At 42.8% G+C, this 144,179-nt stretch overlaps 2 protein-coding genes across 3 annotated transcripts; one reads left to right on the top strand and one right to left on the bottom strand.

Moving 5' to 3' along the window:
• Positions 1–2,954: 2,954 nt before the first annotated feature.
• LOC127579524 (catechol O-methyltransferase-like) lies at positions 2,955–15,058 on the bottom strand. Its single transcript, XM_052032372.1, has 4 exons — positions 14,776–15,058; positions 9,695–9,888; positions 8,810–8,941; positions 2,955–3,134 (listed from the first exon to the last, which is right to left on the bottom strand). The coding sequence occupies exons 1-4, from the start codon at positions 15,056–15,058 to the stop codon at positions 2,955–2,957; spliced, it is 789 nt and encodes a 262-aa protein (XP_051888332.1).
• Positions 15,059–36,159: 21,101 nt separating this feature from the next.
• Positions 36,160–116,422, top strand: txnrd2.2 (thioredoxin reductase 2, tandem duplicate 2). 2 transcript variants are annotated; one of them, XM_052031898.1, is made up of 16 exons: positions 36,160–36,292; positions 37,550–37,615; positions 39,957–40,013; positions 44,236–44,380; positions 57,107–57,181; positions 57,335–57,413; positions 59,236–59,298; positions 60,777–60,844; positions 75,805–75,824; positions 76,021–76,112; positions 77,407–77,581; positions 103,932–104,068; positions 104,858–104,953; positions 105,582–105,674; positions 112,037–112,206; positions 115,418–116,422. In XM_052031898.1, the coding sequence occupies exons 1-16, from the start codon at positions 36,220–36,222 to the stop codon at positions 115,539–115,541; spliced, it is 1,533 nt and encodes a 510-aa protein (XP_051887858.1). In that variant the 5' UTR covers positions 36,160–36,219; the 3' UTR covers positions 115,542–116,422. The 2 variants fall into 2 exon arrangements, with proteins under 2 accessions (XP_051887858.1, XP_051887859.1); XM_052031899.1 differs by lacking the exons at positions 105,582–105,674; positions 112,037–112,206; positions 115,418–116,422 and having other exon boundaries at positions 103,932–104,145; positions 104,858–104,932.
• Positions 116,423–144,179: the final 27,757 nt, after the last annotated feature.

Below are 144,179 nucleotides of genomic sequence, written 5' to 3'. Positions count from 1 at the left end.
CTGTTGTGAGATCAGAACATGTTTCTGCAACATCCAGTAACGGGGTGGAGAAGCAGAACAAAAATCACTGTCATTTCTAATGTAATGACTGTATTTGAAATAAAGTATTTAGTAATATAAAGCTTGCCTCCAATGAACTTCTAAGAGTACAGGAATTTTGAAATAAAAATATCTTTAGCTGGACTGCTGTATTGAAATGACAAAACACTTGCTTCTACAGTAAAATGAACCCAGCAGGGATATCTCTCACCATGGCAACTTGCATACAGGCAACACATTTGAAGCGGTTGTGTTTTGCAGGAATGGAGGGAGAAAGCAGCCAGACATTGGACTGTTTTTAACACCAGTACAAGTTTAAATGAGTTCTGTTTGTTTCTTGTTATTTGCAATAAAGATGTACATCTGAAAAATCAAGGCAGTGTGCTGTGCTGGAGAAATGCTGGCTGAAATAGTTAATGTAGCATCCACATTGAAGTGTACCAGACTCCAAATGACAATTCCATGAAGTTGATTTCATCTGCTGAAATAAAAGATTGAACCGAATTTCTCTCGGGATTGTGTATGCATTTCCAGATTGCTTTTGCTTTATTATGAGAACATTCACTAAGTGAGTTAACATTTCTCGATTTAATAACTGGATGCTGAAGACACAGTACTGAGTGATCCTTAATTCAAAATACTGAAGAATGCTTTCAAATCAAATTGAAAAAACAATTATTTGAGAGGAAGCAAATATACTTGTAGTTTCAGAAAACTAAATTTTAATTGAGAAATTGTTTTTTAATTGGCAATGATTACTGCAGCTATTCCAATTAAGTCTCTGATTAAATTCATCCTTAATTGTATTTAATCATGGATTCTTGGAAATAATCACTTATAATGTTTCTGCCAGTTGTCATGGAATATCCAAGTGTCTATTTAGGATAATAAGTTATGCATGGGGGTCCTTGTATATGAATCATAAAGTTAAATAGCAGGCAATTAGGAAACCAAACGGCATGTCAGCCTTTATTGCAGAGTCGAAAAGGAAGAGGAAGGAAATATGTAAAGCTCTGGTCTCCGTAGCTGGAGTATTGTGTACAGTTAGGGACCCAAGAAGGGATAAATCTGCCTTTCAGGGTTGCAGCTAATTTGGGATAAAATGATTTATTGTACCAGTTTGATTCTCTGGGATATATCAGCATTGTTTTTCTGTCATAATGAAGTCATTAATCTATTTGAGGTAAAAGTCAATTTCCCCAGGCTAGATTCTCAAGAACAGGAGATTGATGATTTAGCATCAAGTTCGGAAGTTACTTCATTTGGATGCATGAAGATATGGAATCAATAAATTTTTTAAAGACCAATCAAATCAAGGAAAATGAGCGCTAGGGCAGCAGAGAGTTGAGATTGAAAATTCGGCATGATATTGAATGACAGAGCATGGCCATGTGTCCAACTATCTGGTATTCTTGAGCAAGGTTTAAATTTAATAATGGAAATTAGATCATGGAATCCAACAGACCAATGTTTGTTTGGCAAGGAACTCCATGGACATATTTCTTATGGTGCTATTTTTCCCCACAAGGTGGAACTTGTGGTCAAAATCGAATTTATTGTCATTGGCACAAGTACTTGTATGCATAAGTGTAATGAAAAGCTTACTTGCTGCAGCAACACAGGCACATAGCATAATGGTGTGTTTATGGGTGTGCTTATGAATGTGTTTCCTCAGTCTTACAATCTTGCATTTCTCCAACTTGGATCTTGTGCACGCCCCTCTCCACCCCACCAAATCTCCTGGCTACCATTAGCAACTTGTCATCACCTGCCTCATCCTTCCCTCCCCCCAAGCTCCACTTTAAGATGTTCCTTGACTAAGCTACTGAGGAATCAGTCAGATAGGCAGGTGACCAGAAATGAAAATTAAAGAACTGTGGAGGCTGGAAAGCTGAGTCACTGTGTCACAGAAGAGTCCTGGACCTGAAATGGTAATTGTTCCTCTTTCTGGAGATGCTGCCAGACCTGCTGAGTATTTCCAGCACTGTTTTTATTATGGAGACACGAGACTGCAGATGCTGGAGGAACTCAATGGGTCAGACAGCATCTGTGGAGAGAAGTGGACAGTCGACATTTTGGGGCGAGATCCTTCAACTGGACTATTTTATTATGACTAATTCCTCTGTTGGCTCAGGATTAAGCTTTTATTTTGTTCCTTTGACATGTTTTATTCTGTTGAAGGTGCTACAGGAATGTAATGATTTTTTTTTGCAGCTTTCCCTAGACCTTGCTCTAAGATTAATTATCACAACTGCTACCTTGGCCACAGTCAGCAAACTCTGCCCCGGCTGGAATGCAACCTTAAGCTTGTGCTGTGTGGCTTGTAGCTGCAACAGATGGTGCTTTCAACTAATGTTCCACTGGAGAAATGCGACAAAAGCCTCTTATCTGACAAGGGTAAAGATGAAAGGATTGGCTCAGATTGAAATGCCTGTTTGGCAAAGCACAGCCTTGACTCTTGTCCAATACCATTCATGTCAAGTTCATTAGTAACATGAGCACGGTCAGGAATTCCAGTCACACCACCAGCCCTGCTGCTGTTGCTGAACACTCAGGGGGTCTGTTTGGGTACAACATTAAAAACCCAAGCCCAATCATTGGTAATTTGTAAGTCTTTCTCCCCCCACACCCCTTACTCAATCTGACTCGGAGGCAGCTGCAGAAAAGTGGAGAAAAACGACTTGCCTCGTTCCACGTTGCTGTCGATCGAGAACAGAGGACACACTAGGTGTTGGGTTTCAAGAAGCAACTGAACAGGTTCCAACGAATGGGACTGAGGTTTATTATTTAAGCACAAATGTTCGGTGTTCTAGATGACCTGAGGGGCTCCAGTCTGGAGTTGTTCAAGTGCACATGCATGGTATAACAACACACGATAAGCAATGAGCACTTTTACAATCTTAGATTTTACACATTTAACCCTTAAAAACAGCTTTTTCCATTCCATCTTTTAACTTTGTATATTCCAGGTGAGAAGCATAGTGTGTGCATTCATAATGAGGGTTGTTACGCACATACTGCAGAAATTCTGGAGCTCCTGGCGAAATTACATTGTCTGCCAGGAGAACTGAGCCTTTTCTCAACAGACTGCATTCCTAGAGAAAAGGGAAAGAATGGTCAACAAATGCAGAAGGCTGAGAATTTGATTAAGAAGCAGTATTATTCTGGCATTGAGAGCTGCAGCACTTCAGATCGATGAAATAAAAAAGCTTATTTGTAGATCTTGCTTCTCTGCCAGACCCAGTGTTGAAAATTGAGCAGATCTAGCATTATATTATGAATGTAGAAATTAACCCCAAGCATTCTGAGAATTCGTAGAAAGGTGACTGGTGTTTGTCCAATTCTACGCAGGAGTTGTGTGTAGAGTAAGGATGTATCAGTTTTCTTCCCTCATCCTTCCTTGAAGGCATTCATTCTTTAACGGTTTTAAATTACACTCTCTGAAGCGTCACCTAAATAGCTTGGCCTTGATGTATAGGCAATCAATTTGACTGCAGTAGATATGTCTTGGCTAATATTTATTCCTCCATCAAGCTCATTAAGACACCGTCTGGTCCTGTGCACACTGAAGGTGTGAGAGCTTGGGGTGTGCAAATTGACTGCCACATTTTCTATACTACAGCAGTGAGTACTTACTGGTTAGGTATTGATTTTGATATCCTGAGGTCCTGACAGATTCTTTATAAATCCAAATTGTTTAATATAGCCCTGTCCACATGAAGTTACAACACTGGACGCACTCATCATGTCTAATCTATACCTTTTTCTCACACCTTAGTGTCTGTGCTTTTTTTTATATCGGCAATACAAGGCACAGGTTTTTAAAATAATGAAATATTATTGTATATTAAATTATTAAAATTATAATATTGAATTTCCCCAAGATAGGAACTGCAGGTGATTTCACTGTAGAATTTTACAGCTCAAAACAGTTCCATTTATCTTACCAGAGCTGTGAGAGCAAAGTCTCACTCCTCTGTATTTATACTCATCTGCATTTTGCTTTTCAAATATTTATGCACTTCCCTTTATTTAATGCAGACTGATGGATTCTGTTTACCCCACTGTGTATTGTAGGTCATTCTAGTTCAGTGACTTTCCCTATTTTCCAAGTGACTCAAGTGAACTCCTTCAGTCTGAGCCACATTAAATGCTAAATTAACGCATTGCTTACTACTCTAATCAGTGCACACTGTGCTAATCACACATACATCATCATGTTTTTACATGTGGTTCCCAACCACAGGTACCCATGACCACTGCCTCCCTCCTCACGTCCCAAGCCTTTGCCCATCCCATGATCCTCAATCTGCAGGTCATGAATTTCCAGTCAAGTAACTGACATGGAACAGGAGAGGCGGATTTCCCTGGGGAACTGTAGCACAAGCCTCATTCAGCCCACACTCACTTACGACTCTGAGACCTCCTCAAATCAAAATTAAAATTGGGTCAGTGGCAGGAAACAAAGGGTTTTTGTCTGGATGGCTGTTAATTGTGGCTTTCCACAAGGCTCAACACTCGGCCCCGTGTTTTTTTAATATATATTAATCATATAGGCAAACTTCGGAGGCATGATAACAAAGTTTGCAGGTGATAGAAAAACTGTACAAGACATTGATGAGACCACACTAGGATCTCTGGTCGTCCAGCTAGAAGATGGATGTCATTAAGCTGGAAATGGTGCAGAAAAAATTCAGAAGGAATTTGCTGGGACTGGAGGGCTTGAGTTATAAGGAGAGAATGGATAGGCTGGGACTTTTCTCCCTGCAGCGTAGGAGGCTGAGGGGCAGATATAAGGTAAATGGTCAGTCTTTTTCCTGGGGTTGTGGAGTCTAAAACTAGAAGGCATAGATTTAAGGTGAGAGGGGAAAAATTTTGAAGGGACCTGAGGGGCAAGTTTTTCCGCACAGAGGGTGGTGGGTATATGGAACAAGCGTCAGAGCCAGTACAATGACAACGTGAGAAAGGCATTTAGACAGGTACATGGTTAGGAAAGGTTGAGATGGATATGGGCCAAACACAAACAAATGGGACCAGCTCAAATAGGCAACTTGATCGGCATGGATGAGTTGGTCTGAAGGGCCTGTTTCTATGCTGTATAGCTCTATGACTCAAAATTATTTGGCTTACAGGAGGAAAGCCTTAGACTGCTGGGATTTGTAATTAGTTTGGTCAGTTGGGTAGGAAAGTAGCAAATGGAATTGAGTCGAGAGAAATGTGAGGTCATCCATTTGGGGAGATGCAACAAGACAAAGTAATAAGCAGTAAATGGGAGGTTGCCAAGAGGTATGGGGAGACTTTGAAATTTTTGTCATAGATCCTCAAAGGTAGCAGGACAGTTGGATAATGGTGGTTAAAAAGCACAAGGAATGAGGTTTCAGGGAGGACACAGAAAACATTTCCCTGCAAACGATGACACCCCAAAACTACAGTGATCATTCAGACCATTGTTCAAAATAGTGCACTTCTTTCTGTGGTTTCTGAGGGATCTCGTTTAGTGGAGTATGTTTTTTTCTGCTTTATTGCTGCAGTGTGAAATTTGAATTCATTATGTGGGCCATCGAAGAAGGTACACACCAAGCTTTGTGTTAGGGAATTGGCAGCTCTCCCTTCGTAAGTCTGGGGTGATGGATGCTGGGCAGGCAGAATATTTCAGTGTGAAGGAAATAAGAGGCCTGATGACTATTTTTCACACTTTATTTCCAATTCCACTAACATAAATAGTCTGCATAGGGATAGAATATGTAAGGTTAGGACACTTCATAAAATTAAAGCACATCCTAAAGGAGCTGTTTTTTATACCAACAGGATTTCTCATCAGTTAAAGCTGAGTTAGGTTCTTAGAAGCAAGAATGAAGGTATTTGATATCTCACAAAAGAAATTACCCTGGGTAAAGTTGTGTAAAAGCTATATGCTTCACCTGGTGAAATCCAATTATAACTGGTTATTAAAAAAAATAAAAGAACAGTCTGTTTCAATTAAGTCAGCAGCTGGTAAGTGAGGTCTTTGTTTATGCTAAGCAAAAGTGATTGTGACATTTTTAGTTCTGCTCAGTTTTTAGTTCTGTTGTATTCAAGTGTTAACAATAGATTTCCCTTGCAAATTCCCATTAATGAAAGATGTTACAAGCAAGGCAGGTTTTATAAGCTAATGATTTAGAAAAGAAACTCATTCCATAGGTGTGACGTGCTTCTCTCAGGTGGATTAGGCATATAACCTGCTGTGGTTATTTGTGGAAACAAATTTATTTGTTAGCATTGTACAAACAGCGACTTGGAGGATTACTGTCTGAGAGCAGTGTTAGCCCATGTATGTACGTTGCTCAAAATACATCTGGCTTGTTCAACATGGAGTGCCAGCCCCAGTCTAATCCATCTCTCTACATTCCCAATCCCCACTTCCCGTTACAATGGTTCCCAGAACATTATTTGCACTCACACAGCAGCTTTAACATTGTGTGAAGGTTCTCACAGCAGTGCTGCCACACAAAAGCTAACAATGAGCTATTTTAAGGAACATTAGGCCAGCCTACCAGAAGCTCACTTGGGGAAAGTTTTAAAGTTTTAAAGGAAGAGTTCAAGATGTAGGGAGTGTGTTCCAAGATCCTGAGTCCAACAGCTGGAAGAATGGGTGCTGGGGTCGCTGGTCCAAAGGAAGGTACAGATAGGGAAGAGATTGTAGAAGAATTTTGATCTCAAAATTGTCCAAGAAGACTTTACCACAAACACACACACACACACACACACACACACACACACACACACACACACACACACACACACACACACACACACACACACACACACACACACACACACACACACACACACACACCACAGTTGCTGGGAAGTCCAAAACATTTCATTTGAAAACCTGCTGATACTGGAAATCAAAAATAAAAACAGAAAATGCTGGAAACACTCAGCAGGTCAGGCAGTGTCTGTGGAAAGTGAAACAGAGTTAATGCTTCAAGTTGAAAACCCTTTGTCAGGTGCTGCCTGACCTACTGAATGTTTTCAGAGTTTTCTGTTTTGATTCCAAGTATTTCTCCTTCTGCAATCACAGGGTGTAGAGCATGGAACCTTGAGCTATATTTTACATTTAAATCCATTCCTATTAATTAGCCTGTACCTCAGGTTGTTGGCAGTAGAAGTCTTTCTACTCTGATTTAAATTGTATTCTTAAAGAAGGACAGTTTAACAGAGCATCTTTTGCATCCCTTTCAGATTACCCCATAATAGTTCACAATTAATGGCAACTTTTGAAGTGTGGACACTGTTAGAATGTGGGAAATACATCAGCCAATTTGCAAACAACAAACATCATGAACAATGAATTCCACAGATTCGCCACCCTCTGGCTGAAGAAATTCCTCCTCATCTCAGTTTTAAAGGGACGTCTCTTTATTCTGAGGCTGTGCCCTCAGATCCTAGACTCTCCTACTAATGGAAACATCCTCTCCACATCCACTCTATCCAGGCCTTTCAGTATCCGGTAGGTTTCAATGAGATCCCCCCTCATCCTTCTGAACTCCACTGAGTACAGGCCCAGAGGCATCAAACGGTCCTCGTCCGTCAAGCCTTTCATTCCCGGGATCATTCCTGTGAACCTCCTCTGGACCCTCTCCCAAGCCAGCATATCCTTCCTTAGATACAGGAACCAACATTGCTCACAATATTCTAAATGTGGTCTGACCAACACCTTATAAAGCCTCAGCAGTACATCCTTGCTTTTATGTTCTAAATATAATGACATGTCCAGCCCGATCTGCCAGGCATGTCCTCCTGCTCTGCATTTCTCAACTCCTCCATTCTTTTGTCTATGTTCTCACTCTCTAACTGCTCCCATTCACTCACTGACCAGATAACCTTGTTTGCAGCTCATCGCCATGGTCACTCCAGTTTTACCCTATCAGAGACATCCAGCCCCCACCCTCCCTGCAGCTTAGCGAGCTTCTTTTGTCTCCTTCCCAGTTCTGATGAAGGGCCTTTGACCTGAAAATTTGACTCTGTTTCTCTTCCCACCATTTGCTGTTCCCTGTGGTCCCTGTTTCCTTAGCAGAGAGGTCATAACTAGGGACATAGATAAAAGAATCACAGGGAATTTGAGAAACAATATTTTCACCCAGAAGGTGTTGGAGGAACTGGAGTTCACTGTCAGAGAGAGTGATGAAGGCAAACCCCCCCCCCCCCCCATCACATTTAAGAATTGGTACGTAGGAGATTGAGGGGTGACCTGATAGATCATGAGGGGCATAGACAGGGTGAAAGCATGTAGTCTTTTTCCCGGGGTGCTAAAAACAAGAGGGCATAGATTTAAGAGGGCATAGGACGCTCCTTTTCTGTCAAGCCTTTCATTCAAGGGACATCAGGGGCAGCTTCTTCATGCAAAGGGTGGTGCGTATTTGGAATGAGCTGCCAGAAATAGTGGTTGAAGCGGGCATATTAGCAACATTTAAAAGCCACCTGGATAAGTACATGGATAGGAGAGGTTTAGAGGGCTATGGGCCAAACACAGGCAGATGGGACTAGCTCGCTGGGAAACAGAGTTGGCGTGGACCAGTTGGGCCAAAGGGCCTGTTTCCGTGCTGTATTATTCTATGACTCTAATTATCTAGGTAAGCACTGAAACAATAAAGTAATGGGCTCTGTACCATGGGGCAGGATGTGGGTCTCTCCTGAATTGCTCCTTTTACTTGACATCAACAATATAGGCTGAATGGCCCTCATTCCGCAACTTCCTATGAGACCTTGCAAACCAAAGTCTTACCTCCAGGAGTCGGGTGTCAGGCTGATAACGGTCCTTCCAGTGATCGAGGAAAACAAAATCCACCGTGTCTACCTTGTGCTGCTTCTTAAGTTGAGGGATAATGTCTTCAGATGCACCTTCCAGAAGTTCCACCTGAAGTCATTGGAGCAGGAGATAAATAAAGAGATTGGGTAGAATATTGGACAAAACTGTGTAAATTGGCATGTAGGCTGCTGGAAAGAAGTGGGTCTTGGCTCCCATTGTTGGCCCTGTCATTGAAATACCACTTCATTGTGAAATAAATTTGAACAGATTAATAGTCTTCTGACAGTAAGGTCATGGACAGCAGCTTCTATTCACCAATGGCGCACTCCGCTGTTCACCCTACCCCAGAGTAATCACTTACCTTTTCTTCACATTACAATTCAAGCCAATGTGGGCTGAACTCCACACGGGACTGTTGCAAGTGAACCCACTCCTTCCAACAGTGGACGCCTTGGTTTTCTTGAAGGAGTTAGAACCCTGGCAAATCTTTTTACCCATTCTTTCTCAATAATAATGAAACCGGTTTCAGACATGAAAAGATCTTCTGTCTTGTGGCAGCTTAATACTGAGGTCTGTTTCTCTGTGTGGATCAGTGATTCCCATCTATTACACTGTGGCTGCCCACTACTGGAAGTATTTTAATTGGCTTTGAAGCACTTTGGGATGTCCTGAGATCATGAAAGACATTATGAAAATATATTTACCTCTCAGATCCCATTAAAGTATTTTTCAGAAATATCAAATTTTTGATACTTTGCACCGAAATTGGCCAACAGTAAATTAATGGGAATCCATAAGATAAGGTGGAAAAGTAGATTTTTGTTTGAATGAATGACTGAATTTCTCCTTGTGGAGTTTTACCTTGCCCTCAACTCCAGCGAAGTGGAAGATCTGCTTTGCCACACTTGCATTGGCAGGATTGAACTCAATGGTCAGCAGGCGAGCACCAGGTTTAAGCACACAGACCATGCGTAGGGCCGAGTAACCACAGTAGGTCCCCAGCTCTAGCACGGTCGAAGGGTTTGCCTCTTCCAACACCCTGTCCAAAATTTGACCTGCATTGAGACACATAGCAGTTATAACACAGAAACAGGAGAGTAGGGCAAAACAGTTTCTGTTGCTGTTTACTCCCGGCACTTGAGACAGGTCTCCCAATCATAGTTACCCACTCTTGTTATCATCCTTCAAGCAGGTATCAAATAGTCTGTGGTGAGAGAACCTCTTGCAACAAATGTCTGTTACTAAAGTTGTTCACAGGGTGCAGATCACATGAGCAAGGCTAGCATTTATTGTCCCTCACTGTGTGGGGTTTGCACATTCTTTCTGTGACCGTGTGGGTTTCCCCTGGGTGCTCTGGCTTCCTCCCACGCCCTGAGGATGAGCTGGTTACTGTAGATTGGCCCTAGTGTAGGTGGGCGATAGGGAATTGATGGGCATGTAAGAGAGAACAGGTTAGGTGGAAATGTGGGGGAATGGGCGTGAGGGGAGCCGGCATAGATTCAATGGGCCTCCTGAGCTGTGAGAAATATTAGAATCCATTTCCACCCGTGTCCCCTGAACAGTGGCTCACATTTCAGAGGGCAGTTAAGGATTAATGTTGAGTTTATTATCACGTGCACAGGAACAGCAAGGCAAACAAGCTAGCAGCAGCATCATAGGTAAGTAGGTGGGTACAGCATTTCTAACAGGGTGTTTTTATGACAATCTAGTTCATAGCCACCGTTACCATTTTTATTCCAAACCTACTTAATTACTTGAACTTGCCTGCTGGCTTGTTAAGGTTTGAACCCATGTCTTTGGGTCAATAGTCTTGGCCTTACAAGTTGTAGAATACAAGCACTATATCATCATCCCCAAATATCAATGGCTAACAATAATTCTTTGCAAGAATTGTGACATTTTGATAAAGGTCTTATGAAGCTTTTCAGATTAGCTCTTGGTTCCTTCGGCAGGGCAGGATGTTCACTGTTACTCATCATTAAACAGAAAGGGATGGATAGTCTGTGCAAACATTTTTGGTGAAAGGATTATAATAATATCACGTTTTTAATTGACTTTATGTAATCTTTCCCACAACTCCACCCAACCAAACTCTTTGTTATTGTGCAGTTATGGAATTCTATCTGCGGCTACGACAGAATTGATCACAATTCTCGCAAAGAATCATTGTTAGCCATTGAAAGAGTGACAGCTGATTGGTGTCAGCCTGGAGTTAATTTAGATTTTCTCTTAAGGAACATTGTGTGTTGCAGGGCTTTGGGTCAACAATAGGGAGTGGATTTGTAATTATAGCCATTTCAATTCCCCTCCTCATTCCCACACTGACCTGCCTGTTCTTGGCCTCCTCCACTGCCAGGGTGAGGCCAAACGCAAACTAGATGATCAGCCCCTCGTATTGCACCTGGGTCGTCTACAGCCCAATGGCATGGACATTGAATGCTCCAATTTCAGGTAAACTTCTCCCCCTCTGTCCCTTTCTCTGTCCTCCTCATCTACCCCACTCACCCTTCTTTCCAACCCCCTCCCCATCCCAGCCCACTATCTCCCAGTTTCTTTCTCTTTCCCCACCCACTCCATCCGCCCATCACTCACACTCCTCCCACTGGGTCCCCTCCTCCACTGCTCCCATCTGCCCTCCCCACATTTGTTTCCCTTCACCTTCCTTTCTTATCAGATTCTGTCATCTGCAGCCCTTTGTTGCCCCCAGCTGTCACCTCCCAGCCTCTCTCGCATCCCTACCCTACCCACCCCCACCTGACTCCATCTGCTCATCAACGCCTCCTCACCTGAATCTACCTAATGCTTGCCAGCTCTCGCCTCACCCCTCCCTCTCACCTCTTTATACTGGCTGTCTCCCCTCTACTCTTTCAGTCCAGATGAAGGGTCTCGACCTGAAACGTCGACTGTCCATTTCCCTCCACAGATGCTGCCTGACCCGCTGAGTTCCTCCAGCGTCTTGCTTTTTGCTCCAGGTTTCAGCATCTGCAGTTTATTGTGACCCTCTTGTAATTATCATTCCTGAGTTTTCATTGTCTTTACTGAAAATCATGATTTGAGCAGGGATACGACACTGGTTCATGCCAAGTTGGCCATGTACAAGTTTCGACAAACTATTCAATACAATTGATCAGATACTGCCCTTCAGTTAGTGTGTACAGTTTTCAGCAGATCTGACTGGATGATATTCCTGAGCAGGAACCTTGACTGACTCACAAAGAAAAACAAAAGAAATGCTGGAAGAAGTCAGCCGGTCAAGCAAGTAGAAGAGAAACCAGTCAGCGTTTCAGGTCAAAGATCTTTCACTAGACCAGATGCTGCCTGACTGGCTGAGTTCTTACAGCAGTTCTATTTTTGATTTACATTCCAGTATCTGCAGTTTACTTTCTTTTCCACATTGACTGACTGCTTTGTTTTCTCTCCTGCCCAACCAAGGTTGAAACTAAATGCAGGCAAGCCTTTTGAGTGAGACCAGCTGAATGTGCACAGATCAGGACCTTGCCTGTGTGTGTGGCTCAGATCAGTACTGGAGTGTGTCCAGGGGTTTTGCCTTTATGAACCCCTCTTGTGAAACTTGAGCACACTCCATTGTGAAATAACAAGAGGAGTCTTTGCTTGGAAGGTGTCCCTCAGTAAAGCAGGAACAAATAACAATAGACTTAAATGAAAAAAAACTTGGAATCCCTGTTCACTAACACATTTAATTTGAAAATTTTAATCCTATTTACAAACTTGGACTTGCATAATGGCTTAGATCAATGCTTCTACCTTTCTCTTGAAAACAATTTCTTATAGCATTTTACCATCAAAGGATAAATTATTCTGTGATCATATCAGTTTCTTTTATATTGAATTTGGCAGGTAATCTACAATGTCCCTTGACTCAGCCTAGCCAGTAGATAGCTACCATGGTAACAGACAGGAACGCAGTACTCAGCTCCACGTTTCAGCTGAAGTACATTGTCTTCTCATATGGTTCATTAATCATGGGTGTCATTTGTTATTTAAGGCGTGAACCCCACACAGATCTTATCAGTGAAGCCAGAACGACCTGGCAGCTTATTGAAGCTCAATGAAAATCAAAACTACTTTGACCAAGAAAGGTCATATTGGCACATAATAAAGTAACTCTTTTGTCCAGCGTTAAAGGAACTTTGCATCAAAATCCCATTTGCAGTTGAAATCTAGGAATCACAATTCAGTGCTTCTGTCTGTGAACAGTGGATTCAATATGATCCAAGTATTTATTTTTTTCTTTTTGGCAAGGGCCTCTAAGAATCGAGCACCATTGTGACCTGAAACATTTGCTCTGTGCCTTGAACTACAGATGCTGCCCGGCCTTCAGTGTGTTTCCAGCGTTTTCAATTCTTATTCAAATGTTCACTGCTTTCTGTTCCAGGCAAAGTGCATTGCGTCTATGGATAAGGTAGACCCTTTCCTCTGAGATTACATTAGTTTTCTTTTAACTTATTTGTCTCTGACTGAAGGAGATTTTTATTTTTTTAATAACTAGTTTATAGATTATGCTGGTACCCCTTCTGGACTCCATTTGTTTTTGACCTGTCCTATATAAAGGAGCACAAACATTGTGCTCTAAAAATTAGTATGTAGCATTAATTGGTATTGGTATTAGTTTATTATTGTCACATATACTGCGCTACAATGAAAAACTTAGTTTTGCAAGCCATCCATACAGATCATTAAGAATCCTCGTACAACATTGGCTCAGATTTTCCTGAGAAATGCTGTCAGTTCAATACGTAACTCTGCGTTCTGCCCTCCTGTCCTCAATCCCCTCCTCTATCTTATCAAGAATTCTGGGACTCTCGCAGAAATGCAGATGTCCCAAACTACTTGATGGGTCTTCGTTGGGATTTTGCTCGAGGCTTCAATGTTGGAGGCTTTGTTGTATCCGGAGATAGAGCACAATCAATATAAAAACTAAGGTCTCTGAAATATTATGTTGCAGTTAATTTATTGTGAATTTATTTTTTCTTTATGCCACTTTGAAACACCTTTGTGCATAGTTCCATGTTGAAGGCAATAGGTAGGTGAATAAAGATCAATAAAACTGCAGACGCTGGAAATCTGAAATAAAAGCAGAAAGTGCTAGAAACACTCAGCAGGTCAGGCAGCACTCATGGAAAGAGAAACACGGTTAACATTTCAGGTTCAAGAGATTTGTAACTCTGTTCTGAAGAAGGGTCTATAACCTGAAATGTTAACCCTGTTTCTCTTTCCACCAATGTTGCCTGACCGGCTGAGTGTTTTCAGCATTATCTGTTTTTATTTAATGCGTGAGAGTTATCTTTATGCTGAATTTAAAAAAAACAGAAAACGCTGGAAACGCTCAGCTGTGTCAGTGGAGAGAGAAACAGCTTCAGGTCAAAGACTCTTCATCAAAACCACAAAAGCTGCAAAAGCAAAGTTAGTTAGATATCATTTGCAAAAAGGAAGGGGGAGGAATGGATGGGACAAAGGGAATATCTCCGATACGGTGAGGCCAGGGTTACCCAGGTGATCCGAATGTTTACGGAGTAGTATGATTAATAGATAAGTGAGGGAAGTGAGAGAGAGAGAGAGGGAGAAGAAAGAGAAACCAATAAAGGATGAGTAAAAGCCGTGGAATGCAGGTCAGAGCTGTTGCTGAAGCCTAGAACCAACAGGAGAATGCTGGAAATGTCCAGCAGGTCAGGCAGTGTCTGTGGAGAGAGAAAACACATTATAAATGGATAACCTTACAGTAGAACTGGCCAATTCGGACACAAAGAGGACAGGTCAGTTGTCTGAGATTACTGAATTTGATTTTGCGTCTCTAAGTAATTTTGGGGTTTGGGCTGTGCCAAATATCTAGATAACAAGAACCACAACAAAATGATGTGTTCAATATTGCTATAATGCCACTACAATGTAATCATGAGGTTGTTGAAGATAAAAAAGCCTACCTTTCTCATCCCCTACATTCATTGCCCATTCCTTCTCTCTGCAGTATCTGTCAACATTGTCCACTATGCTCTTTGCATCACCTTGCACAGCATTTCGCAACACATATTCTAAAATTCTGTGCTCTCTGCTCGTCCCAGTTATAAGCTCTGCCATCTTCTCTTCAAGGACAGTGTGCCAGAAAATTGCTGCTGTACTGTTGCTTTTAAGCAGGATAGGGAGCAGGAAGAAAAGCAGGAGGAGACTGGCCAACAAGATGCCGAAGGTTGTAAGGTACTCCTCCATCTAGGGAGAAGAAAACAGACACACATGCATAGAAGGTACAAGCATCTGCCACCTTGTAAAACCAGGTAAGAAATAGGAACAAAAGCCTCCCCTGCCATTCAATAAGGTCACGGCTGCTCTGATCTCAGCTGCAGCTGCATTTTCGTTCCTGATCCCCATAATCCTTGACTCCCCATTTGTCCAAAAATTTATCTATCTCAACTTCGAATATTCTTAATATTCTCAGCATTCACAGCTCCCTAGGGACAGAGAATTCTAAAGATGTGCAACCTTCTGAGAGAAGAAATTGGTCAGCCTGCTATAGGAAAGATGTTATTAAACTGGAAAGAATGCGGAGAAGATTTACAAGGATGTTGCCAGGACTCAAGGGCCTGAGTTATAGGAAGAGTTTGGATAGGCTATGATTTTTTTTCCTTGGGGCATAAGAGACTGAGAGGTGTTCTTATAGAGGGGTATAAAATCATGAGGGGCATAGATAGGGTGGGGGGAATGCACTCAGTCTTTTTCTCATGGTTGGGGAATCAAGAATGAGAGGGCATAGGTTTAAGATAAGAGGGGTGTGATTTAATAGGAACTTGCGGGGCAAATTTTTTACACGGAGGGTGGTACATATATGGAATGAGCTGTCAGAGGAAGTGGTTGAAGGAGGTATAATAACGACTTTTAAAAGCCAGTTGGACAGGTACATGGAGAGGGAAGGTTTAGAAGGCTATGGGCCAAACATGGGCAAATGAGCATCTTGGTCAGCTTGGACCAGTTGGGCTGAAGGGCCTGTTTCCATGCTGTATGAACGCTGTGACTCTAAATTCCTCTTCATCTCAGTCCTGAATAGCTGACCCTTTTATCTTGATGCTCTCTCCCCGAGATTTTCCCAGTAGGGAAATATCCTCTCAGCATCTACCTGTCAATTGCCCTCTCCCCTGCCCCACCCACCACCTCCCTCCACTGATCATCTCATTTCTTCTAACAAATTGTTTCTCATTCTTCTATCCTCCGGAGAGTATAGGTCTATTTACACAGTACTTCCTCATAAGACAACTCCTTCAATCCGAAAAACAAACATTCTCTGCATTGCCTCCAAGGCAGGTTTATCCCTTCTTTAATAAGGAGACCAAAATTATATGGTTATGTCTCACCAAGGCTCTGCAAAGTTTCAGCAAGACTTCTCTCCCCATGTAACATTCCCTTTGCAATAAAGGCCAGTACTCCATTTGATTTCCACATTACCAGCTTAAACTGCATGCCAACAGTTGGTACATAATCTAAAGGAGAATGCTAGTCATCATAATTACTCCAAGAAATTGTAAGAACATAGCTGAATTTACCACCTTTCTCCTCCACTTCCTAGCTCCATTCTACCATCTCCTGCCCTGCTGGGATCACCAGAATCTTGACCAATGTGGCTAAGTAACATGCTACCAACTCACAGAGGGAGTCATGCAGAAAGTACTTTAACTCAGAGTGTTTGACATTGAAGGTCCTACACACCTACCCAATACCAGAGATTTTCTGCATCCTATTACAGTAAAATCCTTGCTGCTGATCACTTGCCTGCTGGTGGGATCCTTTCAAACTTGGTTGTTGAAACCAATTGTGATCAATAGAGGGAGAAACTACAGGGTCACTGATAGAACTTATTCATGGGGACACTCCATATGAACTTCAGCATTCAACTGTCCAGTGAAGAGACCTTTCTTTAACATATAAAAATACTAGGGAAGGAATTATAACAAATAAAGGTATACAGAATTTATTTCATGCCTCCAATGATCTTTCCCTTGGTTTGGTGGCAGCAATGTCCTGGACAGTAGTTCATCCAAGGAAATGCCCAACACTGTCTCTGCACCTAGAGTCTGAATATGAAAGGCAACATTTTACATGTCAAAGTGGTGGTATTTCTTACCTTTGTTATTTCAGCAGGAGAAAGCTCCTTGGACATTGGTTTCACCAGCTCTGGCAACAGAGCTTACATTCCCCAGCAGTGTCTTTTTCTGTCAGTAGATAAGTCTTTTCCCCCCTCCTCCTTGGCTTTCTCTCACATTGCTTTTCAAATTAAACATAAATGTTCCTGTGTTTTTAATGACTTTTTCAGTAAAGGAGCTGACTACGGAGAATGTCCGGTTGTCACGGTAACACCCTGAAATCCCGTTGGAAATAACAATGCACCTTCATGAAAATACTGAAGAGTATTTTCCTGAAAGTGATCTCTCCAAATCTTAATTCGATTAATTCCATTTTGGAGACAATCACTTCAAAGAAAAATCAATTAAACTGTCCACTGCTCTATCCTACCATCCAGTGAATTATAATATAAAACTGTACCAGTAGTATTGACCTGTAATAATTTATCATTGGTTTCATGTGGTAATAATAGTGGGGTGAGATAATATTGTTTCCTTATAAAAAAATCAATAACAGTTTATCCAACCATACTTATTATAGGAAGATACATTTAGAAATATTAAATAATTACCTTGGTAGAAGGACAGTTATTCAGACACACTCACCCTCTTCAGACGAGCTGGTTTGTACAAGATCGTGTTTGGGTAGAGCTCTGGAGTGTCAATCAAAAGCTGTTACATCATTCTCCATATATCACAACTGACATCTGTTTTGAATGAGCTTTCTTAAAAAAGGCAATATTTGACCTTTCCTGGTGCTCCCCCTTAGGGCCAAGCATTGCTTCGTTTTATTATCTTTGACTTAGCTTTTCTTTTTTGAAGGTTGAGAATTCTTTTTGGTTCCTCAAGTTTCCTTTCAGACACTGATTCCATGATGTGATTGGAGTGAGGATCCTTTCTCCAGTCCAGCCCCTCTCCTAGTGTTACAGCCTGGTCTTGATGTCCAGTTCTCAGCAATACATGGTGATGGTTACCAAACCACTGGGGTCCACGATCGAATTAGTCTCATTTTCACGGAGTCTGTGCAGAAGGACATAACAATAGGAAATGCTGTATGGGTTTTTTTTGTCACCAGGAGACCAGCTGGTCCATCAGAGTTGCCCCAGACCATGATGACTAAGACATTGTAGCTGCCTATCTCTCCCCTCCCTCGTGTTTTGCCCCAAACACCATTTCTCAACTCAGCACCACAGCCATGGAAGCAACTGATGAGAGGATTTGAGTGATCAAAACCACTGCAGGAAACCACAAGGACCAAATGTTTTATAAAATATGTGTGTCTGTGCATACATTTACAAATTGGTTTGCATTACATGATAGGACTTTTGATACATTGTTGTACCCAGACACTGCAGTTTAGCGGAGAGTTGCTGCCTTCAATAAAAGATGTTCTATTTATAGTTGTACCTCTAATTGTTTGAAACACCAAAAATACCCACAAACACTGCACATCTAAAGAAAACTACCATCCATATACAAATCGCATTGCTCAGGAAAGAGAATATTGGGGTGCTCAAACTGCTTGTGGCAATGATATCACATAACCACCAAGAGATGAGACTAACAAACCCAACAGACATTGAGGATTGCATTGAAGTCCATTTGCAATCTGTTACTCAGCTGTACAAATGAATCACCATCAAAACTCTTCTTACAATTGGAATCACAGGATTATATAGTGCAGGAGGAGGTTACGGAATTATGGATTTGTTCTATGCTTGCGCCAGTTTTTTAAAGAAAGTTATACAAACTGCAGATTTTGGATATCTGAAATCACAACAGAAAATATTGTAAGACCTCAGCAGGTCAGGAGTCTCTGAAATTCTGTCATTCTTCTTGAACCATGGCTTCTCCTCTTCTATAGTCAGGGCTTTTGGGTGCATCTCATCTATTTTCTGCAACTCCGCTCAAACCTTCTGTCCTCCTGGATTGACCAAGAACAAAAGATCCCTGATCCGCAGCCTACCCCACCCCCCCCCCCCCCAAGCCCCCAAAGCCTCCACATTCAACAGATCAGATCATCCTTGGCAACTTCTACACCTCCAACAAGATTCCACCACCAGACATGCATTCCCTTCCCCTCCTCTTGCAGAATTTCAAAGGGATCATTCTCTTCACCACTCCTCCGGTCGTCTCCTCTGTCCCCATCAACCACTCCCCAATGCAATTTCACTTCTTCCCTTTGCACCATCCAGGGACCCAACCAGTTCTTCCAGATGAAGCAGAGATTAGAGTCATAGAGTTGTACAGCTCTCAGTCTACCACATCCATGCCGACCTTTTGCCCATCTACACCAATCCCATTTGTCTGCATTAGGTCTGTGTCTTTCAATGCCTTGAAAATAAAAGAGATAAAAGATGTTGGAATCTGGAACAAAAAACAGAACGCTGGAAGAGCCCAGTGGGCCAAGCAGCATCTGTGGAAGCAAAAGGTGTAAGTCGACATTTCCGGACAAGACTCTGCATCAGGACTGAGAGGGAGAAGCAAAGATTGCCAGTGTATAGCAGTGAATGGGGGTGGAGATAGAGGCTGATAGGTGGAACCAGATAAGCAGGGGATGATGGGCAGATGGAAGCAAATGGGGGTTCTGCACATGAACCCAGCCCCATCCAGTTCCACCTGGATGTACAAATGGAGACACAAGTGACTGCAGATGCTGGAATCTGGAGCAACCCACAATCTGCTAGAGGAACTCAGGGGGTTGAGCAGCATCTGTGGTGGGGGGTGGAAAGAGGAACTGTTGATTTTTCAGGTTGATACACCGCATCAGGACTAAGAGTGTAGAGGAGAGAACCTCTCTGCTCTTTATGCTGGTTATCTCCTGTCTCCTCTCTTAGTCCTGCTGCAGGGTTTCCCCCCACAGATGCTGCTCAACCTGCTGAGTTCCTCCAGCAGTTTGTTAGATGTACGAATTGTCCCTTGGCAAGTACTACAGGATGCCTGTCAACCTTGAAATTAAAATGTAAGGGTCAATTTCTTCAGGAGAGGGCCCTCAAGGACAGTTCTGAAGGAACTGATGCTGTCAAACCTTATTATGTTACATCAGATCTTCATCAAACTGGCCTAGTAGCTCAGATAGATTTTAAAATATCATTCAGCAGGGATTTCTCCCAGTGGTCAGACCAACATTCCTCCAACCACCGCTAACAACACAGATTATCAAATTATTTATCTCATCATTATTTGTGAGATCTTCAGTTTGATAAAACAATTTGTTGGATTGCTCAAAATCCTGTTCAGTCATAACTTGAGATATTTAAGGTGTATGAACAATGGGTTTTCAGAACACTTTGGGGGAGGAAAATGAAAAGAATTGTTAGATTTTAAAATCGATGATTTTGGGAAGCTGTTGAAGAATACAAATGACTTCAAACTGAAAGGCAACAGAGGGTAATTTAATAACGTCAAATCAGTGCATCAAAACTGACCAAACCATTTTGATCTACAGCTGAGCTATTTTTCATGAAAGATACTGCATCATTTCTGATTAAAAATCAAATTAAATGCTGAGAATCATTGTGCTCAGGAGGCTATTAATCCCACTGTGCCTGTGCTGACTTTGTGAATGAGCCATCAACTAATCCCACATGCACTGCTCTTTCCCCTTAAACCCTATTTTTTTCTTTAAAATTCTGTTTCTGATTCCCTTTTCAAAGCTACGAATGAATCTGCTTCCACCATTGCCTTTTCTGGCAATGCTTCCAGTGTCAATAACTCACTATGTAAATAGGTCCTTTTCTCCCCTCAGCTTCTATTGCCCATTAATCTGGAAGTTGGTGAAGTACGGGATGTAAAGGGAAAATTGAATTCTACTGCAAAAGCTAGATTAAATTCAACTGCTGTACAGTAGTGTCCTATTGATTTGTTTTATCAATTACTTACTGTGATTAATCACAGTTCTTATGATGGTGTTAACTATGGTGCTACAGATGTAGTAGATTGAGTTATGGATCTTTGCAGCACATTAAGCACTTGTACAAAATCTCCCCAGCACTAGATTTTACCCTTATTAACCAATGGCAATGATGATTTCATTAATTGAGCTTATTTATATATGACAGCTTCCGTCAAAAAGGATGATATAGAAAACCATAGATTTAAAATTAAGTATTAAAACCAAGAAATAATCCTTCCATTAATAAATCTTAAAATGGCTAAATTTGTATGGCTATGGAGTGAAGGAGGCCAAGGGGGTCTAACAGAGGTATATAAAGTTATAAGAGGCAGAGAGAGAGTAGATAGAGTCATTTTTCCGTGGAGGGCTATGAAAAACGAGAGCATAGGTTTAAGATGAGAGGAAGGAGTTTTGAAAGGGATTTGTCGGGCATGTTTTGTTTTACACCAAGAGTGGTTGATATCTAGAACTCGCTGCGGAGGAGGTGGTGGAATCAGATACAATTACTATGTTTAAGAGACATTTAGACTTGAATATGCAAGGCATAGAAAGAACAAAAAAAAAGAGTGATGGAAGAACTCAGCAGATCAAGCCATATCCTCGATGGAATAACAAGAAAGATCCCTGGTCCTCACCTTCCACCCCACCAGCCTCCATATTCAACAGATAATCCATTGCAACTTCTTAACAGTAAACTATGACTGATGGGACTTCCAACCATACTCGCTATACACACATAAGATAAGATTTCTTTATTAGTCACATGTACATCAAAACACACAGTGCAATGCAGCTTTTGTGGAGTGTTCTGGGGGCAGCCCGCAAGTGTCGCCACGCTTCCAGCGGCAACATAGCATGCCCACAACTTCCTAACCCGTACACCTTTGGAATGTGGGAGGAAACTGGAGCACCCGGAGGAAACCCATGCAGACACAGGGAGAATGGACAAACTCCTTACAGACAGTGGTCGAAATTGAACCCGGGTTGCTGGTGTTGTAATAGCGTTACACGAACTGCTACACTACCATCTTTATTTGCACTCAGTAATGATGCACAATAATCAAGAACACAAACCCTCTCTGATTTATTTTTTTCTGCCCCTTCCAAAGCAAAAATCTGTACCATCGTTCTGGCTCAGACTGGTCAACTCTGCAGACTTGAAGTTGGAATGTAGACCTTTCCTGACCTAGCAGAGGTGCTCACTGCATAGAATCTGAGAGTCGTTTCAGCAACTTAAAGTGTACTTTAATTGTTGAAATTATATTAAGGATTCACATCTTATAGATGTCTGAAATATTTGGACTTCTAGATATATTTGATGACATATTAATTATCCTTGTGTAAGTTGATAAACAAATAGAAACATATGTATATACATACACATTAGGAGCAGGAGTAGGCTACTTGGCCCTTCAATCAGCTCCACCATTCAATAAGATTATGGCTGATCTGATTATAAACTGATCTCCACATTCCCAATCTTTAGTGTCCTTTTATCCCCTTATCAAGAATCAATCCACCCACGCCTTAAAAATATTCAAAGGTTCTGCTTCCAATGCTCCTTGAAGCAGACATTTGCAAAGATTTATTTCAGTGAGAAAAGTAGTTTCATCTCTGTCTTAAATGGGCAACCCGTTATTTTTAAACAGTGACCCGTTGTAGCTTCTGCCATTAGAGGAACCATTCTCTCCACATCATCCTGTCAAGATCCCTTCAAGTTCTTGCATGTTCTAATCAAGGCCCCTCTCACTCTCCTCAACTCCAGCAGATGCAAGTCTAGCCTGTCCAGACTTTTGTCATAAGACGAGTTGCCCATTCCAGATATTAGTTGAGTAAATCTTCCCAAAACTGGTTTCAATGCATTGACATCCTTACTTATATGAAGTGACCAATATCATCCACGGTATTCCAGACAAGGGTTCACCAATGATCTAAGTAACTGAAGCATATCTTCCTTACATTTTAAATGAAAACGATAAACAGAAATTGCCAGAAATTCTCAGCAGGTCAGGCAGCATTGGTGGAAAATGAACAGTTAGCATCTTAGTTATGAGACTCTTCATCAGTCTGGAAAAGAGAAAAGTTTTAGGTAGCAGAGAATGCGGTGGGGGCATGCGTAGAACAAAGAGAATTAATGTGGCAATTACAATCAGATTATGTTTCTTTATCTGCGTTATATGTTGCCAATTGCAGGACTGCGGGACATGCCCGGCAGACTAGATTATACTAAAGAGAAGAGCAGTGCCAAAATCAAAAGGGGATGACCAGCAGAAATGGCCAGGTCTGATATAAACAAAGAGTAGGTTACCCAAAGATGGAGAATTTGATATCAAGTTCAGAAGGTTGTGACATGCCCAAAGATGAGGTGCTGTTCCTCAAGCTTGCTTTGGGCCTTCTTATTATAGTGCTGGAGGCCACGGACAGAGAGATATGTCAGAGAGGGGGTTGGAGAATTAAAGTGACAGGAACTGGAAGCTCAGGGTCACTGCTGCAGACTGATCACGGGTGCTCTACAAAGCAATCACCCAATCTGTTTGGTTTCTCCAATGGAGTTCACATTGTGGACGCAGAATGCAGTACACCAGGTTGGTACATGTGCAAGTGAATCACTGCTTCACCTGGAGGGATTGTTTGGGTTGCTAAATGGTGGGAAGTGAAGAGGTGAAAAGACAAGTGTCGCATAGAAAGTGCCGTAACAAGGGGAGTGATTGGTGGAGGTGAAAGAACTGACCATGGAATTGTGAACTATTTTTTAAATGGTGAGAGACTGGGAAATGTTAATGTTCAGAGGAACTTGGGTGCCTTTATACACAATTCATGCCTGCTCTGTTATGTAATGCATTCATGGCTGATCATTTACCTCAGCATCTGATTGACTTGTTCCACTGTACTTTATATCATCATCAAATGCAAAGCTACAAAAGCTTTTATACTAGTCACCAATGACAGGAAATGTGCCCAAAGATCATGGGTCAACTCAAAATATTCTAATTGTAGAAGCTGTTTTTCAATTAAGTGTGCTCTTGAAGCAGTGGGAAATGGATACAATGAAATTTTGATTAAACCAGCTTAATTTTTTTTAAATATTAAAAATATGTACTACATATCAATGTCGAGTTGTTTGACTGGGTAGGTCTTAACCTAGCTGCAAAGTTGGTGAGTATTCTGTGCAGTAATACAAGTCTCTAGGTTAATTCATGGGTCTGTGCTGTTGAGGTTGGTATAATTATCCTGAGCTAAGATTGGAAAAAGCAATTAGGATTCCCCTCACAATGAACAGCATGACTCCCCAGTCCAAATGCTCCTGATCTAAACGTTCTTGTTGAATTCCCTTGCCAAAATTGTCCTGGGCTCCCTCCTCCAAAGCTGGTCCCAGGTCTCTCTCTCTGTTCAGAGTTATCTCTCTATTAGCACTGCCTGACCTGCTGGACAAAAATCTAGGTCAACATCTCAGTATTTGGCTGAAGGAGCAGCGGAGTGTCAGGAGAGCTGGCCTTCGGATGAGATGCTTAACTCTATGGCCTACTAACTCTACTGTTCAGATTGAAATAAAATAGGGAATTCTCCCAGTGTCCTGGTCAATGTTCTCACTGCAGTCAAAATCAGATGAGCTGTTTGTAGCAGTTATTGCTGTTTGTGATATCTGCTTGTGTGTAAAGTGGCTGCTGTTTGTTTCTTTAACAGTGACTGTATTCTAAAAGTAATTTGTGTGCTGCCTTTCATTTTGTAGATATTTCTCCTTTAAGAGACATATTCCAGGTATCCAACCCAGCAGGAGATTGAACTCCATTGTTACGTGGCCTTTAGATTCATCCACTGCATGTCTGATGATTTTTGTCAGTTCTGAGAAACTGAAATAAGCCATCTGGCCTGGGGGCAAATATGCACAGATGAGCAGTAATCCTAAAGTCAAGCAGACATCTACAGGTGACTTGTCTGCTTATCCAGCTGCATACAAGTGTGGGTGGGGAGAGACTGACAGCCCACAGAGAGAAAGGAATCAAAACTACAGAAATTATCAGCAATAAAAACTCTAATGTAACACTTCATGGTTTGGTAATATTCAGATTGTGGCGACATTTTCTTTTTATTCATTTTTCAGGAAGCTGGTGTCGCTGGCAAGACTGCCATTTGTTGATTCTATTTCCCTTGAGAAGGTGGTAGACTACCATCTAGGTGGTAGGCTACCATCCTGAACCACTGCAGTCCTTCTGGTGAAGGTACTCCCACATTGTTGTTAGTTAAGGGTTTAGATTCATTCACAATGAAGGACAGGTGATATGTTTCCATCTGGAGGGGGGACTGAGGGACTTACAGGAACCAGCATTGGGGGGTGGTCGGTGTTCCGATGTGCCTCCTGGCTTTGGCCTTCTAGGTTGTGGAGCTGTTCTTGGAGTAGCCTGGATAAGTAGCAACAGGGCATTTTGCAGAAGGTAAACAATGGATTTATGCAGAGCTGCATGAATTTCCTTCAATCCCAAATTAAGATTACAGACAATTTCAAAGCCACCACTGTTTTCAAAACTAAAAGCAAAGTTTGAAACATAAGGAATATTGATTTAAAATTTTTTTTTTCTCTTTATGGTTATTGGTTAAATTTCAGCCTGTCCTGGTCCAACCACATAGATGCCACGGTCAAGAAAGCTCACCAGCACTTCTACTTCCTCAGGAGGCTAAAGAAATTTAGCATGTCCCATTTGACACTCACCAGCTTTTATAGATGCACCATAGAAAGCATCTTATCTGGAGGCATCATGGCTTGGTAAGGCAACTGCTCTGACCGGAACCGCAAGAAACTGCAGAGAGTTGTGGACACAGCTCAGCACATCACAGAAATTAGCCTCCCCTCCCCATGGACTTTGTCTATACCTCTTGCTGCCTTGGTATAGCAGCCAACATAATCAAAGACTCCACTCACCCCAGACAATCTCTCTTTTCCCCTCTCCCATCGGGCAGAAGATACAAAAACCTGAAAGCACCTACCACCAGGCTCAAGGACAGCTTCTATCCCACTGTTATAAGACTATTGAACGGTTCCCTAGTACAATAAGATAGACTCTTGACCTCACAGTCTACCTTGTTATGTCCTTGCACCTTATCATCTACTTGCACTTGTCTACTCTGTAGCTGTGACACTTTATTCTGCATTCTGTATTGTTTTACCTTGTACTACCTCAATGCACTGCGTAATGAATTGATCTGTAGAAATGGTATATAAGACAAGTTTTTCACTGTACCTCGGTACAGGTGACAATAATAAACCAATTCCAATTTTATCTATTTTCTTCACCTATAAAACACGGAGAAGATTCCTGCTCATCTTGTGGTAAAGTGGACCAGGTTCTACTGGATGTCAAATGCCCCTTCGATGGTTGCTTTGCCTATGGTGAGATGCTGCAGCCTCAGTGTGGGAGAAATAATCTCTTGTAGGTTGTCCATCAACACCCCCAGCCTCTCTCCACCCAACACCTGCTCACCAAAGATCTCTCTACCATCCACCTCATCACCAAGAGCAGATATTAGCTTTGGAGGAGTGTGTTAAAAGAGTTAAATTATGAGAACAGTTTGCATCGTGTACTTACGTTCTCCTGAGTTCTTGAAGAGGCATTACCAACAGAGCTGTGGACTGAGAATTGGGAGATGGGATACACTTACATTTTTGGCTACAATCATCTGAATGGGAAGGAGGGGGAGTGATGAAGATAGTGAGGGTAATGGTGTGTGTGCGTGAGAGACAGATGGAGATGAGTAAGGAGAAGTGATGGGGATGGGTGAGGTGGGCAGTGGAGGAAGGTCTAGGGTTGCCAATAGTCCTGTATGGAAAGGGAATTCCTTTGTCCACAGGACAACTCTTTCTGCGTAATTTTCCAGATCCAGGCCATGCAACAAAGGCCATGCTGTGAATTGGATGAGCCAGCCACCTGACAGACACAAGTGCAGAATTTTGATGTCAGTGAGCTGAATTAATTGCACGAACTACAAGAATCCTTTCCCCACCTATGACAACAGGTTTTGCCCACCACAAACCTTGACCGCAGCGATGGGATCTGCCCGCATGCTACCATGTTCTTCCAATGGCAACAGGCCCCTCTCAGAGCGTTATGCCAAGGCCCATCCATTGCATTGGTCCCTGCCTGCAACATGTGATCAGCCCTGCCCATAGCATCAAGCTCACTACAGCAGACCCATTGTGTTCCCTCTGAAGAACAAATAAAAATGCTGGAAATGCTCAGCAAGTTAGGCAGCATCTGTGGAGAGAGAAATGTAGTTAATGTTTCAGACTGAAAACTTTCATCAGAACATACTTTAATGAGAGCCTTTCATCAGAATACGCTTTATGTTATAGAGAAGGGAGAGGGGTAGAAAGAAACAAAGGAATTAATTAATGTTATCACATGATATCATAACTAATGATATCATTAATGATTCTGCCTTCTTTCCAACAGGAAAGAGTGATTATATCATGGTGAAAATTCACAATCAGCTTAAAGCTGAGAAACATGGGTCTGAAACCGGTTTCTTAAATAAGTGCAATTACAATGGCGTGAGGACAGTTGGCTAAAATGCATTGTGAAAATAGATTAAAGGGTAAGGTGGTACATCACAAATGGCAGACAGTTAAGGAAATTGGTCATAAGTCTCCGTGAAGGTACATTCCACTGAGGAAGAAAGAATCTATGAGATGATACACCAACTAAGGATGGTATCAAATTGAAAGAAAAGGCAAACAAGGTTGCAAAGATAAGTGATAGGCCAGTGGATTGAGAAACTTTTAGTAACTAGCAAAGGATGACTGAAAAAATTACAAAGGAGAGATGAAGTACATGAATTAATTAGACAGTAAGAGCTTCCATGGGTATATAAAAAAAGAGTATTTAAAGTAAATGCTAATCCCTCAGAGGACGAGACTGGGGAATTAGTGATTGTAAGTAGAGAAATTGCAGTGAATCTAAATAATTGTATTGGATTGGTCTTCACAGTAGAAGACACTAAAAGCATTCAATAATAACACATAATTAAGGGGCTACAGAGAGGGAGAAACTTGAAATGATCTTTATCACTAGGGAAAAAAATACAAGGCTAAAAGACAATGTCCCCTGGACCAGATTTATTATATGACGTGAAATTTGTTGTCTTTTGCGACAGCAGTACAGTGCAAGAACATAAAATTATTATAAGTTACAAAAACAAATAAATAGAGCGGAATAACGAGGTAGTGTTCATGGACCATTCAGAAATCTGATTGTGGAGGGGAAGCTGTTTCTGAATTGTTGAGTGTGGGCTTCTGTACCTCCTCCCTGATGGTAGTAATGAGAAGAGGGCACGTCCCGGGTGATGAGGGTCCTTAGTAATGGATGCTGCCTTCTTGAGGCACCACCTCTTCAAGACGTCCTCAATGGTGGGGAGGGTTGTGCCCGTGATAGAGTTGGCTGAGTCTACAAGCCTCTGCAGACTCTTGCAATCCTGTGCATTGGAGCCTCCATACCAGGCGGTAATGCAACCAGTCAGAATGCTCTCCACCGTACATCTGCAGAAATTTGCAAGAGTCTTTGGTGACATACCAAATCTCCTCAAACTCCTAATGAAGTAGAGCCGCTGGCGTGCCTTCTTTGTGATTGCATCAATGTGTTGGGCCCAGGATAGATCCTCCGAGATGTTGACGCCCAGGAACTTGAAGCTGCTCACCCTTTCACCGCTGACCCCTCAATGAGGACTCCTGACTTCCCTTTCCTGAAGTCCACAATCAATTCCTTGGTCTTGTTGTCGTTGAGTGTGAGGTTGTTGTTGCAACACCACTCAACCAGCTGATCTATCTCACTCCTGTACGCCGCCTTGTTGCCATCTGAGATTCTACCAACAACAGTGGTGTCATTGGTGAATTCATAGATGGCATTTGAGCTTAGCCATACAGTCATGAGTGTAGAGAGAGCAGAGCAGTGGGCTAAGTACGCATCCTTGAGGTGCGCCTGTGTTGACTGTCACGACCCTCACTGACTGTGGTCTCCCTATAAGGAAGTCAAGGATCAGTTGCAGAGGGAGGTGCAGATGCCTAGGTTTTGAAGCTTGGTGATTAGTACTGAGGGGATGATGGTGTTGAATGCTGAGCTATAATCGATAAACAGCAGCCTGATGTAGGTTTGTGGTTGGCTAGGTGCTCCAAAGCAGAGTGGAGAGCCAGTGAAATGGCCTGCATCCTGGGTCTTAAAAGTGGCTACTGAGATAGTGTATGCTTTGGCTGTAATATACCAAAATTCTCTGTGTTCTGGAGGGAATTAGAAAACTGCAAATGTACTGCCCTATTTAAAAAAAGGAAGGAGAAAGAAAGCAGTAAACTATAGGTCAGTCATTTGTTATTGGGAAAGTACTGGATTCCATTCCAGGTGACCCCCACGATACTGGGGGTTGTATTCTTAGAAAATGGTCCATACTGCGATTTTCCATAACACAAAGCTGCATTGTCTGAACATGCATCAAGAAATGCAAGTTGGAAAAAAAAAGCTTTATTTATTTTTTCCACATAACCTCTGTGAGAGTGAATTTTATTCCATATTTCAAATATTTGGGGAGCGATTTATGAATTCTGTAAGGATGAATTTCCATTCGTAAACACCCGTAACACGGGGATTGCCTGTATTATGAAGGTAATAGCTAGGCATTTAGAAGGTCATAAGATAATCAAGCAAAGTCAACATAGTTTTATAAAACAGAGATCGTGATTGACAAATTTGATACAGTTTTTTGAGGATGTAACAAACAGGCTGGATAAACAGGAACCAATAGATAAAACATAGAACAGTTTAGAACAGGAACAGGTGCTTAGGCCCAACACATCTGCACTGACCATAATGTCAATCTAAACTAGTCCTATCTGCCTGCACATGGTCCTTATCCCTTTATTCCCTGCCTGTTCAAGTGCTTATCTAAATGCATCTTAAATGTTGCTATCGTATCTGCTTCTACCACCTCCCCTGGCAGCATATTCCAGGCACCTGCCACGGTTTAAAAAAAAACTTGCCTTGCACAGCTCCTTTAAACTTTCCTCCTCTTACCTTAAGGCTATGCCCTCCAGTATTTGATATCTGTACCGTGGGAAAAAGACTCTCACTATCTACCCTATCGATGTAGCTCACAATTTTAGATACTTCTATCAGATTGCCCCTCAGCCTCCGACGCTCCAGAGAAAAACATCCAAGTTCGTCCAACTTCTCCTTTTCGCTAACACTCTCTAACCTGGACAACATCCTGGTGAAACTCTTCTGTACCCTCTCCAAAGCCTCCACATGCTTCCTCTAGTGTGGTGACCAGAACCACACACAATACTCCAAATGTGGCCAGACCAAAGTTTTATACAAGGGGCATAGTTTCAGAAATAGGAGTCACCTATTTTAGATGGAGAAGAGGAGGAATTTCTTCTCTCTGATGTAGATTATTCCAAATAATCTACGTCAGAGAGAAGAAATTCCTCCTCTTCTCCATCTAAAATAGGTGACTCCTATTTCTGAAACTATGGAATAATCTACATCAGAGGGCTGTGGAGGCAGTCATTGAATACATTCAAGGTAGATTATAACAAACATTTAAACTACAGGAGTGTCAATAGGGTAAAAGGAGAGAGTGGGAAATATTGTTGAAGTCAAGATTAGATCAGCCATTATCTTACACAGCCTAAGAGCAGGGCTAATGGCTTAGTACTGCTCCTGTTTTGTTTGTCCTTATGGATATTAGTAATCAGGTGAAGATTAAAATACACAAGTAGCAATAGTCTCCTGACTTGGCCCATTACAGCCCTCACCCTGATAGCCACCTTGTGTGTGGCTGCATCAAGCTTAGTCCCTGACTGCAGAAACACAAAGTATTATTCCAGGCTGAGATTTTACACATTTAGGGCGGCTCGGTAGTATAGTGGTTAGCATAATGCTATTACAGCGACCCGGGTTCAATTCCCGCCGCTGTCTGTAAGGAATTTGTATGTTCTCCCCGTGTGTCTGCGTGGGTTTCCTCCAGGTGCTCTGGTTTCCTCCCACATTCCAAAGATATACAGGTTAGGACCTGTGGGCATGCTATGTTGGCACCGGAAGAGCAGTGACACTTGCGGTCTGCCCCCAGCACATTCTCAGGGATGCAAAAAGATGCATTTCACTGTGTGTTTTGATGTATATGTGACTAACAAATAAATATCTATACCTATATATCCTTGGTGTGGTGAAAGATGAATCTGGCTATGTTGCCTCTGAACATTCTTTTCAGTTGCACTGTGCCATACCATCAGTTCCTCAAAGAACACTTTAGATCATAAATCAATCAGGCAGCGGTCTGCAGGAAATGTCATTAGAGCCCTGCAGTACAAGGAGACAGTGATCTTGTTGTGTGGTTCATGAAACAGACTGTCAGTTATTTGGCAGAATTCCTCAACACCAGAACCTTCAAGCAAGCACAAGGACCTTGCTTGCCCAGTGGTGAGAAAGGCTCTCATCAGTTCTTTCAAGGGATGCAGGGGTACTTGTTGAGGTTTGTCCCGAACAGCTGCATAATACCAAACTCCGCTATACAGGCTGTTCCCAGGGATGCATGCCAAAACAAATCTGCTGCTGGGAAACCATCAAAGCAGTGCCTGTCCAAAACAGTGGTATTCCAGAATAAAGTGTTTCTCATGCAACCTCAGATGCAACACCTCTCCTTTCAGTTCTTCCTTTACCACGATCCAGGGACCCAAATGACCTTTCAGATGAAGCTTCTTCTAATCGAGTACACTGCATTCTGTGTTCACAGTGAGGTTTCTTCTACATCGGAGAAACCAAACGCAGATTGGGTGATTATTTTGTGGAGCACCTGCATTTAGTCTGCAAAGGTGACCCTAGGTTTCTGGTTGCCTGCCACTTTAATTCTCCATCCCATTCCCACTCTGACTTATCGGTCTATGTCCTCCTACGCTATTACGAGGCCCAACACAAACTTGAGGGATAACATCTTAACTTCCGTCTGGGCATGTTGTTGCCTTCTGGATTCAATATTGTATTCTCCAGCTTGAGATAACTCGCTCTTTATTTCAAAAAACAAAGAGCTGGAAGAAGTCAAGAGCATCTGTGGAGGTAAAGCGATGGTCAACGTTTCAGGTTGAGACCGTGCATCTGGTCTCAGAGTGTAGAGGGAAGATATAAGGAGGTGAGAGGGAGGGTGAGGAGGGGCTGGTAGATGATAGGTGGAACTAAGTAAGGTGGGGATGATAGGCAGATGGACCAAGGTTGGGAAGAGAAAGGGGGGCATTAATAGACAGAGGCTGATGGCTGATAGGTGGAAACAAAGAAAAAACCTAAAATAACTCCCAATCCCCCTCTGCAGTTGCTTGTGTCTCACTCTTTCTTTCTGTCTGTATCAGAACTGGCAGTGTCTGCCAATCATCCAGCTGCGATTTTGGCTCAGTTTTTCCCTCTCTACTAGTACAGTAGCAACACTTAATACAGACAAAGAATAATCTACCTCTAACCGTTGCATGTATTCATTTAGTCTCACCCTATCTGAGACATTCCCTTTGTTCTATCCATCTCCTATCACTTCTCTGCAACTGAAACTAATTTGCTTTTCCTCTTTCCCAGTTCTGACAAAGGGTCTTGGGGCTGAAATATTAACTTTGTTTTTCTTTCTGTAGATGCTGAACGACCTGTTGAGTGTTCCCAGCACTTTCTATTTTAATTTCATATTTCCAGTGCCTGCATTTTCAAGGTATTGTCCATAGTGCTGCAAATTGGCTCGCTGTAAGGTCCAGGATACTATGCAGTCACTGTATTGGCTCTTTGAGGAAAGACAACAGTGTTAGATCCTCCTGCCATTACATACTAAACAGTTGGAATTTCTGTTAAAAACTCTGAACTATTTCCTCAAGGGTTGTATATAAATGATAAATAATGTCATGGAATTAATCAGCATAAAAAAGGGCCCTTCAGCCCAGTCAATGCTGTCCTTTTGCCCATCTACACAATCCCATTTGCCCCTATTAGGACCATTTCCTCCTACGCCTTGCTTACTTAAGTGTCTGTCTGCATCAAAGCCAAGTTTATTGTCATACGCACAAGCACATGTATGCACAGGTGCAATGAAAAACTTGCAGCAGCATCACAGGCACATAGAATCATATAAGCAGCATTCACAAGAAAAACATATATTAAACAATTTTTACAAGAAAGAACACAGAACAAAAAAATAGTCCATTTTAGTGCAAAGTGATCAAATTGGTCATACATGCTTCTTAAATGTAGTAATTGTATCTGATTCCACCAACTCCCCTGGTAGTGCGTTCCAGATATCAACCACTCTCAATCACTCACAAAAAAACTTAACCCTCAGATCAATGTGATAACGTGGAATTATATGACGTGATGAAAATTAAATATTTATCAATAAGGTATATGTTGAAATTAAAGCAAAATGCCCTCGAGATTTATAACACTGACCCATCCCCCGGTGGATCTGCTCTCCCCTCCTCCCCCGCACCTGCCTATTACTATCTCTCACCTGCATCTACCTATCACCACCTCGTGCCCACCCCGCCTCCCCTCTTTAGTCCACCTATCACTGCTCTGCTTTTCCCTCCTATATACTGGGCGTCTCCTTTTTCTATCTTCAGTCCTGAAGAAGGGTCCTGACCTGAAACGTTGACTGTCTGCTATTCTCCACAGATGCTGCCTCCAGCATCATAGTGTTTTTCACCTTTGTGAGTGATCATCCACCTGCATGAAAGGGTGTCCGACCGTTTGAAAGATCGATCACCTGCATGAAAGGGTGTCCGACCGTGTGAAAAATCGATCACCTGTGTGAAAGGTCATCCACAGAACAGAACATGGAACAGTACAGCACAGGAACAGTCCCTCCAGCCCATGAGGTCTGTGCCGACCACGATGCCAAATTAAACCAATCCCTTCTGCCTGCACGTGATCCATATCCCTCCATTCCCTGCATATTCATGTGTCTATGTACAAGACTCTTGAATGTCACTATCATATCTGCTTCCACTACCGCTCCTGGCAGCCTGTTCCAGGCACCTACCACTTCCTGTGTAAAAAAATTTGCCCCGCACATCTCCTTTAAACTTTCCCCCTCTCACCTTAAAGCTATGCCCACTAGTATTCAACATTTCTACCTTGGGGAAAAGATTCTGGCTGTCTATTCTATCTGTGCCTTTCATAATTTTATAAACTTCTATCTGGTCTCCCCTCAGCCTCCAACGCTCCAGAGAAAACAATCCAAGTTTGTCCAACCTCCCCTTATAACTCATAACCCTCAAATAAAGGCAGCATCTTGGTAAACCTCTTCTGAATCCTCTCCAAAGCCTCCACATCCTTCCTGTAATGGGGCGACCAGAACTTCCACAATACTCTATGTGCAGCCTAACCAAAGTCTTATATAGCTGCATCTGACTCTCAAACTCTATGCCCCTAGCGATTAAGGCAAACGTGCCTTATGCCTTCTTTACCACCCTATCAACCTGTGCAGCCACTTTCAGAGAACCCAAGATCTCTTTGTACATCAACACCATTAAGGGTCCTGCCATTAACTGTGTATTTTCCCCTTATACTTGACCTCCCAAGTGCAATACCAAACTTGCCCATATTAAACTCCATCTGCCATTTCTCCACCCATAACTGATTTATATCCTGCAGAGAAGGGAAAGGTTATCCACCTGTGTGAAAGGTGCCATCTTCTCGCAGCTACTATCGGGCAGGAGGTATAGAAGCCTGAAGTCCCACACCACCAAGTTCAAGGACAGCTACTTCCCTTCAACCATTCTGTCTTGAACCAACTGGCACAACCCTGATCACTACCTCAGTATAGCAACATTATGACCACTTTGCACTATGATGGACTTTATCTCTTTTATCCTAATTGTGTTCTTTCTTGTATAATTTATGTTGTTAATTTATGTTTTTCTTGTGAATGTTGTGTACCTGAAGCTATGTGGCCCGATGCTTTGCAGCTCTATAATTCTCTAGTTAGGCCGCATCTGGAGTATTGCATCAATTCTGGTCGGCCCCTTACAGGAAGGATATGGAGGCTTTGGAGAGGGTGCAGAAGGGGTTCACCAAGATGCTGCCTGGATTGTGCTATAAGGCATGTGCTATAAGGAGAGGATGGACAAACTTGGGTTGTTTTCTCTGGAGTGGTGGAGGCTCAGGGGAGACCAGATAGAGGTTTATAAGATTATGAGAGGCATAGATAGACAGCCAATATCTTTTACCCCAGGGTCAAAATATCTAATACTGGAGGGCATGCATTTAAGGTGAGAGGGGGCAAGTTCAAAGGAGACGTGCAGGGCAAGTTTTTGTTTAGTATAGTGGGTGCCTGGAATGCACTGCCAGGGGTGGTGGTGGAGGAGGCAAATACAATAGAAGAGTTTAAGAGGCTCTTAGATACATGAATATGCAGAGATAAGACTAGTGAACGGTTCCCTTATACGATGAGATGGACTATGACCTCACGATCTACCTTGCTGTGACCTTGCACCTTATTGCACTGCACTTTCTCTGTAGCTGTGACACTTTACACTGTACTGTTACTGTTTTTACCTGTACTACCTCAATGCACTCTGTACTAACTCAATGTAACCGCACTGTGTAATGAATTGACCTGTACGATCGGTATGCAAGACAAGTTTTTCACTGTACCTCGGTACAAGTGACAATAATAAACCAATCCCAAGAATGGATATGGACATTGTGTAGGCAGAAGGGATTAGTAGTTATACATTTAATTACTAGATTAATTAGTTCGGCACAACATCGTGATCCGAAGGGCCTGTTCCTGTACTGTTCTACGTTGCATATAATTGATGTTTAATTTATAATTTTCTTGTGAGTGCTGCTTCTATGATGCTATGTGCCCGTGATGGTGCTGTCAGTCTTTCATCGCACCTCCTGTGCGCACATGGACCTGTGCAGATGACAATAAACTCCACGCTGACTTCGATCCAGCGGTGGGAAAAGGGCGCCCAGCCGTTCCGTGAGCTCTGTACCTCTTCTCCTCAGGCGCTGCCCGACCCGACCCGACCCGCCGCGCAGCTCCCGCCGCCCCGCCGGCGCCACCGGCCGCGGCGCCGCCCTTCCCTTCCCGCCACCGCCGTCAGGACCCAGCCCGCTCGCGCCGCGGCCGTTACAGCGCGCGGTCCGCGACCGACCACCGCCGCCGCAAACTCCACCCTTCCCCCCCCCCCTCCCTAACCCACAGCGTCAAGATTCATAAAACGTCGACAAATTGGGAAGGAAGGTTGAACTATTCTCATTAAAGCACGAAAGGTCATGGGGGCGTTTCTGCCGCGGACCGGAGATCAGGCGGCGCGGCGGGCAGCCCGGCGTGGGGTCTTCCGGCGCGGCAAGATGGCGGCGCTGCGGCTCTGGAGCCGGCGGCGGGCGGTGGGACCGAGGGCCGGTGTCCGGGGGTTAGCAGCAGGTAGAAGGGCCGAGGGACGGTGTCCGGGGTGTTAGCAGCAGGTAGAGGGGCGGAGGACCGGAACCCGGGGGTTAGCAGCAGGTAGAAGGTCCGAGGGCCGGATTTGGGGTTGACAAGCAGGTAGAGGAGCGGAGGGTCGGAGTTCGGGGTTTAGCAGCAGGTAGATGGGCCGATTGCCGGAGCCCGGGGTTTAGCAGCGGGTAGGGGGGCTGAGGGCTGGAACCTGGGGGTTATCAGGTAGGTAGAAGGGCCGAGGGCCGGATTTGGGGTTGACAAGCAGGTAGAGGAGCGGAGGGTCGGAGTTCAGGGGTTAGTAGCAGGTAGAGGGGCCGAAGGCCGGAGCCCGGGGTTTAGCAGCAGGTAGAGGGGCGGAGGGCTGGACACGGTGTTTCCACTTCCCAAGAACAGACACCCGTCGGATCCACTCAAACCCAGACTGGGCAATCTCTCTTCTTCAACCCCCCTCCCCCCCAACTTGCCAGTGGCCTCCTTAGCCCCTTCCCTGCCCCATCCCACCTGTTTGCCCCAGTTACCAGCCCCTTCTGCTAACCCCTAATTGTTCATCCTTTACCCTGCTGCCTCAACTTCTGCCCCATCCTATGGCCCTCGTTTCCTGCTCTCCTCACCTCACTGCCTCACCACCCACCGTCCACATCCTCTCAGTTCCACCAGCTTTTGCCTCTGCAATCCCTCGCCCCATTGCCCTTTTCCTGTCATATCTCTTTACCCCTTTTTTGCCCTACCCCTTCAACTTTGGCTTCCCTTTTGTTTCTCCCAATCTGTCCTTTCTTCATTTCTTCAGGGTTGGAGAATGTTTGGGGAAATGTGTCCCATTATAGCTACACTGAGACTGCTTTAAAGTGCCCATTTTCATTGTGTATCTTATGTTTAAATTAAAATTAAACATTGTTCCAGATGTGGCTTTTGTTTTGTGATTTAGGATGTGTTCTTCCTTTGTATTTTCATTTTCCATCTCAGGCAAAAAGATGATCTCAGAATTTAGCAAAATTATTCCATGTTGAAGAAGGACCCAAACAATCTAAGTGACAAACATTGATTATTTAACTCCAAGTTTTTGCCTTCTGCTCTGTAGGGAAATTCTCAACCTTTTCATCTCCATTTGTAATGTTAGGGAGCTCCAGTTTGCAGGGACTGGATGTGGTCTTGATTGATGCTGGGTTAGCGAATCCATAATACTGCTCCATGTCTAACTTCTTCATTTGACCTTATTTCAATGTTGGTGGTTTGTTTTTACAGGAAGACATGACTATGATCTGTTGGTGATTGGAGGAGGTTCTGGTGGCCTTGCTTGTTCTAAAGAAGGTACAAATTAAATAGCTTTAACCAGAATGCTCTAATGGTTCATTTTGAGCATATTGCGTGTTCATCAAGCTAGGGGGCCAAATCTGGTTCAGTGAGGAATGTAGAATGGGGTGCACTATATGTACTTAAAAATGAAGTAGCAAACTTGTGAAGTTACAGCATGGAGTTATGTCTGTGTTAAACAGTAGATGGCGCATGATATGCACAGCTAAGCGATCCTATAAACAACAGTGGCATTGGTGTAAGAGAATGTATAGGTTCAATGTACAATGAATGTAAAGAAAGATACGTCATGGTTGTATTTCCTATACATATTTTTATGAATAAAGTATTTATTTGAAATTAACAAAGAAGATCTTATAAACAACCCTCAGATCGAAGTATTGCAGTCCTGTAACATCTGGTCATGAATAGTAATAGAAAATCACATTACATGCCCATCCTCAATAAGTCACAGTTCTGCATATGAATGATAAGACAAGGTAGAAGTATTTGTAATCATTTTAAGGCAGAAGTGCCAAGTGGACCTCGGTCATTGCAGATTCCACTGAGCCAGTTTGATTCCCTGAATGTGGTAGTAAGAAGACCAGACCACTAGAGACAATCCTGGCTGTAATATTGAGAACTTATGCTCTGGAATTAGCTACGTCACAACTTGTTCTGTTCCACTAAGGCATGGGAGTAAATGTCCTTCTGTGCAGTAATGATATCATAAGTGTGGGAAAAGTACCTAGGTGCATCTTGTCCACAAAAGCACAACAAAGGCAGTTATGACCCCATCAGTTTACATCAATCTCTAATGTAGTGCTAGAAGGAATACTATCAAGTCACATGCCAAAATTCTCCTCGTTTGTGTTCAGTTTGGGTTATATCAGGACCAATTGGCTTCAAATGTAGACCAAAGAGCTGAATTCCAAAGGTGAGAGCGACTGCCCTTACTATCAAGGTAGCATTTAACTGACAGTGGCATCAAGGATAAAAATGAAGTTGTTGGGATTTAAAGATGGTGAGCCAAAACTCTCACTGGCTGGAAAAGTAGTCAGCAAAGGAAGATGGTTGCGTTGTTGAGGCCAATCATTAGTGTCAGGACAAATGAGTTCCCCTAAACGATATTCGTGGGCCAATCACTTTCAGCTATTTTACCAACCACGTCATTTCTATCAGAAGACCAGATGGACTCATGGAGAGACCACTATGCTATGTTCCCCTCCAAACTGTATGCCATTCTAACTTGGAAATGCATTGCAGTTCCTTCACCGAACCTCCAATTCCAGGCAGCTTTAAGAATGCAATGCTTTGAGCTCAGCTTCCAACTTCCCTCTAGAGAGAAATAGAGGGGTTAGTTGTAAGTACTGGCCTTGCCAGCAATGGCCTCATCAAGGGAATGAAATAGTTATACAAAATATTCTCCCCCCCGCCCCCCCATTTCTCTGTGTCAGCATAACTCACTTTTTTCTACCCTGTGTTTATTTTGCTTTCCCTGACGTGCACCCATACTAATTGCCTCAGCTGATTGTGGTATTGTGTTGCACATTCTAACCATTCTCTGGGTGAAGTGTATGGGTAAGGACCAGGGAGTGGGAGTGATTGGCTTGCTTTCAAAGGTCAGTACAGCCACATTAAGCGGAACACATCTAGCATAGCTAGATAGTACTTGAAGTCTGCATTTGGCTCTCTGGCTGTACTGACCACTGAAAGAGCAAACCACTTGCGCCTACTGCCAGCTCTTTTCTCATGACATTTATCTGGAGAATGGTTGTGATGCGAAACTCAATACCACAGGCAGTTGAGGCAATTAATATGGATGCAATCAAGGGAAACTTCATGTTAAAGTTAGCTGGTGTCTAAAATGTTTGTTCCACTATCCTGCAGTCACAATGTTAGGGTAAGTTTTTACTTTTTTCCTTGCAAGCTGATCACTGACTATACTGTCTGCCACCAGCCCGTAAACACAGATCGTGGCTTTGGTCCATTATCTCAGCCACAAGAAGAATCAGTATTTTTAACTGGGCCACTAGATGGAGAACTTTAGTTGCAAGTAGTGCGAAACTATAAGGGTGAATATTTCAATCACCTCTCATATCCTGTCACACTGGAAATGAATATCATTTATTTGACTTCTTTGCATTTAAATAGTGTTTAAATATATCCAAAATTCTCCAAATTGCTACTCACAGTGGAATAGTTGATCACTACTCCCTGACTGAGCAGCAATTTCACAATGTCTTTCACTCTCGGTCTGTGAGGTCAGTATGGAGGGTGGTGAATCTTCTTGTTGAGTGGACAGATGTCTCGAAACAAACCAATAACCTAATGGTTGCCTGTAATCAATTCCCTACAGCAGCCCAGTATGGCAGGAAGGTTGCAGTATTAGATTATGTGGAGCCTTCACCTAAAGGTAAGGAAATTATTCCTCTGTTTAAAGTTGCCTACAGTCAGTTTAACTTCATGCTTGAATTTTAGCATTACATTTTGATTGGAATAATTCAAGTGCATTCACTGTACCCACAAGATTGAATCTCTTCTGGAGCCTTCCTTGTCTCCTACTAGAAATGGCAGGCAGTGTTGTGCCATTATTTTGCTGGTTTATTGATGTGGGCTATATTTTGGATGATGTACTTCAGTGAACCAAGATTTGTAGCTGAACTATAAAATACCGCCTCTATGTTTAGGCAGGATGTGCCACTGTGGCGGCTGTTGGTATTTCAGTTTTTATTCGTATCCTGCCCACCGTCTCTCTTTTATCCTTAAGCCCTCATCCTCAAGAGGCAATAACTCATAACTGGGATCAGTCCCACAAATCCCATTCTATAGTTGTAGGCAGTCTTTTCCACTTCACCATTCCTCAGGTGTGGATACAGGGTTAAATTGATTTCAGATTCTTTAGAATCACATTAATTAGGGACAATGACACTGGGAGACTGCAATGAGAAAGTGTGAATTCCATTCATAGTCCCTGTATCAAGCTGCAGCCTTCCTGTTTCCTTGAAAAAACACACGTAATACTTCTCTTTGATTAACTACATTAAGTGGCAGAAGGCTGTGACTGGGGCCTTCCAGCAGGCCTTAATTCTGCCCCCAAGGTACACTCCAGCTTTCTTTAGGCCTGAACTTCTTGGCTGTAGGAGGAGAGTTTCTGCTAAGCCTACGTACGTTTACAGTGGGTGGAGATAAAACTAATGTCATCCATACAAGTGTCAGACATGGTGATTTAATTAATAGCGTGAAACCAGAACTTATTCTGTAATTTGCCTTTACTTGAGTTGAGAGATTACAATAACTACAACCTCTGATACCCCTCCCTCCCTCTGTCTGACACTTGTACAGCCAGCAATACTTCAATCCCCACATAATTTCATGTTGCCTTTTGATTTCAAGCACACCCTTTGAACATCATGACCGGCCAGTCTCTGGCCATTTATAAAATATTCTGCCTTTCTGTTTTATGCACCATTTTTTCCACATTTTATTCCATCTGCCATATTCTTGCCCACTCATTCATCTTGTCTATATTCCCTTGAAGTCTCTTAGCATCCTTTGTACACGCATAATCCCATAAGTATCATCAGTAAACTTGGAAATGTGGCATTGGTCTCCTCAGTGTAATTGCCGATACAGATTGTGAATAGCTGGGGCCTATGAACCAATTCCTGCAGTGTCCCTCTGGTCACAACCTGCTAACCTGAGAAGGATCCATTTATTTCCACTCTTTGTTTTCTGTCTGTTAACTGATTCTCTGTCCATGTCAGTATATTACCCCCAATCCATGTGCTGTAACATTGTTGACCAACCTCCTGTATGGGACCTTATTAAAAGCCTTCCAAGAATCCAAATAAACCACATCCATTGGTTTCCCTTATCTACTGGTCACATTATCAAAGAACTGCACCAGATTAATCCAAAGTGATTTTTCCTTTCATAAATCCACGCTGACTCTACTCAATCCTATTGTTCTTTTCAAGGTGTTATTATTACATGATTCATTATGATATCCAGCATTTTCCCCACTACTGTGTTCTCTCTTCCTCCTTTCTCAAGTAGCTGGGTCACATTTGCTACCCTTCAATCCACAGGAATAGTTCCAAAATTTATAAAATGTTGTATGGTGATAGCTAGAGCATCCATTAATTTTATACACATCTCTTTCAAAAATTTAGGATGCAGATCATTGGGTTCTTGGGATTTATTAGCTATCAAGTTCACCTACTTCATTGGTGCTATCATAGAGGACTAGAGCACAGAAACAGGCCCTTCAGCACTCTGATTCCATGTTGACCATCAGCCACACGTTTATATTATCCTATATTAATTCCACTTATTTACTCTTCCCCAAATTCTACCACTCATCACACATGAGGGACAATTTACAGTGGCCAATTAACCTACCAAGCTGCACATCTTTGGGATGTGGGATGAAACCGGAGCACCCAGAGAAAACCCATCGGGATCACAGGGAAAACGTGCAAGCTCCGCACACAGTACTGGAGGTCAGGATTGAACCTGGGTAGCTGGCGCTGTGAGTCAGCAGCTCTACGAGTTGTGGCACTGTGCCACCCTTTAGAATACCTAACTGTCAGGAGTGGGTACTACTTCGTGACTAATACTTATTTCCTTCATTTCCTCATTTTTGCCGGACCCTAAGTTCTCTAACATTTAATTTTTCTGAGGATTTCCTTATTTCCTTCCCATTGTAAATTCTCTCATCTCTATCTGTAAGATGTACCCCCTTTAATGTTGGTAACATTAAATTCATATTTGCTGAAGGTTTGGTTCCATGACAACAGGCAAGCTTTCATACTCTATGGCTGAAGTATTAGTCCCTGACCTTAGTCACCCTGCCCTGACTAGTGGTCTTCCGTTCCCAACAGGGATGGAGCTCGAGTTGCTTCCTTCTATTTGTCCAAAAAAAGTTAGAACTTGCTACACAGTTCTGACTTTTTGAAGAACTGAAAGACTTTGTTAATGGAATCACCAACATTTCTTTCTTGTGCACACAATTGACTGTTGCGCAGATTGAACTCCTTTGTCTTGCAGTCTCTTGTCTTCTCTCCCTGCCTAATCTGCAGCCTTTTCTAACACAGCATCATTTATGCTCTCTCACACCTCCCAGATGAATCCAATTCCATTTCTTATGATCCTTGTTCTGCTCTTGCAAGAGTTGTAGAGCAAGAAACCTTGCTGAAGCTTTCCTGTAGCTTTCATCCCTCAGTTTAATTTTCTTTGAAGTACATTTGAAAAATCGATTATGTTAACAAATATAAATGTGAATGAAATGCATTCATTTTATAATCCTAACTATTTAACTACCTATGTTCCTGTCTGCCCCTTTGATGAACGGTGGGGACAGAGGCCAAGGAAAGACCCCAAAAAACAAACAAGAAAATTACAACAATTCTATTTCCTTTAACAGAGTAATCTAACAAATGCAATTCACGTGTGAAAATAAAGGAGGTGCATTTAGAAACTCATTCACTTCTGTGTCAGAGGTTTGCAGGATCAAGCTTCACATCAGTGACTCAAATACATAATCTGGAAAGATATCTTAATAGTGAGGGTCTGTGACACTTTTGGTCTTTTGGATGAGATGTAAGGCTCAGCCCTGTTTTGGAATTGGTTTATTATTGTCACTTGTACTGAGGTACAGTGAAAAACTTGTCTTGCATACCGTTCATACAGATCAATTCATTACACAGTGCATTGAGGTAGTACAAGGTAAAACAATACAGAATGCAGAGAAAGTGCGGTGCAGGTAGACAATAAGGTGCAAGGTCATAATGAGGTAGATTGTGAGGTCTAGGGAACTGTTCAATAGTCTTAGAACAGCAGGATAGAAGCTGTCCTTGAACCTGGTGGTACGTGCTTTCAAGCTTTTGTATCTTCTGCCTGATGGGAGGGGGGAGAATAGAGAATGTCCTGGGTGGGTGGGGTCTTTGATGATGTTGGCTGCTTTACCGAGGCAGTGAGAAGTATAGACATAGTCCATGGAGGGGAGGCGGGTTTCTGTGATGTGCTGAGCTATGTCCACAACCCTCTACAGTTTCTTGTGGTCCCGGGCAGAGCAGTTGCCATACCAAGCCATGGTGCATCCAGATAGGATGCTTTCTATGGTGCATTGATAAAAGTTGGTGAGTGTCAAAGGGGACATGCCAAATTTCTTTAGCCTCCTTGGGAAGTAAAGGCGCTGGTGAGCTTTCTTGGCCGTGGCATCTACGTGGTTGGATCAGGACAGGCTGTTGGTGATGTTCACTCCTAGGAACTTGAAGCTCTTCTCGAAATTACTCCAGTTTTGGTCAAGTAGATGGACATAAAGAATTATAGGCACTGTGTGGAGAAGAGTAAGGGATATTTTGGGCCTCAATCTTACCTCAGTAAACTTGACTAAAGCATGTTAACTCATCATTTAATTTATTCTGCTATTTGTGAAGTCTTGCTGTGTGTAGTCTGCTCCCTCCCCCCCCCCCCCTACAAATTTGCTTAAAAAACATGTACTTTGGATATTCTGAGAACATAGAACATATATGTTTTATTTTTCTTAATTCAGTCTTGTTCATTTTTAGGGATGTAGGCATTTGCTGCAAAGTGTGCAATATTTAATATGCTGTCGTTTACTTACCTTTTAGGCACGAGATGGGGCCTTGGTGGCACTTGTGTCAATGTGGGCTGTATTCCAAAAAAGTTAATGCACCATGGAGCCCTTCTGGGTAATGCCATTAAAGATGCCAAGAAATATGGTTGGGATATATCTCTGCCTGTACGTCATGACTGGTATGTTCATACTTAAATTGTTGCCTTCACCTATCCCCTCCCAACCTCTATCACTGTCTCCACTCTACCATACCCCTCCTGGCTCCATCTGCCATCCTACCTCACCTGGATCCACCTATCACTTACCAGCTCTTGCCTGCTCCCTGCCCCCTCCGTGCTGGCTCTCTCAAGAGCCCTGATGAAGGGCCTTGACTTGAAACGTTAACTGTCCATTTCCCTCTACAGATGCTGCTTGACCTGCTGAGTTTCTCCAGCAGCTTTTGTTTTGCTGCAGATTCCAACATCTGCAGTCTCTTGTCTCCATAACTAATTATTTGGTTGTTCAAGGACTCCATTTATAGCAGTTGAAAGTCCTGAGGTGGGGTGAGGCATTTATCCGATGTCTTCCCAGGGGAGTAAAATGGTCAAATCAGGAGAGGAGTTATGCAGATTGCTCATCCGATGTTAGTTACATGCACTTAGGGACATAAACTCTAGAGTTAATTACGCCAGTCTTGTTTATATGAGAATATTGCCAGTGTGAGTGGCAGGCACGGTAGTGTAGCAGTCAGCGTAACACTTTACAGCGCCAGCGACCCGGGTTCAAATCCGGCCACTGTCTGTAAGGAGCTTGTATGTTCTCCCGGTGACTGCGTGGGTTTCCTCTGGGTGCTCTGGTTTCCTCCCACATTCCAAAGACATACAGGTTAGGAAGTTGTGGGCATGCTATGTTGGCGCCGGAAGCGTGGCGACACTTGCGGGCTGCCCCCAGAACACTCTGCGCAAAAGGTGCATTTCACTGTGCGTTTCGATGTGCATGTGACTAATAAAGATATCTTGCATGTGCACACTTTTGCACCTTGCATTGTATTTTATGTCAGCAAATATCTGCTTGAGTCAACTTTTGCATCATTCTTGCCTTCAGGGCTGAGGTTATTGAGCGTTCACCGTGCACTCTGAGATTTAAATAGAAAATGTAGCTGAATACTTCAGTGCTGTGGTGAGGGAATACTGTATTGTCTAAGGTGCCAGCTTTCAATTGGGTGGCTTGTAGTTTTGACAAGATTCAATGGATTGCATAGCATTAAATAAGGATGAGCAGGTACTTAAGGTTACCATCCAAGAGTTGCTTGTGTACAGGGATTCACATGGGATTTTGCTCTCTAACTGTCCAGTGGTCTGTAGTTGTTTATTAAGGAGTTTAATGGCAGGACTGTTGGAAGCATTGATGGATCTTGCAGTGCAAGTCCATAGTTCCCTGAGAGTGATAATACAAGTGGATAGGGTGGTAAAGAAGGTGTATGGCATACTTGCCTTCGTCAGTCGGGGTGTTGAGTATAAATGTCGGGAAGACATGTTGCAGCCACATTTGGAGTATTGTGTGTAGTTCTGGTCATCGCATTACAGGAAGGATGTGGAGGCTTTGGAGTGCGTGCAGAAGAGGTTCACTAAGGTTGCCTGGAGAGGTTGGACAAACTTTGATTGTTTTCAGAGGCTGGGGAGCAACCTGTTCAAAGTATATGAAATTATGTGAGACGTAGACAAGGTAGTTAGTCTTTTTTCTAGGGTGGAAATGTCAAATACTAGAGAGCATAGCTTGAAGGTGAGAGGGGGAAAGTTCAAAGGAGATTTACCTGGCAAGTTTTTTTTAAACACAGAGTGGCAGGTGCCTGGAATATGCTGCCAGAGGAGGTGGTGGAAGCAAATATGATAGCACCATTTCAGAGACCTTTAGACAGGCACGTGCACAGGCAGGGAACTGAGGGATATAGACCCAACGTGCAGTGTAAATTGGCATCGTGGTTGGCACAGACATTGTGGGCCGAAGGGCTTGTTCCTGTGCTATACTGTTCTATGTTCTAAGGTAGTTTTAGTACCTTGACTAACATTGCTCTCTCAGTGAGTTTTTCTGTAAACATTTTTAATAGGTCATTCAGATTTTATGCTCTTTGTTGGACCTCACTACATGTAAGTTGATTATCACACTTATCTGCATTACAACAGCGAAAGCAATTCAAAAGCAATCCATTGGTTACAATCTTTGATAGCTCTGAATGTGAATTCAGTCTAAATAAGATATCTTTATTAGTCACATGTACATGGAAACACACAGTGAAATGCATCTTATATAAATGCTTTTTCTACAATATTTGCTTAAGTTAGATTTTTCTTTAGCTGAATTTTCATAGTTGTTTACACACTTTTACAGTTATAAGACTAATGCAGTAGTTATCCTCTAAACTTCTTGAAAGGATTACTTAGTTTGCTTGAGATTTGCAGTTTGCAGATGTGTGGTTGTCCTTTTATTGCTGCTGTATGGTAAAGTATGCACTAGTTCGATCTGTAGCTGTGCACCCAAGGAGGTGTCCTTATTGCAAGCTTAAATTAATCATGGGAAATATTGTAGCCAAGCTTATTCTGTCTCTTACAATGATATGCTCATTTTTCCCTTTGCTTGGGGATGGGAGGATATAGTGGTGGTCATCAACTATGTCTGTTTAACTCTTCCTTTCCCTGGTCTTGAAATGTAGTACCTCTGTTACCATCCTGGATGAGATCAGATTTGACTAGCACTGACCACAATGACCAGATTTGGACCCACAACATTCCAGTCTGCAAGACTTATTGGCACACTATCATGGCAACTGTCATCTGTGTAAACAATTTAGGCAACACTTTGTAACTATAATGTTTTCCCTTTGTGCATGCTGTAGTTTCTCCTTTCCTTGCACCTGGAGCATTTGGAGTGTTGCCATGCAGTAGATTATATCTACTGTACAATAAATCCTAATGCAAGGAGCACAATTAATCTTTACACTGACGGCTAAATAGGACCTTTTGTGATTAGCATAAAACTACTGGTCATGACATGTATTTTGAAGGTATCTTACCAGCAGCACCATTTAAAAACAGTAGCATTAGTTACAGAGAATAATGATTGCACTTAACATCCTTTACTTCTCTATCTGTTCATTAATTTGTGGAAGTGGGATGGGAAGAAATATTTAATTAACTCCTCAGGCTGACAATGTATTGGTATTGATCTATTATTTTCACTTGTACTGAGGTACAGCGAAAAACTTGTCTTGCATACCGTTCGTACAGATCAATTCATTACACGGTGCATTGAGTTAGTACAGGTAAAAACAATAACGGTACAGAGTAAAGTGTCACAGCTACAGAGGAAGTGCAGTGCAGGTAGACAAGTAAAGGTGCAAGGTCATAATAAGGTAGATTGTGAGGTCAAGAGTCCATCTCATCGTATAAGGGAACCATTCAATAGTCTCATAACAGTGGGATAGAAGCTGTCCTTGAGCCTGATGGTATGTGCTCTCAGGTTCCTGTATCTTCTGCCTGATGGGAGAGGGGAGAAGAGAGAATGACCTGGGTGGGTGGGCTCTTTGACTATGCTGGCTGCTTCACCAAGGCAGCGAGAGGTATAGACAGGGTCCATGGAGGGGAGGCTGGTTTTCATGATGTGTTGGGCTGTGTCCACAACTCTGCAGTTTCTTGCTGGCCCAGGTTGAGCATTTACCATACCAAGCTGTGATGCATCCAGATAGGATGCTTTCTATGCTGCATTGATAAAAGTGGGCGAGTGTCAAAGGGGACATGCCAAATTTCTTTAGCCTCCTGAGGAAGCAGAGGTGCTGGTGAGCTTTCTTGGCCGTGCCGTATACGTGGCTGGACCAGGACAGGCTATTGGTGATGTTCACTCCTAGGAACTTTAAGCTCTCAACCCTCTTGACCTCAGCACCATTGATGCAGACAGGTGCATGTACACCGCCCCCTTTCCTGAAGTCAATGACCAGCTCTTTTGTTTTGCTGACATTGAGGGAAAGGTTGTTGTCAGGACACCATGTCACTAAGCTCTCTATCTCCATCCTGTACTCTGACTCATCATTATTTGAGATACGGCCTACAACGGTGGTATCATCTGCAAACTTGTATATGGAGTTAGAGCAGAATCTGGCCACGCAGTCATAAGTATATAGGGAGTAGGGTAGGAGGCTGAGGACGCAGCCTTGTGGGGCACCAGTGCTGAGAATAATTGTGCCGGAGGTGTTGCTACCTGTCCTCACTGATTGCAGTCTGTTGGTCAGAAAGTCAAGGATCCAGTTGCAGAGGGAGGTGTTGAGTCCCAGGTCTCGGAGTTTGGTGATGAGTTTGCTTGGAATTATAGTATTGAAGGCAGAGCTGTAGTCAATAAACAATAGTCTAACGTAGGTGTCTTTACTGTCCAGATGCTCCAGAGATGAGTGTAGGGCCAGGGAGATGGCGTCCACTGTGGACCTGTTTCAGTGGTCGGCGAATTGCAGTGGGTCGAGGTTTTCCGGGAGGCTAGAGTTAGTGTGTGCCATGACCAGCCTTTCAAAGCACTTCATGATGGTGGATGTCAGAGCCACTGGTCGGTAGTCATTAAGGCATGTTACCTTGCTTTTCTTAGGTACCAGGATAATAGTGGTCTTCTTAAAACAGGTGGGAACCTCAGACTGAAGGAGGGAGAGGTTAACTATGTCTGTAAATACCCCAGCCAACTGATCAGCACAATATCTGAGGACACGGCTAGGGACACCATCTGGGCCAGATGCTTTCCTCGGGTTCACTCTCCAGAAGACTCAACGGTAACCGTGGGTTCAGTTGCATTGGCGGCTGTCAGGGTGGGTGGCGACAAACCAAACCCCAATGTGAGGGAGCTAAAGTAACATCTTTATGAGGTGTTCTTGTAATAAATTGGGGCATGTCTTGTTTTGAAACATAATAGATTCTACATTTTAAAATTTCTTTATGGTAATATATAGTTATTAGGATTGTTGTAAGTTTAAAAATGTCTTTGGTTCCTGAATGCATCTTGGGTATCAGAGAATTCAGCTCTTGATAACTGTGTTATGTTGATTGATTCAGGGTGTAATCTTCAACACATGACACATATAAGTAACAGCAAAAGCCATGACCAGTTTTCCCAAGAACCTGCAAAGTTATTACTGCCTCTGTATCAGAGTTCTTCAGTTTAACCTGTGTTGTTTTTTTTGTTTGATAACCTGCTGTTGGTTTCAGTGTCTCTGCTCACTTTTCATTGATTAGCAACGTTGTGTGATTGGTTAAGTTGCCCTTGTATCCCCTTAGTTCCAGTCTATATGATGAAGATACAGAATGTTTATGATTGGGGTCATACTTTAAGGATACTTTTGTGAGCCTTTGTTTCTTGAGCCTGCTCATTTGGCACCTTGTCTACCATACTAAAAGTTCATTCCTTCCACCAACACTGCACCATGGACAGAGGGTGTACCATTTACAAAATGTCCTGCAATTTCTTGCTGTTGATTCCAACTCTGTGACCGCTACCATCAAGAGGTACAAGGACAGCAAGTGTATGGAAACACCAGCACTTGCACGTTCCTCTTCAAGTCGCACACCATTCTGATTTGGAAATATATCGCCATTCCTTCATTGTTGCTGGGTCTGAATCCTGGAGTTCATAACCTCAACACTGTGGGAGTGCATTCAACAGAAAAATGGCTGCAGTTCAGAAAGATGGTTCATGCTGCCTTCTCAATGACATTTAGGTTTGGGCAATAAATACCTGCATCTTGTAAATGAATAAAAAGTAGTGAAGATGCCGTAATGCACTGAAGATCAGAATCAGATTTATTATCACTGACTTGTGTGGCATGAAATTTGTTGTTCTGCGGTAGTAGTAAAGTACAAAGACGTAAAACTACTCTAAATTACAAAACTAAATAGTGCAAAAATATTTCATTATTTTGAAACAGATCCTGTGCGCTGTATGGAATATCAAGAGTTCTTAACCTTTTCTCTGCTGGTTTTATTTTCCTTAATAAATCTGGCTTAAGGCTAGTTACCTGAGAAATGCAGTTCTTTATTTGTCCGTTAGTGTGACCAAGGGCTTTTGGTAGTAACCCATCATATTTTGAATATGCTGCGTGTCTAGGGTTTATTTTTCACTCCAGATTACACTGTGGATAAATTCCGATTGCAGGTCACAGGGAGTGTGGACTTATCCGTGGAAGTGGATCTTTGAATTTAGGCCAAGAAAGGAGATCTACACTAGTTCTGTGCATTAACAAATATCGGAGTCAGTGAAATCTGAAATATAAACAGAAATTGGCTGAAAACATTCCACATTTGTGTTGGGAAAAGGAAGTAGTTTTTCTTCCAGTGAACTTTCATCAGGAGTGGACAGGGTTTCAAATGCTGCAAGTTTTGACCAAGTGGTGAAACGATGAAAAGGATGGGTTGAAGGGGAAGGATGGGTTGAAGGGGAAGGATGGGTTGAAGGGGAAGGATGGGTTGAAGGGGAAGGATGGGTTGAAAGGGAAACCAGTGATAAGGTGGAAGGCAGGAAAAAGGACAGAAGAAATGATGGTGGAGGCCAAAAATGGGTGAGAGAAGAAATAAAAGGTGGCTGTGGATGAGTTGAATCTGACTCTCAAATATATTCTGTTCTGCTGTGGACATTTCTTTCTATTGATAAAAGCTTGGCAGTATAACTAGACTGTCCTTTATTTATGACAACATATCCTAAAATCAACAATATTTGAAGTAGCTTAATAATGTTGCAATTTTTAAAAAAAAAGACAGAACTATAAGCTGGAAAGATGACCGCAGAGGAAACCAGTTAATCTGATTGTTTGCCTGCGGTGTACTATAAAGGCTAAAAGTTATAACACTGATTTTTTTTTAACTTTTTAAGGCGTTTCTTTTTCTTAAAGATGTCGGTTGGAAATGAGTTAATCTGTTTTGAATTTGTGTGGCACCAGTCTGATGATCTCACCTGTCAGCCAAAGGCACATTTGGGCAGTGAGGCGCCAGTCAGGTTTGGAAAGTGACTGGAATATAAAAGAATGTTGGTTTGATAATTCTCTCTAAACCCAATGGCAAGTCTGTGTGTTGCCTCACACCTCTGACGTGAAGAAGAAGTCATTTTAACCTGTCTGCTCTTTAACTGATGCATGATAAACATACAGCTGTCAGGTTGCTTCAGGGAGGCGTTCCCATCAGGCAACAAAAATAGCAGGTGTTTGATTCATGCTGTCTATCCTCGGGCAGATAGTATACTTTAGTCATCAGTTAATGGACTGTATACACATTTACTATTGCAGGTGGAGATATAAAATAGGATACAAGAGGCTAACCGAAGGGGAGCCAAGGGATGAGAAAAATCTACTTAAAGAAGAAATACACCTTTATTTTAGAAATTGAAAATGAATTGTAGATTAATAAAATTGTTAGTATTGAAGAGGCCACATGGCTTATTGGGTAGTTTGCCTGGGTCTATGTTTAATATGGTAGCAAAGAGTAGATGAGGGCATTGTAGTTGGTGTGATGTCTGTATCCAGTCAAAAGGTATAATGGCGTTCCTTTACGGGAAAGTCACCAGAATTGAAGCCCCTGCAATAATCGAGGCAATGCCAGCATGGATGCAGAATTGATTTAGGAACAGGAAAATTTAGTGAAGAATGGAGAAAAGTATAAATTTTCCCAATGATCAATACCAGGAACACTGCTTTTCTTGTTATGTATCAATGAATTGAAAATGGCGTGTAGGGCACAGTTTCAAAAGTTACCAGTAACACAACCTGGAGTTGTGGACGACAGTGATAGATTTCAGGAGGCCAAAGACTGCAAATGGATTGGGCAGACATAGGAAGGTGAAATGTAATGCAGAGAAGTGTGAAATATTTTTATACATAGAACAGGGAGAGGCAATATATTTTAAAGGATACACTTCCAAAGGGGGTGCAGTGACTGACCTTGAAAAGTGGTAGGACAGGTTGAATATGTAGTTCTTTGAAAAAAACCATAGATTCTGGCCTTCATGAACAGACATAGAGTAACACTTTACAGCACCAGTGACCCAGGTTCAAATCCGGCCACAGTCTGTAAGGAGTTTGTACGTTCTCCCCGTGTCTGCGTGGGTTTCCTCCGGGTGCTCTGGTTTCCTCCCACATTCCAAAGATGTATGGATTAGGAAGTTGTGGGCATGCTACGTTGGTGCTGGAAGCATGGCGACACTTGCGGGCTGCCCCCAGAACACTCTACGCAAAAAGATGCATTTCACTGTGTGTTTCGATGTACATGTGACTAATAAAGATATCTTACCTTAAAACCAAGGAAGTTATGGTGAACCTTTGCACAATGCTAATTTTGCCACAACTCGAGTGTTCTGGTGATTTCTGGTGAGTTTAGGAAGAACGAGAAAGCCAGAGGGGGTGTGGAAAAGACTGATTGCAATGGCTCCAGGGATGTGAGATTTCAGTTATCTGGAGAAACTGGGGTTCCTTTTCTTGGAACACAAAATGTCAAGTGAAGGTTTGATAGAAATGTTCACAGAATGGAATTATAGGATATTTACAACACTTAAGGCAGCCATTCAGCCTAACATCTCAATGTTGGTTGAAAATGCACTAGCCTAATCCAACCTTCCATTACTAAGTCTGTCACCCTGCAAGTCACAGTTTACATACAGCACAGAAATAGGCCTTTTGGCCCATCTAGTCCATGCTGACCTGATCTTCTGCCTGGTCCCATCTACCTGCACCCAGACCATATCTCTCCAAATCCCTCCCATCCACATACCTATCCAAACCTCTCTTAACTGTTACAATTGAACCCACATCTACCACTTCTGCTGGCAGCTCGTTCCACACTTGCACCACTCTCTGAGTGAAGACGTTCCCCCTCAGATTCCCCTTAAATATTTCACCCTAAACCTCTGTCCTCTAGTTCTAGTCTCGCGCAGCCTGGGGGGAAAAAGCCTGCATACATTCACCCTATCTATACCCCTCATAATTTTGTATACCTCTAAGATCTCCCCTTATTCTCCTGTGCTTCATAGAATAAAGTCTTAACCTATTCAACCTTCCACGATAACTCAGGTCCTCAAGTCCCAGCAACATCCTTGTAAATTTTCTCTGCACTCTTTCAAGCTTACTGATATCTTTTTTGTAGGGAGGTGACCAGAACTGCACACAATACTCTAAATTCAGCCTCACCAACATCTTGTACAACTTCACCATAACATTCCCAACTCTTGTACTCAGTGCCCTGATTTATGAAAGCCGAAGATGATAATGTGGTAAACTGGATCAGCAAATTTGTGGATGACGCCAAGATTGGGGGGGTAGTAGACACCATGGAAAGCTATCAAAGCTTGCAGCATGATCTTGACCAGCTCGGAAAATAGGCTGAAAACTGGTAGATGGAATTTAATACAGACAAGTGTGAGGTGTTGCAATTTGGGAGGACAAACCAAGGTGAGGCTTATACATTGAATGGTAGGGCTCTGAGGTAGAACAAAGGGACTTGGAAATATAGATCTATAGTTCCTTGAAAGTGGCATCACAGGTAGATGGGGTCATAAAGAGAGCTTCTGGCACTTCAGCTTTATCTGAGGCCACTACTACTGACAACCATCAATCTCTGGCTTCTCCCGCTAAGCCAATGTTGAATCCAGTTGGCTATTTCATTCTGAATGCCAAGCGACTTAACCTTCTGGAGCAGCCTCCCATGTGGGACTTTGTCAAAGTATCCAGGTACTTTTTAAATGTGATGAGGATTTCTTACTCTACCATCCTTTCACGCAGTAACTTCTGACCCCTACCATTCTTCGAACGATAAAACTTCCCATTAACACTTGTTTAATCTTTCTCCCAATTACTTGAACTCACTGCTCCCTGTTTTCTTGACCTCTCTGCTAAAGGCACTAGGCCATACAAACATATGAATTAGGAGAAGGAGTATGTCACTTGGTTCCTCGAACCTGCTCTGCAATTTAATAAGACATAGCTGATCGTTTCCCCCTTTCTTGTGAAGACACTTGCAAAATATTCATCAGGAACTTTTACCATGTCATCTACCTCTACACACAGGTTATTGTTTTGGTCCCTCTTTCTTTACATACTTTGAAAGTTACTCAAGATCATGAATAGTCTGGACAAACCAAGGAGAAACTGCTCCAGTTGGCAGGAGGATTAAGAAACAGAATTAAAGGTTGGCAAAAGAACCAAAAGGTGGCATGAGGAAGAACTTTTTCACACAGTAGTAGTGGCCTCAGATAAATTACTTGGAGGTTGTGGATTTAATCTATTTTCTTTACATTCCTTACATAATACTTTGTGCCCCCTCCTCCTCCATAGAAATAAATTGGCTTGCTGTTCCTACATTGGGCCTAACCTAGGGCAGAGGCAACAGAAAGTTTCTCCTTTGTAAGTGCAGCCAAATTAGTTTGTGCTCTCTACGTAAGCAAAACTTAAGTGAAGTGGGATCCTGAACTTGGTGCTTATGTGGAGAAATGCCAGCAGTTCATCTCAGGACTGCTATAATTTCCAGCATGTTCTGGCCCATGATTTACCTTTAACAACTTCAGGCAAGTTTTCCTTTTAAGGGTAGATTAAAGTCCAAACTACAAAAATATAGAAACCTGCAACATTTCACAGCCAGACTCCAAGTAAATAAAGAGCTTTATCTGGTTTTAGTTTGGGTCTGCCCCACATATATTTGGGATTGAGAGTGAAAGTTGGCTGGCAGAGGATAGAGAGAATCTACTTAATGTATACATAAACAATAACAGGCAGGTAAAAACTCTCCAGACCCTCCAGTCTGTCCAAACAATTGTAATGCATGGTCAATTGCAGTATATACAATTCATCCCTGACCCATAACCAAGTGATTATCCTTGGTACAAAACCACGTAACAAGCCAGGTCTATTTGGCAGAGAAAGGATCTGGGAAATTGCTCACCAACTCAACTGGTTATAAAATTAGTCTAGGGGATCACTCTGGCCTGCATTCCCTGCTGTAAGAGTTGGTGTTCAACCAGAAATGGGTCCAAGTATCCCTTGAAAGAATTCCCCTCAGTGAGATGGCTACCATTGAAACTTGTTCATTTTTTTGTTTACTTCTTTCCTTGGAAATTCTAGGATCCTAGTCCAAGTTAAATACTCATTTCCTCAACTGTATCTAACCATTAGAACTAACAGAATCATAACTTGTTTCTGTTTTTTTTCCCTGAATAAAAATTGTTCAAATTTTTGTAGCTCCATTGTACAAGGAATTTCCAATTTTCACAATTTTTTTCTCCTGTCCTGATGTTTTTGAAAGGAGAAAGAAAAAAACTGTGATCAATACTGAGTTAGTTGATCTGATTTGGTTATCTTTGAATTAGTTTTGAAATATCCCCAGTATACAAATAGTCCTATCGGTATCATCTGGGTGAATGAATATGGTTGTGCCTCTGATGGCCTCTTGAGCTTGCTCCACCATTCAGTAAGACCATGGATGAAGTATTGCATATGCCCCACTTTTTAGCTCTATCGCCATCATTCCTTGATTAGTTCTCAATATACCATCAATCGTGATCTTGAGCACACTTACTGAGCATCCACGGACTTGAGGTAGAGCATTTGTAAGGTTCACAGCTCTTGAGTGAAGAAACTTCTTCTCATCTCAATCCTACATATACAACCCCATAAACCTAGTTCTAGACAGCCCTATAGAGGGGAAAGAGCCTCATAAGTCCATCAAGCCTTCTAATGGTTCAAACATTTAAATGAGATTAGCTCTAATTCTTCTGAACTCCAGACAATATAGGCCCACTTAACTCTATCCCTCATGCCAGGAAATCTAGTGAAACATAGCGATGCAACAGACTGCAGACACTGGAATCTGAAGCAAAAAACAAACTGGAAGAACTCAGTGAATTGAGCAGGGTCTCGATCCTGAAACATTGACAATTCCTTTCCCCTGCAGATTTTGCTCATCTACTGAGTTCCTCCAGAAGTTTGTTTTTTCTCTAGTGGAATATAGTTGTACCTCCTTCAAAGCAAATATATCTTTCTATAGATAAGGAAACCATAACTTGACCAATTAGTCAGATGTGGTCTCCACAAAACCTTAAATAATTGTATGGAGATACCAGAGACTGAAGATGCTGGAATTTGGAGCAACAAACAATCTGCTGGAAGAACTCAGTGGGTCGAGCAGAATCTTTTGGGTTGACAATTCCTTTCCTCCCACAGATGCTGCTCAACCCACTGAGTTCTTCCAGCAGATTGTTTGTTGCTTATATATTTATATTTTAAATCCCTTTCAAGAGTGTTTTAAACCTTCTCAATTGTTATCTGTACTCAAACCAAAAAATTCATGCCATGTATGCTCTCCTGTGTTTCAGTGGATTTCTTGCCTCCTGAGTTATGCCAAGAACCATTTAGGCAAGCTCCATAGATAGTGTTTCATAGTTTTCACACTATTTCTTGGAAGTTAAATGATAAGATATGAAAATTTATAGTCATAGAGTTATACAGCCTGGAAAGGGGTCCTTCGGCCCAACTCATCCATGTTGCCAAGTTGTCCACCTGAGCTGAATATTTGTTTTGAATTACTTTGCAATGAACTTGGCAGTGGCAGCATTGCATTGTAAGTTAGTAACATTGAACTGAGCTGCAAATCTCAACTTTGGCCTCTGTGGTAGCACTTATTGATGGCTCTGAGTTATTTTGCAGAAGTTGAAATTGGCTCCTAAATTGAGCTCTCATTTTAGAGCATTACTGATGGAGCATCAGTGGTGTTGTAATTTGGATACAAGGTTAAACGGAAGGACTATCTCTTTGCTCATATGTATTAGGGGTGCATTATGGGCCTCTCTCTGATTCCAGTGCTTCAGCTGGTGTTTAGATATTGCATTTAACCTATTCAGCATAACCAATGCTTTCCTTTCCTCCTTAGGGGTGTCATGGCAAATGCTGTTCAAAACCACGTGAAATCCTTAAACTGGGGACATCTAGTGCAACTTCAAGATAAGTGAGTGTAAGATGCATCTGTCAGCCGTTTCTGCATGGAACTTGCATGATCTGTTTCAGTTTCTTAAGCAAACGTAAGATTTTATATATCAGAAATCATATTTACCATGCATATAATTTCTGAAATGAAGCTTTACCCTTTCATCTTTAACAGGAAGGTGAAATACCTGAATCTCAAGGGTGTTTTTGTGGACCAACATACCATTCAAGGGGAGTCCAAAAAAGGTGAAAAAGTAAGTGCGTTGTAAGCATGGATTTTGTTTTAGCAAGGTGGAATATGAGGGAGGGAAGCTTTCTGATTAATCAGATTTTGTCCTAGAGTTTAACACCATGGAAGCAGGCCCTTTGGCCCAACTTGTCCATGTAGACTGTATTACCCAGCAAGCTAGTCCCATCTACCCACGTTTGGCCCATAGCCCTCTAAACTTCTATCCATATAGTTATCTACATGGCTTGGTGGGAAGGAGAGGAATAAAGCATTTGTGAAAATGCTGAAAGTTTCTGTTGGCTCTAACCAAAGGCTCTTAAATAATCCTTTTGGCTTGCCAGTCAAGTTTATTCAAGATCAGTTTCCCCAGTCTTCATTGAACAGTTGGCCTTTGAAACAATTTAGCCAGAGGGTGGTGAATTTGTGGAATTCCTTGCCATGTACAGCAGTGGAGACCAGATCATTGGAGGCGTTTAAGGAAGAGAGAGATAGATATCTAAATAGTCGGGGTATATGGGGATAAGGCTGGAAATTGGGGTTAGAATAGTGTTTTTATTTTTTGCACCCCCCCCCCCCCCCAACTTCTCATTTCTTTTTCTTTTTTCCCTTTTCTTTGGAGCAGATTTGAGTGGGCCGAGTGGCCTGCTTCTGCTCCCTTGTCTTGTGATCTTGTGAAAATTACTTCTGTTCTTTTCTACTTGTGTATTTGGAAATGTAGCCCGTGAGTGAGGAGAAGGTGATTGAGAAGCAATAATGTAAATATTCAGGAGTAAGAGATTTTGTTTGGTTAAAAATAATCAAACGTTACCAGCGGAATTTATAAAATGGAGAGAGCTTCTGTAGTGTGGTATCTTTCACGATAGTCTTTGTGTCAGTCATGTAAATATTTGGCTGGATTATGCTGGACTGCTGCTCAGAATTACTGCTGCCCACAGCCCTCGCTGCCCTCAGTTTACCCGGACCAGATACAGATACCTGATCACGCAGACCCTCTGTAACCTCAAGTTGGCTGGCGGGGGTTCAAGTTAACGAGGTCGTGGGTGGCGTAGATCGGAGCTCCTATCCCCAGCCAGAATGCAAAACTGGGATAGAGGTTTGCTTATTGTCAAAACAGTCAATGCATTTATTTGGTTTTAAAAGTGAAGTGAAATAGAAGTTAATTAAAAGTATAAAAATACTTATAATTAATAACATAGCAAAGTAATAATCAAAAAAACATACCTTCCCCTTTGTCTGCTTATCCGCTGGTCTAGCTGAAATCAATGGGGTCTCAGAGTGTGAGGCAAGGCCTGACCTAGCGTAAAATCCGAGAGCTGATATTCCCAGCATAATGCTGGATAATCCCAGTGAGGCTGGACCCTGCCTTTGGGCCTTTGTGGAGTTTAGAGTTGGGATGTAGAGACAGTTTTGGCCCCTCTGAATCTGTCAGTGTCTCAGACTTGCAGGGTATGCATACAAGTACAATGCATTGACTAAACATCTGCAAATTCTGTCAACACCACTGGTCACAGCCAGCAGGATTTGTCCATTGCTTTGATAAGGTTGCTGTATTATAGCAATAAGCAAATTAGTAATGCCATGAGAACATAATAATAACCAGTTAATGAAGATCCAGTAGAAATATGAACAAAAGTTTCTACTTTGAACACTCCAAGAGGTGATACGCGGCACTTCTATGGCATTGCACTCAAATGCCAGTCAAGGTTTTGAGACCATTAATTCAACTATTGTGAGGCTTTAGTGGCAATTTGTTGCAAGAAGTCTAATGAGCTGAGTGTGTCCCTTACAACTTTATCTGTCTACTGGGCTAACAATTTTGACAGGAAATTATGGATTCTTTTTTGTAGACCCTTCTGACTGCTAAAAATATTGTTCTAGCAACTGGAGGAAGACCAAGGTATCCTGTAAATGTAAGTATTAATTGCTTTATCTCCAATCAATTACATATCCTTTTCTGGAACTTCTAGGTAGTTTTGTATTTAGGCTGTGGAATCTGGCATTCATAGGAAGAAATTTGTATCAAAGAAAAGAGCCCATCAGAACCTTTTGACTTCCCTTGAGTCTAAGTGTTGAAGGGCTCGGTGTAGAACTCTCTGACGGATGTAAGGTGTAATGGCTATAATTCTGCATTACGAAATCAATACTTAGTGCCCCTCAAGGAGAATGGAAAAATTAGACACTTCTCTATAGGGTGGGAAAATTTTGACAGGCTGCAGACCTATAACTGTGATGTGTGCCTGCAGCTTCCCTGTCTCAATGGAGATTTAATAGAGGTTTGGAAATGGATTACTTGCAAGATCTCTGCAGTGTGCACAGATGCAGGAAAACCAAGGAAGGGAGAGCATTGAAAAATATCTTCGCTCACAAACAATCTTTCAAGTTGTTTCATTCATAAACTTGATCAACTGCAGTAAAATAGTGTTCAAGTTATGGAGCGGGAGTGATATTCAGAGGCCTGGACTGTTTATCTGGAGACACAAGTTTGAATCCCACCACAGTGGCTCAGCAATTTAAAAATCAATGAATCTTGAATTAAAAGGCTAGTACCAGCAATGATGACCAAGAAACTGGAGTTCTGCCACCTTTACCCATTTGGGCCTTTAAGTGATTTCAGATGCAATGTGAATGATGCTTACTAACTACCCAAGTATGCCACTCAATTCAAGGACATTTAGGGTTAGACACTAAATGGTGGCCTGGGGGAGTCTGGGTAAGAATGTTTAAGGTTGGGTGATGTGCTTTGCTGGGAGGCTTTCACTTTGTGCCTGGTTAAGTTGGATAAGTTACCTCATCCAACATAGATCAACACCGGAGACACACTCTTGAAGATGAATGTGATTCCATTTCCTTGTAACCACGTTCCTCATGTAATTGATTTAATTAAAAAAACAAGGGCTGACGCCATGGTTTGATTTTTATCTTCTTTTTATTTATTCTGCATTCACGATGATGGGATTTTAAAACAGATCTTAAAAGTAGATCTCCTCAGACCGTGTGGGTTTTTGTTGGTACAACCTCATAGTCAAGCCTGGCCTATACTTGCTTTCAGTGTTTCTAGACATCATTGGATGCAATGGGGTAAACTCTACATAAATTTTCTCTGCTCATTAATCCAAACTGATTTTACAAACATTTTTGTTGAAATCAATAGTGATTTTGAGAGCTCTGTGGTTCTGTTTCAGATTTAATTTGCCAACTGGCCCCAGTAGCGATTTTATTTAGAGTATAACTCGATTGCAATCTTTCTAATTAAATTTGTGTAATCATCCGGAATAGTATTTCCGCAGTAAATCCAGCTCTCTCCACCCCACATGGTGTTTATTTTCTTGTAACAGACAAAAATATAGAGCTGTGTTTTGGCTGTGAAATGATCATTCACTTTTGAAAGATTCCAGGGGCTGAATTTGGCATTTCCAGTGATGACATTTTCTGGCTGCGAGACTCACCTGGAAAAACGTGAGTAAAGGATCCATTCAGCTGGACTTTAGTGGATGCAAATGTATTTCAATGGATGATGCACTGGCAGTGAGAATACAGTTATGTGGATTCATTACGTTCCTGGCACTGATAGTCAAATGATGAAAGATTGCAGCATGCTGTTATGCAGAGGAACTTGGGAGTGCTTGTGCATGAATCGCAAAAGGTTGGTTTGCAGGTGCAACAGGTTATCAAGAAGGCAAATGGAATGTTGGCCTTCATTGCTAGAGGGATTGAATTTAGGAGCAGGGAGATTATGCTGCAACTGTACAGGGTAGGCGAGGCCGCACCTGGAGTACTGCGTGCAGTTCTGGTCTCCTTACTTGAGGAAAGATGTACTGGCTTTGGAGGCAGTGCAGAGGAGGTTCACCAGGTTGATTCCAGAGATGAGGGGGTTAGCCTATGAAGAGAGATTGGGTCGCCTGGGACTATACTCACTCGAATTCAGAAGAATGAGAGTGGATCTTATAGAAACATATAAAATTATGAAAGGGACAGATAAGATAATAAGATGGAGGCAGGAAGGTTGTTTCCACTGGTAGGTGAGATTAGAACTAAGGGACATAACATCAAGATTCGGGGAAATAGATTTAGGACTGAGAACAGAAGAAATTGTTTTTTCCAGAGAGTAGTGGATTTGTGGAATTCTCTGCCCAGGGAAGCAGTAGAGGCTACCTCATTAAATATATTTAAGACACAGTTATATAGATTTTTGCATAGTAGGGGAATTAAGGGTTATGGGGAAAAGGCAGGTAGGTGGATCTGAGTCCACGGCCAGATCAGCCACGATCTTATTGAATGGCAGAGCAGGCTCGACGGGCCAGATGGCCTCCTCCTGGTCCTATTTCTTATGTTCTTAAATTTATTTCCAATTGTGAATTACAAGGTATTCTTGGTCATCTTGCATCTTTAAAAGAATACTCAAGCTGGCATTTATCTAATGAGCTGATTACAGTGTACCTGATGTTGACAAAGTGTTGGATCCATTAATGCTTAAGGCACCAGAAAAATAGATCACAGAGTTCATTACAAGGTCTGATTCTGGCGGCTTTAAAGTGCAGTTACTGAAAAGATCCAAGGTTGAACGTGTGTGTGTGTGTGTGTGTGTGTGTGTGTGTGTGTGTGTGTGTGTGTGTGTGTGTGTGTGTGTGTGTGTAAGTGTAATATTTAAAGCAAAGTGACTAATCATGCCAAATAATTATTACATGTGGTATTAATAGGTTAATTGAGTTGATCCTGTCCTTGTACCACAATTTTACTCCAAGTGGATATATGGAAAGCAAGATAGTTATGCTTCAGGAAACTGCCACATATGATGGACTATTGAATGAAAGGAATTATTTTCCAAATTTTATGCCATTTTTCAGAAAATCTCTTTTTTTTTCTCCCACTCACTTTAACTTTTGCTTGTGGAACTTCAAATCGTGAGGTACCAGATTAAAAGTTAAAATGTCAGGCTTCACGGTGGCTTTCCTTCATTCTTGTTAGGATTTGAATACCATCTGGGCTATGCCATCTTCTCAAACCTACCATCTGGTAGGAGGTACAGAAGCCTGAAGTCCCCCACCATCAGGTTCAAGAATAGCAACCATTCAGTTCTTTAACCAACCGGCACAATCCTAATCACTATCTCAGTATAGTAACACTATGACCACTTTGCACTAAATTAGACTTTTGTTTGTACTAATTGTGTTCTTTCTTGAAAAAATTGTGTATAATTTATGTTTTTTTTGTGAATGCTGCTTACATGATGCTATGTGCCTGTGATGCTGCTGCAAGTAAATCTTTCATTGCACCTGTGCACACGTACTTGTGCACATGACAATAAACTCAACTTTTCAAAATCTCACTCTACGAGGATGAAATTCTACTGTAGATAATCCAAATGTAGTGTGGGTTTCTGTAAAGTGTGTTTTTCAGTGCAAGGACACAGTGTAGCATTTGTTGCACTAAGTCTACGGGTTTCTTCAGCCCAATGTTAAAGACTTCTTGTCTGCTCCCATGCCTCAGATTTGCTATTGCCAGTAAAGAGGTTGAAAAATTAGTTCTCTTAATTTAATTTGAACTGCTTCATCTTGGTTTTGGGGGGGGTGGTGCAGGGTTCGTAAAGTCAAAAATATGAAGTAAGATAGTATTAAGAATGTAGAAATCGCTCTTCAGATTTTTTTCCAGTGTTTTTTGAAAATATGCAAGAATGCTAATATTTTACCAGTTAACTAGTACCTTGTGTGTCTTGATGAACTTCATTACTTGTTGTTCTAGTCCTTCAACTAATATGTCAAAGGAACTTCAAAGTGTTTTTGGTTATATTTAGCTATTTTCCTTAGGATGGTTATAGGTTGCAATTACTTCAGAGATCAGCAAGTTTCCCACATCGAGCTCATTGAAGGCTTGAACATGGTTTCAAGGTGTTTTTATATATTTAAAGTAGTTCTCTGGAGCTTTAGCTTATAGCAGAATACACCAGAAGAATAATTAAACTGGAAGAACAATTATAGAGTACTTTCTTTTTACTTCCATCCTTAAAATAAAAAAGTTTGAAGTCAAAGATGAACTGAAGATTGCAGGGTTATTAATTTCATTGCAAAAGCAGTCTCATTTTCCCTTTGGACATGTTCTTAGAAACTGTAGCTTTGACATTTTGCTCAATTGATTGTTTTTTGGGTGGAATATGATTGCATGAAAATGTGCCAATGCTTTCTTGAACAGCAAAGATCTTGGCTAAAGTGATAGTACAGTGAAATAAGTCAAAGCCAAGTTTATTGTCATATGCACAAGTACATGTATGCACAAGTGCACTGAAAAACCTACTTGCAGCAGCATCACCACAGGCACATACCATCAGAGACACAACATTCACAAGAGAAACATAAATTATTCAAAATTATACAAGAACACAATTAGAATTAAAAAAAAGTCCACTGTAGTGCAAAGTGGTCATAGTGTTGCTATGGTAGTGAGGTGGTGATTAGGTTTGTGCAGGTTGGTTCGAGAACAGAATGGTTGAAGGAAAGTAGCTGTTCTTGAACCTGGTGGTATGGGACTGAAAGATGTTTTAAATGTCCACAACATATATTCAAGCACAATAAAAACAGAAACTGCTTGAAGCAGGAAGCATCTTTGACCTGTAACATTAACTTTGTTTCTCTTCCTACAGTTGCTGCTTGACCTGCTGAGCGTTCTCAGCAGTTTCTGTTAACGTTCCAGCATCTGCAGTTTTATTGTTGCATACTCAAGCATAATTGTCTAAAAATTGCTGTTAAAATAATGGCAGCTCACGCCATCAGCAACTTAGTTGAACAAAATGTTTTTAAGCTGGAGCATAGAGCGACTTACCTAAATAATGGTAGTTGTTCTTTGATGTTGTGCACAATCCAACTCTGGAATTTTCAATGAAATTTGAACTCTTAGTACTGAATTTAATTTACTAAACAATGTCATGTCATCAACTAAATCTTTTTTGACTATAATTGGCTGTTGGATAGATTATTTTTTTTTTATTGACATCTGGACTACAGTTTTAATCGGATTTGGTCTTGTCAGAAAATCCCCGAATTGTTTCATGCACATACATAGCATAGAGACAACGAGGACTAAAGGCGTGCCATTTAAAGTGAAATATACTGCAAAATCAAGTGTGGTACATTTGCCTTTAACCTGAAGCCAGTTTATCTCGTTAAAGCATACACTGATGCCACTGATCTAAGCCCACCTTTTTGATGTGATGTAGGACAGAAACTGAGAATAGTCACATTGGCAGAAAGAAACAGACAATTGTCAGATTGGCAGACCTGCATCCCAAGGTTTTCCAGGTAGTGATCATGGAGACGGTAGATGCACTGGTTGTCATCTTGCAAGGTTCCATAAATTCTAGAGTGGTTTGCACAGACAGAAAGATAGCAAATGTAACCTCGTTATTTTAGGAAAGAGGGAGAGAAGATACAGAGCATTATAGCCCAGTTAGTCTAACATCAGTAGTAGGGGAAATGCTACACTCTATTAGTGAAGTGGTAACAGAGCATTCAGAAAATAACAATAAGATTTTGAAGAATCGACGTAGATTTATGAAAGGGAAATCAGATCTGACTAATCTGATAGTTTTTCTGAGGTTTTAATGAGCAAATTATTTAAAGGTGAGCCAGTGTACGCAGTGTATTTGTGCTTTTAGAGGCCTTTGATAAAGTTCCGGACGGGTTATTAAATAAAATTAAAGCACTAAGGATACACTGGCATGGAATAAGGATTGCTTTATGGACAGAAAATGGAGTAGGAATAAATGGGTCATTTTTGAGTGGGTGTGTTGACTATGACTAATGGATGCCCCACGGTCCGGTTCTATGGCTCTAGCTGTTTGTATTCTGTCTCAATGATTTGGATGAGGGGACTCAGTGTAATGTATCCATGTCTGCTGATGCTATAAAGCTGTGTGGCAGTCTCTGAGTTGTGAGGAGATTGCAGAGAGCTTCAGGGTGAAATTGTCATTCCAACTGAACGTGCAAGAACACAAAAAAAAACAGGAGCAGTAGTAGGCCACTTGGCCCCTCAAGCCTGCCCCACCATTCAACATGATCATGGTTGATCTATGCTGACCTCTCTTCTGTGCCAGGTCCCCATATCCCTCAATTCCTCGACCTTTCAAATATTTATCCACCTCCACTTTAAATAATTCCAATGATCCAGCCCTCACCAACTGCCGGGGCAAAGAATTCCAGAGATTCAAAACCCTCTGTGTGAAGAAATTTTCACGTATCTCATTTTTAAACAACTGACATCTTATCTTGTAGCTATGTCCCCTTGATCATGATTCTCCCACCAGTGGAGACATCTCAGCATCTACCCTGTCAAGCTGCCTTAGGATCTTATGTTTGAATAAGATCACCCTTCATTCTTCTAAGCTTCAAGGAATACAAGGGCAAATCGTCTAGCCTGTTCTAATGGGACAACTCTCTCATCCCAGGAATTTAGCTTGTGAATATTCTCAGGACTGCCTCCAATGCTACTATATTGTTTTTTAGGTAAGGGGACGAACTGTATTATAGGTGTAGCCTCACCAACACTCTGTATAGCTTCAACAAAACCTTCCTATACTTAAACTCCAATCCTTTTGCAATATAAGACAACATGCTCAAGGGGCAGTACACTCTTAAGGGCAAGACCCTTAACAGTGTTGAAGAGCAGAGAGACCTTGGGGTACAAGTCCATGGCTCATTGAAAGTGGCTGCATAGGTAGATAGGGTGGTTAAGAAGGCTTATGGAATGCTTGCTTTCATTAATCGGGGTATTGAGTATAGGAGTCAAGAAGTTATGATGCATCTCTATAGAACTCTGGTTAGGCTGCATTTAGAGTATTGTGTGCAATTCTGGTTACCTCACTATAGGAAGGATGTCGAGGCTTTAGAGAGGGTGCAGAGGAGGTTTACTAGGATGCTGCCTGGATTAGAGGGCATGTGCTGTCAGGAGAGGCTGGACAAACCTGGGCTCTTTTCTCTGGAGCAGCAGAGGCTGAGGGGTGATCTGTTGGAAGTGTATAAAATTATGAGGGGCATAGACAGGGTGGACAAGCAATATCTTTTTCCCATTATTGAGCGATCCAGTACCAGAAGGCATGCATTTAAGGTGAGAGGGAGTAGGTTCAGAGGAGATGTGAGGAGTAAGTTTTTTTTACTGAGAGAGTGGTGAATGCCTGGAATGTGTTGCCTGATAGGATGGTGGAGGCAAATTCATTGGGGGCTTTTAAGAGGGGCTTGGATGGGCTGATGAATGAGAGGAAAATGCAGGGCTATGGGCATTCTGTAGGTAGGAGGGAATAGCTATGTCGGCACAAATATTGTGGGCCGAAGGGCCTGTTCTATGCTGTACTGTTCTATGTTCTATTCTGTTTGCCTTCTGAACTGTTTGTTATACCTGCCTGGTAACTTTTTGTGATACAAGGACTTGGCAGATAGAATATAATATGGAAAAATATGGTCGTCTTTGAAATAAAAAAAAGTGTGGAGTAATTTTTTTAAATCGTGAGAGATCGAATGATATTAGTGTTCCTGAGTTTCAGATCTATGTCTGAAATAACTGGCCTGTTATCTCCACAGAGACCATTGAACCTGATGAACCCGCGTCTTTATTTTTCTGATTTGGATTTTCAATATTTTATTTATAAAATTAGATAAAGTCGCTTTTTTCCCCACTTTTTGGTTGTCGCTATTTCATTTTTCTCCCACTAGATAGCAGTAAACGTCCAGCATTTGGAGTCCAATAGGCATTATGACTTGTTTCTGCATCAGGGTGAAATCAAAGGCCAATGTTCTAAGGTCCTGTGGGCTAGAAAAGCACAATAAAAATAGTGATTTTTTTTTTGGCAGTGGGAGTACCTTGTAATTCTTGAAGGTATCTACAGTATGTAATTGACAGGGTGAAATTAATCATGTAGAGGACTGCAAATAGCTGTGATCTTGATTATATGCACAGTAGATCTTATTTCTAATTCTACTTTTGTCCGGTTGCTGTTGATACAGGTTTTAACAGAGTATGGGAGGTGTATTGCTGTTTACATTGTCACATTCCTGCAGTAATAGTTGGAATAAACCTCGAGGCGTTACAGTAGCTTTTCTGCACTATGTCAGCAAATATGACTGCAGATTGCCCAGAATATCATGTTGTATGATCTAATTGTACAATTGGTTAACTTTATTTTCGGCCTGTTTGAAGGCACTTTCTATACATGTACTTTTATTATATTGATAGATTGCTGGAAATCCAAATTATTAATTGAGTGGTTTTGGTTGAAAAATGCCTGAACCTTTTTGATATCAACCTGAAAAGCTGGGGAAGGTTGAAAAAGTGTCACTCTGTGTGTTCCTCAAGGCTGCAGGTATATGATTAGTTTTCAACTGAAATGCATTGAATTCAAAGTGTGTTCCCAAGAAGCAAGTTGTATCTTGGGCTGTGACTTGTCTGTCTGTAGCAAACTAAGTATTAACTTTCATGTTTATAGAATCTCATCTCTGGGGAAATGATTTTTCAAAAATGTGTTTGGATGGTACAAGAGTCCCAGTATCCCAAATCCTACAACATTGAATACTTAATATCTACTTTATCAAATGCCTAAGGTCTCATGCTGAACTGGGATGACAGGGCAGAATATAATGTCTTATTATGCAAACCTTTCAGTGTGCTTTACAAATCTTCATCAAGGTGGCGAATAGAAGGAATGATCAAAAACTTAGATGAAAAGCTGCATTTAGTAAAGGACTTGCAAAGGTTTGCTCCCTCTGTTCTGAAAACCAAACCACGTGTGAGAGGTGGTCTCAATACAGCCACATCAAGACCTGACTTGCATTCTCCTGCCAAATTTGTGTCAATGACTTGAAAGCATGCTGTTACTGCAGCCACAGTTACGCCTCTGCTCCACCCATGAATTGTGCTGGAGATGGAAGGACCAATTGTGAATTCAGTAAAATGCCCTGGAATCAGCAGAGTATGCAAACTGCCTCAGAGATCCTGCTTGATCCAACCCGACGCCTGCAGTCACTGCCTGTGCTATTTCCATCCTGCACTTAGCTTTGTGCCCAAGCACCCTTCAATCCTTACTTTGTTGGATGGCCACAGCAACAGAGTGGTCCACAGCAGTGACTTGGCCTCACTCTTAGAACGCCCGATGGCCTTTTGATAGCTCACTGGAGTTACAAGGTCTTTAAGGTGCTTTTGATTGTCTGTTATGAAGAGAGACATTTAAAAACAGTTCAAAAGGTATTTAAACAATTAATAAGATTAAAATTATTAAGTTTACTTAAATACAATAGTCACATAGGATGGAAACAGGCCCTTCAGCCCAACCCATCCATGAGATATCTTTCCGAGTTAGTACCATTTACCTGCATTTGTCCCATATCCCTCTAAACCTTTCCTATCCATGTACCTGTCCAAAATATCTTTTGAACATTGTAATTGTACCTGCCTCTATGGCTTCCTCTGGCAGCTCTTTCCATATACCCACCACCCTCTGTGTGAAAAAGTTGCCCCTCAGATCCCTTTTAAATCTTTCTCCTCTCACCTTAAATCTATGCACTCTAGTTTGAGATTCCCTGACACTGGGGAAAGAGACTGTGGCCATTCACCTTATCTATGCCCTCATAATTTTATATACCTTTATAAGGTCACCCCTCAGCCATCTACACACTGGGGGAAAAATGTCCCAGCCTATCTAGCCCCTCCTTATAACTCCAGCCCTCCCGTCCCGGTAACATCCTCGTGAATCGTTTCTGCACCCTTTCCAGCTTAATGCCATCCTTTTTCATTAATTTCTATCACTTAACGACATCCTTCCAGATATAGGAAGGATGTCATTAAGTGATAGAAATTAATGAAAAATATTAAATAAAACAAAGGGAAACAGCAGTTACCTGCAATTATCTTTTCGATCAAGATCGTTGACCCTATTTCAATGAATGGGATTGCACGGCCTTGGCTAGCAAGCCAGATGTGAATTGCATCTGTTCCCACAGTTCCACACGTCTGAACTTTGCCCAGGACTTGTTGCCATGTCCGTTAGTGGAATGCGAGGTCAAGTATGCGGCTCCTTGACCAGAAGCTCCTCCTGACTCTGGTATTACTCTGAGTAGGGGTAGCAGTTAGAAATGAATTGACCCACTCACAGCAGCTAGCTGGCAGATCTCTATGGAACCTCCAGCTAGCGAGCATCATGATTTGCTTGCTGTGTCTGCGTGAAGCAAATCTTCTTTCAGGGAAGCTGGTTCAATGGTGGTAGTGTCTGCACTGACCAAATGCATTCTAGAACATTGTAGGAAGCAAGGGAAGAAATTGCTGGGGCCCAGGCAGAGATTTTTGTAGTTTCCTTAGCCACAGGTGAGGTACCAGAAGACTAATTTTGTGGTACCAGGAGACACACACCCCTCCTCCACCAGAGTGGCTAATGTTGTGTTTTTACTTTGCAAGGACAAGGCAGGGAACTACAGACCTGTGAGCCTAACATTAGTGGTGGGAAAGTTACTGGAGGGGATTCTGAAGGACAGGATCTATGTGCATTTGGAAAGGCAAGGTGTGGCTTTGTGTGTGGGAAATCATGTCTCACAAATTTGATTGAGTTTTTTTGAAGAGGAGCCCACGAGGATTGACAGGGATGGGATGGTAGATGTTATCTACGTGGACTTTAGCAAGGCTTTTGACGAGGTCGCGCATAGTAGACTGGTCTGGTAGGTGGGATCACATGGGATCCAGGCTGAGTTAGCCAGCTCGATACAAAATTGGCATGGTGGAAGGAGTCAGAGGGTAGTAGTGGAGAGTTGTTTTTCTGGATTGAAGGCCTGTGACAAGCGATGTGCCACAGGGTCAGTGTTGGGTCCCCTGTTTTTTTGTCATATATAAAAACGATTTGGATGAGGATGTTGGTGGCACAGAACATAGAACAGAACAGCACAGTACGAGCCCTTTGGTCCACAATGTTGTGCCGACCTATGTAAACCTACTCCACGATCGATCTAACCCTTCCCTCCTACACAGCCCAAAGCCCTCCATTTTTCTTACATCCATGTGCCTATGTAAGAGTCTCTTAAATGTCCCTATTGTATCAGTCTCTACCACCATCCCCGGCAGTGCGTTCCAGGCACCCACCACTCCCTGTGTAAACAAAAACCTACTCTGACATCTCCCCTAAACTTTCCTCCACTCAGCTTAAATGGATGTCCTCTGGTATTGGCCATTGCCACCCTGAGAAAAAGGTGCTGGCTGTCCACTCAATCTACGCCTCTCATAATCTTACATAGAACATTACAGCGGTACAGGCCCTTCGGCCCACGATGTTGTGCCGACATTTTATCCTGCTCTAAGATCTGTCTATCCTCCCACATAGCCTGCCATTTTTCTATCATTTGTGTGCCTATCTAAGAGTCTCTTAAATGCCTCTAATGTATCTGCCCCCACAACCTCTGCCAGCAGTGCATTCCACGCACCCACCATTCTCTGTGTAAAAAAAAAACACTTACCCCTGACATCCCCCTTGTACCTTCCTCCAGTCACCTTAAAATTATGCCCCCTCGTGTTAGCCATTTTCACCCTGGGAAGAAGTCTCTGACTGTCCACTCAATCTATGTCTCTTATCATCCTGTACACCTCTATCAAGTCAGCTCTCATCCTCCTCCTCTCCAAAGAGAAAAGCCCTAGCTTGCTCAACCTATCCTCATAAGACATGCTTTCCAATCCAGGCAGCATCCTCTCTAAAGCTTCCACATCCTTCCTATAATGAGGCAACCAGAACTGAACTGTGGTCTAACCAGAGTTTTATAGAGCTGCAACATTGCCTCGCTGCTCTTGAACTCATTACCCCGACTAATGAAGGCCAACACGCCATACGCCTTCTTAACTACCCAGTCAACTTGCGCGACAACTTTGAGGGATCTATGGACTTGGACCCCAAAATCCCTCTGTTCCTCCACACTGCTAAGGATCCTGCCATTAACCTTAAAGTACAAGTTCGATCTTCCAAAGTGTATCACTTCATACTTCTCTGGATTGAACTCCATTGGCACTTCTCCACCCAGCTCTGAATCCTGACTATATCCGTACGACAGCCGTCTACACTATCCACAACTCCTTCAACCTTCGTGTCATCTGCAAACTTACTAACCCATCCCTCCACTTCCTCGTCCAAGTCATTTATGAAAATCACAAAGAGCAGGGCATGATCAGTAAGTTTGCAAATGACACCGAAAGTGGTGATGTGGTGGACAGTGAAGAAGGTTGTCCAAGGTTGCTACAGGATCTAGATCAACTGGGAAAGTGGGCAAGAGAATAGAAGATGGACCTAAGCTCAGACACATGCAAAGTAATGCATTTTGGGAAGTTAAACCAGGGCAGGACCTACACGGTGTACGACAGGGCCCTGGAGAGTGTTGTTGAATGGTGTGACCTAGGGGTACAAGTACATAGTTCCCTCAAAGTGGTGACACAGGTAGACAAGGTGGTGAAGCCATATGCCGTCCTTGCCTTCATTGGACAGGGCATTGAGCACAAGAGTTCGGAAATCATGTTATAGCTGTACAAGATGTTGGCGAGACTGCACCTAGAATATTGTGTGCAATTCTGGTCACTGTGCTGTAGGAAAGGTGTGATTAAGCTACAGAGAGTGCAGAACAGATTCAGAAGGGCTGTTTTCCCTGGAGTGAAGGAGGCTGAAGGGTGACCTTGCGGAGGGTTTATAAAATCATGAGAGGCATAGATATGGTGGATGGTCACGGTCTTTTTCCCGGGGTAGGGGAGTCTAAAACTAGAAGGTATAGGTTTAAGGTGAGAGAAGAAAGACATAAAGCGGATCTGAAGGGCAACTTTCACACAAGAGGATGGTGGGTACATGGAACAAACTCAAGGCAGGTACAATTACAATGTTTAAAAGACATTTAGACAGGTTCATGGATAGGAAAGGTTTAGAGGGATAGGGGCCAAATGCAGGCAGGCAAAACTCAGGAAAAGGCACCTTAGTTGACATGGACAAGTTGGGCCGAACAGCCTGGAGACAAGTTCTGTAACTCAATGATTCTATTAAAAAAACATTGGCGAGGTATTGGAAGCTTCAACTGCTTTAGCATAAATGACCCACGGTATTCTGGATATCAGCTCGAAGCAAATTCATCTTGACTCATTGTGACTTAACACTAATCATGTAGCCCTTGGGGCTGGTGTTCCTTTGCAATATGTATTACACTTTCAGTTGGTGTTATATTGTTAATACCTGAAGGGATTAGTCTTGTCATCTGATTATCCGTTCCACCACCACCTCATCCTTCAATTGTCTCGAAGCTCAGTCTTGTGTGGGCCACACACATAGCAAAAGGTTTCTTTTCGATATCTGCAGCATTTATTTTCATAGGCCCTTCACAGTTTATATTGTGATCTCCAAGAGAATAAATTAATACATTTCCTCTGCACCATGGCAGTAAACTTCAATGGCTTTCTCCACAGAACTATAGGCTGGATCAACAAACAAGATGCTGGAGCAACTCACTGGGTCAGGCAGCATCTGTGGAAGGAAATGGACAAGCGACATTTTGGGTTGAGACCCTTCATCTGGACTGAAAGATCGAGGGGAAATGGCCGGTCTAAAGAGGTGAAGGGAAGGGGTGGAGCAAGAGCTGGCAGGCGATAGGAGGATCCAGGTGAGGAGGGGTGATGGGCAGATGGAGGAGGGGAGAGTAGAATAGTGACAGAGGCTGGGAGACGATAGGTGGAGGTGACAGAGGGCTGCAGATGATGGAATCTGATGGGACGGGAAGGTGGAGCATGGAATCAAATTGCATCCGGTGCTCTCGATGTGGCCTCTACACCACTGAGACCAGGTGCAGCCTAGGAGACAGCTTTGCTGAGCACCTGCGCTCTGTCCGCTATGGTCTTCTGGATCTCCCCGTTGCTGGCCATTTTAATTCTCCTCCCCATTCCCAGAACGACATATCTGTCCTCACTTCCTCCACTGCCAGGGTGAGGCTGAACACAATCCAGAGGAACAGCACCTCATATTCCATCTGGGTAGTCTACAACCCGACGGCACGAACATTGAGTTCTCCAACTTCAGGTAAACTGCTCCAGCTGTCCCTTTTCTGTCTCCTCCTGATCTACCCAGTCCCCCCATCACCCTGTTTCTTTCCCCTCCTCCACCCACTCTGTCTGCCCATCACCCACACACCCCTCCCACTGGGTCCCCTCCCCCCCACTGTTCCCCTCTGCCCTCCCCACCTCCCTTATTTGGTTCCATGCTCCACCTTCCTCTCCTATCAGATCCCATCATCTGCAGCCCTCTGTCACCTCCACCTCTCACCTCCCGGCCTCTGTCACTGTTCCACTCTTGCCTCCTCCATCTATCACCCCTTCTCACTGGGATCCACCTATCACTTTGCCAACTCTTGATCCACTTCTTCCCGTCCACCTCTTTATACTGGTTATCGTTCAGTCCAGATGCAGGATCTCGACCTGAGACATCGACTGTCCATTTCCCTCCACAGATGCTGCCTGACCCGCCGAGTTCCTCCAGAATCTTGTTTGTTGTTCCAGATTCCAGCATCTGCAGTCTCTTGTGTTTCCATATAGGCTAGATCAGTTGTTTTGGATTCAAAAATACTGAGCATAAGCCACAGTATGTGCTCAGGGAAGTTATGTTGGACAGTATAAGACTGGTTAGCCCACAACTCGAGTGCATTTGATTCTGGTCACCACACTTGAAGGATGTTAAGGCCCAGAGAGGGTGTAGGAGATGGGTACTGGAGTGGTTCCACAGATGAGGGATTTTTGTTACAAGGTTCAACTGCAGGTTGTTTTCCTTGGAGTCAAAGCTGAGTTTATTGTCATATGCACAAGTACATGTGTGCCCTGGCACAATGAAAAACTTACTTACAGCGGCACCACGGGCACATAGCATCATATAAGCAGCATTCACAAGAAAAACGTAATGTAAACATAAATTGTACACATTTTTACAAGAAAGAATACGATTAGAACAAAAACTAAACAAAGTCCATTTTAGCGCAAAATGATCAAAGCAGTCACAGTGTTGCTTAACTGTAGTGATTAGGATTTTGCCAGTTGGTTCAAGAACCGAATGGTTGAAGGGAAGTAGCTGTTCTTGAACCTGGTGGTGTGGGACTTCAGGCTTCTGTATCTCCTGCCCGATGGTAGCTGCAAGAAGATGGCATGGCCCAGATGGTGGGGATTTTTGATGATAGATGTTGCCTTCTTGATACTACTGATGGTGGGGAGGGATGGATTGGGCAGAGTCCACTATTCTCTGCAGCTTCCTATGTTCCTGTGCATTCAAATTGCCAATTTGATAGTCGTGCTCAAGATCATTTTAGGCCAGTTAAATATAGGAAATCGGGTCCCATTATCGGATGGTTCAAGAGAACAGGATTGATTTTTTTTTTCTTTTCCTGCTCATCTGGTTCATACTTTGAGCCCAAGAGGAAGGCTAAAATTTTGTTCATGTTAATTTGGACAAACTTTAACCTTTCTATGTCAAACAGAGGGGTTAATTGAAGACAAGGTGAGCAGCACCATCATCACAAGGGCTTCAGCTGGCCAAGGAGAGGTCCCACATTATCTTTCTCAGGCAAATAGGATGAGAAATATCCTCCTGTAACTTTCCACCTGGAGAAAAACTGAATAGCTGTAAACAACTTGTATGATGTCCAGCATAGGAGGCCATTCACTCCACTGCATCTGTACTGACTATTTGAAGCATTGATTCAATTAGTCCCAATTCAGGTAGTTCATTCCATATCATAACAACACACTGCACTGAAAGAATTATCGCCATCTCTAATCCCTGGGCTGTCACCTTGAAATGGTCATGTGATTTTATTTTGTTTGGTTTGTGAGTGGTTCATTTGACATATAACCTCCCTTTAGATATTTGGATAAAACTAAACCTTTAGCGCTTTGTTGCAGATTAGTGCCTGGAGGCCCCAAGATTGTCTGGGTAGAGCTCCTTGCTCCTTATCACATGCATTGTAATTCAGTCCAATGATACATGCACCATCCAAGCTCATCCCTATCCAACACGTGGATCTGTCTGTGTCACTCTTGAGCTCATCACAGTGGCTGGTTCATGATTGTGATTGGCAGAGCTAGCCACCCTGATGACCTGCCAGGATTTTTTACCACTGCTTAATGAAGTGTGTTGGTAAGGTGGAAGTGAAAAGCAAGTTCAGGATGCGTTTAAGGGGATAGCAGTTTAATTTTCTAGGCTGGGGTTTGGCATTACAAACTGTGATTCAGAGATGTGAGATCAAATCCCAGCCTGGCACCTCAAATTCCAAATAATTAATTGAATGTGGAAATCAAGAAAACCAGTCTTGCCAGCAATCTCTGCATTCTTTTAATGCAGAAATTATTTAAAAAAATCCTACTGATAACATATTCATTTTTGTCTTTTATTTTCTTTACAGGTTAGTTATTGGTGCAAGCTGTATCCTTTTGAAAACTCTTTTGGAAAGGCATAATGTCTCACAAATGTTGGTTCTGACAAATACTTTGAAAGGAGCTAAATTTAATTTTACGCTGATAAACTTAGTTTGAAGTCAGTCACCTCATTTAACAGGAGATTACTTGAAACCCAAAACATGTTACAGTAATATTTGGATCTTTAGCATGATGCTTCACAGATGTGGCCCTGGAGTGTGCCGGCTTTCTCACTGGGGTTGGCTTGGATACTTCACTTATGATACGAAGCATTCCTCTCCGTGGATTTGATCAGGTATAACAAGAATGCTTATATAAATTTAGCTATTAAGAATTTTGATTTTCCATTATTTTGAACTGCAGTCTGTTACTTTACATTCATACTAAATAGACGGAATGAAATGCATTGCATGCTTAATTTAGTACCGTGTCTTTGAGAGTTTTCATCTTTCCGAAGTGTATTTAGACTTTGTACCTGTGAGATGGCATGGGGCAGTTTAACATAATTTGCATTTATTTAATGCTCCTTGTGTAGAAAAAGGGTCGAGGAATGGTGTCCCTATTGTAAAGGGATCCAGAAGGAAAGTTTGAAAAGAGGTGAGTTTTTGATGGGCTTCAAGAGGAGAGAGAATTGTAAAGGTCCAAAAAGAAAGTTCTGGCCTAAGTCAAGTGGTGCAAGACTGTGGTCTCATTACCAGCTGGTTGGCATCCAGCCCAGGTAACAGCTGATACTACTCATTCTTGGTGCCCGGCGCAAGCTGATTGGGCCAAAGGCTGTTGGTGAAGCTGACTGTTGGAGGGGACCAGCTTGAGTTACCACTTCTTGCTTATGGTCCTTGTCTCCTTCTCAGGTGCCCCTCTGAGCCCAAAGGGCAGACAGTTGACGGATGGCGTGGAGGGATAAGGGTCTGAGTTGGCAGTGGCCACCCCTTTCTCTAAGCCCAGCAGCGATGGCTCTATAGGGTCGTCTGTCCAGGTGACCAACTGTCCGGCTCTGTCTCCACCATCTTGCAGAACCTCTCAGAAGAGTGAGAAAGATTGGGCAGTGGCTAAGAATATCAGCTCTTAATGTCCATCTGTGCACAAACACCGTGGCCACTTACTGCTTCTATTTGTGTCTTCTGAAAACTATGGAGGCTAATCATCTAGTAAGCACAGGATGAAGTGAGTCAGACTCTGGGATAAAAACTTGCATTGATATAGCATCTTTCACGTCTTTTTGAAGTATATGTGGTGTAGCGAGTGTAGCACAAAGCTCCTTAAAACAGCATAAATCAGAAGAACTATTTGTGATTGTGCAAGGCTAGTCTATTTATGAGGTTAAATACTGGTCAGGAAAATGGTTTAACTGTTTGTCAGGGAATGTTACAGTTTGAAGTGTGTTTTGGTTTTGGGGTGTAGTTCGAGACATCCTGAAAATGGCAATGAAATCGTTTATCATCTCTAACAAAGTTTTGTGTGTTGAGTAACAATTAGAAGTTCCAGTTAAAGGTTCACAAATGACTCTATGTAAATGAGGGAAATAGGACATGTTAACACAAAGTAGTGTTGCTATTTCACAACATGCTTTCCCTCTTCATTTAATGTAGCAAATGGCTCACTTGGTGACAGACTACATGACATCTTATGGTACCCGAATCTTTTGGAAGTGCACGCCTGTCAAAATAGAAAAAATGAACAGCGGCAAACTGCAGGTTATATGGAAAAATCTGGCATCTGACATCGAAGAACGAGAGTCCTTTGACACAGTGATGTGGGCAATAGGTAAGAATGTCAATTCTTAACATTCCAACAAACACCAATACTGCTATAAGGCATGTATGAGACATGCATTTACATGGCTTTGGATTGGAAGTATTATGTTTCAATATTGCCAAAGATGCAGCCTGCATGAAAACTAACCTTCATAGTTTTACAGATCATAATTCACTTTATTATCTGTTGCTAGTTATATTCATTAAGATAAGATATCTTTATTAGTCACATGTACATCGAAACACAGTGAAATGCATCTTTTGCGTAGAGTGTTCTGGGGGCAGCCCGCAAGTGCCGCCACGCTTCCGGTGCCGACATAGCATGCCCACAACTTCCTAACCTGTATGTCTTTGGAATATGGGAGGAAACCGGAGCACCTAGAGGAAACCCACGCAGACACGGGGAGAACATACAAACTCCTTACAGACAGCGGCCGGAATTGAACCCGGGTCGCTGGCGCTGTAAAGCGTTATGCTAACCACTACACTACAGTGCCTGCCCCATTTATTACTTGTGTGGTGTTGTTGTGTGAAAAGGTTCTTTTGGAATCTTAAAGATGGAGGACTCTGGACACAGGCTTTGGATTTTAATAGTAGTTTAGTCACAAAGGCAAACGTGGGGACAGAATGAATGGGAACAGATGCACACTCACACACGCAGGAGACCGCAAACATGAGGGGGGATCACAACGAGGATCACACACACACACACACACACACACACACACACACACACACACACACACACACACACACACACACAAAAAAACAAGGTTCAGCTTATCAAGGGATATACACTTCAATGCCTGAATACCTTGACCCAAACAAGCATTGGCCCTAACACTCCCTGGAATCTGACTAAGATGCTCCCAAACCACGTGGTGAGGCACACTCTTACCAGTGGTCTCTGCAGCGTTGTCTCACTACTCCTGGGGCAGTTGAAAGAGAGAGAGCCAGGGGATTGCAACACTCTTTATAGTGCTGGGAGGCTGGGTGGAGCCTGGCCAGGTGATTTAGACAGGCCAATGGTTTGGAGGTCAAGGACAAAGGTGCCTGCCAAAGCCAATGGTCAGGCAGGTTCAGGAACAAAGGTGCTCTCCCTATATCCCTGATGGGTGGGGTGGAGCCACACCTTGATTGACAGTGGTGTCACTTCCGATCTGAGGAGCAATGCTGTCCTCCAACCAGAGGGGTCAGTGTTGTTACTGTCACGTGACAGCCATGTGCTCTCCTACTACAGGTGTGCAATCTTGCATTGCTTGACAATAATTTCATTAATAAGAAGAGTTGGGTTTTGCTTCATTTGGTATTGTTTGTTGTCCAGTTCATTGCCTAGGTCCTCATTATTCACAGAACTCTTGCTAGTCTGCATTAGAGGCTATTTGTAGAAGGGTAGCATCTGTAATTTATAAAACTTGACTGACAGGAGCTTCTGGTATGTAGTCAAACCTTGTCATTCACATCTGGAGAGGAGAGCTTGCAAGGGGACCTTATAGACATAAACGTGACCATTTTCAAAAAAAGGAGACAAATCTGATTAGTTATTTACAGGGGGTCTTCCTGCTGTCTGCTGCTGTCATTGTGAAGACCTCCTCAACTGCCTCAGGTGGTTCAGAGGGATCTATGTGTTCTGATACATGAAACACAAAAAGTCAGCAGCCGGGTCCAACAAGCAGTTAAGAAGGCAAATGGCATTTTGACCTTTAATGTGAAAGAGTTCAAGTCTGAAAATAGGAGGTTCTGTTCCAGTTGTACAGGGCGTTGGTGAGACTACATCTGGAATCCTGTGCCCAGTTTTGGTCCCCTTACTTAAAAAGAGGATGTCCAAAGGAGGTTCACCTGGCGAATTCTTGAGATGAGCGGGTTGTCCTATCAAAAGAAGCTAGACAGTTTGGGTTTGTACTCCTTGGAATTTAGAATAAGGAGGGGTAGTCTTATTCAAACATATAAGATTCTAATGAGGCTGGACAGGGTAGGTGTCGAGATGCTCCCTTTAGTGGGAGGATCACAAACAAGGGGTCATGGCTGCAAAATAAGGGGATGGTCATACAAAGTTGAGGGGTGTTGAAATTTCTTTTTGCAGAGGGTGGTGAATTTCTGGAGTTCTCTACCCCAGGGGGTTGCGGACGCTTAATGATTAGAAATGTTTAAGGTGGAGGCAGCTAAATTATTGAATGATCAAAGACTTGAGGGCTCTGGGGATCTGGTGCAGAAGTGGAATTGAGGTAAGCGTAGGTCAGCGATGATCATGTAGAATGGTGGGGTAGGCCTCAGGGGCCCACTGGCCTCCTAATTTCTTGTGTTCCTCCCAGTGGTCAAGAGCTAATTTCGGAATCACCATGTCAATTCCGCTCATAAAAAAGTGTCTTCTTCCAAGAAAAGGCAGGAAGCAGTATCCTGGCTGTTGTGCCTTTCCTGGCCTATGATGTGACTTATATAAGTCTGAAATAATTTAAGAGAAAAAGGATGTCTTGTATGAATCTCACAGCCAATTTCTCACTGTATTGTGAGGCATTATTTTCAAGACTGCATAGTGGCAGTCCTGTTCCTGTACAACCATAGGAGTTGCAACACCTAACTTTTCACTCCCTGCCTTCTTCCCCTCCACCATCAGATTTCTGAACGGTCCGTGAACCCAGGAACATAACCTCACTATTCCTTTTTTTTGCACTATTTATTTATTTTGTAATTTACAGTAATTTTATGTCTTTGCACTGTACTGCTGCCACAAAACAACAAATTTCATGTCATAAGGCATTGATAATAAATCCATTTCTGATTCTGAAGTAATGTATCATTTGTAATGGAAACGAAAAAAAAAATTCTAAGCACCAACTGCAGTGTACTAAAGTGAAAGAAGGAAGACCTCTCAGAGACGTCTCTGTGGAGAATCTCATCATTGGAGACTAAGGAATTGGGAGAATGGACTGGAGTCCATACAGAGGCAGGGTGACTTGTAATGGGTGTTTATTGCTTTGTTTTATCCGTCCCCACTCCTCTCTGCAACTCAGAACAAACTTGCTTTCTCTCTTTCCCAGTTCTGATGAAGTAGCTTTGATCTGAAACGTTAACTCTGTTCCTCTTTCTGCAGTGCTGCCTGACCTGCTGAGTGTTTCCAACATTTTCTGATTTATTCTGCAGTTTCTTTTGACTTCTATTAGTTGTCTTGCCGCTCAGCCTTGTGCACAACCATTGTTCACACCTGCTTTAAACACGTGTGATTTATCCCCCCACCTATTTGTTTGGTACTGAGGCCATTATTAACTCTCCATTGCTCTGATTAATCCATCACAGCATGGGAATCAAACAAGGGTTCAAACTAATTTGCTTGTTTCGACCACTTGCCAGACAAACTCTGAGTTATTGAGGAGTTAGTGTTTGAGAGGCAGTTATGATTACACCATTATTGAATAAGCCTCAGGAATCTTCCTTTGTGGGTTATTCAGGTCTTATGGACTCGCAGGTATGCAAACTGGGTCTGTACAAATTTAAAAAAAATCTGCCTTGCAGGGTGAAGTATGCAAAGCATTACAGTACATGAATACAAAAGTGTCCTGAGACAGGTTCAACAACAAGTAATCCACCTAATTTTTCTCAGTCAGGATTTTTAACAATGAATCCATCACGTAGATCTTGACATTTTTTTTGCCCAGCCCCACCCTTGCTCAGATCAGAACCGGAGATAAATAAGCCCGTTGATCTGTAGTTTTGAGTTAACGTCAACTTTTTCTAAATTAACACACCCATACCAGGTGTTGAGGCAGTGCAAGAGAAATTGGAGAGCAGCAGTTAACTCTTTAACCGCAGTGACACATCTTCACTGTGACACTGCTGAGTTAAGCTGCCTGCTGCCACTTGTATATTACTGTTCCATTTTAATTCATTCCAATACAGCATGCAGTCGAACATTCCCTCCTATGGTTTATGATTCCCAACCTGTCATCTTGACGTCCTAACCTTTGACCATTGTGGCATTTGGATGCGTCTGTGTCTGCCTTTACTGTTTCTTGTGAATGCTGAATGCTTCTGTTTTCTTCTTGAGGATATGAGATTCCAGGGAAAAGAAAATACTGATGACCAGAGAGCTCCACAGAGCAAATTGCCTGCGGAAACCTGGAATTGAAGGTGATTAGTGTTATAGAGTTATACAGCACAGAACCAGGCCCTTCGGCTCAACTCATCCATACTGACCAAATTGTCTACCTAAGCTGGTCCCATTTGCCCACATTTGACCCATATCCCTCTGAACCTTTCCGATCCATGTTCCTATCTACATGGCTTTTAAATGTTGTAATTTACTAACCTCTACTCACCTCTTCCATCTACCCACCATCCTCTGTGTGGAAAAAGTTGCCCCTAAGGCCTCTTTTAAATCTTTCCCCTCTCATCTTAAATCTGTGCTGTCTAGTTTTAGAGTTATGTACCCTGGGAAAGAGACTGTGACCACCTTATCTGCACCCCTCATGATTTTGTATACCTCTATAAGGTCACACCTCAGCTTCCTATGCTCCAGGGAAAAAAAAGTCCCACCCTATGCAGCCTCTCCTTATAACTCAAGCCCTCCAGTCCCAATAACTTCTTTGTGAATCTTTTCTGTACCCATTCCAGCTTAATGACATTCTTCTTATAAGTGGGTGACCAGAACTGCACACAGTACTCCAAGTGTGTTCTCACCAATGACTTACAGTGGCATGCAAAAGTTTGGGCACCCCTGGTCAAAATTTCTGTTACTGTGAATAGTTAAGTGAGTAGAAAATGAACTGATCTCCAAAAGTCATAAAGTTAAAGATGAAGCATTCTTTTCAACATTTTAAGCAAGATTAGTGTATTATTTTTGTTTTGTACAATTTTAGAGTGAAAAAAGGAAAGGAGCACCATGCAAAAGTTTGGGCACCCCGAGAGATTTGAGCTCTCAGATAACTTTTACCAAGGTCTTAGACCTTCATTAGCTTGTTAGAGCTATGGCTTGTTCACTGTCATCGTTAGGAAAGGCCAGGTGATGCAAATTTCAAAGCTTTATAAATACCCTGACTCCTCAAACCTTGTCCCAACAATCAGCAGCCATGGGCTCCTCTAAGCAGCTGCCTAGCACTCTGAAGATTAAAATAAATGATGCCCACAAAGCAGGAGAAGGCTATAAGAAGATAGCAAAGCATTTTCAGGTAGCCGTTTCCTCAGTTGGTAATGTAATTAAGAAATGGCAGTTAACAGGAACGGTGGAGGTCAAGTTGAGGTTTGGAAGACCAAGAAAACTTTCCGAGAGAACTGCTCGTAGGATTGCTAGAAAGGCAAATTAAAACCCCTGTTTCACTGCAAAAGACCTTCAGGAAGATTTAGCGGACTCTAGAGTGGTGGTGCACTGTTCCACTGTGCAGCGACACCTGCACAAATATGACCTTCATGGAAGAGTCATCAGAAGAAAACCTTTCCTGCGTCCTCACCACAAAATTCAGCGTCAGAAGTTTGCAAAGGAACATCTAAACAAGCCTGATGTATTTTGGAAACAAGTCCTGTGAACTGATGAAGTTAAAATAGAACTTTGGCTGCAATGAACAAAGGTATGTTTGGAGAAATATACCTTTCTCCAAAAGGTATGTTTGGAGAAAAAAGGGTGCAGAATTTCATGAAAAGAACACCTTTCCAACTGTTAAGCACGGAGGTGGATCGATCATGCTTTGGGCTTGTGTTGCAGCCAATGGCACGGGGAACATTTCACTGGTAGAGGGAAGAATGAATTCAATTAAATACCAGCAAATTCTGGAAGCAAACATCACACCATCTGTAAAAAAAAAGCTGAAGGTGAAAAGAGGATGACTTCTACAATAGGATAATGATCTTAAACACACCTCAAAATCCACAATGGACTACCTCAGGAGGGACAAGCTGAAGGTTTTGCCATGGCTCTCACAGTCCCCCGACCTAAACATCATCGAAAATTTGTGGCTAGACCTCAAAGGAGCAGTACATGCAAGACGGCCCAAGAATCTCACAGAACTAGAAGCCTTTTGCAAGGAAGAAGTGGGCGAAAATCCCCCAAACAAGAATTGAAAGACTCTTAGCTGGCTACAGAAAGCGTTTACAAGCTGTGATACTTGCCAAAGGGGGTGTTACTAAGTACTGACCATGTGGGGTGCCCAAACTTTTGCTTCGTGCCCTATCTCTTTTTTGTTATTTCGAAACTGTAAAAGATGGAAATAAAAAAATAATCTTGCTCAAAAATGTTAAAGAAATATGTCATATTTAACTTTGTGCCTTTTGGAAATCAGGTCATCTTTTACTCGCTTAGCTGTTCACAGTAACAGAAATTTTGAATAGGAGTGCCCAAACTTTTTCATGCCACTGTATACACTTGTAACATGCATCACAACTCGTGTACTCAGTGTTCTGACCGATGAAGGCAAGTGTGTCATTTGCCTTCTTTACCACCCTGTCTATCTGTGTTTCCACTTTGAGGGAACTATGTACCTGTACCCCTTGGTCTCTCTGTTATACAGCACTCTCCATTTTATTTTAGGGAAGGTATGTAGGGTAGCGTAAATGAAGCTTGGGAGAAACAAAGTAAAGTTCAGCAGTGAGGGAGGAATTGTTCATCAGATGACCAGCTCTGTATCATCGAGAGAAGTCTCATTGTGGATTAAAATCTGGGCTTCCCAAGTTATGAGGAGGAAGTGATGTTTTTCATGAAAGAGCAAACCAAAGTTCAGAGAGCAGCTTCAGCTTTGGAGGGATTGTACATTCTACGTGAAGTGAGAAGTGAGCAGCAGGATTGCCCTTAGTAGTGCAAGGGTGACCTTGGTGACTGGTCTACTATTGGAGTTGGAATTAGTTTATTATTGTCACATGTAGGAGATACAGTGAGAAGCTTTTGTTTGCATGCCATCCAGACAGATCATTCCATACAAAAGTACATAGAGGTAGTAAAAAGGAAAAACAGAATGCAGAATATAGTGTTACAGTTCCAGAGGAAGTGCAGTGCAGGTAGACAATAAGGTGCAAGGGCCATGACAACATAGATTGGGAGATCAAGAGTTCTCCTTTTAGTGTATTAAGTCTCATGAAGGGTGTTATATCAGCGGGATAGAAGCCGTCCTTGAGCCCTCAAACTTTTGTATCTTCTGCTCAATGGGAGGGGGGAGAAGAGAAAATGACTGGGGTGGGAGGGGCCTTTGATTATATTGGCTACTTTACCAAGGCAGTGGGAAATGTAGATAGAGTCAGTGGAGGGGAGGTTGTTTTGTGAAATGGGCTGGGCTGTGTTCACAACTACTGGGAGTTACTACTGAAAGCCATTGATGCCAGTCCCAATAACAGCTCTTGACAACAAGTTCCATTCTTTATTATGAGCTGCTCAGACCCCAATCTTTTCACGTTTTAATATATGTTGGAAAGATATATGTCTGCTGAAGCATCTTATTTATTGACAGAAATCTAGGTGTAGGAGAAGCATTTAGTATTTTTATTCAGATTGACGGCAATGTTGCTTAGTTCTTAAAGCTGTTATATCAGTATATTAGGAAGCAACATTTTCTTTCTCTTTCACAGGTTATTGGGAGGGCCAGGAGAGAGCCATTTCAGTCCTGGGGGAGCTAAAACCTCTTGAATACCATGGCAATGGCAAGCACCAGGAAATATAGCCCTGATTTCTTCTACACTTTCAGTGATTGGGAAAGGCTGACTGGGCATATTAATTCCCTTAGAGCAAGAACGGAGAAAGAAAAACACATCCCTAATGTGTTATTTTTTACTTGTCATGCAACAGTAACTTTACTGTAAAAGGCCAAAGTAAAAATGCCGATCAAAAGCTCTTGTTTACAATACGGGAAGTTCCACAGAATTCATTGTTTTCTTGCTTCATTTGAAGCATTGTCACCTGACTAGAGAAGGTCTCAGGTCTACAGGAATATCTGATATCTACTGGTGCCTCCTTGCAGCACCAGTTCTAAATTGGAAATTACAAAATTCTTGACTGTAAGGTACACTTCTGATTAAAATTGGCCAGCACTCTTGCCTGCCCTTGAAGCATTTTGTGACAATTTCTAATTAGACACACAGTACTATAAAGCCAAAAACTAACATTATTAACTCTCTCGCAACAAACAGTCTGCTGAAGCAACTCAGCAGGTCGAGCAGCATCTGTGGCAGGAAAGGAATTGTCAATGTCCCGGGATTGAAATCCTGCATCAGGACCCTGAGACCCTGCATCAATTCCTCACCACACCACCCCCCCCCCCCCCACCCCCCAAGTTCCTCCAGTAGATTGTGTGTTGCTCCAGATTCCAGCATCTGCAGTCTCTTGTGTCTCCTATTAACTCTCTCCACTGGGCAATGTAGCAGCAACGGAATGTTGAAGAAGAGATAGCAGTTGCCCTGTCTTGGCTTTGTTGTCTTGGTATGTGCTGTTGCCTGAATTTGGGAGGTTGTGGGTTGAAGTCCAAACAACAGATGAGCAAATATTAGCTGGTGTATTGACAACAGAATTCTACAGTCAGAGATTGCTGCATTTCATGTGAGGTGTTAAAACATGTGTCTGTCTGCTCTCTCTGACAGCAGGTTGGGTTTTCCTATTAAAGTTATCCCTTGACTATTATCACTCAAAACAGAATGATTTTTTCTGCAGAAACTTGCTGAGTGTATGTTACCTGTTGCTTTTCCTTGCATTACAACGATACCTCCACTTCAGAAGAGCATGCATTTATATTTCAGGAATGCAGGAGATCTGGCAGTACTTTGTCACCAATGAAGTACTTTTGAAGGGAGTCTTGACAAAGCAAGGTTAGAGTTCCTCTGGACCTCACTTTCCATCTCACCAGCCTCAGCATTCAACAGATCATCCTTTACAGTTCTGGTCACCTTCAATAAGATTCCACCAACGGATGCATCTTCTCCTCCCATCCCCTTTAATCACTCTGAAAGGATTGTTCCCTTTGCGACTTCCAGGCCTGTTCTACCATCTCCACTAACCACTCCCCTTCTTGAGGCACTTCCTCACGCCTTCACAGGGGATGCAACACCTGTCCTTTTATCTCTTCATGTTAATTCTCTCCAACTGACCTCATTAACCCATCAACCAGATAATTTTATCAGCAGACTGTCCCCCCAGCTACCCCGACCTCACTCTTATCAGCGATGTTTCCTTTGCCCTATTCATCTCTCACTACCCTCTCTGGAACCTAAAACTAACTTGTTTTCTCATTGTTCCAGTTCTAATTAAAGGTCTTTGACCTGAAATGTTAACTCGGTTTCTCTTTCCACAGATGCTGCCTGACCTGCTGAGTGTTCCCAATGTTTTCTGTTTTTATTTCAGACTTCCAGTCTTTGCATTTTATTTTGATTTGCATGAGAAGAGTGTTGTGCACTGTAAGATCTTACAAATGGTATTGAGATAAATGACCAACAGAACTTGGAGCCCCACCAACAGCTCTCAGCTGGTGTATGTTCCCAGTGACCGAGTTGAGCACTATATTGATGCCATTGCATCAGTGATGAGTCCCTAACAGAGAAGATGAAGTCAGTTTGAAGTCAGTGTTCCTAGCATAGAAACAGACCCTTTGGCCCAACTCGTCCATGCTGACCATGGCGCCCACCCAAGCTAGTCCCATTTGACTGCCTTTGCCCCATATCTCTACGTTTTTCCTATCCATACACTTATCCAAGTGTCTTTTAAAACGTTGTTATTGTACTCACGTCAACTAATTTCTCTAGCAGCTCATTCAAAAGCTGCCAAATGTCCAAAGATGTGGCCAGGGTGATTGATTTTTTTTTACTTGACCTCCTCAGTAATTGGCCTTTAGCAATCTACCAAGTTTTGGCACATTGGGTCCACAGGGGAGGAACCCCTGCCGTTCAGGAGCTGAAAGCAACATCACAGTGTCCAAAGGTTTCTTTTGATTCAGATTGAAAGCCAAAGTCGAGTTTATTGTCATATGCACAAGTACATGTACGCATAGATGCAATGGAAAATCTTGCAGCAGCATCACAGGCACATAGCATCAGATACACAACATTCACAGAAAAAAAACATAAATTAATAACATAATATAAAATTATACAAGAAAGAACAGAACTAGAACAAAAAAAACAAAGCTTTCTTAAAACAATTCTAAATAAAACAATTCTAGGTCAGGAAGTGGAAGTATGTAAAGGAAATATCATTAGAAAAATATTCTGCCTCTTCCTATCCCACTCCCCCACCCACCCCTTAGATGGTCCTACTTCATTGTCTTGATGGTCCAGAGTTTCTGATCAGTGTCAGAGCAGTGTTGCCTGCCACTAAGCTCAAAGGCTTTCCACAAAGATTTAATAATCTCTGTGCTGAGAAATTCCCCTTTACTGGTACCTACAGCTGTGTCCAAGCTGATTCCTGGCACATGGCTCCTGAGGTATCATCAAGCTGGCTGAACAGCCGCCCTCATCAAAGAATTCTCACATGGCAAACGAGGGAGCAAAATGCGTGACTTTTAATTAACAGAAAGGTAAATAAAGATCTTACACATGAGTATGGTTGAAACTGCGGGAAAGAAATATTCCAGCTCCTAATATGTATGATCATATGAATGTGTTGCAGATTGTAGACTCTCACAACCTCATCCACATTCCTTCTCGCTCTCCCATTTACACTCACTCTCACTAGAGTGGCTTTTCTACACTCCAGCCTCTCGCTGAAGATGTTTGGATTATTCCTACCCCTCATTCGGGCTGAGATCAGCTGTCTCAGTGCAGAATTGGGATCCATTCTCAAATGCTCCTGTACAGCACAGCTGACTGAGATATGCTGGAACGTTACCAAACCACTGAAACTGATTTTCAAAACCCCGTGGACAGCAGTAGTTCATAGTTTTTTAAGGCACACTTGTTGGAGTGAGGAAGATTCATACTTGGAAGTAAATTGTTCTCATCGATATCCATCAGTGAAATGTAGATTTACCAAAGCCAGAATTTCCAGGACCTTGCAGGGTAGGTGACTATTAGATTAATGGACTTCAAAATGGATTAAAACTAAACACTCTCAGGTAATGTAGAAAATTAAAGGAAGCACTGAGGATCTTTGGCAAGGCTTCAGAAGGGAATGTGAGGATCTTAAAGGATTGGAAAATAACAATTGTTGCAATGTTGTGTTGATAAGTCAAACAGTGAATTCATTACTTTGGGGCATATGTTACACTCCCAAGTTTTAAAACAAAAGACCTGCATTATTTTTGGTCTTTCATAAGCTTGGACCATCACAAAGAGCTATAGCCGCTGAAGTTTTTTTTAAGAATGCAGTGACTGTAATGTGGGAAAGAAACGTGGCACAAAGTGTGTTTAGGCGAGAATTTATTGCACATCCCATTTTCCAATCCTGCCCAGTTCTGTACACTCCACTCAAGTTTGGGTATCCTGGTGGGAAATCTATGGATAAATTTAGTTTAAAAATGTGGTACAGCAGCATAGTGTTTCAGTTACTGAGCTACCAGGCAGTACTTCAGAGTCATTGATACAGAGACAGGAGTTTGAATCCCAGCATGGCAGCAAGGGAAATTTAGATTCAAGTAATTAGTTATAGAGCACTACAGCACAGAAACAGGCCCTTCGGCCCATCTAGTTCATGCCGACCATCTTCTGCCTAGTCCCATCTTCCTGCACCCAGGCCATATCCCTCCAAACCCTCCCATCCATGTACCTATCCAAACTTCTCTTAAATGTTACAATTGAACCTGCATCTACCACTTCCACTGGCAGCACTCACTTCACACTTGCAACACCCTCTGAGTGGGAAGTTCCCCCTCAGATTCCCCTTAAATATTTCACCTTTCACCCTAAACCTACGTCCTCTAGTTCTAGTCTCACCCAACCTCAGGGAAAAAGCCTGCATGCATTCACCCTATCTATACCCCTCATAATTTTGTATACCTCTATAAGATCTCCCCTCATTCTTCTGTGCTCCAGAGAATAAAGTCCTAACTAATTCAACCTTTCCCTATAACTCAGGTCCTCAAGTCCTGGCGACATCCTTGTAAATTTTCTCTGCACTCTTTCAAGCTTATTGATATCTTTGCTTGTAGGTAGGTGGCCAGAACTGCACACAATACACCAAATTCGGCCTCACCAACGTCTTGTACGACGTCAACATAACATCCCAACTCCTGTACTCAGTACCCTGATTTATGAAGGCCAAAGTGCCAGAAGCTTTCTCTACGACCCTATCTACCTGTGGATGCCACTTTCGAGGAACAATGGATCTATATTCCCAGGTCCCTTTGTTTTACCTCAGAGCCCTACCATTCACTGTGTAAGTCTTACCCTGGTTTGTCCTCCCAAATTGCAAAACCTCACACTTGTCTGCATTAAATTCCATTTACTATTTTTCAGCCTATTTTCCTAGCTGGTCAAGATCACGCTGCAAGCTTTGATAGCCTTCCTTACTGTCCTCTACACCCCATCCCCCCCAATCTTGGTGTCATCTGCAAATTTGTTGATCCAGTTTACCACATCATCATCTAAATCATTAATATCGTAAGATTGATGATAAACAACAACAGATCCAGCACTGATCCCCGCGGCACACCACTAGTCTTAAGCCTCCAGTCAGAGAGACAACCATCTACTACCACTCTCTAGCTTCTCCTGCTAAGCCAATGTTGAATCCAATTGGCTACTTAATCCTGAATGCCAAGCGACTTAACCTTCTGGACCAGCCTCCCATTCAGGATTTTGTCAAAGGCCTTGCTGAAGTCCATGGAGACAACGTCCACCGCCTTTCCCTCATCGACCTTCTTGGTAACCTCCTCAAAAAACTCGATAACATTGATTAGACGTGACCTGCCACTCACAAAGCCATGTTGACTATCCCTAATCAGGCCCTGTCTATCCAAATACTTGTATATCCTGTCCCTTAGAATACCTTCCAATAACTTACCCATGACTGACGTCTGGCTCACCGGCCTATAATTTCCCGGCTTAATCTTAAAGCCTTTCTTGAACAACATTAGCTAACCTCCAGTCTTCTGGCACCTCACCTGTGGCTAAGGACGTTTTAAATATCTCTGCCAGGGCCCCTGCAATTTCTGCACTAGCCTCCCACAAGGTCCGAGGGGACACCTTGTCAGGCCCTGGGGATTTATCCACCTTCACTTGCCTCAAAACAACCAGCACCTCCTCTTCTGTAATCCGGGTACAGACCATGACCTTACTACTCTTTTGCCTCAGTTCTGTAGTCTCTGTGTCTGTCTGCAGATGGACTACATCCCAGGGTTCTGAAAGAGGTAGCTGAAGAGATTGTGGAGGCAATAGTAGTGATCTGTCAAGAATCACTAGTTTCAGGAATGGTTCGGGAGGACTGGAAAATTGCAAATGTCGCTCCACTCTTTAAAATGGGAGAGAGGAAAACGATAGGAAATTATAGGCCAGTTAGCCTGACTTCAGTGGTTGGTAATATGTCCATTATTAAGAGTGAGATTTCAGGGTACTTGGAAGCACATGATAAAATAGGCTGAAGTCAGCATCGTTTCCTCAGTGGGAAATCTTGCCTGATAAAATTCTTAGGTCCAGAGGAGGTTTAGAAGAATGATCCCAGGAATGAAAGGGTTAATGCATGAGGAGTGTTTGATGGCTCTGGGCCTGTACTTGCTGGAGTTTAGGAGAGGGGATCTCATTGAAGGCTACCAAATATTGAAGGACCTGGATAGAGTGGGCGTGGAGAGGATGTTTCCAGTTGTGGTAGGGTCTAGGACCAGAGGGTACAACCTCAGAATAGAAGGGCATCCCTTTAGAACAGAAATGAGGAGGGATTTCTTTAGCCAGAGGTTGGTGAATCTGTGGAATTCATTGCCAGAGATGGCTGTGGAGGCCAAGTCATTGGGTACATCTAAAGCAGAGGTTGATAGATTCTTGATTAGTAAGGGCATCAAAGGTTACGGGGAGAAGGCAGAAGAATAGGGTTGAGAGGGAAAAATATATCAGCCATGATCAAATGGAGGAGCAGACTGGATGGGCCAAATGGCCTAACTCTGCTCCTATCTCTTATGGTCCAGAGTAAATATGGATGTAAAGAATTCATTTAAGATCCTCCTCATCTCTTTTGGCTCCATGCATAGATGACTATGCTGATCTTGAAGAGGACCAATTTTGTCCCTTGCTACCCTTTTGCTCTTAATGTAGCTAGAGAAACCCTCGGGATTCTCTTTCACCTTGTCTGCTAGAGCAACCTCATGTCCTCTTTTTGCCCTCCTGATTTCTATCTTAAGTGTTCTCTTGCATTTCTGATACTCCTCAAGCGCCTCATTTGATCCTAACTGCCTATACCTGATATGTGCCTCCTTTTTCTTTATCCAGGCCTCAATATCCCTTGATAACCAAGGTTCCCTAAACCTGCTAGCCTTGCCTTTTATTCTAACAGGAACATACAGATTTTGTACTCTCAGTATTTCACTTTTGAAAGCATCTTTGTCGGAAAACAACCTATCCCAATCCACGCCTGCCAGATCCCTTCTGATGTCATCAAAATTGGCCTTACTCCAATTTAGAATTTCAACCCGAGGATCAGTCCTATCCTTCTCCTCATCTTGAAACTAATGGAATTATGATCACTAGATCCAAAGTGTTCACCTACACACACTTCTGTCACCTGCCCTGCCTTGTTCCCTAAGAGGAGATCCAGTGTCGTGCTCTCTCTAGTTGGGACCTCTACATATTGATTAAGCAAACTTTCCTGAACACATTTGACAAACTCTATCCCATCCAATCCCTTTACAGTATGGGAGTCCAGTCAATATGTGGAAAGTTAAAATCACCTACTATCACAGACTTATTTTTCTTGCAACTGTCTGCTATCTCTCTACAAATTTGTTCCTCTAAATCCCCTGTCTATTGGGAGGTCTATGCTATAGTCCCATTAACGTGGTCATCCCTTTCTAATTCCTCAGTTCCACCCATATTGTCTCAGTAGACGAGCCCTCCAGTATGTCCTCTCTGAGCACTGCCGTGACATTTTCCCTGATGAGTAATGCCACTCCTCCCCGTTTAATACCTCCATCTCTATCATGTCTAAAACAACGGAACCCCGGAACATTGAGCTGCCAGTCCTGCCCCTCCTGCAACCAAGTCTCACTAGTGGCTACAACATCATAATTCCACGTGCTGATCCATGTTCTTAAGTTCATCTGCCTTACCTACAATACTCCTCGCATTGAAATAGATGCATCTCAGATCATTAGTCCCACCATGTTCATCAACCTGTCGATTTCTGCCTCTGCTTGTAGGCTTAACATCTACTTTCCCCACAGCCACTTCACTTGCTGCCCTGCCACTCTGGTTCCCACCCCCCTGAGCAGCACTAGCAAACCTTCCTGCAAGGATATTGGTCCCCCTCCAGTTCAGGTGCAAAGTCTATTATAAGGGTCCCACCTGCCCTGAAAGAGAGCCCAATGATCCAAAAATCTGAAGCCCTCCCTCCTGCATCATCTCCTTAGCCACATGTTAAACTGCACTATCTTCCTATTTCTTGCCTCACTAGCACGTGGCACGGGTAGCAATCCTGAGATCACCACCTTGGAGGTCCTGTCTTTTAACTTAGCACCTAGCTCCCTGAACTCACTTTGCAGGACGTGGTCACCCTTCCTGCCTGTGCCATTGGTACCAATGTGGACCACGACCTCTGGCCACTCCCCCTCCCCCTTAAGAATGTTGTGGACTCGATCCGAGATGTCTCTGACCCTGGTATCTGGGAGGCAACATACCATCCGGGAGTCTCGTTCTCGTTCACAGAATCTTCTATCTGTTCCCCTAACCAATGAATCCCCTATCACTACTGCACTCCTCTCTCTACCCCCCCCCCCCCCCCCCCCCCCACCCACTGCCTTTCTAAGCCACAGAGCCAGACTTGGTGCCAGAGACCTGGCTTTCTTCTGGTACGTTGCCCCCACCACCCCCATGATAAAATTAAGGTGGAATGGCAAAGCTGATCTGGTCTCAGTAAAGGTAACTGGCACATTGGTCTCGCAGTTAGTGCTACTGATCTACAGCACCAGCAATGTAGGTGGTTCAATCCTGATGGGAGCTATCTGCGTGGAATTGGTACTTTCATAGAGTTCTACAGCACCTTGACCAGACTTGTCCATGTTGACCAAGGTACCCTCTGACTGCATGCGTTTCCCCTGGGTGCTCCAGTTTTCTGCCACATCCTGAAGACATGTTTGTTCGTAGATTAATTGACTATTGTATTTGCTCCTAGAGTCTGTAGGTGGCAGGAGATTCAGGGGTATTTAATGGGCATACGAGAGAGAATAGGTTACAGCGAAAAATGAGGGGGATGGGAATGCTTTGAGAGTCAGCATAGACTTGATGAGCTGAATGGACTCCTTCAATGTCGTAAGGTTTATTATTGTCATGTGTACTGAGGTAGAGTGAAAAACTTTGTTTTGCATGCCATGCATGCAGATCATTTCATGAGAAGAGCTGTTTACTGAAATTCTACATGATCTAAAAAGTTTCTTTCTTTTGCCATCTTTACAAATTGGAAAGCACCAAATCTGTATGGAAGGGAATTTCTTTCTTGGCAAATTCCTCGCAAAATCCTAGAATCTCCACACAAGTTTTAAGCACCTCATAAGGCTATGAACAGAATGTGAGTTTCCTTATGAAAGGTTGAACCGATCTGGCTCTGAAGGCATTACACGGGATTGTATAAAGATATAAGTATGGTTGTGAGGCCCTAATTTCAAAATTAAACTCGGTGGCAATAAATTCAGCGGTCAGTAAAGTAACCAGATCACCCAGCTTTGAAATCCTAGTAGTTGCAGGTTGTTATCAGAGCAAATAAGTATGAGTATCATTTTTACCAAGCATAACAATACAGCCTTGAAGAAGAATCTGATTTCAAAATGCTCGGTGTCCAGAAATCTGAGATTTTGTAAGATCTTATTCATGCTCTCAGGGAATGCACGTGAGGGAGACGTGTATATTTCTGGTTTAGACCCCAGTGGAAAATGACTATTTTAAATTGTGGTTGGCACACAACTGCGGTTATTGTTTTCTGCTGTCGCGATTTCCTTGTATTGATTGATCAGTGCATGTTTAAAAAGCACAATCTTTTACTTCAGTACTCCTCAGTAACTGGTTTATGAACAATGCTCAGAAGCTGGCTGGCTAACAAAATTATATAACTTTAACATTAGTGCTTAACTTCAAGCTGAAACAATTGTTTATAACTGGATCTTTTTTTACAAAATGCATTGGGAAGGGCAAAGAGTAATTTTTAATTGTCTTTTTCCATTTTTATACAAGGACTTCTCACAGAATGATACAGGCTGATATTTGCAATTAAAGCACAATGCTAGAGATACTCAGTAAGTTTGGGCAGCAGCTGTGTGGAGAGAAACAGTTGATATTTCAGGTTGATGATCTTTCATTAGATTTATTGCTATTTGTAAGGTGTTTGTAGATCAATTAAATTGTACCGTATTTTGTTACAATATCTGGGGGTTTTAAAGAAATATAAGAGGATAAGAACATAAGTACAAGTGGGAGTAGAACATTTGGTCCCCTGTACCTGCTCCACCATTCAGTAAGATAATGGCTGACCTTTTACCTTAGCTCAATTGTCCTGCACTAACCCCATATCCCTAAATTCTCTTAATATCCAAAAACCGATGTTCATCTTGAATATACTGAGTCTCCACGGCCTTGGATAGAAAATTCCAAGGATTCACTATCCTCTGGGTAGTGATTTTGTTCCCATCAGTCCTGAATACTGATCCCCTACTTTCAGAGTATAACTCCTGGTTCTAGACACCCTAGCTAAGAGAGAGGTGATCATTGCATCCACTCCATCAAGACCCATAAGAATTCTGTACATTTCAAGGAGATGTACATTCTTCTCAGCTCCCAAGAATATAGATCCAGTCTCCTCAATTTCTCCTCTTATGACAAACCCACCATCCCAAGAAAAATTCTGGTTGACTGTCATTGCATTTCCTCTTTGCAAGTATATCCTTCCTTGCGTCAGGAGACCAGACCTGCATACGATTTTTTCAGGTGCTCCCAGTCATCTTGGCTCCGCTGTCAATTGCTGCAAGAAAATCAATCTCAGAGCTTTCAAGAACTGTACAAAGGGGGCTGCTCTCAAACATCACCTCTCAGACAACCCATCAACTTCCAGCCAATAGACTGCATGCAGCATGTGGATTGGCCTGAAGTTCGCCATAAATATTACATGTGAAGAGATCCTAGTCTGCTCAGGACTTGTTGATGAGAAGGAAGATCCAGGGAGTTAACTGTGCATTTCGATGAGTTCCAGGACTGGCAACTCAACATTCCTGGATATAGAATCTACAAATGTCACAGAGAGGGATGTAAAAGAGGAGGTGGCCTTGCAGAATTGATTAAGGAGTCCATTAGTGCAGCAATGAGGGAGGACATCATAGATAGCTCTTCAAATGAGGCCTTATTGATAGGGCATAGGAACAAAGAGGGAGTACGTCATACTGGAAGTAATCCAGAGATTACAATCCAAGAGGTCTGACTCTTTAATATTTACTTAGCTCCCTAAATTTATGTTGCAGGACCTCTCCCTCTTTTTACTATGTTGTTGATAACAGCGAGAACCTACCTGCATGAGAATTTTCTTTGAAGAGGTAACAAACTGTATTGATGAGGGCAGTATGGTTGACCTAGTCCATTCGCTAAGACCTTTGACAAGGTCAAGGTCCCACAAGGGAAACTGGTCCAAAAGCTCGGAGCCCATGGGATCCAAGGCAAGTTGGAAAATTGAATCCAAAATTAGCTTGGTAATAGGTGATGATGGTGGTGTTTTTGTGATTGGGAGCATGTGACCACTGGTGTACCACAGGGATCAGTGCTGGGATCCTTCGTCTTTATTATATGCAGTACATTAATGATTTAGATATAAATGTAGGACTAGTAAGTTTGCAGATGACATGGAAATTATTAGTGTTGTTGATTGGAGGATAGTCTGATGATATTGATCAGGTGGTAAGATGGGCAGAGCAACGGCAGATGGAATTTAATCCTGAACAGTGCAAGGTAATGCACTTTGGAAGCATTAATAAGGATAGGATCAATTCAGTGAATGCTGGGGTCCTTGGGCATACAGGTTGTCCCCAGGTTATGACAGGGTTCTGTCCTGAGAACCATTTGCAAGTTGGAAATGTGGCTACCAACTAAGTTTGCAGGTGGCAGAAGATACCTGCAGACCCGCTTCAGTTGGCAAATCCATCCCGCCGATCTCCCAAGCACTTATTCGTATGTACAGGCGGTACATAAGCCGGGTGTTCGTATGCTGGGGAAGACCTCTATTGAGGAACAGAGGGATCTTGGTGTACTAGTCCAAGAATCCCTGAGGATGGCAGATAAGGTGGTGAAGTTGCCTTCATTATCTGGGACATACACTATTACAGCATGGAGTTGCTCCAGCTGTGGCCTAACATCAGGAGTATTTGATCACCACCCTATAAGAAGGAGGTGATTGCACTGGAGAGGATACAGAAGATATTCACCAGGATGTTGCCAGGGATGGAGTGTTTCAGTTATGAGGAGAGACTGGACAGACTGAGTTTTTTTCCCTGGAGTGGAGAAGGCTGAGGGTGAACCTAATAGAGGTTTACAAAAGAATAAATGGGCTAGATAGCAGGAAAGTATTCTCCATAGCAGAGGTGTCTTAGACCAGAGGGCAAAGGCTTAGGCTAAGAGGGAAAGGTTTAGAGGCAAAGTGAATGTTTTCACTTAGAGAGTGGTTTGTATCCGGAATGTACCACGTGAGTGGTGGTGGAGGCAGGTATTCCCACAGCATTTAAGGATCTGGACCAGCACTTGAGTCGCCAAGGCACAGAAGGCTGTGGACCAAGTGCTGGTGAATGGGATTAGTATAAATGGGTGCTTGACCATGACATGGATGTGTTAAGGTTATTTCTGTGCTGTATGACTCTGACACTCTAAGTAACCATAAATGAAAGGTATTCCTGGATTTTGGGAAAAACTGTTCTCTAGGCATATGATGTCCACCAGAAAACCCATAAACTAAAGAACAGATGGTGGGTGAAGAAGTGCAGGAACTGACAGTCATGATGTACATTATTCAGCAATATCAAGGCCATCTATGGCACAAATACCCATGGTCTAAGAACTTATCACTGACAGGCATTCGGCCCCTGCTGGAAGGAACACTTTGTGACTTCCTCAGCCACAACCCTCTCCTTGATGTGAATGTCTTTGACTCTATTCCGAGTAGCCTTTTCAGGCCATCTTCATGACTGATGACAGTTCAGGAAGGCTGTATGCCAAATGATAAAGAACAAGGGCTCAGGAGTAGATGCTATCTCTGCAGAAGTTATAAAACTCAGCAGTGATGAGCTGCAGTCATAAATCCACAACATTGTTACATAGAACATATAGAACATAGCACAGGACAGGCCGTTCAGCCCACAATGTTGTGCCGACATAGCTAATCCTTTCCCTCCATTTTCCTCTCATTCATCAGCCCATCCAACCTCCTCTTAAAAGCCCCCAATGAATTTGCCTCCACCACCCTATCAGGCAACACATTCCAGGCATCCACCACTCTCTGAGTAAAAAAACTTACCCCTCACGTCTCCTCTGAACCTACCCCCTCTCACCTTAAATGCATGCCCTCTGGTATTGGATCGCTCAATACTGGGAAAAAGATATTGCTTGTCCACCCTATCTATGCCCCTCATAATTTTATACACATCCAACAGATCACCCCTCAGCCTCCACTGCTCCAAAGGAAAGAGCCCAAGTTTGTCCAGCCTCTCCTGATAGCACATGCCCTCTAATCCACGCAGCGTCCTAGTAAACCTTCTCTGCACACATCTGGGATAGAGGAGGATGTAATTGTGACCATTGGTAAGGAAGGAGGCAATCCAGCTGTGGTAACTACAGAGGGGTCACCCTGCTGTCAGCTGCATATCAGTAAGATTGAAAGAGTGCAGAGAAGATTTACTAGAACGTTGCCGGGTCTTCAGGAGTTGAGTTACAGGGAAAGATTGAATGGGTTAGGACTTTATTCCTTGGAGCGTAGAAGAATGAGGTTGATGGAGGTTTACAAAATTATGAGGGGTATAGACAGAGTAAATGTGAGTAGGCTCTTTCCACCTAGATTAGGAGAGATAAGTACGAGAGGACATGGCTTTAGGGTGAAAAGGGAAAAGTTTAGGGGGAACATTAGGGGGAACTTCTTCACTCAGAGAGTGGTGGGAGTGTGGAACAGGCTGTCATCTGACGTGGTAAACGCAGGCTCACTCTTAAGAATAAATTGGATAGATACATGGGCGGGAGAGGTCTGGAGGGTTTTGGACTGGGTAGAGGTAAATGGGACTAGCGGAACAAAGTTTCGGCACAGACTGGAAGGGCCAAATGGCCTGTTTTCCATGCTGTAGTGTTCTGTGGTTCTACAAGGAAGGTCATTGTCAGGGTGGTCCTCAGCTGCCTCCTCACTGTTGACAAAGACCTGCTCCCTGAATCACAGTGAGGATTCCATCCAATTTGAGGCACTGTGGCAGTGAAATGCAGGGAGCAGCACCAATATATGGCCTTTCTGGACCTTGCCAAAGCCTTTGACTGTGTCAACCCAGAGACACTGTGGATCACCCTCTCTGCTCTCAGAAATTCCTCTTCATCATGTGCCTTTTTCACGATCGCATGCAAGTCATGATTATGATTTGGAATTTTCCATCTGAAAGGGTGGTGAAAGTAGATTTAAGGAGTCAGTTGCAAAATACTTGAAAACAAGTTATTCTGAACTGCATCATCTAATCATTCCCACAAAATCGTGCTGCCTTGTTATCACAGTATTTCCACTCTCCATCCCACTCAGAAGCATGTATTCTTTTGAGAGAGGTGAAATTCCAAGCCAATTTGGGGAGGGAGCAAGAGTGAGTGTCCAGGGGATTCTCCTTGTCCCAATCCAAGTGTTCAAAACTTGTCCAGGAGATTCTCTGTACTGAATACTTTACGTCACCAACCTTTGTAAGAGGTGGTGTCAGTCCCAGCTCAAAACTGGTGCAGTTCTCACTTGAAGGAATTCAGGAAGCTGGGGTTTGACTGCGTGTTTACGCCCTACACTACAGCTCCCCTGTTCTCTGAGAAAGGATGACCACCTGACATCCAACCTCCAGACTCTGACCTCCCTTCTCTTCCCAAGTTTATTTAATTGTAACAATAAGAACACAATAAATACCTTTCATTAATTTATAAACCTCAGTCAGATCGGCACTAGATCTATACTACTATAAAGCGCAGAGTCCCAATTTTCACTCTGATAACTAAGGAGCTTTATACTAGGGTAGATCTTACCAAAATCTTGTGGAGAGATTGAAATGGGTGCTGTTCCAAGTGAAGGATGACTAAGATAGATAAAGAACAAAATTATATGCTTAATCTGATAATCTATTGTTTCATAAATGCATCCCAACATTTTTAATGTGGCTGTCACTCTGCAACTTTAATGATCTATAAAAACATTGGAACACCCTTTCTTTAAGTTCCTTATGACTTTCCACTGAAGGAAATGAATGCATCGTGCTTGTGGGCATGGCATTACATTTTTCAGATTAATTATCATGGGTGTAGAAATTCAGATAGCTAATCCTGTTCTTTTTAATGCTACATCTCTGAAAATTGTTTTTTTCCTGCCTCCCACCTCTCCAAGAGTGGGTTTAGATTGCAGTCGTTTACAGATGGACATCAACTGATGTTATCCCCTTTGCCTTTTTCCTCTGTCCTTGCTCATCTCCTCTCTACACCTCCTCCAGACAGGTCAGATGTGATTAACAGGTCTCCACCACTGCCCTCTCTGAGCCCGCACCACTACTTTAAGTGTCATTGTACGTAGCCTATACCCTATCACAGAGATCCTCTTTATTCTTTCCACCTCTCCTTTTCTGCAACTTAACACATTTCATTTCTATCTTCTGGGCTGATGAACCATTAAGTGTGCTTCCCCCTCCACAACATGCTGCTTGACCTGCTGAGTATTTCCAACATTTTCTCTTTCTGTTTCAGATTTCCAGTACGTGCATTGTTTTGCTTTTGGATTAGCATTTCTGCTGTTGGGCAGCAAACTGTATTGCCTTCTAGTTTTGCCCTTAAAGGGAAACTTTGGAAGAAGTGCGTTCAGGCAACACAGTGGTGCAGCCATTAGCATTACTGCCTCACAGCTCTAGGGGCCCGGTTTGATCCTCTGGGGGGCATATCTAGGCAGAGTTTGCACATTCTCCCCATGACCACATAATCTATTTCTAAATAACATTGATTCTGGGGGTACTGGGGCACTGGAACGTACCAGCCTAAAGATTGTGCCATTGTGTTTCCTCCACAAACTATCCAGTCTAATTCCTTCCCTGCTTTAGCATTTTTGTTTTTCAAGCAATTTTGACTACTTTTTTCCTTAACCTCCCCTTTAATTACTGTTTTTAACTTGCGACAAAGAAAATGATTATCATGATATGACTTACTTCTTGTTTCAACATGAACGATCTAACTTTTAGCCCAGGGAAGTCCAGTCACCTTGCTCAACCCCTGCTGTTTTTGTTCCTGGACATATTCCATATCAAAGATATGTTGGATTATGAAGTCTCTCATCCTTTTAAAGTGCAGCAATTGAGCCAGTTAATGTACATCTGCAATGTAAACTGCACCAAGTGTCGATTTTTGTGCACGAATGCATCTAATCTTTGAAAAACATGGTATGAAAGTTGCAAACACATTCTAGACAAGTTCAATCAACGCGGGTTTGTGGCAATGATGAGTGGTGAATTGCACGCAGTATTGGAGCCCAGTTGTCAAAGAACATTCACAATGTAGTCATGGAACACCATTTATGCTGTAGCCTCTCAAGCAGCACCATAGTTATAATTAAACAGACTTTGACATTGAGCTATGCAAGGAAGTATTCGGATGGGCGACCCCAAGTGTTCGGCTTTAACTAGGAAGGAGAGTGGGGAGAATAAAAATGAGATTAGTGTAGGAGTAGTGCAAGTGGGTGCTTGATAGTTGGCACAGTCTTGGTGGATCAAGAGCTGTATGACTCTGAGAGGCAGAGATTTATTGAGGGAATTCCTGAGCTCACGGCCCAAGCAGGTGAGGACAACGGTGGAACAATGAAAACTGGAAAAGTACAAGAGGCTTCAGTTGGAGGACAGCAGAGATTTTGGAGAGTGGTATGGCTGGAGGAGGTTGCAGAGAGAGAGGAAAAAAAAAGCCATAGAGGAGTGTCAAGACAGGATGTGGATAAGGATAAGCATTTCAAAGTACCAGGATCCAATTGAAGTGAATGAGAGCAAAAAGAGACAAGTGTGTATCTGTGGCCTTCTATACATTGTGATGCCAAGGTCTGCACTGCTGGCATTTGGAGGTGTCAGGCTGATCTTGAAATCACCTTATGGAGGCAGAGGTTCTTGCATGAGAAGGAATGGGAAAATCATTCAAAATCCTTAACTTATAATTGGTTTCTGATGACACCACCCTTCAGATGGAAGTTCATGATAGTTTCATGGGTCATATCTGTTACCCTAGACCAATTGCAATTTTAGTCACATCACATATATGAGGACAGGATTTGCCTTGTGATGGTTCACAAGGCTGAATAGCCAAAACAGTCTTGCACACAGCTTTCATGTGTAAAGGATAATCACTGAGATGAGAGACCAGAACCTTTTGCATCCCCAGTTTCCTTTGGCTTACAACTGGTAACACTGCTTTCAGCTGTCAGGGCCCCAAACTCTGAAATTCCATACAAATTAGGAGCAGTAGTAGGCCATTCACCCCTCAAACCTGCCCTGCCATTCATTGCCAGTCTGATTGTAACCTCAACTCCTGCCTACCTCTGGGGGTAAGCTCTCATTACCTCATTTATCAAGAATATATCTTCCTCTGCCTTCAAAATATTTTTAAAAAACACCACCTCTCCTTTGAGGAGAGTTCCAAAGGGTCTCAATCCTTTGAGAAAAAAAATTGCTTCCTCTGTTTTAAATGGGTAACCCTTTATTTTTAAACAGGAGCCCCTAGTTCCAGATTCCTCCTGTATAAACCTCCCCGATTGCTACCTTCCTTCAGGATGCTTCCTGCCATCTACCTTTCGACTAAACTTTTAGTCATTTAGTCTTGTGTCTCTGTGACTCATTGCTAGATTTTTCTTTAACACTGCAATGCACTGATTTACTTATTTAAAAATGCAAATTGTTGTCTCTGTTGGTGTTGGATCAATCCCCAGGTTTGTCATTTGCTCCGTGGGAAGTAGTTTAAGGGCTGAGGTATATTGGTTTATTATTGTCACATGCCACAGGTACAGCGAAACACTTTGTTTTGCATGCCACCCATACAGATCATTTCATTACAACAGTGCATTGAGGTAGTCCAAGGTAAAACAATAACTGAAAGCAGAATATAGTGTTACAGTTGCAGAGAGAGTGCAGTGCAGGCAGACAATAAGGTGCAAGGTCATAACGAGGTAGACTGTAAAGTCAAGAGCCCATCTTATTGTACTAGGGGACCGTTCAGTAGTCTTATAACAGCGGGATAGAAGCTGTCCTTGAGCCTGTTGGTACGTACTTTCAGGCTTTTGTATCTTCTGCCTGATGGGAGGGGGGAGAACAGTGAATTTTTTGTTCACATGGCAATGTAGTTAGCTGCAGCAGTCCACCATTGGGTCTAGCACCAATTGTCGGTAACTGTCTGGAAGAAGACTATGAAAGTGCTGAGCCATGAGTCTGCCATACTTGATGTCTATTCGTGACCCGCTTCCAAGTTCTGTAAAATAATAAATCTCAAAGAAAGCTGTCACCATCCAGCAAGCACTCGCTATTAAACCTGGCTGTGCACTTGGTTGAAGGCTCACAGTATTTTGTAGAAAAATTATTTTGGCATATTAACTTACTTGGTATGTTTCTACCAGCAAAAATGTGCGCAAATTAGTAACTAGGGTGGATAAAGTCAGACTGGCTCGGTAATGACTGGAATTGCAGAGCATGCCTGAAGCCACAGTGATTTCAGAAGCTGGTGAAGTACTTGGGTTTTTAATAAACTTTTGCCCGTCTTTATTTATATGGTTTGATAAATATAGGAAAAGACTCCTCTAAATTTGCTGATCCAGCTATTTAAAGTCTGTGGTTGTGCGCAATTATCATCAACTGCCTGTGAACCGTTGCCTCCAAGTCCATTGTTGCTGGCAAGGTATGATATCCAAATTTGACTGACACCTGCTTGGCTATAAAATCTTTTCATGTGCAGCAGCCCACAAGAACATCCCACCGGTCTCTCAAATGCTCGTTCATATGTCTGGGCTGTATATAAATCGGGCGTTCATAACCTGTGGAGCACCCATACATATTTATCTTCCCAATTTCTTCTAGGTCGAGCACCCGAAACACAAAACCTGTGCCTAGATAAGGCAGGGGTCCGGCTTAATCCAGAAACGGGGAAGGTGATTGTTGGCGCTGGTGAAGAAACATCTGCTTCTCATATTTATGCCATTGGAGATATAGCAGAGGTAGGACATGATGCAGATGTTCCTGTCTACAACGTCTAACGTCAGACTTTGTCATGGACTAGGAAGGGGGAAATTGGGTGAGGATTTGTGTACTTCTGTTGGACTGTCATGTTATTGTTTTGATGTGCGATACTACATCATTTATGCTTGCTCATTACGACCCAGGCTGAGAGATAGCAAACCTGTGCGGTCCATAAATTATCCAGTTGTTGATGCTTTTGAAGCTTGGAATCCAAAATGTGTGCCTTCTACCCTGGTATATCCAGGCAAAACCCTGTGGGCATGTAGTATCCATTGTTGGGTTCAGCACAAAAACCCCTTTTCCCCATCACAGAGGGAGGTACAGTCAATCATGTGCCCCTTTTATGATTTAGAACATACAATGGTACAGTGCAGGAACAGGCTGTTTGACCCAACACTGTGCCAACCATGGTGCCAGTCTGCACTAATCCCATCTGCCTGCACACGGCCCATATCCCTCCACTCCCTGCCTGTCCATGTGACTGTCTAAATGCCTCTTAAACGTTGCTATTGTATCTGCTTCCATCACCTCCCCTGTCAGCATGTTCCAGGCACCCACGATTCTCTGTGCAAAAATACACTTGACCCACTGAGTTCCTCCAGCACTTCTTGTGTTACCTCGCACAATTCCTTTAAACCTCTCCCCCCTCTCGCCTTAAACCTATCCCTTCTAGTATTTGACCTTTTCATTTATAGTAATGCTGCAGCTGTAATAATGAGGTACCGCTTTGTTCAGTGAAGCTTTGCTCAGGGCATCTCTTCTCACAGGGCCGACCAGAGCTCACACCGACAGCTATCAAAGCGGGCAAGCTGCTGGCGCATCGGCTTTTTGGCAGGTCTACTCAGCTGATGGACTATGACAATGTGAGTAAAGCCTGTGGGTGAATTCTGCGGCAGTCAACCTTAAAACTTCCAATGAAGGAAAGAAAGGGGTTCTAGTTGTGTGCAATGCACTATTAACGTAATGTATGACTGCAACTTCATAAAAGGTCAGAGATTCTCTGTAAAAATGTTGCTGAGGTGCATGCTCTGTCATGAGCTGTTACTATGATGAACCTGATACCTCTTCAACCGTGGCATTGCCCAATGCTTGGGATCAGGCCAACTGGCACACTCTCAGTTGGAAAGAAAAATAACTATTACAATGGATTTCGTGATTTCAAGGCACCCTAAATTACTTTGCAGCCACTGAAGTACTTTTAAAAATATAATCATGGGTTGCAATGTAAGAAATGTGGCAGCCCATTTGTGCCCAGTAAGTTCCCATAAATAGCAAGGAGATCAAAGATTAGATGAACTGTTCTGGTGATCCTGGTCAGGAAGTTGGCAGAATCCCCACTGTTCTCCTTTGAAGTTTTAGTCATTTGAGGAAACAAACCAGAGAGTTTGGGATAAAAGGGTTGGAAGTGTAATTCACAAAATGACCTGGGACTAAGTTTTTATCCAGTAATGCTGCTCATTTCCAGCTAAATGTTGTTTTTAATGTATTTAGGTTGCTACAACAGTTTTTACACCACTGGAGTATGGATGTGTAGGGCTGTCTGAGGAGGAGGCTGTACGTCGCTATGGGGAGGACAGTATAGAGGTAACAAATGCAGACGCTTGCTTTGTTCTCAGTCATATTTTTCTTGGATGATTCATAACCTTGCCATTATGGCAAAAGCAATCAAGGAGAAGTCTGGACCCAGCTCAGCTTGTGGGTCCTTGCAGTTCTCTCTACAAACCCAAATAACTTGTGTTGGTATTTATCACTCATCATTTCGTCTCAGGAGACACAAGAGACGGCAGATGCTGGAATCTGGAGCAACAAATAATCTGCTGGAGGAACTCAGTGGGTTGAGGGGGAGAGTAGGAAATTGTCGACATTTTGGGTCAAAAATCAGGGCTGCAGGGTTTCGATCCGAAACGTCAACAATTTCCTTCCACCCCCACAGATGCTGCTCGATCTGCTGAGTTCCTCCAGCAGATTATTTGTTATTGTTTCATCCCATTTGAGTTTCATGTGCCTGGACTTGGAAAGGTTTGTTCCTGAGGCTGTGGTGTGCTAGAAAATGAGACCTCTGATATCTGCAACTGATGTGTGTAAGTTAGTGGGAGTGTTCCCTGCAACATGGTGACACATGAGCAGAAACACTGTAAGCTCTTCATTGGCTCATTAAGTTGTTGGTCTCAGCGTGCAGTAAAGTACTGGAGAGGGGCAGAAATCTTGGACACTATAGTCCAGTGTAGGCACATTTGGTAATGATGGCCTCTTTCTAATTGAATCTAACGTGCTGCATTTAAGGGAGCCTAAATGGGAATGACTGATGGGTCAGGCAAAAATGGGTAGGTGCAGCCATTTATGTATAACTCAAGTGAACAGATTTTACTGATCAAATTAAGATAAGATAAGATATCTTTATTAGTCACATGTACATCGAAATGCACATGTGAGTGTTCTGGGGGTAGCCCACAAATGTTGCCATGCTTCCAGCGCCAACATAGCATGCCCACAACTTCCTAACCCGTACGTCTTTGGAATGTGGGAGGAAACCGGAGCACCCGGAGGAAACCCACGCCGACACGGGGAGAACGTACAAACTCCTTACAGACAGCAGCTGGAATTGAACCCGGGTTGCTGGCACTGTAAAGCATTACGCTAACTGCTATACTACCATGCCTGCCCACATCTTGCTCAATTATTTGTGTGCCTAATTCAACTTATTGAATTTTTTTTAGCAAAATCCAGGTCCTCTCAAGGTTATGAACAAACATTTGGGTGACTGGCAGGATGGATTTTGCCATGTGTGAACTTGGTTTGTGGCAATATCTGAATGGTTGAGTTAAACACTCCGGTTTAACAACACGTTGCCCTTGGTTGGCCTATGTTTCTATTTAAATATATTGCTGGGGAGCTACACTTCCAACTTGCGAGCTGTTCGGGTTACGAACAGTTCTCAGGAACAGAACCCTGTCGTAACCTGGGAAGGGGGGAGGGCCAGTAGGTGATTTATGATAACCAATAGCATAACTGCATTGATAATGCAGAGTTGCTTTGTTGTTGGTGAGTTTATTCAGTGGTCCCTAATCATAGTGGGGAAGTAGTTAGCCTCAGTATGACGAGATTATGGAGCATTCGAAACCAGTGGTCTCTGCTGGAGCTGAACGTGCGTGGATCTTGGGAGGAGACTGGATTGGTTGGATGTGGTGCCTCTGCTGTTGAATGACAATTTGAACTTAAAGTCGGGTGTTTGGAAGCTGGGGAGAACCTGTTTACAACTTGTATTGAGTATAGGAGTGTAGGGCATTGAGTGTAGGAGTTGGGACTTAATGTTACAGTTGTATAAGTTGTTGGAGAGGCCACACTTGAAGCACTGTGTATGGTTTTGGTCACCCTGTTATAGGAGAGACGTGGTTAAACTGGAAAGAGTGCAGAAAAGATTTATGAGGATGTTGCCAGGACTTGCCTGCGTTATAGGGAGAGGTTGGCCAGGCTAGGACTTTATTCCATGGAGCATAGGAGAATGAGGGGTGACCTTATAGAGATTTATAAAATCATGAGGGGTATAGATAGGGTGGATGGCAGCAGTCTTTTCCCCAGGGTAGGGGAGTCCAAAACTAGGGGGCATAGGTTTAGGGTGAGAGGGGAAGGATTTAAAAGGGACTTGAGGGACAACTTTTTTCATGCAGAGGGTGGTGAGTATATGGAACGAGCTGCCAGAGGAAGCGGTTGAGGCAGGTACAATAGTATAATTTAAGAAACACTTGGATAGGTACATGGAGGGGCAGGGCTTGGAGGGATATGGGCCAAACGCAGGAAATTGGGACTAGATGGATGGGCACTGTGGTCAGCATGGACTGGTTGGGCCGAAGGGCCTGTATTCATGTTGTATTGCTCTGTGACTCTTAGTTGTGCAAAATGAATGAGCTATAAAGGATTTCCAATTGCTGTTTTCTTTTTCTTCCACGGTGAATGGAAGAATTTTGATTTTTTTTTCACTGACTAATAAGTGCCAGGAAATAGCATTCTTTCATTTGTGCACTGGGTGGAAATGTTGAGTTTTTGCAGATGACGATTGTGACTGATTAAATGCGGGACAAAGCCTCGGTCTAAAAGGAGCGTCTCTGCTGCAATGTTTCTGTTCCTTGTGTTGGACATTTTTGTGGCTTCCCTGAATGAGGCTGAGGCCTGTTGAGGAACTGTGGGCAAGTTAGTACCGTGGACCTGTGCCAGCTAGGTGTTGGGCATTTGTAAATATCATCAGAGGAGGCTTTGAGCTGGCCCAGATAAAAGTGGGTTCCAGAGGTTTAAACGAAGGAAGTGCTTTACCCAAGTTCTGGTCCTTTCCGGGAGCAATATTACAATGTAGTAAACATAGTGTTTACTATGTAGCGTTTCCTAAATAGGCACATGAATGTGCAGAGAATGGAGGGATATGGACATTCTGTAGGCGGAAGGGATTAGTTTAGTTAGGCATTTAATTACTAGTTTAATTAGTTTGCCACAACATTGTGGGCTGAAGGGCCTGTTCCTGTGCTGTATTGTTCTATGTAGCTCACAGCCAGTTTCCACAAACAGCAGCTTATAATGACCAGGTCACTGTGATAGTGACATTGAGTGGGCAATAAATATTCTCCAGTATAGAGTTATACAGCTCTACGGCCCAACTAAGTGTACTATGGAGAATTTTGCTGTGTTTGAATTGTTGTGCTGTGAAATCTTTTGGATCATGAGAGAGAGCAGACCTTTAGCATCTCATCCAGGAGATACCACCTCTAACAGTGCTCCACTCCCTCAGTGCTGAAGTGGAACGTCAGCTGGATTGGGCTCAAGTCTCTGGAATGGGACTTAACCCGCAGACTGACTCTGCTCAGAGTGCTATCCAATGGGTCATAGCTGACACCAGGATGATGTAGCAGAAGACTTAAATGTGCCTCTGAACTTGAATATGGGACTATGAATTTGATCCCATTATCTACAACAGCTTTTTGGTTGTAAGGAAGCCTACAAAGACCTGTGAGGATGTGAGCTTCAACTGGGCTGTAAGAACATATGTGTACAGGAGTGAGCCATATTGCCCTAGGGCTTGCTCTGCCATCAGTAAGATCCCGTGTCTCATCCATTCTCACCTGATCACCCTATCCTCTGGCTCATATCCAAAAATCTCTTGATCTTACCCTTGAATAAGCTGAAAGACTAAGCATGCACAGCCCAGATGTGGTGTACTTAATTTTCTAAAATATGCTGGGATCACTTGGGCAGTTTTGAAAAAAACTTGAGGACAAACTTCAAAATTTTCGGGTTAATCTTTTTCGGTTAACTTTTTTTCTAAACAATGTTTTATTGTTTTTTCTTTCATTATTATCTGCTGCATATAAACCTAAATACTCGCCTTTATTGTTTTATGTTGCTTTATGATCTTATAAGCATCAGGAGTTTTATTAAACCCAGACAAACCGGATGTTTCCCTTATTTTAATTGTCAATTTTTTGAAAATAAATGAAATAAAATTTGAAGCAAAACTGCCTCTAATTATCTCATTCAGTTACCTGTTGCAAATTAGGGATTGCAAAACAGCCTAATGATTAGCAGTTGTCAGGCACACAGGACATACATGAACTGCTTCTCATTTCTATTTGTCAGTTCAGGCTAGTTTTTTTTTAATTTTAAAGCTATAATTACGGCCTTTGTTCTATTGATAGCAGTTGTTTACATTTCCTCACAGTTGAGAGGCAGTGCAGAGACGTACAGAAATAATCTTAGAACAACAAGTTCATTGTCTGCAGAGATGCAGCCTTGGAATACATCAAATCACTGTTATATGTGGGATTCCTCGAGTCTGGGACATCTGATGTTGAGGGGTCTTGATAGGGTGGTTGAGAATCTAAAACTAGGGATCTTGGTTTAAAAATATCTTTTTTCTATTTAAGACCAAGATGAAGTAAAATGTTTTCTCTCAGAGAGTCGTGAATCTATGGAACTCGTCCTCAAAGGATGTTGGAAGCAGTCTTTGAATATTTTTGAGGCACGGTTATATAGGTTCCGGATAAGCAAAGAGTAAAAGGCTACCACTGGTAGACAGGAGTTTGGAGCTGAGGTCACAAACAGATCAGCGGTGAACTTATTGAATGGTGGAGCAGTCCTGAGGGGCCAAATGTCCAACTCCTGCTTCACATGTTCACGTCGCAAGGCTTGGCCTTTTCCATCTCCCACAGACGCCAACGCTCAGACCAATCTAATCCTGGGTTCTGCAACCTCCTTCCACACCACCATCACAAACAGTGGTGCCAAATCCCTCCACAGTGATGGCAGCTAAAAGACCAGTCATTTATATTTTATATTCCATATTTCCTTAGTGCAGAGGGAGGCCATTTGGCCCATTGAGGCTATGCCATCCCATTCCCCCACTTATTTCCCTATGTCCCACACGTGCCCATTAACCTCTCCCTGATTCCTCTACCACCCACTCACACTAGGAGCAACATACAGGAGCCAGTTAACTGAACAACCAGCACGTCTTTGGGATGTGGGAGGAAACCGGAGCACCCGGAAGAAATCCATACAGTCACGGGGAAAATTTGGAAACTCCACACAGATGGTATTGAGGTCAGAAGTGAACCCAGATTACTGGAACTGTGAAGCCATGCCACGATTTTGCACAGAGTAGTGGACAGAATTTAATTTCCTCCAGTGGGAGGGTGTAATTACAGTATACGCAAACTCATTGCCATTCTATTGATGGACATAGGAATTTTTTTTATTGGAAATTTAAAAATAAGTGTGGAATACGCACCTTTAGTGAGGTAAGTGAATTACATATCCAACACTCCACTTTGCCATTGTGTGCTTTACAGTGTGAGATTGGTAATGTGTTTAAAAAATTGTCGGAGAAGATTTTCTGGCAGCAATTTCATTAGAAATATTTACACACATTAGTGATCAAGGTCAAAGTCGACTTTATTGTCATATGCAGAAGTATATGTATGCACAGGTGCAATGAAATCTTGCAGCAGTATCACAGGCACGTAGCCTCAGAGGCACAACATTCACAAGAAAAACATGGATTAAACATAAATTAAACAAAATTGTACAAGAAAGAACACAATTAGAACAAAGAATACAAAGTCCATTGTAGTGCAAAGTGGTCATAGTGTTGCTATACTGAGATAGTGATTAGGGTTGTGCTGGTTGGTTCAAGAACTGAATGGTTGAAGGGAAGCAGCTGTCTTTGAACCTGGTGGTGTGGGACTTCAGGCTTCTGTACCTCCTGCTCGATGGTAGCTGCGAGAAGATGGCGTGGCCCGGATGGTGGGGATCTTTGATGAGAGATGTTGCTTTCTCATGTAGATACTACTGATGGTGGGGAGGGATGTGCCGGTGATGTGTTGGGCCGAGTCCCTGTTGAAAACTGTCCATGTAAACTTGTCACTATTCCACGAGTGGAGGCCCTGAAGCAGTGCCACTGGCAGGAGTCCGTAACCACAATGTGACAGGTTTACATGGGCAGATTTTGTTGCAATCAGAGGCATAATGATCCATAATGGAAATATTAAAATGATTTTAAAATAGCAACTGAACTATTGCTGATATAGCATGATCCAATTATCCCCACACTCTTAATGCTTCGTTTCCTGAGTAACAAACTTGACCTTGAATTTTTATGCAAAGTGCCACTGGAGATTGTTATCCATGCTTTTGAGTACATACATATTTATACATGTGTATTTACCTTTATAACATGATACACACAGACTCGTACACTAAATCTTTATATACCCAAAGACGTACGGGTAGGTTAATATGGGTTTAAAATGGGTGGCACGGACTCATTGGGCCGGAAGGGCCTGTTACCACACTGTAAATAAAATTTTAAAAATTTAAATTTAAACATGTATATAGTGTGCATGTAGACACAGAAGCATAGTTTCACAGTAACTCCTATAATTTTGATCTTTTCCTCTGATTAGATTTATCATGCATATTACAAGCCACTGGAATTTATGGTAGCTGAACGGGATGCCACACAGTGCTACATCAAGATGGTCTGCTTGCGTGAAGATGACCAACGCATTCTTGGGCTTCATTTCATTGGACTAAATGCTGGAGAGGTCATTCAAGGATTTGCGCTGGGACTCAAGTAAATTGAGAACATTTTTTTCTTGTTTTATGTTAAAAGTAGCTATATCTCAAAACGAAATTCTACATGCCAGTAATCACACACAAATCTCTTTTAATAGACTTGGATTTTCAATAACTAATGGCACTTATTGAATAATGCAACTTAATGCTTAACTATTTTAATTTCTTGATTCAGATTCCAATAGATTGTGATTTTATTGTGTTGTTACAACTCCGGGGATCAATGAGTATTTAGGACTGGTCAAACACAATGCAAGTTAGAATCAAGATAAAACTGCAGATGCCAGAAATCTGAAATAAAAACTGAAAATGCTAGAAAAACTCAGCAGGGCAGGCAACATCTGTGGAGGGAGGAACAGTTAACGTTTCAGGTCTGGGACCCTTTCGTCAGAACTGAGAAAGAGAGAAACAAGTTAGTCTTGGTAGCAGAGAAGGTGTCTTTATTAGTCACATGTACATCAAAACACACAGTGAAATGCATCTTTTTGTTCTGGGGGCAGCCCGCAAGTTCGGCGCCAACAGAGCATGCCCACAACTTCCTAACCCGTACGTCTTTGGAATGTGGGAGGAAACCAGAGCACCCAGAGGAAAGCCACGCAGACACGGGGAGAACGTACAAACTCCTTACAGACAGCGGCCGGAATTGAACCCCGGTCACTGGCGCTATATAGCGTTGCACTAACCAGAACACTAAGGCGGACGGAAGCAGAGTAGAACAAAGGGAATTTCTCTGTTAAGGTGAATATTGTGGCCGTTATGAGGTAGTTATGCTCCTCTGTCTGAGTAATCTGTTGCTAATGTTGTGAAGTTTGTGTAATGTCAGGCCAGACTGTACAAATGAAAGAGAAAGCGAAAAAGAGATTGCAGGCATAAAAGTTCCTAGTCCTGATTCAAACAGAAAGAACAAGTGAGTAATCTAAAGTTGCAGTGACAGAGCAACTTTTTCCTATGATTTTTCATGTTACGGCATTCCATATATGTTGCAATTTAAAAATACTCCCTTCTCATGGAACCGAGAATAAAACAGTGGTGGACACGAAGCAGGAAAAGGGGAAAAAATGTCAGGGCAAAAGGATTAATTTTGTTTACGTCCTGAACTTATTGTTGGGCCTGGCCAGCGAGACCACTTCAGAGGATTGTAGACCTTGAACTGCAAAGATTGGACAGCAGATTTCCTTTTGTGAGGGCACCTGTGAACCAGATGGATTTTTATGATAATCCAGTAGTTTTGCATTCCAGCATTTTTAATCGCTTGTTGGGATTCAAGCTCAACTTTTCCAAATCAAAAATCCAATCCTCTGGATACATGCCACCGATCGGACCACCGGGCTATCATACCCAGAGAGGTGGTTTGCAGGTTTAAAAAAAGAATGGTTAACTAATTTGCCTTTAATGAAGAAATAGGAATAATGTGAAGGAACCGATTCCTGTATTAAAGGCAAATGGTGGAAGCTGGACTGTGCAATGAGGGGTGTACAGGGCGAGCGTGGTGCAGTGAGGGGGAAGAGCTTGAAGTGAATAGATTGGGGCACTGAAACTAAGTAGAACTTGCACCAAATGCAGGAGTCTGTATAAGTGAAGTTACAGGCTGCTTAGAGAATGGAGCCAAGGCAGGGAAGTAAGTGTGCATTAATGTTAGCGTTTGATGGCAGTACAACCAGTAAAATCTTAACTCCTGGATGGGCATGCTATTTTTTTATTCCCCAAAAAACCCCTCTGGACCACGTTTTGTCTGCATCTGATGCATGCAGGATTTTCAGATTGTCTTTTTCTCTAATAATGTGGGCATTTCTGGTAATTGGGGCGTGACAGTTAGTGATTCTGAAGCTGTATGTAGGTCATAAGCTAAGGAGAGTATGTTTCCTCCTCTGAAGGGCATTATTAAGCTAGTTGGGTTTTTATATCAATCTGTCTATGGAACGAGCTGCCAGAGGAAATGGTTGAGGCAGGTACAATAACAGACATTTGGACAGGTACATGGATAGGAAAGATTTGGAGGGATATGGGCCAAATGCAGGCAAATGGGACCAGCTTAAATGGGCATCTTGGTTGGCATGGACAAGTTGGACTGAAGGGCCTGTTTTTGTGCTGTATGACTATGTAGTTTTGCTGGGGTCAGTATCGTAGCAATACAGGCTTTATTCACTTATTTGAATTTAATTTCCCAGTTACAGTAATGGTATCTGAACATGGGTCCGTGGATCAATGGTCCAAGCCTTTGGATGTTAATCCAGTAAATTAACCACTATTGCACCATACTCCCTATTTTCATCTTCCTCCGAGTGCAGAGTGCCCTGTGTTTTGTGCTGGGACCATCTTGCATTATGCTCGTCAAATTAATAAGTCCTAAGGGGCCATACTCCTCTGTCACTTCTGAATCTTTGATAAATTATATGTGCTCTCTGTAAGGTTCATTTGCTGTTTCATTGTTAGGATAGAGAGCATACTAAAAGCTATCTGTTCTAGACTTTGGTTGCTTTATTTAAACTGGATCAAAATGTTGCTATAATTTGCTTGATGCAAGAATCACTTCTTGTTGTTCTCATTGTGGCCATTGTACCTGGCATCCTGTATGTAATATGCACATAAAGGGAATCAATGTGGTAGTGTGCAGAAGATGCACCACTTGTAAGGAATCAAAAAATTGGGTGCCACAGATATAAAATGTTCACTGGTCTAACAGGGAATCTGCTGAGGACGTGGAATTTGCAACTGTGTGAATTGAGGTAAATAGCCCAGACTTAGATAAGAAGGTGGGGAAGGACCACAGTTCAGGGTTCTTCTGTCACAGGACAGGGAGGGACGGGGTCAGACGAGGAAGCCCCTTAAATACTGTAAATATGGGATTGGGGTATCACCCCAGGGAGCCACACGAGTGGCATCGGTGCTGTGGTTTTTATAAAAAGTAACACTAATGATTAATCTGTGCACGAATGTTAAGGTTTGCACTGTTTTATTATTGTAGATAGTTTGTCTTTTATTATGAATAAAGTTTATTTTGGAATAATAAAAAGAATGTGCCAATTAAGTTCAAAAGGGAGAAGGAAGAAATGTGTTTAGAGGGTGAGATGGGGCATGTCATTGTGTAGACCAGAAAGGGCTGTGTTTTTCTGTGTGGTTTTATCCCTGTAGAGGGGAGACATGGGCAGGGATTGACACTGATAAGTGTGTGTTTCATTCAGGATTTAATCTTGTGTGTTTCCTTGCAGATGCAATGCCACTTATTCTCAGCTGGCATCCACCGTGGGCATCCATCCAACGTCTGCCGAAGAGGTGAATAAGTTGAACATCACCAAGCGCTCAGGTTTAGACGCAACAGTCACGAGTTGCTGAGGTTAAGAATCATCCCTGAACTAGCTGGCACACTACAAACTCCGCAGCACTCGTGAAAAGCCCACACTGGAGAACAGAACATGCCTGAAACACATTGTTTTAAATCAGAATTGTGGTTGGCATTCACTATTGCCTTAACCAACACTTAAAGTTTGACCTTGTTTCATTCATGTGATCAGGGCAAAACAAAATGAGCTAACACTAAATGCACAGAAGTAACGTATCTTTCAATATTTTTATGTAATTCAATGACATAAATATTTTGGATGCCATCCTTAAGAGTCCACTCTGTGCGATGATGGTCGTGGCGATGGAAGAGGTTGTGGTGTTGACTGGGGGTGGGCTTGTGGCCTATCATGAACGCAGAAAACTACTGCTAAATCAGCCAGCAGAGGGGGATATCTGATTGTATCAGTGATGGGAGAACATTGTTACCTACTAATGAGGAAGGGAATTACATTAGCAGTTTGTTTTGCAAAATTGTGGGCAATTATTGATCTGTAAACACAGAAGCCTGTGGAATGTTTTACCAATTTAAATTCAACACCTGTTGATGAGAATGTTTTTTGGGCAAGGTTAAATATAACTTTTTTCCTTCCACCCGAAATGATTTCCATTTCATAGGCCAGAGTTTTTGGTGTGCTCATCAGGGATGACTAGAGAGAAGAGAATCAAGGTAGTTTGATTCCCATTGTTGCCTGGCTGTGTGCTGTATGTGTATCGCATCGCATCGCATCGCCTCATCGTCAGGCTGTGTAAGTGCCAGTTAATGATGACTTGTCTGTAAACCCATTTCATGGAATAGGCTGGTCTGATAATGTGGCATTATATAATTATTATACATATAATATATGTATTGAATAAAGTGATATTTCATCTGTTGCTTGGGGTTTGTCTGATATTCTTGTGAAGCAGTGAGTTATGGGGAAAATGTTGCATGCCATATTTGGCAGCTGTGCACATACAGAAGCACAGAATGCTACAGTACAAACTGAGGCCATCAGCCCTAATGTGCCAGTGCAGTTCTCTGTGAGTATGCCCTTGTGTTGTGTCCCTTTAATATTTCCTTAAAACAAATTCAGATTCTCACTGCAAAATGGGTCAGATGGACCATGGTGAATACAACCTATCCCACCGTGTGTGGGAACTGCCCCCCAGTGAGGGTCGGTGTGTGTGTGTGAGACCCATACCCCAGAGAGTGTTGGTTTGTGTGGGACCTGTCTCCCAGTGAGGGTAGCTGTGTGTGTGTGGGACCTGTCCCCCAGAGAGGGTCAGTGTGTGTGGGGACTTGATCACCAGTGAGAGTTGGTGTGTGTGGGGACTGGTCTCCCAGTGACGGTCAGTGTGTGTGGGGACCGGTCCCTCAGTGAGAGTTGGTGTGTGTGGGGACCGGCCCCCCAGTGAGAGTTGGTGTGTGTGGGGACCGGCCCCCCAGTGAGAGTTGGTGTGTGTGGGGACCGGTCCCCCAGTGAGAGTTGGTGTGTGTGGGGACCGGTCCCCCAGTGACGGTCAGTGTGTGTGGGGACCGGTCCCCCAGTGACGGTCAGTGTGTGTGGGGACCGGTCCCCCAGTGACGGTCAGTGTGTGTGGGGACCGGCTCCCCAGTGACGGTCAGTGTGTGTGGGGACCGGCCCCCCAGTGACGGTCAGTGTGTGTGGGGACTCTAACAGTTCTGTCCTTAACATATTTATTTACCAGGAGTAACACCTGAAATCAAGTGAACTTAATTCTCCATTGCTTATACTTTCCCACCATTGTTGGATTCATGAAGTGGAGCTTAAATCAAATTCCTCCATTGACTCCTGTTTTTAGATTTCCACGGACTTGCTACTGCTTACGTTAAGTGCCTTATAGCAGCTGTTGTGAAGGAGGGACATGATAGGATTGAAGTTAAATTAAATGGACTGGTAATTGAGATACCTGAACTAATGATCCAGAACCTAAATATCATTGTGGCAGCTGGAGAAATTAAGCTCAATTGAATAAATAATCTGGAAAGAAAAAACTATTGTCAGTGGTAGTGACCATGGAACCATTGTCATAAAAACAGATCCAGTGGACTAATGCCCTTTCAGGAAGGAAATCTCCATTATCTGCTCTGCCCTCTGCGTGATCCAGCCCCACAACAATGTGGTTGACTCTTTCCTGCCCCCGAAATCTCAGTGGAAGTAGGAAAGGCCTTGCCTACACCATTTGAATGAATAAAATAAAAGCTCTTTCAGAGTTCGGTTCTTGACAGGGAAAAGCAGTGTTTGGGAGCCAATGCACCATTTCTCCTTTGATTTTCTGTGAAGATCTCTGTTTGTAAAGCAAAATGCATTCAACATCTGTTAACATATATTAAAAAAAACTATGGTTTGAGGTAACTTGGACCTTGTGGTGGGAATGTGCTCGACGGTGCTGTGGATAAGAAATTAAATTGAATCGAAACTTCCAACATCCACAGGCGAAGGCAGGAATTGGGGAATTGCTGTCTGCATTTCCCTGCTTCTTCACAAGCTTCATTGCATGGCTATCTCACCAGGCTGCTCTGTATTCAAACAGATGGAAGGGTGTGAAGATAGCTACTCACCTACCAAGCAGGCAGAAGTTTGGGCTTGTTCCTTCAAGAGTAGTCTTAATTACTGTCAAACAACCCTTCTGTGATGAAATCCTTCAGATTTTAAATGATTTTTTTCCTACCTCTTTATCTCCCTCAATCCCATCTTTCTCTTAAATTTGTATGAAATTTTATATTGAATTAACTTTCCTAATTTATACTTCCAGGCTTAGCATGTGCCTGTCTGTGAAGAGACCCTCTGTTGCTCTGCCTGTTCACTGTGGAGGTTGCTATGCTGAAGCTTGTCGTGCAGCTGTACAGAAGGGCAGTGCACTGCCACTGAAGTCAAGAAAACAGGAATAGGGGTAAGCCATCTCCCCCGCCATTCAATACGATTGTGACTGAACTATGCTGGCCTCGGCTCCTCTGTGTCAGTTCCCCTATATCCTCAATTCCTTGAGGGTTATTCAATTCATTGACTACTCCAGTGTCAGGTGACCTGCTCCCCTTCTGTCCCTTTTCTCCCTCCCCCTGGTCTACCCAGTCCCTCCTACACCCACCCCAGCCCCCCCCCCCCGTCACCCTGTTCCTTTCCCCTCCTCCACCCACTCTGTCTGCCCACCACCCACACACCCCTCCCACTGGGTCCCCTCCCCACCTCTCTCACTGGGTTCCATGCTCCACCTTCCTCTCCCATCAGATTCCATCATCCTCTGTCGCCTCCACCTCGCACCTCCCAGCCTCTCCCCCCTCTCACCTGGATCCACCTATCACCTGCCAGCTCCTGCTCCACCCCTTCCCCTCAACTTTTTATACTGACTATGTCCCCGCATATCTTTCGGTCCAGATGAAGGGGCCCGACCCAAAACATTGACTGTCTATTTCCCCCCACAGATGCTACCTGACCCGCTCCAGCAATTTTTTGCCCTCAATTCCTTGATCTTTCAAATATTTAGCAAACTCCACCCTAAATATATCTGACGATATGCCTCCACCACCCTATGGGGCAGACAATTGCAAAGATTCACTCCCCTCTGAAAGAAGAATTTATTGGTTTTTCTTAGTCGATGTCAAATTTATTCTCTGTACTGGGGATTCCCGGTATCTGGTATGTGCTGGGTGTGAAGTGTATTATAGACATCTCAGTGCAGGTTCTCCCTCTTGCCCTCTACAGAAGGAAATGGCTGGGGGACAAGAGTGTGGGGATAATTTTATATGGGGGAGAAATGGTATTTATGATAGTGCCATTCACACCTCTAGTGTAACGCTATTACAGCGCCAGCGACCCAGGTTCAATTCCCACCACTGTCTGTAAGGAACTTGTATGTTCTCTCCGTGTCTGCGTGGGTTTCCTCCGGGTGCTCTGGTTTCCTCCTACATTCCAAAGACGTACGGGTTAGGAAGTTGTGGGCGTGCTGTGTTGGTGCCGGAAGTGTGGCGACGCTTGTGGGCTGTCCCCAGAACACTGCGCAAAAGATGCATTTCACTGTGTGTTTTGATGTACATGTGACTAGTAAAGACATCTTAGTTTATGCACCAAAGCCAATGATGTACTTGGTCAATGCAGTCCTTTGAGAGGTCAGGCAATCAGGCAGCCAGTGGTGTGCAGCAAGTTTAATGGAACAGGAGCGAGACCAGACAACATTTTCTCATATTTCTGTACTTGTGACAGAAGGAGGCCATTCAGCCCAGTGATCCTCTGCTGGCCCTCACAGCAGTCCCATCAGTCCCATTGTCCCACTTTTCCCTGAGAAAAACACAGTCAATGTTTCAGGTCTATGAATCTTCATCAGAACTGCCAGTTCTGACGCTGCCTCATGGAACTCTGTGCAGGTGCTGCCTGACCTGCTGAGAAATATTTCCATCTCTTTTTGTTTCTTTTTCTCTCAGGTTTCCAGCATGCAGCAGAGTTTCCAGAAATTAAAAGGCTTTCAAAATGCTAACCGGTTTCGAGGGTGAAATATGCTGCTTGCTTTCATGGCTAAAGGACAGTTTTAGGACAGTTAATGAAAGAAGGCAAAAAATTAGAAAGTTACTTTTGACGGAGGATTATTTTAACATGGAGCTATTGAGACAGAGGATATAGACATTTAAAAGTACTCTGTATAATTGGGTACTAAAGTAGGGGAGTTCAAGGAATAGTGTTTGTGGGTACAATTGGCTATGAGTCACTTACTCCACTGTAATTTCTACACCATTGCCCTTACATTGTAACCTAAAATGGTAGTTGAATCTTTGTTTCCCCATAAGCTCAAGCCTTCAATTTTAGTGAAGTTTAAAAAGATGAAGCAAAAGCTGGATCTGCCAGCTGCATCTGACGTGGCTCAAGCTCTCATATAAACCAAAGAACACAGGAGCAGGAGTAGGCCACTCGGTTCCTTAAGCCTGCCTTGCCTTCAGTATGATCGTGGCTGATCTATGCTGGCCTCAATTCCTCTTCTGTGCCAGATGAAAAACACGATGATGCTGGAGGAACTCAGCAGGCCAGGTAGCATCCGTGGAGAAAAGCAGGCGGTCAACGTTTCGGGCCAGGACCCTTCTTCAGGACTGAAGATAGGAAAAGGGGAAGCCTGATATATTGGAGGGAAAAGCAGAGCAGTGATAGGTGGACAAAAGAGGGGAGGCGGGGTGGGCACAGGGCAGGTGCAGGGGAGGAGGGGAGAGCAGATCCACCGAGGGATGGGTCAAAGGAGGAAAAAGGAGGGGTAGAGAAAAGAGAGGCTAGGGAAGGGAAGAAAAGAAGAGACATGGTGGGGGGGGGGGTGCAGGGGGGAAGGGGTGTAGGGATTACCTGAAGTGGGAGAATTCAATGTTCATGCCATTAGGCTGCAGGGTTCCAAGATGGAAAATGAGGTGCTGTTCCTCCTGGCAGTAGAGCAGGCCAAGGACTGACATATCACAGTGTTTTTCATTTAGATATTCCAGCATCTGAAGTCCCTTGTTTCTCCTGTGTCAGTTCCCCATAAGCCCTCAATTTATCTATCTCCACCTTAAATATATCTAATGATCCGGCTTACACCACCCTTGAGACCAGGGATTCACTACCCCCCGGGAGAAGCAATTTCTATGCATCTCATTTTTAAATGACCAGCTTCCTATCCTGTAGCTATGTGCCCATGTTTGTGACTCTCCCACAAGTGAAAACATCTCAACATCTACTCTGTCGTGCACCCTCAGGATCTTATAGTTTGAATAAGGTCACCCCTCATTCTAAACTCCAAGGAATACAGACCCAAACTGCCTACCCTCTCTTGATAGGACAATTCTTTCATCCCATGAATTAGCCTGGGGAATTTCCTTTGGACTGCCTCCAGTGCTACTATATCCTGTTGTTTGGTAAGGGAACCAAAATTGTGCACCGGAATCCATTTGTAGTCTCACCGACACCCTGTACTACTGTAACAAAACCTCCCTATTCTCAAACTCCAAACCCATTGCAATTCTGACCAACATGTTGTTTGCCACCTTCTTCACTACTTGTTGAACCTGCCTGCTAACTTTGTTGTGACTCACACACTGGAACACCTCAATCCCTCTAAACTTCACTAATTTGCAAAGAGTGCCTTGTACAGGCTGTCTTCAGGTTACAAACGCCCGAGTTATGGACACCCCTAAATATGAACAAGCTTCTACAATATTATTAAATTCAAAAGTCCAACGTACGTTTGTTCCTCTGAATAGCAGAACTAGTTTCCTCTCCCTCTCCACTTGTAGTTGTTATTTCTTATCAGTTTTATGTGTTTCTGATGCTACTCATTACAGTACCGTGGGGGTGTGGTTACCGTATCGAGTGATTTTTGTACGTTTTCTGACTTCTGGACTAGATTGACTTAGACATTTATAAAAACAGAACCTGTCCATTACCGGGAATGGCCCATAGCTGACACGAGCAGGAGGATTGTAATTTACAGCGATGACATATTTATCTTATTACACAATGCGGCTCTTGTGAAGATTTTACGGTGCCCTCATCACAAGAGGCAATGGAGGAGAGTTGGAGGAGAAATGTAATCCAACCGCTGCCTGAATTTGAGCAGCACTGTGTAAACAAGTCAAGTTATGTAATTCTAAATGTTCTTCCTCTGAGCGACTGTCTAATCCAAAAGCAGCAACAATGTCCCTTGTTTATTCTGAAGATAAAATGCTATCAATAATTAAACAACATTTCTTTCAGTAAAGTTTAATTTTAGACTGTTGCATTAAGTGCTGTTGTTTTTGACTAAGCAGTTTCCCGTTACAGCCACATCGCTTCCCCTTTCCTCACCCTCCATTTTAGAGACAAGGACTGAAGTAGACCATAAGACAAAGGAGCAGAAGTCGGCCATTCAGCCCATCGAGTCTGCACCACCATTCTATCATGAGCTGATCCATTCCCCCATTTAGCCTCAATCCCCCAGCCTTCTCACCATAACCTTTGATGCCCTGGCTACTCAGTTACCTATCAATCTCTGCCTTAAATACACCCAATGACTTTGCCTTCACAGTCGCCCGTGGCAACAAATTCCACAGATTCACCACTCTCTGGCTGAAGAAATTTCTCTGCATCTCTGTTCTGAATGGGCGCCCTTCAATCCTGAAGTCGTGCCCTCTTGTACTAGACTCCCCTACCATGAGAAACAACTTTGCCACGTCTACTCTGTCCAGGCCTTTTAACATTTGAAATGTTTCTATGAGGTCCCCCCTCATTCTTCTGAACTCCAAGGAGTACAGCCCAAGAGCCGTCAAACGTTCCTCATATGTTAACCCTCTCATTCCTGGAGTCATTCCAGTGAATCTTCTCTGAACCCTCTCCAACATCGGAAATAATCCATGTTCATCCCATCAGCTAACAGCAGATGGATTGGGCTGGGGCATTTTCCCTTCTGTGTATGAATGTGGAGTTCATTACTGAGCCATGCTTCTCTGTGGTACAAGCCAGTGTAAATAGGGTCTCGTTCTAGGAGAATCGATGTCTCACTCTCTGAGAGGTGGAGACCAAAACTCAACCCATTTATGGAAGCAGTACCAGACAGCCTGGACATAATGATATGCCAAACAACTGAATTGCATTAAGATTACACCTCAGTTCAGGATTGAACAACTAGTAGAAAAACTTTCTCTTTATCCTTTTGAGTCCCTCAATCAATTTAAGTACCTTGATAAGATTGCCCATTCTGTATCTTATAAATTCAGTTAATCCAAAAAAATGCAGAAATAGGCTGAAGTTTTGTTATATTTTTAAGTAGTTTGCTGTAATTTTTTATTTTAAAGAAGAATTTAAAAGTGGAGTGTGCATTAGTGTGTTTGGTGATTTCCTTCTTATGATCTGACTTGCTGTTTCTTGATATTTATTAATGGGCGCAGCAGGTAGGTAAGCTTCAAGTTCCTAGGAGTGAACATCACCAGTAGCCCGTCCTGGTCCAACCACGTAGACGCCATGGCTAAGAAAGTTCACCAACACCTCTACTTCCTCAGGAAGCTGAAGAAATTTGGCATGTCCCCTTTGACCCTGACCAATTTTTATAGATGCACCATAGAAAGCATCCTGTCTGGACACATTATGAGTTGGTATGGCAACTGCTCTGCCTGTGACTACAAGAAACTGCAGAGAGTTGTGGACACAGCTCAGCACATCACAGAAACCAGCCTCCCTTCCATGGACTCTGTCTACACTCCTCACTGCCTCGGTAAAGCAGCCAGCATAATCAAAGACACCACCAACTCTGGACATTCTCTCTTCTTCCCCCCTCCTGTTGGGCAGAAGATACAAAAGCCTGAAAGCTCGTACCACCAGGCTCAAGGACAGCTTTATCCCGCTGCTATAAGACTTTTGAATGGTCCCCAGTATGGTAAAATGGACTCTCTTCCTCACAATCCACCTCATTATGACCTTGCACCTTATTGCCTGCCTGCACTGCACTTTCTCTGTAACTGTAACACTTTATTCTGCATTCTGTTATTTTCCCTTGCACTACCTCAATGCACTGATGTGATGAAATGATCTGTATGGATGGCATGTAGAACAAAGTTTTTCACTGTATGTCGGTACATGTGACAATAATGAACCAATTTACCAATTTACCTCTCACTAGTCCACTCTCAGCTCAACAGCAGCCAATGGTCTTTCTGGTATAAATGCATGAAACACCAGGGGAGGGAGCATTGCTGAACAATAGACTGTACAACATTTGTGAGCCATTGAAGGCAGCCTCTTATGCTCAATATAAATAATGACTCAAATCAAAACCTTGATATCAACTGTGGACATTGTGAATAAACAATAGATAAGAATCTGAAACATTTGCTTCACAGGCTTTCTGCAAAGTGCCCATTTTTGGTTCATTATGTGCTGTGAAAGTTCATGCAAGTTTTAATGCATCATGTCTGCACAGACTTGGGTCACAGAAGTCCAAGCTTGTGTATCTGTGCAGCATTGAGGGTGCCCTGCACTGTCCAGATGCCATATTCAAACGAGACCTCATCGACTCTCTCTCAGCTGAGCATAAAAGATCTCTTGGTACTATTTCAAAGAGCATGGGAGTTCTTCCCAGTGTTCTGGGCAATATTTGTCCTTCAAGAATATTAGCAGTGGCTGTTATCTCACTGCTGTCTGTGGGACATTGCTGTATGCAAACTGGCTGTCACATTTCTGTGATTACAATGGTGACCACATTTATAAAGTGTTTCATTGGCTTTGGGGTGTCCTTGAATAAAGTAGGGTTGGAGGGGAGCTACACCAATGCAAGTCTTTATGATGCACCATTTTTTAAAAAACTATTCTGTTAATTAGTTCATTTCAGTCTACAGATGACAAGCAGAATCAGCTTTTTTTGATGGTTTGATTAGGACTGTTTCACACAAGCCCTCAGAACGCTACAAACATTCTGCACTTTCACACTTTTTGATGCATTAAAATAATCTCTGTCTGGACTTCCATAATTGAAGCACTGCCAGAACCAAATTGACAACACTTTTAAGTAGCAAGGGAGTTGCTAGCTTATGATTGTAATACACAATGAACTCCCAGTTAATTCTTCAGAAGCAAGTTGACGCATATCAGCGAAAGCTGAACCGTGCCAAGATCGTCGACGCTTCCCTCCGGACTAAGCTAATGGTACTTTTTCTAACCTCCCACAGATTGTCCGTGGCTGTTCGCCGTGTCACTTCTCACATCTTCCCAGTTCATTTACTATCCTCCCATTCCCATGACCAGAATACCAAGGCTTCTAAAGCAGAAAGCTTTCAGTCTTTCATTATTGCTTCCCTTTGATACGCCACTTCCCACAGAGACTTGTTTTAACTGTGAAAACCAACAAAAACATTCATTTCTCCCACGTTGGTTACTTTCTACACGTGTGGGTTTCTTGTGTGCCTTGCATTTTAGAATAACAAGTCTGTATCTCACAATTGCTCTATCCAATAAAGCTCGTGGTTACTGATAGAATTGATGTAGATCAAAAGTCAACAGAAAGCATTTTTTAAAAAATGTTACAAACCCAGTTTGCCCTATTGAAAATCTTGCAGTATATATTTTTTTTAAAACACAATAAATTTAAATGCTTCCTTTAGTCAGCTACAATGCCTGCATTGCGTTTGATTTAAGAGTTCCTTCAGTCTATAGTAAGCAACAAGAAACATTATACACTACATTACAGGAGAGTTATGTGCATTGTTTATTCAAAGAGAAAAGGAATCAAGACTTGGTGATGACAATATTATGGACAATTAGTCATCATAGATTGTCAATTACACACAAATTTACAACAAAACTTGTAGGGACTGAATTGAAAATGTTTGCTAAGATCCATTTCTTGGTTCAAAATAAAACCCTAAATGGACGACAGCGCTACAAGAAGCTTTGCACAAAGGGTATCTTTTTATGCCGAGAGCAGTGGTCAGCTTTTCAGAATCTAAGCACAATCACAAAGGCGTGCTACATGGGCCGACCAACATGCATTCTTTTTGTGTCTAAGAACTTGATGATTGAGTGAAGCCACAATGTTGGCCTTTTAAAGGCATCTCTGTCTGGGTGTTAACTTGAACACCATTCACCTCATTTTCTCAGGTAGGCTACGGCTTGAGATGGTACTGAGTCAAAAGTGGTGGGGGGGTCAAATCCAATTCTGACAAGTGGTCCTGAACCTGTAGAGTCATAGAGTTGAACAGCATGGAAAAAGGCCCTTCAGCCCATACATATCCATGCCGACCAAGAGGTATATTCAAGCTAATCCCATTTCCCAGCACTTGGCCCATATCCCTCTAAACTCCTTCATCCATATACCTGTCCACATACTTATATGTATCTAATATACCTGCCTCACCCACTTCCTCTGGTGGCTGGTTCCATACATCTACCACCCGCTGTGTAAAAAAATTGCCCCTCAAGTTCTTATTAAAACCTTTCACCTCTAACCTTAAAACGATAGATTTTGATTCCCTAACCCTGGAAAAAAAGACCATTCACCCTATCTATGCCCCTCATGATTTTATATACCTCAGTCTCCTATGGCCAGCCTGTCTGTCAGTCAAACAGAAAAATGTGAACTGTTTCTTTTTCCACAGATGCTGCCTGACCTGCTGAGTGTTGCCAGCATTTTCTGTTCTTGTTTTTGAAAAACATCTGATAAGATTCCTACTGCAGTCGATTCCAACAAAGCAAGACTCATGCTCTTTACTCAGCCCTTGGACTTGTCTGAGAAACAAAGGACTGCAGATGCTGGAATCTAGACGAAAAACACGATGATGCTGGAGGAACTCAGCAGGCCAGGCAGTGTCGGTGGAGAAAAGCAGGCGGTCAACGTTTTGGGTCAGGACCCTTCTTCAGGACTGAAGATAGGAAAAGGGGAAGCCCGATATATAGGAGGGAAAAGCAGAGCAGTGATAGGTGGACAAAAGAGGGGAGGCGGGGTGGGCACAGGGTGGTGATAGGTAGATGCAGGTAAGAGATAGGAGGGGAGAGCAGATCCACCAGGGGATGGGTCAAAGGTAAGGAGGGAGAAAGGGGGATAGGAAAAAGAGAGAGAGGCTAGGAAAGGGAAGAAAAGAAGAGGCGTGGTTAGTGAGGGGGTGTGGAGAGGGAGGGGTGTGGGGAAGGGGGGTGGGGGTTACTTAAAGTGGGAGAATTCAATGTTCATGCCATTAGGCTGCAAGGTTCCAAGATGGAAAATGAGGTGCTGTTCCTCCAGTTTGCGCTTGGAATTCTCCTGGCAGTGGGAGGGGGAGTTGAAGTGACTGGCAACAGGGAGATGCAGATCACAGTTACGGACGGAGTGCAGGTTCTCTGTGAAACAGTCACCTAGTCTGCATTTGGTCTCACCAATGTAGAGGCCACACTTGGAGCACCGAATGCAGTAGATGATATTAAGGGAGGTGCAGGTGAATCTCTGTCTCACCTGAAAGGACTGTTTGGGTCCCCGGATGCTTGGGTTCTCTGAGTTTTGAAAAGAGAATGAATTTCCAGTAATTGGAAGGAATTTTGTCCAAACCTCTCCTTTCTTCAGGGAACACCACAGCAAACAACTTCCTTTTGGGGCATCGTACTATTGTTAACAGTTTCTTAATCTTTACAAATTGTTAGCTCACGGACAGTTGGAATATGTGAGACTGAACCAGCGGTGTTTGCGTCTCATCCTGCAAGGTTCCTCATTCAGGATCCAAACTTAAGATTATAAGAACTTACAGATGAAAGCAGACCAAGATCTAGATTGCCTTCTGTCATTCCTGATGAGCCCATCATGTATCCATACTGATGGATCAGACCAAACAATCTCAGTCAATATCTGCAGCAGTGAACATGATGTCAGGAAACCCCAGTGGCAGAGAGTTCTGGGAACCATAGTACAAAGCCCCTAGTTCCTCCCAAACTAACTGTATTCACGCCAATGTCTGGTTGCAATTACTGATATACTGGCATGGTAGTGTAGAGGTTAGTGTAATGCTTTACAGCGCCAGCGACCCGGGTTCAATTCTGGCCGCTGTCTGTAAGGAGTTTGTACGTTCTCCCTGCGTCTGCGTGGGTTTCCTCCGGGTGCTCCGGTTTCCTCCCACATTCCAAAGATGTACGGGTTAGGAAGTTGTGGGCATGCTATGTTGGCGCCGGAAGCGTGGTGACACTTGCGGGCTGCCCCCAAAACACTCTACGCAAAAGATGCATTTCACTGTGTGTTTTGATGTACATGTGACTAATAAAGATATCTTATCTACTAGAACCAATATTTGGCCAGTTAGAAAGAGAATCCTATGGTGACGCTGAGCTAGTTGGTCTCCTGGTTAAAGATGAATTCCAAGCCATAGCAGGAGAAATTAGGTGATTGTCAGAATCAGATTTATTATAACTGACTTAAATGAAGTGAAGTTTGTTGTTGTGTGGCAGCAGTACAGTGCAAAGACATAAAATTACTGTAAATTACAAAAATAAATAAATAGTGCAAAAAATATAGGAATAGCAAGGCAGCGTTCATATGGGAATCTAAAAAGACGAGGGAGATGGAGAGAGTGAGAGGTTTAAAGAAGGAATCCTAGAGCTTGGGACCAGTTGGCTGAAGCCACACCTGGGGTAGGATGATGAAAAGCAAGTATAAAAGATGTTGCCTGACAGTGTAAAAGTGTCTCCATTCACATTTATGTCTTTTCCTTTCCCGTTCTGCCTGCTTTCAGTTGAGTTTTGTTGCTGGTGTAGATGTGGCTTTCCTTGTGAATCTGGACCCTCGCTCACTCTCCACATTCTGCATGGAAGACCCTGACACACTCTGCCCATCACTTTGTCAGGCGGGTTGGTCAGAGAGCAATGCAAGAAGCGAGAGGGAGAAAGCAAAAAAAGGTTTAAGGGTTCCAGGGATTAGGGCCTGGGCAGCTGAAAGCATGCCTGCCAGGGGTGGAGTGATGGAAACCAGGAATGTGCAAGAGACTGGAAGGGAAGAAATATGGAGATCTTGGTGGATTGGAAGAGATTATCAGGATCAAGAGAATGAGAATTTTTAAGTTTTGTTTGATCCACTACCTCACATCCCTCACACATTGAACATCCACTGATAGTGTCCTTGTGTTCATCTTTCTACACTTTAGAATGATTCATATTCTCTTCCATTTCTTTCTTGTCTTCTAATAATGTATTCTCTTCCCGAAGCCTGCATACTGGGCTTCAAGTTGTGTGTCCACTCTTCTGCCTGACCTCTGTAGCCCAGACCCTGATTACCCAGAGCCCCAGATATTTTCCTGTGCTCCATTTACTGTCTATTCATTACCAGGCTCTGGGAAGTCTAGTTAATTGAAATAAAATAGGCTTATGTTACATAAAACTGTCTCACCTAAAATTCTATTTGAAACAGATATTAAATATCAAAATAATGGAATGTTCAAGACCAGCAGTTTAAATCCCTTTTTTGGGTTTGAAGTAATACAATTTTGAATAGTCTGTAGATGGTGCAGTCATGACTCATAATAAAAACATTATAGCTATGCCTGCACAAGGGTGAATGTAGTTTCCTTTTACCCTTTTGTTTTCAAAGAAAAACATTCAAATGTGTTGTTACAGCAAAGTAGCTCTTTGAAAGGCATTAGAATGATATTTTATACCACAAAATAACCTGATATTTTACTGAAAACTCTGGAAAAGTATATTAATCCATTTTCTTCTAATAAACTTACATGGTTGTCAGATCTTAACTTGTGCTAAACATTCATTTATGGTGGTGATTGTGGCTTGAACTCGGCATCCAAAATTCAGCATCATTGACTTCATCTTGACCTTCCTTAGACCATTGAAGATACCCTCCAACTGAGAGGACCTGGACCCTTGTCATTCATGAACTGATCACCAGGAGGTGCCCATCCATTGAGAGAAGAGCCACCTAGTGGCCACAAGCCTGACATTACAAACTGAAGAGGAGGAGGATCCAAGCCTTGAAGAGTCATCGAGTCAGAAAGCAATACAGCACAGGTACAGGCCCTTCGGCCCAACCAGTCCATGCCGACCACGTCGTCCACCCAGCTAGTCCCAATTTCCTGTGTTGGGCCCATATCCCTCCAGACCCCTCCCCTGCATGTACCTATCCAAGTGCCTCTTAAATGATACTATTGTACCTGCCTCAACCACTTCCTCTGGCAGCTTGTTCCACACACTCGCCACCCTCTGTGTGAAAAAGTTGCCCCTCAGGTCCCTTTTAAATCCTTCCCCTCTCACCCTAAACCTATGCCCCCTAGTTTTGGACTCCCCTACCCTGGGGAAAAGACTGTTACCATCTACGCCTACCTTACCTATGCCTCTCATAATTTTAAACGTTTCTATAAGGTCGCCCCTCATTCTCCTACATTCCAACGAATAAAGACCTAGCCTGGCCAACCTCTCCCTGTAACTCAGGCCCTCTAGTCCTGGCAACATCCTCGTAAATCTTCTCTGCACTCTTTCCAGTTTAACCACGTCTTTTCTATAACGGGGGGACCAAAACTGGACACATCTTGGAGAGACATGAACTAGGACAGTGAAAGGTTAAAACCAAAGTAACATTTTGCAGAAACGTTACGCTGGCAGCACCCTAGATTCGGGTGCTATGAGGAGTAAATTTAGGACAGAATCAGGATGTCTCTTTTTCTTGGAAATAATTAGCAGGTCAGACAACATCTGTGGAGAAACGACTGACAATTCAGAACCGATGAAACATGGTCAACCAGAAAAGTTAACTCTATTTCTCACTCTGCCTGATCTGCCGAGTATTCCCAAGGCTGTGTTTGATGACGTGCTGAAACCTCTTAAATTTCTAAGAAAGTAGAGATGCTGGCGTGCCTTCTTCGTGGTTGTATCCATGTGCTAGGTCCTCAAAGCTGCTGACACCCGGGAACTTGAAGCTGTTCATCCTTTCCATCGCTTCAATGAAGACTGGTGTGTGTTCGCCTGACTTCCTCTTCCTGAAGTCCACATTCAGTTCCTTGATGTTGTTGATGTTGAGTGCGAGGCTGTTGTTACGACACCACTTGACCAGCTGATCTATCTTGCTCCTGTACGCCTCCTCGTCACCATCCGTGATTCTGCCGACAACAGTGGTGTCATCGGTGAACTTGTAGATGCCGTTGGAGCTGTGCTTAGCCACACAGTCGAAGGTATAGAGAGAGCAGAGCAGGAGGCTAAGCACACAGCCCTGAGGTGCTCCTCTGTTGATGGTTGATGATTTAATATTTAAAGACATTAATTGTCCCCCAATTAAACGCCTCTCTGATAACTTTGTCCACATTATCCTGTGAAAATGAGTTATTCTAAGCTCCAAACTTGCCTGTGGTTTGTGATTTTTGTTCTTGTGTTTTCGAGCTCTCTGTACGTTGGCCAAGTTAAATATTTTGCTTACTGCAATCTTAAATGTATCTTTCAGTAAAGTAAGTGTAGCTTTACAACATGTTTGATTTGATTAGATCAATTACTTTTTGCTCCAGTTTGACAAATACAAAGCTTACATTTGTACGGATGTGTAGTGAAAGGATTTGCAAAATGATTAACAAATAGTAAGGTCATGACATGGATTTGCTTTCTACATATCTATCTTTACACTCCAGCTAACTGGGTATCTGATCCTATAAAGTGGGAGGGTTTAATATGGACACTCAATGGATCTTGCACCAGGTGTTGAGCCAGTCTCCAGACAGTGAGGGTTGGGGCTTGAGCTCAAGAGTCAGGCTTATTGCCAAAGACTGGCTCCAACCTAAGGAGGCGATGATATACAAGTCCATTCTTTCTTCTTTCCTATAACAACGTCAAGCCAATGATCCTGCTTTCCTGGTTCCCACTGCGCTCCTCACCAATCTATTCCACCTGTTCGTTCACTCTTGAGTGTCGACATGTTGAGTTGCTGAGAGGTGGGGTCCAGGTATTGTTATGTTTGTACTAACAATACCGTGGGAGCATATCTTCACCGCATGGATCTCAAGTCGAGTCGAGTTTAATGTCAGTACACTGAGGTACAGGCACAATGAAAAATTTACTTGCAGCAGCATCACAGACAATCAACTTTGGACAACAACACGCAGAACATAAGTTATATATAAATTGTACATAAATTATACCAGGCAGTGGAAAAAAAGGCTTGCAAAATAAGACATTAGTGCAAAAAAAACAGAGACAAGTCCACAGCAGTGCAAGACGTGGTCCGTAGTGTTCTGTTGCTGAGGTAGGGTTAGGGTTGTGCAGGTCGGTTCAAGAACCTGAAGGTTGTAGGAACATAGCTGTTCCTGAACCTGGTGGTGTGGGACTTCAAGCTTCTGCACCTCCTGCCTGATGGTAGCAATGAGAGGTGTGTATGACTCAGTCCCTCTGGACTGAGGATAACTTGCTTCCACTCCAGTTCTGCAGTTTATTGGTGACTGATGAAGCCAATGCAGGAACCACAGACTCTTCCACAGTTGGGAGTGGCAGGTAGCTAATGGGGTGGGCAGGTAGCTAGGTTGTGAGGTGGCCCATCCCTTTCACTGCTTATGCAGGGCTTCTATCTCCTGATGGACAGCCTTGAGGTTCTTAATACCATCCCAAAATGCTCCTTCTCCACTAATGGTCATGGACCAGACATTCCCAACAGTTACCTCTCTAGCCTAGTAGGTAACGCTGAACAGAAATGAGTGCTAAAGGAAGTTCACAAGGATGGAGATGGAAAAGATGTTTCCACTTGTGGGAGTGACCAGAATTAGGGGTGACAAATTCACGATAGTTACTAATAAATACAGGAGAATCTTCTGCCCAGAGGGAGATTAGAATGTGGATCTCACAACCACGATAAGTAAATGAGACACACAAGAGATGCACTTCGTGGATACCCAGATATATCAAAGTCAAAGTCGAGTTTATTGTCATATGCACAAGTCCATGTGTGCACAGGTGCAATTTAAAATTTACTTGCAGCAGCATCACAGGTACATAGCATCATGTAAGCAGCATTCACAAGAAAAACATACATTAAACACAATTTTTACAGGAAAGAACACAATTAGAACAAAAACAACACAAAGTCTATTTCAGTTCAAAGGAGTCATAGTGTTGCTATATTGAGGTAGTGATTAGGGTTGTGCCGGTTGGTTCAAGAACGGAATGGTTGAAGGGAAGTAGCTGTTCCTGAACCTGGTGGTGTGGGACTTCAGGCTTCTGTACCTCCTGCCCGATGGTAGCTGCGAGAAGATGGCACGGCCCAGATGGTGGGGAACAAAATAAAGGATATGCCGATGATATTGGATGATGAGGCTTGAGAGAAGGCTTGCATTGAACATAAACACTGGCATGGACCATTGGTTTCTGCGTTGTAAATGTGACCTGATTCTATGTTAGGGCTTTAGTGAATCAGTTGTTTAGTTTTTTTTTAAACAATAATTTGGCCTCCTTTACAGTATTGGTTTGATGCCACATTTACTGAACACAATCTCACAAGTTGCCTCGTTGGGATTTGAACTCACAACTTCTAATTTACTGGTAGATTTGGCCCTATTGTACTTTAATAACTTGTTTGCTGTTCTGCTAACCTAGATACTTCTAAACTATAATTTACACAAATAATGGTTATAAAATAAATTGTAGCTGTAGCACAAATGAAATCATTACAGAAAGTGTTAGTGAAACAGAGAGACAACATCCTAAAAAACAGAGATCTTTCTTGCAGACAGTTCAAAGTCCATCTTTTTATCTAATGGATGAGCTACAAATGTCCACAACAATTAAATCTTTCTTTCCTCTTTCCAAATGCCGATTGCATGTTTCCAGCATTTCCTGATTTTCTAGACACTGTGGACACTTCTATAAATTGACTGTTAGGACATACAGTATATAGCGCAGAAAAGCAATATTTTTGACCCAATGTGCCCCACATAAAATAAACCAGCTTTCCCTTAAATGCCTCTACTCAACACTTCAATCATTCCCCGTGGCAGTGAGCGTTATATTCTCACCACTTTTTGGTAAAAAGATTTCTCACAAGTGCCTTTTTTGGATGTATTGGTGGCTCTATAATAATCTGGTTCTGACCACAGCAAAAGCTCACTATTCTAAAGCACCACCACTTGCCGAAAGTCTATCCACTGGTAAAATCAACTCAGTTTCTCCTTCTCCACTGACTCCCTGATTTGCTGGGAATTTCCTACAGCTCTGACCTGCATTTCACAGTTTTTACATGTCCTTTTGTTTACTTTCTCTCTCTTTGATTGCCTTCATGAATCGATCAACCAGATTTTCACCTGGCCTCACCTGATCAGAAATATTCCCTTTGTCCCATCTGTCCCTTCTCCACCCTCTGCAAACTAACAACAACTTGTTTTCTCTCTTTTCCAGTTCTGATGAAGGGTCATTGACCTGAAATGTTAGCTCTGTTTCTCTCTCCACAGATGCTACCTGACCCGTTGAGTGTTCCCAGCACATTCTATTTTTATTGCCACTATCTGATCTGAGCTCTCCAAGCTAGTTAATCTTAACATAATTCATTCCCTTCATTAGAAAATCCAATGAGGTCATTTTCCTTTGCTGAATCAGGTTCTTAGTCCATCGTGATAACTAAGATATTTTGTACATGGAATAGGTCCATTGGCCCTGCATTACAAAACCAAACTAGACCATGTTCCAGGTGTCCAAGCCACCCTGTGGCAACACAAGTGGACTTCCATATGTAAAGGTATGCTAAATGCAAATGCATGTTAGCCCTTTACTGTTACAGAAAGACTCGCACACCCATTCACACAACCACGTTTAAATACATTCACTTAAGTATTCTCAAAGTTAGTGGCTGGACTTTAGATATGGTGCCAGCAAGCATCTACTGCTTTCTCTTGCACAATGTCCATGCACACACATTGCTAAATTATAAATCCTGCAATGAGTCACCCAATAGCAGAGCTTCAAGTCCTGCACTATAATCCCAATCTCTTTAATACTTCTACTGCCCCAAGCAGTTTCACTGTTGATTGCAGCCATTATCTAAACAGGGCAGAGTTGGGCAAGTCAAAAGCACACCAAAGAGTTTGGGTAGCATGATGAATTGCTCTCTGTAATTTCTCAAAGCTTCCTGAACTCTGTGTGTTACATCCTTCAAACATGTCACAGCGTGCACACCTCTCCAATGTCTCACTGGGTGAAATTCCCAGCTGGGTTTTATTGAGGTTTGCTTTATTTGGGGGGGATGGGGTGGCGGTGGTGGGGGAGGGAGATGGTGTTGCGATGTCCTCAGTGGAGGGAATCACACGGCTTGAATTGAAGGGCTATTACGGTGTCTGGTCTGAACTTAGGCAATCACAGATTTTATTTCACAAGCATGTGGGAACATCAGACTCAGTATGCATCAGATTCAAAATAAAAAACAACAGATGTCTGGCAGAAAGTTCAAGTCAGTAATTCAACCTCTTCCAGCATTCTCAAATCACACAAACTTCAGTCAGGCAGCTTGAGGTGTCACCAGAAAGTTTGACTATGTTCCTTCCAGCCATCCATTACCCTAGACTTAATAACCTGGTATTAACCAACCACATTCCACCGAGAGGATTTTGCCCTACAAAACGCCATTATCCTAACCCTGCTGATGAAGTGAAAGACCTGGATTTATACAGTATTCTTCACCACTTTGGGATGTCCTAAAGCACTTTAAGTACAATGACACACTTTATCAGATCTCTAGCATTTGCACCTTTTACTTTTCACGTACTTTATTTTATTGGTTGAGAGTTAAGTACTGGTTTGGACACCAGGGATAATGGTCATGGAATTTTTTATGTCAAAACGAGCCACGTCTTCAACTTATGGACTTACTTGAAAGCTGGCAGCTCTGACAGTGCAGTATTCCTTCTGTACTGTGCAGGAGTGACAACCAAGACTAAAGTCAAGTCATTGAAAACCACAACCTTCTGACTCAGGACATTGCCCTCACTCCAACCAGCTCTACTCCCTTCTCAAATCAATTTGCTAATTAACTATAACCATTAATACCAAAATCCACAGATATTGGATGAATCATTCCAGGCTTCATCTGATAACCAATATCTCAACTGCTGAGGAATACATGGTAGGCCTCTTACTAACATCGTAGTACAGAGAGATCTTGGGGTCCAGGTCCATAGTTCACTGAGAATGGCTACACAAGTAAGACATCTTTATTAGTCACGTGTACATCGAAACACACAGTGAAATACATCTTTTGCGTAGTGTTCTGGGGGCAGCCCGCAAGTGTCGCCAGGCTTCCGGCGCCAACAAAGCACGCCCACAACTTCCTAACCCGTACGTCTTTGGAATGTGGGAGGAAACCGGAGCACCCGGAGGAAACACACGCTGACATGGGGAAAACGTACAAACTCCTTACAGACAGTGGCCGGAATTGAACCTGGGTCACTGGCGCTGTAATAGCGTCACGCTAACCGCTACATTATGAATGGTAAGGAGGGCATATGGAACGCTTGCCTTCGTTGGTCAGGGCATTGAGTATGAGAGTAAGGAAGTCATGCTGCAGCTGTACAAAACTTTAGTCAGACCGCACTTGGAGTATTGCGTGCCGTTCTGGTTGCCCCATTAGAGGAAGGATGTGGAGACTGTGGAGAGGGTGCAAAAGAAGTTCACCAGGATGCTGCCTGAATTAGAGGGTATGAGCTATAAGGAGAGGTTGGACAAACTTGGGTTGTTCTCCCTCAAGAGTTGGATACTGAGGGGAGACCTGGTAGAGGTTTTTTTTAAATTATGAGGGGCATAGATAGGGTAGACGGTCAGAATCTTTTCCCTAGGGTAGAAACGTCAAACACCAGAGGACATGCTTTTAAGGTTAGAGGGGGGAAGTTTAAAGGTGATGTGAGGGGCAAGTTGTTTTTTGTACTCAGAGAGCGGTAGGTGCCTGGAATGGGTTGCCAGGGGTAGCAGTGGAAGCAGGCAGTTTGGTGGAGTTTAAGAGGCTTTTAGACAGACACATGAATATGAAGGGAATGGAGGGATATGGATGACACACAGGAGGAGGACAAATAGTATAAATAAGCTTCAAGATCGGCACAATGTCGTGGGCCGAATGGCCTGTCTGGTGCTGTACTGTTCTATGTTATAACATACCTCCACAGTACTGACAATGTATATGGTTCAGTTCAAGAAGCTAAGGAAAAGAACAAGTGGAGAATAACTATCCATTAGGCTGAATGTCATGAACATCTGTGTGGTGAACCTTTAGAGGTTATGAAATGGTTTGCTAGAATGGTTACAAAGGAATTTCCAATTACCTGAATTCTTTCTAATGAGAGCTGCACTTGTTTGCATTGGGGGTGCAGGTAATGTTGGATAAAGGAAGATACTCCAGGAATTCAGGGCCAGGGTAACATCCTGGACTAGTTTTGATTGGCTAGTGGATGAGAGAAGAACTTCCCAAATTTGCTTTTGAGAAATGCACCATTCTTTACGTGTTTTGTTTTCCTCAAGAGTTCACATGGTTTTGACTTTGGGAGAGGGAATATATATATGGATGTCACCAAGACTGGAGAAGCATAGTCACAAGGAGAGACTGACCAGGCTGCAGTTGTTTTCTTTGGAACTAAGCAAAGTGTTGGAAGATTTAATTGAGCTGTTTCAAATTATGGAAGGCCTTGAAAGGGTGACCAGGAAGGATCTATTTGCCTTAGTAAGGAGAGCAACAACCATAGGGCATAGAATTAAGTGAGTTGGTAGGACTATTAAGTTAGGATTGATTTTTTTTACGCAAAGGATTAAGGGGGTGTGAACTTTGCCATCTGAAAGGGTGGGGGAGGTAGAAACACTCAGCATTGAAGGGCATCACACCTGCCAAACTTGGAAGTGGGATTAGTTTAAAATGAAGCCTAAATGGGATTATAAAACTCTGGTTGGGCCACATGCAGAGCATTGCATTCAATTCTGGTCGCCCCATTACAGGAAGGACGCAGAGGCTTTGGAGAGGGTGCAGGAGAGGTTTATCGGGATACTGCCTGGATTAGCGGGCATGTGCTATAAGGAGAGGTTGGACAAACTTAGGTTGTTTTCTCTGGAGTGGCAGAGGGTGAGGTGAGACCTGATAGAAATTTATAAAATTACAAGAGGCATAGATGGAGTAGACAGCTGGTATCTTTTGCCCAGGGTTGAAATGTCTAATATCAGAGGGCATGCATTTAAAGTGAAAAGGGGAAAGTTCAAAGGAGATGTGCGGGACAAGTTTTGTTTTTACACAGAGAGTGGTGGGTGCCTGGAATGCGCTGCTAGGGGTGGCGTTGGAGGCAGATACGATAGAGGCGTTTAAGAGGTTCTTAGATAGGCATAGAGAATGGAGGGATCTGGACCTTGTGCAGGCAGAAGAGATTAGGTGTCATTAGCTTAATTAGTTTGGTACAGATGTCGTGGGCTGAAGGGCCTATTCTTGTGCTGTACTGTTCTGTGGTAAACAGATCTGTTTGTCGGTCAGACTGAGCAAGCGACACTGAATGGCCTCCCCATGTGTCGTAAATCTCTTTGACTGACCAGAGGATTTTTAACGATGCGTCATTGTCCTTATTTTGTAATGAGCTTTATTTGTGTACATGCAGGGCGAAAACACGAATCGCAGCAGAATATTCACTTGGTGATAATGGAAGGTCTGTGAAGCATCCAATATGGTAGCACATTAGTAAGGAGAGTGTTGGAAAACTGCCCAGGAACCACCCTGAGCCCAAGCTCACTGTACATCTCAAACTCCTCTGCTCCCCCCCCCCCCCCAACAGTAAATGTGTGGAAGGAAAATTCATATCAGGGAAAAAAAAACAGAAAAACTCACTATTTCAAATAAAATGATCCCATGAATGTTTGATGTGGGCTTGATGTTGCAGCCGCTTTCAACTGGTAATGGAATCTCCACTCAGTTTCAGTGAAAGGGAGTATCCTGTTTCTTCTTGCAATAGCAGTAGTTGTGTTCTTGCTGCAAGTCTCTCCTCCTCAAACTATCCAGCTATTTACACTTTTAGAATTTATCGTTGCCCCAGCCTTGAACAATTGCAAGTTATCACACCGCTAGCCTCCCCGTGTCCTTCATGGTCGCTGATTTACTTTTGTTGTGCTTGTAAGCTGCTTTATCATATCTCCTCTTTAATTTTGTTGCTAGACCTCACTGCTTATGATCAAATCTTTCATTAATACAGATTTTCAGTAATTATCTAGGGGCTTGGTTGCAGTGAGCCAGTCTTTTGCTGAACAGTCAGCTTAACCCCTGCATCTCCAGAATATTCCTGGTAAAACTTGTCCTGATACTCCATAGCAGCAACTTTATCCCTGTCGCTTCTGAGTTAGAAGGATGGAAGAGCCCAAGTCTCTTTTCGGGTTTGTGAACACAAGAAAGTGGAACTGGACAACAGTATTGAGGTGATGAGGTGTTAACCAAGGCCCTGTCTGTTCTTTGGGTGGTCATCAAATATCCCACAGTTTTATTTCAAATGAAAACGGAGGAGCCCTCCCCAGTGTTTTGGTTAACATTTACTCCTTAATCAATATCATTAAATAACAAATAATTTTGTCATTGTCACATCATTTGTGGGATGATGCTGTGCACAAGTTAGGTCCTGTGTATCCCATATTATAATAGCCAGTACACTTTGGAAGAAAATACTTCATTAAATGGAATGCCTTTTGGACATGCTGATGTTGTGAACTGAAAGTGTTTCTTTATATATTGGACATCAATAAGATGAGATTTCTTTATTAGTCACATGTACATCGAAACACACAGTGAAATGCATCTATTGCATAGAATGTTCTGGGGGCAGCCCGCAAGTGTTGCCACGCTTCCGCCGCCAACATAGCATTCCCACAACTTCCTAACCCGAACATCTTTGGAATGAGGGAGGAAACCGGAGCACCCGGAGGAAACCCACGCGGACACGGGGAGAACGTACAAACTCCTTACAGACAGTGGCCGGAATTGAACCCGGGTCGCTGGCGCTGTAAAGCGTTACGCTAACCGCTACACTACCATGCTGTGTGTGCCTGCATAATAACATTGGTACAGCAGGTACAGCTGCTGCCTCAAAGCTTGGTGACCCGGATTCAGTCCTGATCTCAGGTGCTGTCTGTGTGGAGGTTGCACATATTGGTATTGGTATCACATTTTCCCTGTGACCACGTGGGCTCTCCTTAGGCTCTCTGGTTCTCCCACATCCCAAAGACGTCTGGGTTGTTTGGTTAATTGGCCGCTGCAAATTGCCCCCAGTGTGTAGGTAAGTGATGGAATCCGAGGTAGGTTGAGGGGAATCTTCTGAGAATAAAATGGGATTGGTGTCGGATTAGTGTTGGCGGGTGCTTGATGGTTGGTGCGGACTCAGTGAGCTGAGGGGTCTGTTTCCATGCTGTTAGACTCTATGACTAAGATGGGATTTAAATAAGACCTTTTGCAATCTTGGGACATCAATGTGCAATACAATTATTTCAGTACTTAATAAGTTTAGTATTGCTGTAATGCAGAAATGCAGCACTTGGATTACATGCAACATGCTACACAGGTATCAATGAGATTTTAATGTCCTACTAAGCCAATTATGATGGAATAATAGTATAGTTCCCGGAGCAAAAGGAAATCTGCATAAGTGAATGAGAGATCAGAGTTTAAATCCCAGCAGTGCAGTAAATTGGGAATTTGGTTTATTATTTTCATGTGTACCGAGATACAGTGAAAAACTTTGTTTTGCATGCCATCTGTACAGATCATTTCATCACATCAGTGCATTAAGGTAGTACAACGGAAAACAATAACAGAATGCAGAATGAAGTGTTACATTTACAGAGAAAGTGCAGTGCAGGCAGATAAGGCTAATGACGAGGTAGATTGTGAGGTCAAGAGTCCATCTTATTGTACAAGGGGACCATTCAATAGTCTTACAACAGTGGGATAGAAGCTGTCCTTGAGCCCAGTGGAACATGCTTTCAGTTTGGAATTCAGTTCATTAAAGACACTTTGGACTAAAACACTTGGTGGCCTGAAACCACTGGATTGTTGCAAAGTCCATCTGGACATGAAACTAAGTGGTTGATTCTTCACTGCCTCTGTCAGCCATTGAGTTCAAGGGATAATAAGTGCTGCCGTTAACAGTGAGGTCCCATGAATGGATGAATAAACACTGATATCCCATGAATGAGTAAATAAACTATTCCTTAAGTGATGTTGGTTGAAGTACAAAAACTGAGATGGAAAGCAGGAAGAGGTCCCTAATTCTTCCTCAAAATGCGGCGATGGAATTATTTTTTATATCCAGCTGACAAGGTGGATGGGTTCCTGAGTTAACTGTGCTAAACTTCTCCACTTGCCAGTCTCCACTTCTCCCCTCAATCCTGGGTTTTCCAGGGTATTCCTTGAATTTTCCACAGGTTCTTATTTTTTTTAATATAATTGGCTTTAGCTTCAATGGGATTATGTTGATAGGGAAAGAAAGACAAAGAACTATTTTTTATCTATATGCGTGTGGAAATTCAATGATTTGAGGGCATTTAGCTCGTCATAAACCTCAAGTACAGTTTGTAAAACGATCTGTGTTGGAGAATGCCTGGCAAACTTCAATGTGTTATGAATCACTGTACAAGAACAAACTCCTCTTCCCATGTGACACAGAAGGCTACTCAGCCCATTGAGTCTATGCTGCCTCACATAGCAATCCCGTTCTCCCAATTACACCTCTGTAACCTATTCTCTCTCACATGCCCAGCAATTCAACCCTCATTCTCCCAGAACCCATCTACACCAGGGATTATTTACAGAAGCCAATTAATCTACCAACCAGTATTTCTCTGGGATGTGGGAGAAAAAACTGAGCACCAAGGGGAGTCCCATGTAATCACAGAGGTGAGATGCGAGTGGTGAGTGCCACCATAATCTGAAACACAGACAGCACTGGATGCTAGGATCAAACCCAGGTATATAAGATCATGAGGGGCATAGGTAAGGTGAGGGAGGGGAGTCCAAAAGTAGAGGGCATGGGTTTAAAGTGAGAGGGGAAAGATTTAAATGGGATGTGAGGGGCAACTTCTTCCACGCAGAGAGTGGTGGGTATATGGAACGAGCTGCCAGAGGAAGTGGTTGAGGCAGGTACAATCACAACGTTTAAAAGACATTTAGACCAGGTACATGGTTAGGAAAGGTTTAAGAGGGAAATGGGCCAAACGCAGGCAAATGGGACTAGCTCAGTTAGGCAGCTTGGTCCGCAAGGATGAGTTGGGCTGAAGGGCCTTTTTCCATGCTGAGTAACTCCATGACTATTGGTGCTATGAGGCAGCACCACTACCTGCTGCACCACTTTGCAACTGTAATGGTGATGGGAGCAGAAGAACCAGACAGGGATTCTCCTCTGGTTACACACTTATGCAACGACTTGCAATGTGCTTAAGTTTGCTGTGCATTATCTGGCTTGGGTGACTTTGCAAACCTTCCTTGTGCCTTACGATAATATTGGGTGTATTGAGATTGCCGCATTGTGACCAATTGTTCTCTCTGCTACAAAGGTTTCAGTGTAGACCTGGACAGAACTGGTCAGCCTGTGTGGGAGCAAGCGTGCAGCAGAAATGCTGCTCGTCTCTCCACAAGCTCTTTGTTCAGTAAAACACATTGTTGTTTTGTCACCGAATATCCTCTAGTATTTGAGTGAGTGAAAGAGGGAGCAATACTGAATCACTGTGCTTTAAATTGAGTTAATCCTTTTGAATCATTCCTGACTTCCCATCATCCATTTGATCCATACGATCTTGGCTGCATTTCTGCTCCACATAAATCTCCTTACCCTGCTTCGTCATCCTTCTGTCTCTTTCCCCCTCACACATTTCCTCTGCTTCCTTTCCACCCATTGCCTTAATATTCTGTGGCAGGAGCCACATTTTGACTCTCTTTCATTAACCTGCCTATCTGAAAGGGATGTATCTAATACATGGTGAAGAAAGCGTTTGGCACATTGGCCTTCATCACTCAGGGGCATTGAGTATAGAAGTTGGGACGCTATGTTGCAGTTGTACGAGATGTTGGTGAGGCCGCATTTGGAGTATTGTGTTCAGTTTTGGTCACCCTGCTATAGGAAAGATGCCATTAAGCTGGAAAGAGCGCAGAGGAGATTTACGAGGATGTTGCCGGGACTTGAGGGACTGAGTTATGGAGAGAGGTTGAGCAGTTGGGACTTTTCTTCCATTGGAGTGTAGGAGACTGAGGTGTGATCTTATAGAGGTGTATAAAATCATGAGGGGCATAGATAGGGTGAATGCACAGTCTTTTTACCAGGGTTGGGGAATCAGGAACTAGAAGTTTAAGGTGAGAGGGGAGATATTTAATAGAAACCTGAGGGGTAATTTATTCACCCAGTATATGGAATGAGCTTCCAGAGGAAGTGGTTGAGGCAGGTACATTAACAACATTTAAAAGGCACTTGGACAGGTACATGGATAGGGAAGGTTCAGAAGGATACAGGCCAAACCCGGGCAAATGGGACTAGCTTAGATGGGAATCTTGGTCAGCATGGACCACTTGGGCTAAAGGGCCTGTTTCCATGCTGTCTGACTCTAATAGAGAGTGAAAGAAGTTTTTTTTTTGTAAATTAAACCCACGAAAATGCCCAGAATGAATCCTGAGGCCCCAGAACAAGTGCACAGGAAACGTGCTGGTCAGAGATCTTTAAGAACAATCTATTCAGGTAACGTCAACTACAATGAATAACATCTAATTGTGAGTTTGAACATGATCAAATAGTTGGTTTGCCAAACTTCTTTTCAGATAATGCAGGGAACTCATTTCCTTTGTGCTTCAGGTCAACAATATCAACAATCTGAACAGAACACTGGGAGGAGAGTTGAAGACCCAAGGTAACTTCTTTAGTGCTGATATAGCTCTGCTGCCCATTATCTTTCTGTTGTCAGTTTTACTTTAATTTATTTGATCCTAATTCAGAATGCGCCAGAATTAACAATCTTCCCTTCTTGGATTGGTAACTGCGTTGCTTATTATATCAATGGGCTTGATGATGCAGACATTGAGAGGATGTTTTCCTTGTGAGTGAAAACTGGGAGCTATAAATAAAAGACAGCCAGTAATAAATTCAATGGGGAATTCAGGAGAAACCTCTTTCCCCAGTTGAACTTGCTGTGAAAGGAGTAATAGAACTGAATAGCTTAAATGTACTTAAAGGGAAGCTGGATAAACACATGC

The sequence above is a fragment of the Pristis pectinata genome, chromosome 17 (assembly GCF_009764475.1).
Source record: "Pristis pectinata isolate sPriPec2 chromosome 17, sPriPec2.1.pri, whole genome shotgun sequence".
NCBI lineage: Eukaryota > Metazoa > Chordata > Chondrichthyes > Rhinopristiformes > Pristidae > Pristis > Pristis pectinata.
The sequence above is the reverse complement of the archived record's forward strand: the minus strand, read 5'-3'. Positions and strand labels throughout refer to the sequence as shown.

Bases quoted from the DNA above. Each gene is read 5' to 3' on its own strand.
- txnrd2.2 (XM_052031898.1), top strand. From the start codon at position 36,220: ATGGCGGCGCTGCGGCTCTGGAGCCGGCGGCGGGCGGTGGGACCGAGG. The intron at 57,414-59,235 runs GTAAGTGCGTTG...TCTTTTTTGTAG, and splicing joins AGTCCAAAAAAGGTGAAAAA to ACCCTTCTGACTGCTAAAAA. The intron at 104,954-105,581 runs GTGAGTAAAGCC...TAATGTATTTAG, and splicing joins AGCTGATGGACTATGACAAT to GTTGCTACAACAGTTTTTAC.
- LOC127579524 (XM_052032372.1), bottom strand. From the start codon at position 15,058: ATGGAGGAGTACCTTACAACCTTCGGCATCTTGTTGGCCAGTCTCCTC. The intron at 9,889-14,775 runs GTAGGCTTTTTT...GTCTCAATGCAG, and splicing joins GAATGTAGGGGATGAGAAAG to GTCAAATTTTGGACAGGGTG. The intron at 8,942-9,694 runs GTAAAACTCCAC...CAATGACTTCAG, and splicing joins TCGCTGGAGTTGAGGGCAAG to GTGGAACTTCTGGAAGGTGC.